At 32.5% G+C, this 144,179-nt stretch overlaps 9 protein-coding genes and 1 long non-coding RNA gene across 16 annotated transcripts in view; 8 read left to right on the top strand and 2 right to left on the bottom strand.

Moving 5' to 3' along the window:
- Positions 1-1,071, top strand: part of LOC112492216 (elongation factor 1-alpha) — an 11,520-nt gene extending 10,449 nt beyond the window's left edge. For all 5 annotated transcript variants that reach the window (XM_048478162.2, XM_048478161.2, XM_048478163.2 and 2 more), the window contains one exon: positions 1-1,071. This exon is cut by the window's left edge and continues 155 nt beyond it. In XM_048478162.2, coding sequence (XP_048334119.1) covers positions 1-802 — 802 coding nt within the window. In that variant the 3' untranslated portion in view covers positions 803-1,071.
- A 2,991-nt stretch (positions 1,072-4,062) lies between these two features.
- On the top strand, positions 4,063-5,284 carry LOC112492382 (uncharacterized). Its single transcript, XR_003056739.3, has 2 exons — positions 4,063-4,902; positions 5,016-5,284. It is a non-coding gene; the product is annotated as an uncharacterized LOC112492382 (long non-coding RNA).
- Positions 5,285-25,931: 20,647 nt separating this feature from the next.
- Positions 25,932-27,235, top strand: LOC107405007 (elongation factor 1-alpha). The gene is made up of 2 exons (XM_060815969.1): positions 25,932-26,270; positions 26,864-27,235. The coding sequence occupies exons 1-2, from the start codon at positions 25,932-25,934 to the stop codon at positions 27,227-27,229; spliced, it is 705 nt and encodes a 234-aa protein (XP_060671952.1). The 3' UTR covers positions 27,230-27,235.
- Positions 27,236-27,574: 339 nt separating this feature from the next.
- LOC107425500 (O-methyltransferase 1, chloroplastic) lies at positions 27,575-29,331 on the bottom strand. The gene is made up of 6 exons (XM_048478165.2): positions 29,051-29,331; positions 28,723-28,871; positions 28,417-28,537; positions 28,060-28,184; positions 27,825-27,957; positions 27,575-27,739 (listed from the first exon to the last, which is right to left on the bottom strand). Exons 1-6 carry the CDS (start codon positions 29,235-29,237, stop codon positions 27,621-27,623), a joined length of 834 nt encoding a protein of 277 aa, XP_048334122.1. The 5' UTR covers positions 29,238-29,331; the 3' UTR covers positions 27,575-27,620.
- A 13,408-nt stretch (positions 29,332-42,739) lies between these two features.
- On the top strand, positions 42,740-98,721 carry LOC112492213 (elongation factor 1-alpha). Its single transcript, XM_060815363.1, is given in 4 exon segments — positions 42,740-42,925; positions 42,927-43,094; positions 96,889-97,269; positions 97,825-98,721. Coding segments are annotated over 4 exon segments (1,632 nt in total).
- On the top strand, positions 48,232-51,780 carry LOC112490168 (uncharacterized). Of its 3 annotated transcripts, XM_060815970.1 has the most exons (7): positions 48,232-48,689; positions 48,804-48,887; positions 48,976-49,059; positions 49,735-49,805; positions 50,389-50,959; positions 51,060-51,155; positions 51,641-51,779. In XM_060815970.1, the coding sequence occupies exons 1-5, from the start codon at positions 48,498-48,500 to the stop codon at positions 50,402-50,404; spliced, it is 447 nt and encodes a 148-aa protein (XP_060671953.1). In that variant the 5' UTR covers positions 48,232-48,497; the 3' UTR covers positions 50,405-50,959; positions 51,060-51,155; positions 51,641-51,779. The 3 variants fall into 3 exon arrangements, with proteins under 3 accessions (XP_060671953.1, XP_048334152.1, XP_048334153.2); XM_048478195.2 differs by lacking the exon at positions 51,060-51,155 and having other exon boundaries at positions 51,641-51,780; XM_048478196.2 differs by lacking the exons at positions 49,735-49,805; positions 50,389-50,959; positions 51,060-51,155; positions 51,641-51,779 and having other exon boundaries at positions 48,982-49,266.
- LOC132803304 (uncharacterized) lies at positions 51,350-52,901 on the top strand. The gene is made up of 3 exons (XM_060815971.1): positions 51,350-51,747; positions 51,968-52,052; positions 52,773-52,901. The coding sequence occupies exons 1-3, from the start codon at positions 51,615-51,617 to the stop codon at positions 52,888-52,890; spliced, it is 336 nt and encodes a 111-aa protein (XP_060671954.1). The 5' UTR covers positions 51,350-51,614; the 3' UTR covers positions 52,891-52,901.
- LOC125418715 (uncharacterized) lies at positions 65,673-66,652 on the bottom strand. The gene is made up of 3 exons (XM_060815972.1): positions 66,486-66,652; positions 66,200-66,257; positions 65,673-65,870 (listed from the first exon to the last, which is right to left on the bottom strand). The coding sequence occupies exons 1-3, from the start codon at positions 66,629-66,631 to the stop codon at positions 65,796-65,798; spliced, it is 279 nt and encodes a 92-aa protein (XP_060671955.1). The 5' UTR covers positions 66,632-66,652; the 3' UTR covers positions 65,673-65,795.
- A 12,438-nt stretch (positions 98,722-111,159) lies between the features above and the next one.
- On the top strand, positions 111,160-114,045 carry LOC107422461 (elongation factor 1-alpha). Its single transcript, XM_016031915.4, has 3 exons — positions 111,160-111,298; positions 111,531-111,984; positions 112,856-114,045. Exons 2-3 carry the CDS (start codon positions 111,538-111,540, stop codon positions 113,870-113,872), a joined length of 1,464 nt encoding a protein of 487 aa, XP_015887401.1. The 5' UTR covers positions 111,160-111,298; positions 111,531-111,537; the 3' UTR covers positions 113,873-114,045.
- Positions 114,046-131,034: 16,989 nt separating this feature from the next.
- Positions 131,035-132,253, top strand: LOC112492214 (uncharacterized mitochondrial protein AtMg00810-like). Its single transcript, XM_025075310.1, has 3 exons — positions 131,035-131,157; positions 131,260-131,372; positions 131,518-132,253. Exons 1-3 carry the CDS (start codon positions 131,035-131,037, stop codon positions 132,251-132,253), a joined length of 972 nt encoding a protein of 323 aa, XP_024931078.1.
- The last annotated feature ends 11,926 nt before the right edge of the window (positions 132,254-144,179 follow it).

The following is a 144,179-nucleotide window of genomic DNA, read 5'->3' as shown; positions in this document are numbered from 1 at the left end:
AAACCCTTTCTGGCACAGAGTTCCGACTCTCCTTCAAGCACTTAACCAGATTGAGCTGCCTGATAGACACTTTGACAAGCCCCTCCGTCTCCCGATTGAGTATGCTGAGGTGAGTGGCAAAAATTATACCATGGTAACTGGTTGTCTAGAGACCGGATCCCTCAAGGCTGGACAGGAGGTCATTCTTGCCCCAACTCGACACAAAGGCAAAGTTAAATATATTTACGTTGATGATAAGCCTGTTCAAGAGGCCTCGGCTGGTGATAGTGTTCGTTGCAACCTGAAGAACATAGATGCAAAGGTTCTGAAAGCTGTGTGTGTTGCATCCGACTCTAAAGATGATCCCGCTAAAGAAGCTATTCGTTTTACATCCAACATCATTATCACCGCCAACTACCGTGGGGCCACATTTTTTGAAGGATATACACCAATTATCGATTTCGGCGGCTATCATGGTGCTGTGAAGTTTGAGAAATTCCTTCTCAGGATTGACCCGACCTCCGGGGAGTATGAGCTAGGGCCTAAACTTTTGCAGAAAGGTGATGCTGCTACTGTCGAGATGGTTCCCCTAAAGCCTATGATTGTGGAACCTTTTGCAGAGTACCCACCACTGGGAAGGTTTGTTATCCGCAACAACAAACGTATTGTTGGTGTTGGCGTTGTTGCTGGTGTGGAGAAGACGAATGATCCTAATAATGAACGTGAAAGAACAAAGTCTGCTTTCAAGAAGTTAGCTGAGCTATTTGGGCCTGCTTTGCTTGCGGTAGGGATCAATCTTGCTGGCGCTCTGGCAAATATCTGATCAGTTGAACGGAACCTATGGTGTTTTTTTCTTCTTTTACCCCCTTAAATCTTAAAAGGCATAACATAAGCGCCACTTTTTCCCCCTAAATTTTAACTGCAGTATTTAAGATTTGGTTTAAATCAGACACTTTAAAACAATTTAATTGCAATCGTTGCTGTTATTCAAAATGTGTTAGATTTAACGGAAAGAAAGTATATTGGTAATGGTACGTTTTTATAATTAATTTATATTCAAGTATAATAATATTTTATATATTGGAATAGTTATGATATATTAATATTTTCCTAATATAGTGACATTTGGCAATTAATAAATGAAAGGTTAATATTCATTGTTCGATTTCTTTAATTTTTAAATTAAATCCTATTAACTCTAAAATATAGAGTTTCAAAAAATAAATAAAAATTGCTATCTATAGTCAGTGTCACTCTCATCGTAATATTCTTCCGAAAAGGTCGAAACTCTCCCATCACCAAGAAATCAAATCCCTTTTCTATTATGAAAATAATAATAAATAATAATCTATAAGATTTAATTTGGTTGTGTATATAATAAATCCCCATGTTTCTCAAAAGGGTTTGTTCTCAATTTCGCAGCTATATTTACTTTTCCTGATTCTTTCGACTTCGTTTTGATTCCTCTTTCCCTTATTTACAGAAATTGGGAGGCCAAGTCTGAAAAAAGTTAAAAAAAAAAAAAGAAAAAAAAAATTTAATTCAAAGGGGCCCAAAAAATTTATAAGAGAGATCTGGAATTTACATTGTTGATGACATGGAGAAGAAAACGGAGAGAGGAAACCGCGATGATAGAGAAATAAATAACATAGAAGAGTTGAAATTTTGAGTGATCTGTTTATTTACGGGATAGGACACCAAGGAGGGGTAAAATCTCTCCACGGTCACGTGGTCGTTGCAGTCCATTTGGTCTTCGTCTTTTAAAACCTGAACTTGGTCTGAATTGGTCTGAATTTTACTCCATTTTCGGCAATTGTAAGCTTTCGACCTAGGAAGTTGGAATGGACTTACAAATGAGCACATATTAATGCTTGCTTCCACCCTTGATGCCAAGCAGATGATATGTTGCGGCACCATGGTAAGATTATTGTACTCTCTTAGATGACCTTTTTTTTTTTTTTTTTTTTACTTACACCCATGGTAAAATTAAGCATTCCTTTCCATAGCCAATTGTTGTTGACTCCCGTAACTATTGGTATATATAGACATTTTTTTAGCCTATGAAATTATAGGACTTTCTCATTTTTTTCCCTTGAAGATGGATGCCACCACTCCCAATTACTCAAAAGAGAGGTATGACGAAATTGAGAAGTCAACCTCTTCGTACGTGAAGAAGCTTGGATATGACCTGTCAACATCAATTTTGGTCCCATCTCAGGGGACAAACTGATTGAGAGCTCTCCAAACCTTCCCTGGTACAAGGATCCAACTCTCCTTGACGCACTTGACCAGATTCAAGTTCCTAATGGAGGTAAGAGCATCAAGTCTTCTGTCATGAAGAGAGGTAAGCAAGTTGGGGCTGTTATGGTTAATGGAGTTAAGAAATTTGGGACTGCCATGGTTAATGGAGTTAAGCGATTTGAGACTCCTTGTCTTAATGCATCTGTTGCAGGAGCGGTCCAGGTTGGTGTAGCTCTGGCAACTTAACTGAACGTGAAATGTAGGCACCGAAAAGGACCAAGTTAAAGTTTTTGAAACATTTTTCCTTTATTTTTGGATTTTGAAGGTGTTAAACAATGTTTTTTAATACTCGTGCAATGAAACAATATGTTGTTGTATTTAAAAGAAAATGTGGTCTTACATTTTCAAAATATATATTAATAATATTATGCAATTGATAAAAAAATATTAATTCTTAAAATTTGGACTACAATTTACATATTTAATAAATTTCTTAAATGTTATTTATATGCTAGTAATTCAGAAATTAAATTTAATACTAAAATAATATATTTTTCTTTGAGAATAAATAAAAAAAATATTTAAAAAATTATTAATAGATAAATATTTCTTAAATTTTTATGGTATTACTATCCTTTGAATTAAAACAAGTTTACACCATAGTTCAGCTGAAAATAATACGTCAAAATAATCACTTTAATCTATTTACTTTTGACGTTAAGATGAATATTTAGGTAACATTTTTGTTTTCTTTTTATTTTTTTATTTTTATTATTATTATTTTTTTTAAAAGACTCTTTGTCGTGTCTATAAAACCATCCAAAAAATACCACCAATAAAAAGCCGGGAAAACCTATCATCTTCTTTACGGTTGGGTCCTGACCAAGTTAGTTCCTTCGGCCTATTTTTGGTTATGCCTTCAGCTTCTTTACATGGACCCTTTTGCAATGCCCTTCTCAATCGGGTCGGGTCTTTCATAACCATATTAGCGGCTTCGAGCGACACTTGCGGCCGTAAGAATGAATGACTTTCCTCATATGAAATTGTTGACTCGACATGTCAGTCACCCACATAATAACACATACTTTAAATAGTTTTTCTGATCTTTTTAAAAATAAAACCCAAAAAAAAAAAAATAGCATATAATTTTTTGTCTATTGAAAATTATGATTGTAGAATTGGATTAATATCAGCCTCCCCTCTCCAAAAGCCACTGTCTTCATTTTTTATTATTTCTTTCATACTTTTAGAATTAACATTATCTACAACCTTCATGATAAAGATAAAACAAGACAATATCCAGATATTTAAATTTTATAAAAAATTGATTTATTTAGAATTATCTTTCGAATTATAATAAAATATTTATTGGATTTTCCTTTTTGATATTGGAATGTTTATTTGGTTTAAACATTTGAAATATAGCAGTTGTGCTAAAGTAAAGTGTTTGGCTAAGTTTGCTTTAATGCCTTGTAGAAAGGAAAAAAAAAAAATTTGCTTCAATATCTCTCATTAGAAAACCAAAAGAAAAAGAAAAAGAAAAAGAAAAAAAGAAGCAGAAAGAGGTAGCTTTTATAATCATGGGGCCACAATGCAACCAGTGCTTAAACAATTGTCATACATTGTTTAAAAGGCTTTTTTTTTTTTTTTTAAAGTAAACATATTTATGTGATCAAAATCTGAACTCTTATAATTAAGAACTTTCATCTACAAATTCAAATAATATATATGCTTTAAAGTTTATAAATTTTTTAATAATAAAAGGGAAAACATGAATCAAACCGTTTAGATATAACAACTTTAATAATTATTTCTTTTTTAATTTAATTTTCGTGACGTTATTTGACCGTTAAATGAATTTTGATGGTAAAACCTAAGAGCCGTTTTTTGGCCCAAATCCAGCTCCTTCCCAAAGGAAGCTAGGCGTGTCCCATCCACGCCTCAAAACCCACTACAACAAAAGCCATGAAATTGAATCCACAGCCCAAATCCTCTTTGCATTCGGGTTGTTTGACCTTTCGGAATCGGGTCTCTCATCACCTTTGAGGAAGATTATATGCGTTTGTTTTCAACGCACAAGAGTATAATTGTCTTTAGAGCTGGAATTCTTATTTATTTTCATATTGAATGTTAATGGCGTTTTTCATTTCTGCTCAAGTCCTGTGCCGCTCTCGTCTCTTCGGGGCTCTCCACAGTGAGGTCCTGAAGTTTGGGTTTGAACCGGATTCGGGTTTCTCCTGTTGATGTGTTTGTGAAAGTTAGATGTTTGATGAAAGTCCTGAAAGAATTAAAAAGGTAGCATACTGTTGCGGAATGTTTTTAGATTAACGGATGTTGTAAAGCGGGAGACTTGACTGGGTTTGTAGGAATTAGGAATCTATAAGGGCAGTGCACCAGAATTTTCTGATCTAATGGGTGCCAAAAATGTGGTTTCTTGGACCACAATGTTTGAGTGGTTTTTGAAGAAGGGAAATGATGAGATGGCATTGTCAATATTCTTTACGAGGAGGAAGATGTGCATCCCTTTGATCTTAGCTTTGTATCTTTCAATTATTTCCAGTTCTATAGAGGAGCTAGAATATCTCTGGTGGATATGTAAGAAAAATTTGGGAATATGGGGCAGGAGAATCCAATGCTATACTGAGCAAGCTCTTCTATGTTTCGAGGATACGAAGTCCGCAGGTACAATAACTTTGTAGTGTTTAAAATGCAATTCCATCTAGTTTTACTGATAAATTTTTGGATAGGATTGTCTTTATTGCCAGCCATCTTAACTGCATTCTTATATACTCTAGGCAAGTAATTTTGAAGCTTTACGACTCCATTGAACCCACTGTGAAGGCAGAGACAGTTGACTAGCTGAAGGTCCAAGGTTTATCCAAAGCGAAGCATGTCAATGAATCCAGATTCTTTGTTGTTAGGAGCACTCTTTTGTTATTTTGGGGGTTCACAATAATACTGAAATGGAACAATTAGCTGTATTAAAAATCTAGTAGCTTGAGCTTAGGTACTTGAGGAGCCATATTTTCCGGTCAAATATTAATGAGAATGGAAGATTTTGAGAGATTCAGAATAGAGGTATCCAAGGAGCTTTACAATCAGATGAAAAATGAAAAGATAAAAATCAAGAGATGGAGCTTTTAGACACTCTTTTATGGATTATCTGATCATATTTTCTACAGCGGAAATTACCTGAATGAAATTGAGCAAAAATTTGCAAAGAACCCACTGGTTTCCAATACTCAGCAGCAGCTTGATTGAACCAGACCTGTAACAAAGCACGTAGCAAATGGTTGCTTTATCTTGAGACATCGTAGTATAAAGTTCCCTCCTTTATCCCCGTTACAGGGAATCCATTTCGATTCAAACCCTGTAAAAAGAGTATAATCGAAGTGGCTTTACATGGAGAAATACTGAGCATCCCGTTCGACTGACTTAGATGACGACTCCAATACACAAGCTGTTGACTTCATGATCGAGATCAAGCCCAACACAAGTGCTCTCTTAGAAGCCTCACCGAAAATTTCTCCTGTGAGAACGAGACTGGATTGGCAGTAGATGCTTTGAGAGGGGTTTGAGAAGGAAGCTGCTGAGATAAACAAGAGCTTGTACTTGGGAGCCAATGTCAAAGTTTGAGACCACCAATAAAAAAATGAAATTTCATAGTGAGTTTCTTTATTTTCAGTTGTTTTTCTTTTCACATGGATGTTAGGGTAAATTGGTATTATTATAATCCAAAATTTATCAGTTTTATAGATACAATATCCACCAGAATTTCCTTAAAAGTCTTGAACCATTTTTGGCTTTTTGATTCTGGAAAACTTTTCTGGGTCTACCACCGTATTCACCACGGTACAACCACAAACCAGTTTGTCACATTCTTAGTCGGCTAGTTCCGAAAGGTACGTGGCACGTACTATATGGTCAATTTTGTTTTTAAAAAAATATTAATAATATAACTTGAAAACCGAAATATTAAGTAGCGTGTTGCCGTGCTTCTCTATAGGTAGAAGAAAATGTTTATCGATTCATATTAGGGATCAGCAAAATCAAATTCAATCCATTCAACCCATCCAAGCCAATCAATTTTTAATAGTTTGGATTGGATTGGATTCAAAATATTATAAATTGTATGGATTAGATTAGTTATGAATTGTAAATATAAATTCAATTCAATCCAAATAATATATTTTATAACTAAAAAATTATATATTTTTTATTTTTTTCATTTTTATATATTAATTTTAATATATATATTTTTATTTTTATATATTCATTTTTAATTTTTTTTTTCATTTTTATATATTGATTTTTAATATATATATATATATATTTTTTTTCTTTTACATTCCATATCTCAAATCCCAAATCGAATTGTAAGTTGTAACCCTAAACTAAACATTTACCTTCGGGCCGTCCATCACCAGCCCATCACCATCACCATAATATATATATTTTTTTTACATCCCCATCATATATATATATATATATATCTACATATATTGTTATGAGATAAATGAAAGATAAATATGAGATAAATAAATAAGGGCAGAGTGGAAGTAAATAAATGAGCGGAAGTAAATGAAAATAAATAGATGAGGCGGCAAAGCCAGCCAAGAATAATTAATTAAATAAATATAAAATGCATATATGAAATTATATAGAATATATTGAATACGGTAGAACCAGCCAAACAATATAATTTAAAATAAATGATTAAAATAAATAATTGAAAATAATTGAATGCAAATGCTTACTTGATTAAGAAGAGTACCACAAATTGGTATCTCAATTGATTACAAAACACTCAAGATCTAATACTTAAATATTTGATTACAAGTGATTATGAGAAGAAGAAGAGTAGAGGAAGTAGAGAGGAAATCTGCCAAGAAAACTCTCTAAAACAAACTCTCGATTCAACTCCTCCAAAATGTGGTGGTGTCAGGACCCGTCCAAAATTCCTCACTGGAACCCTAGACAAGCCCTGATCCTAGGAAAACTCTACCGGAACTTCTAATGAAAAATCTGGCAGAACCTCCCATAAGGGTTGGACTTATCACAATTTTCCTGCACTGAAAACACACTTCTAGAAACATCTCCTTATTCCTCATACATTACTACAATTTAATCCACAACTTTCAGCACTCCGATAAAATAAACAAGAAATTCATGCAGTATTGATACAATAGGTCCAGTAAATATACAGAGCATCATAAGTTACAAATGAGTGTGAAAGTTATACAACATAAAATAGGAAACAATAATACAATAGAATACAAGGAAGCATAACTCTTTGAAACTCAACAGCAACAAACGTCGAGCTTGATTCTGATGTCGTCTACCAGCCCGAACCTAAGGGAACGGAATTTAAAAACGTGAGATGCTAATCATCTCAGTGAATGATCCTATCTACTGTACAATTATAATAGTAACAAAAATTATAGCATATTTGAATAATTAACAATAAATGAGTAAATAAATAATAATTAATTGAAAATAATATATTTTTTCAAAACCCTCACAGTTCACTCGGTTGGAAAAGTCTCATTTTTAAAACATTTCGCAAAAACCAGCAATTATATTTCCCCAAAATCAAGGTAGCCAGTAAATAATTAATTAGATAATAAAAATAAATGGAATATCAACATTTAAAATACAAAATCATGCAAATAATAATATAGAGCACCACAATTTATATGAAAATATTTAATCAATAATTACCAATAAAATTGCAATAATTTTTGGAATCCAATGCACTCAGAAAAATAATTCAGAATAAAGTAAATTTTGAATAACAATTAATAAATCATATAGAAAAATGCCATAAAAATTATTTGTTTGAAATAAACGGTAAAACTTAAATAAATTAACCATTTTAATTGAATAGTATTTCCAAATAATAAGCTTAAAAATTCAGATCGAAAATAGCCTGATGCACCACACTATATAACAGTGATGCCCTACGGTACTCAGCGTCCCGAGCACCCTCAGGCGTGGGTTAAAGAGAGAACCGGCATAAGGTCGTTTCGGCGTCCCGACAGCGCCGCTGCTAAAACATGTCATCCCAGCTTAGGAGGAGGGCGGTTATGTGCATTATACTAAACCGGCCTGCCCTCAGGTCCATAGGTAACTCACGGGAGACTAAAACCTGCGCGCTAATCACAATCTCATGTACAGTACAGAACACCAGTACTGCATAGGTGCGTCTAAAATAATTAAAATAAAATAAATACCAATAGCCCATTTTTATTATTACCCAAAATTTCTGAAATTTACCATGGGAGTTATAAAAATCTCCAATGCCACAATCCTTGCATTTCTCACCATAAATCATCAATATAGAAAAGAAATATGATTTACTCAAAACCATGAAATCAACCACCTCGCATTATAAATGCATAATTACCTTTTTAAAACATACAGTACCATCATACCAATATTTTTCTTCAAATCCTTTAAATCAATTTTTTTTTCCTCCAAAATAATATATAAGGCTCATAAAAAAATATTTAAATATATTTTCTCTTCATAAACCCTTGATTGCACATGAAAATTTTCGGTAAAAATAATAATAATAATAATCCAGAATTTAAATCGTAAATTCTTTGAATTTCTCCAATATTCAATCATGGCATCAAAATATATATATGTATGCATATAACCAAACATTCGAAATTTGACATTATAAAATAAATACCCAATTTTATAAAATTCCAACCACACACATATATTTTCCAAATATTCAAATATCACCAAATAAATATAATTCATCACCCGAAAATAGTTTTTAAGGTGGGTCACTCACCTGGAGCATGCAATTAACCTAAGATCCTTCATGGGATCAATTCCATGATGCACACGTGCTCCTAGAACAACAATTCACACACAGTCAAATAAAATAATATTTTATTCGGATAAATAATACCTGGTATCCAGGGGGTTAAACACAAACGTTAACCAAAATTGACGAGTAATATACTGAAACGAAGCTTATAGAACGAGGATCGGATTACCGGCCTCCATTGACCCCAATTCCACCGGTGGTGGGCGGAATTTGCCTGGGAAGTACCGACTGAATTTCATCTCCTCATAACTCTCAAACCACTTCGAATTTAAACAATTGGAGGCTATATTTGAACTCAGAGGACCCAAAATAGGGGGGAAAAGGGTGGAAGATCGGACTAGGTTGGCCGAAAACAGTGAGAATCGCTGGAAAAACTTAACCCGCCGCCGCCGACTTCACCGGCCCGATCTGGGCGCGTCCGGCCGGAAAATTTAGAGGTCGGCATCGCCGGTGAATGGGCTTCTTCCCTGGCCAGTGCGTGTGACCTTCCGGTGGCAGGAATTAAAAAAAAGGGCAAGAACCCGAGAGGGAGAAAGGAAGGGAAAGGAAGAAGAAGGAAGAAGAAGGAGGAAGAGGAAGAAGAAAGAAGAAGGGGCCCGTGGCCCTTTTTTCCCACGTGGGGGAAAGGAGAGAAAAAAAGAAAAAAAAAGAAAAGAAAAAGAAAATAAAAAGAAAATAAAATAAAATAATTAAATAATATTAAAAATAATATTATAATATAAAATAACAATAATAAAATAATATGGTATTAAGCATGGTTGACATGTGGCATCTCACCATGGTGACACATGGTCACATTTATTAAGTCACATGTGGCACATTGTTACACGTTTAAAAATAATATTAAAATAATACAGTATTTGAAAAACTCTACAGGTCCATAACTTTCAAACCACATGTCCAAATCGGACGTGCCACTAGTCTACGGACTCATATCGATGAGTACTTCACAACCATGCATGAGTCAAAGCTTAACTTTGCATGAATAAAAAGTCAACTTCAGCATCCCTTGGACATTTTGGACCTCAACTTGTTTTGCTCATAACTTTCAAACCGTAGCTCCATTTTTTACGTGCTACTAGTCTACGAACTCGTGCCAACGTGTACTTCGTAATGGTACCTCAGTCAACCTAGAATTCCATCTGAGTCAAAAAGTCAACTTTTGACCTCTTGGTTAACGGTCAACAGTCAAAGTCAACGGTGGACGGTCAACCTCGGTCAAAGTTGGAAAATTTCTGTTGTATTTTGGGACGGGGTGTTACAGGTGGTGAGGCTCCTTTGTATAGGCAAAGGAGGACTTGGATGAATGAGTGGGACTCCTGTTGATCTCATGATTGTGTCAGTGAACGGTGTCATTGAACAGTATTTTGCTTTTCGATGCCTTTTACTGTTCATGAATAGTGATTGAATAGTAACTCTTATGATATGCTTTTGTGAGTGGAATTCTGAAAGTAACTCTACACTGTCAGAGATTTCTGATGTTGATTATGACTCAGCCTTCCATTATGTTGTCGATATTGAAAGCTTTAAACACTTAAATTTACTTTTATTGATATTATAGATTATTTAGATCTAATTCTTCTACTAGTTCTAGATCATCACTTAATGGAAATAAAATACCAGACATAATCAACGAAGAACATTATAGTTTTCCTTCTAATGAATCAATCAATCCCGACTGGAATATTCCTCCAATTTCCCCAAGTGAAATTTATCATCATAAAACTTGGTCTTTATCTTCATTTAAAAGTGAATCACATATTAAAACAGTTGAACAAGTTTACACAATCAACAAAGATCATAAAACCTCCCAACTAATCAATAAAGATAACATTAAAAAACATATACAAGATGGTCACCATTTCCTACACATAGGATTAGTTCAAATTGGAATCAAACCTCTTATAAAATTAGGAACCAATTCATCTATACTACTGTGTCTTCGAGACGCTAGTTTTAAAAACTTTAATGAAGGTGTCTTTGGAGTCGTAGAAACCAGTTTATGTAATGGGCCTGTTCATTTTGACTGTTACCCAAATTTTCCAGTCAGTTTAACAGATCCATGCATACTAAAAGTCTTAACTCTAAATCTAAAAACTTTGGGTTATAACTTCAACGAAGATTGTTAACCATTAGACCTAATCTACATAATTCATTATAAAGTCTCAGGAACTAATATGAACTTTAAAGCTAAAAAACGTAATTGTAAAGGTCATACCATGTTAATCCAAAGTCAATACAAAAATTTAAATATCAAGATCCCTAAAATGATCAAATGGTCAGATGCCAATTTTCCCTTTGATTGGGTATTAACTGATGTCCAAAGCCCAACCCCTATTCAAAATATTTTAACCAACACTGAGTTCATCTCACAGTCTGAAGATGGGTCAGTAAGAATCACCTTTGATAGACAACCTAGATCTAATCAACACTTAGGAGAAACCTCCTCAAGACGGTCTTTTAATAAACCAATCATAGAGTCAATATCTTCTGATAATATGTCTAAAAGAGATCAAGAAATTGAAAAAGATTTACAAAGAATTAAAATTCAAGAATTAGAACAACAATTACACATATTAAGATTAGAAAATGAAATTAAAAATATTAAATTAAAATCAATTCACAACACTGGACAAATTAGTCAACCTCGTTACTGTGATGAAGAAATCCAATCACTTCAATCACCCACAGCCTTATATTTTATAGATCCCCAATTAAACACACTAAGTACACCCTTCAAACCCCATTGGAAACAATTAAATCAAGAAATGATGTCAGATAAAAATCATGAAAAATTAATAAACTATAGACAGTCACACACTAAAGAACAGAAAGAACATATTTGGCAAAGCTGGAAACAGTTAATGTTACAACTTAAATTTGATATACGGTTTTTTGATTTTCTCAAAAAATATTATTATCCATTAAAAGATTTAAAAACTTTAACAAAAGAAAAATGGATTGAATCATATCAATCAACAGTTCTGTCTAGTCATCCTCCAGTTGAAAAAATAAGCATTCCCCATTTAAATAATCAAGTCATAGCCTCACCATTTAAAACTTTAACTCATGAAAGCAAAGATTTAATTAATGAAATTAGAAGTAATTGAACTTAGAAAATGGCACATAAAAATCACAATAATCATTAAATATTTTCAATTAACGACAATCGCACTTTTAGATTCAGGTGCAGATTTAAATTGTGTCTAAGAAGGTTTCATACCTAGTAAATATTATACAAAAACTAAAGAAAGATTAAACTCTGCTAACGGAAGTAAAATGGATTTACAATAGAAATTAATCACACACATATTTGTCATAATACAATTTGTTTTAAAACATCGTTTGTCCTTGTTAGAAACATGACAGATTAAGTTATTATTAGGAATTCCCTTTCTCTCTTTCTTATATCCATTCACTACAGAAAATGATGGAATAATCAGTCACCCCTTAGGAGAAAAGGTCAAATTTGATTTCTTACTCCAATCAAATAATGTTCAGATCCTATAAGATCAATTCATTTCCAAAACACTTAATCAAATCCAAACTAATCATCTTCTTTCCCCTTCCCTTCCTTGTTTTTTCTATTCTACCTTATTTTCCCGTTTCCTATCTTTTACTCATATTTCCAAACAATTAAAATTTTATTTCCTACTATATGTAAAAATTTTCATATTTTCAAAATATGTTTTCTCTAATCATTTTCATTACAACATGTCTCGTCCACTTGGTTACATAATAATCAACAACAATTCTGTTCCAATTTGGAGTGGAGAAATTGCAGAAAAGAATTTTCCAACCCAATTTGAATTAGATATTCCCCAAAAAACCTTAATTAACTCTGTGTGGAATACCGCACAATTTGAATCCACAGATCAAAAATCAGATTTTATTCATGCCTTAGATAACGTTTGCTTTTATTTACAATCAATCCGCCAAAAGCCCGATAGTCAATATTTCTCCCATTATATCCTATTCAATGGCCCAAAGCCTGGGCTTTACAAAACCTGGTCCCAAATAGCCCATGAAATCGCTGGTGAAATCAATACCCAATATGGAGGTTATTACAGCCTCAGGGAAGCCCTTAAAATCACCTACAGAAAATTAGGTCCCCAAGCCTTTATTCATCCATGGGTCAGAATGGACCCAGAGTTTGCCAAAACACTCCGTCTTGTCCAAAAAATCACCTCTAATCAGGCCTCTAGTTCACAATCTACCCATCGGATGCAACAATCCCATTCTCCTCCAATCACTGTTCTCGCTGATTCAAATAATCAATATGCTCATGTTACCCCACACCAGAGCCCATTTGACCTTCTTAACAATCCATATTTTGACCACCCATTGGAAGCCTAAGTCAATCAACTTCCACATGACAAAAGATGTCTAGAACACCAAATTCAAACCCTACTTCATAACAATACCATTCACCAAATCCACATCAATCACCTCCAAAAAGACTTAGATTATTGGACCAAAAAATAAAAGCAACCTTCAAATCAAACCCAAGGATCCACCAGTCATACCCCTTATTCTTCCATGCTCCCAATCAAATTTCACACCTTACCATGGAATCCTTCCCGTATATTTTTCTATCCAAATCAATGTTTACACCAAGCTGGCTTACCCAATGAAATCATTTCCCACATCTGGAAAATCAAAAAGAAATAATTCTATGAAGAGTTTAGCTTGGCTGGTTCTACCACCTTCAATATATTCTATATAATTTCACATATGCATTTTATATTTATTTAATTAATTGTTCTTGGCTAGCTTTGCCGCCTCATCTATTTATTTTCATTTACTTCCGCTCATTTATTTACTTCCACTCTGCCTTTATTTATTTATCTCATATTTATCTTTCATTTATCTCATAACACTCTCTCCCTTATCTTTCATCTTCCCCTATTGGTATCAGAAGCCTTACAAACTTTTAATAAATCAAAAAATAAACACATAACCGTTCAAGATCTACAATAAGAAATTAAAACAATTAAGTTCGAAATTGAGGAATTAAAATTAGAAAATCATTTAATTAAACACCAATTACAATTTATTCAAGAAAAACCTCAAAAACTTATTCCTAATCAACTTGAAGAACAGGAAGAAGGATCTTCCCATGATAATTGTTTAGCTTCAATTCAAAAAATCAAACTTAGAAAATGGCACAAAAAAATCACAATAATCATTAAAGATTTTCAATTAACGACAATCGCACTTTAAGATTCAGGTGCAGATTTAAATTGTATCCAAGAAGGTCTCATATCTAATAAATATTATACAAAAACTAAAGAAAGATTAAACTCCGCTAATGGAAGTAAAATAGATTTACAATATGAAATTAGTCACGCATATATTTGTCATAATAAAATTTATTTCAAAATATCGTTTGTCCTTGTTAGAAACATGATAGATCAAATGAATCAAGAATTAATGGAGTATTGTAAAATTGAAATTCAAGAACTTCTAACTAAAAAATTAATTCGTCCTAGTAAATCCCCTTGGTCTTGTTCCGTTTTTTATATTCAGAAAAATGCTGAATTAGAACGTGGATCTCCTAGACTAGTAATCAACTATAAACCATTAAATAAATGCCTCCAATGGATTAGATACCCTATTCCAAATAAAAAGGATTTAATCAAACCATTATTTTCTCAAAATTTGACATGAAATCAGGATTCTGGCAAATAGAAATTAATGACGAAGATAGATACAAAACTGCATTTGTAACCCCACTTGGTCATTATGAATGGAACGTAATGCCCTTTGGATTAAAAAATGCTCCTAGTGACTTTCAACGAATGATGAATGATATATTTAATAATTACAACCATTTTACCATCGTTTATATAGATAATGTCTTAGTTTATTCCCAATCAATTGATCAACATTGGAAACACTTAAAATTGTTTTTAGATATTGTCAAAAAAAATGGTTTAGTTGTTTCCGCTTCCAAATTAAAATTATTCCAAATCAAAATTCGATTCTTAGGTTTTAATATCTACCAAGCCTAGATTACTCCAATCACTAGAGCCATTAAAATTGCTGATAAATTTCCTGATTAAATTCTCGATAAAAACCAGTTACAAAGATTTTTAGGCTCATTAAATTACATTACTGAATTCTATAGTAATTTAAGAATCAAATGTAAACTTTTGTTTGACAGATTAAAATCAGAACCCCCACCTTAGTCTCCACTACATACTAAACTTATCCAAGAAATCAAAACACATCTTAAGACTCTTCCTTGTCTTGGTATTCTTTCACCTGATTCATTCAAAATTGTTCAAACTGATGCCTCTGAAATTGGCTTTGGAGGGATTCTACTTCACCAAATCACACCTGATTCCCTAGAACAAATAGTCCATTTTTATTCTGGAACATGGCCTTCTTCTCAAATCAATTATAGCACTATTGAAAAAGAAATTTTTATCTTTAGTACTATGTATATCCAAATTTCAAGATGATTTACTTAATCAAATGGATTTTTTGAGTACTTTTATTAAGTTGATTTGTTTCTTTGTGATTATCAATTATGATCTTTTTGTATGTTTTCATGTATTCTATCTGTTCATCAGGATTTTCTAATTTTCTAAGTAATTCTAAGAGTATATCTTCATCTTCAGTAAAATTAGTTAAGACATTAATTGATTTATTACAATAGTTATTAATACAACAGGGATCTAAACATCCTAAAGTAATATGAGGGTTATTTGTTTCACTAGTGGATTCAGAGCGAATACTTGATTCGTCAGAACTTGATTCAGTGTAAATATTATTTTTACTATGTTTACTATCTGTGTTGCGAAGTCCTAAGACATTGATTAAGTTTTGTTTTTGATCTTTTGAAATTTCTAATTGTTCGATTGTTTGCTTAACTTTGCATTCGTTGGCAGAATGACCAAATTTATTATATTTAAAACATTTTATTTTAGTTTTATCTTTTGGATCTTTTTTATGTTTATTTGATTTGTAGAATTTGTTAGAATTGGGTTTATTAAACTTATTGGTTCTGTAAAAAGTTTTATGATTTGAATATTTATTATTTTGAAAAGTTTTCTTATGTGATGTTTCTTTGATTTTGTTTCTCCTAGAGGGTGCTATAGTAGATAGACCATATAGTCAATTAACCAATTTACATTGTCCAATCCTTAGTGATTTCGAATAGTATGTACAAACATTTACTACTGGAATTATGATCAGAGATGATAGTAATCAACCCTTTTGGAAAGAAAAATTTATTAATGGTTTACCCCAATTATTTGCTAGAAAAATCAGAAATGTCTTAAGTAATAATAGTGGTTACATAGACTACAATTCATTAACTTATAGAGATATAATTTCAATAATCAAAAAAGAAGGATTAAAAATGTGCACTGATATGAAAATAGCAAATCAACTAAATAATGATAAAAGAAAAACTAAATACGAATTAGGAAACTTTTGTCAACAATATGGTCTATCTACTATATCACCCTCTAGGAGAAACAAAATCAAAGAAACATCACATAAGAAAACTTTTCGAAATAATAAATATTCAAATCATAAAACTTATTACAAAACCAATAAGTTTAATAAACCCAATTCGAACAAATTCTACAAATCAAATAAATTCTTCAAGAGTAAGGATTTTGTGGATCCAAAATTTATGAGAAATGATTGTTTTGTTGTCATTTTTATCTAAGAGAGGAGTAATAGTAACTGATTGGGTGGATTCGAGAATAGCAGTATAATATTTGAGGTTTTTGTTGGGTAATTTTGGAATAAAATGGAAATTAGGAGGAAGGAATTGATTAATAATGTGGGGAATAGTGGGAAGCTTGCGAAGGGAAGGTTCAACATAAAATAAAAGATTGCGAGCAATATCAAAATAGGGAGATGATTTTGATTGAGTTGGATTAATTGGGGTGAATGGTTGGCTGGGAACCAAACTGTATGGATTATAAGATTTGACAAGGGTATTTTGGTAATTGACTTGGCTGATTGGAATGGATTGAGATAAGTAGGTAGAGTCAGTGGGAATTAAGGTCTGATCATGAGTCGATTTGGTTTGTTCAGTTTTGGGAGGATTTGGGTTTGGAAGAGGGGGGTTTGGGAGAGGGGTAGATGGCCCTTTTTTGCAAGGCATGATTATGCCTCAGGTGAGAAACCTTTCCCTGCAGAAATTCACGGGTTAAGAAATCAGGAATGCAATTTTGATTACCTTCTATAGATTAGGGCTAAGGGTTGACGACCTTCGTCGAAGTTATAACCCGAAGTTTTTAGATTTAGAGTTAAGACTTTTAGTATGCATGGATCTGTTAAACTAACTAGAAAATTTGGGTAACAGTCAAAATGAACAGGATCATTACATAAACTGGTTTCTACGACTCCAAAGACACCTTCATTAAAGTTTTTAAAACTAGCGTCTCGAAGACATAGTAGTATAGATGAATTGGTTCCTAATTTTGTAAGAGGTTTGATTCCAATTTGAACTAATCCTATGTGTAGGAAATGGTGACCATCTTGTATATGTTTTTTAATGTTATCTTTATTGATCCAATTGTTGCTTATATATATATATATATATATATATAAATGTTTAAATATAATTTATTGCTAATTTTATTGTTTTGATCTTTATAGAGCTTATAGAATCAACTAAAATTAGTGAACCTGTCAACATTGATTGACTTATGATTTACCAAAATTTTAAGGTTTAAAGAAAAAAAAAGGAATTATGCATTGATTCTTGAGTGAATGAATTTTGATAAATGTATTATTTTACATTATTTGTTCTAACAATTTTAATTTGATTTTATAGGAGTGAGATGATGACATTAATGTTTGTTACTTAATAAGTGCATGATATGTATCATTTACTACATTTTCTTCTTTATTTTCCATTGTAGACTATGTTGTATTATTTTAATTGTATTTTATATTTGGATAATTATAATTTATTATTTATATTTTATATTTGAAATTTTTTTTATTTGTATTGTATATTTATAAATTAGTAAATTTCAAACCGATTAACCAATCCAAACCAAACCGATCATGAATTGTTTGATTTGGTTTGAATTTAATACTTTAATAGTTTGATTTGGATTCTAAATTAGAAAAACCGATATGTATGGATTAGATTATATTTTTGTCCAAAACTGAATCAATCCAATCCATGTCCACCCCTAGTTCATATATTCTAAAAATATACATAATTTATTGAATTAAAAAAATGAAAACAAGTAACATTTTTCCAAACTCAAATCACGTTATGTAGGCTTTTGGCTGATCCTAAGAGAAGTGCGACCAAATAAACCACTCAATTTATTACCAAAAATAAAAAAATAAACCCATTTATTTGTTTAATAATAATAATAATAATATTATTATTATTATTATTTATCTGAAAAACGAGATCAGTCAAAGGTCTTAAGGAACTAATGGATGAAACCTGTAGAAAATCTTCCCAACGGTTAACAATTAAATATTTTTTCACTCTCTTTGGAAGCTTCTCGTAAAAATAATTACATTTGTCCACTTTCGTCCACTTACGTTGGTTATGCGGGCCTACCTATTTTTGCAATTTGATATCCAGATTCACCAATCCTTTCACACTACGCACCCCAAATCGGCCCACTATTTGGAAGCTTTGCTGTCGGCCCTTTTTGCAATCACATAAAAATTATATTATTCTTTTCAAAAATCCAAAAAATAAAATTGCGAAAAGTCAAAAGCATAGCCTGGCCAAAACTTATTTGGACCTCCTAAAATTTCTATTATGATTTAATTTTATCAAGGATTAATAAAAGTAATTTATATATGGTGTTCGTTGGTTGATGATTTAGAATTATCTTTATCACCCGTAGGTGATTATAAAATCTTTAAATTCCATTTTGGACTTGCTGCAAAAAAAATCAAGTATGTTGAAATGAATCATGAATGAGTTCAAGAGGCCTTGCCTGGAGACAATGTTAGTTTACAATTGAAGAAGAAAATTGATCTTAGATGCGGGTATGTTGTGTCCAACTCTAAGGATGACCCTGCAAAAGAAGCTAATAGCTTCACATCAATCCGCTGTCCTTACTGGGAAGCTTTACTATTAGTGAGATGGAGCAGATTGTTGGTGTTGGGATTATAAAGAGTGGGGAGAAGAAAAAAAATGTTTATGGAGTTGGGGGCATAAAGTCTGCTTTCATCAAGAAAGGGAAGCAGCTGGAGTCTGCAGAGAGCCACGCACTTTTTGTAGGAGCTTTCCAGTTTGTTATTGATGTATTGTGAATTAATGAAGATTTTTCTTTAACCAAAAAAAATAAGATTTTTTTGATAGAAAATGTTTTTAGTAAATATGTAATAAAACAATGTGTAATTGTTGGTGTATATATATTGTTTAAATTATTTACTTTTACCTATTATGAATATTGAGGCAACTTTTTGTTTTTGTTTTATTTTATTTTTGTGAAAAAAAAAGTATATATATATATATATATATATATGAGTCTTCCATGTTTCTAGAAGACTAAAGCCATCAAAAGAAACCACCAAGAAAAAGCCGAGAAAACCGAGGGCTCAAATCCCCTTCTTTATGGTTGGGTCGTAACCGGGGAAGCCCAGTTCACTTCTATAGCTTCTTTGCTCTAACCCATTGGTTAATGCCGTTCTCAATCGCGTCGGGGTCTTTCATTCACTATGTTAGCAACTTCAGACACAGACCATCACCATCACCCACGACAGCCCAGTTGTCAAATGACTAAATGGGTGTGTTTATTATGCAGGATTGGGCAGGTCAGGACAGGACCCAGTTCCAATCCGGTGTTTGAAAAGTGAAAATAAAAAGGGAACAGGTTTGTCCTGTTGATCATTTTATCCCAAATAAAGAGGATAAATCTGATCCATCTGGAGGCTGGGTCACTTTTGTCCGACTGAGCTCTCTTCTACCGCATCAAGTCCTTTTATTTCCCGCCACTGATAGGAATCTTTGTCACGGAGGTTCTTGGCGGTTGAGTCTAAACCACTTTCTTTTTGATTCGGAACCCTAGGAGGAGAAGAAGCAGAACTCGGCCTCAGCCATGAACGGCGTGTTTCACCGTCCCATGGCAGGCGTCGTTAAAAGAATCCGGCTAGAGAACTTCATGTGCCACAGTCACCTGGAAATCGAGCTCGGCGACTCCGTCAATTTCATCACCGGTCAAAATGGAAGTAAGGCTCCTCTTTCTATCTTCTCTATGCCTAGGGTTTATGACATCCAGAATTTGTTGATTTTGCCTATGGTTTCAATTTTCTCAGGTTTTTGTTTATTATCTTTTGAGTGTATTTCTCTGTTTCAACCATACGCACGGTTACCTTTGTTTTCTCTGGTTTTTTAACCTTCGAATCAATCTATATAAATTACCCATTTTTCTCCTAAACGACAATGCAACACAAAATATAATCTATGGCCCATTGTCGTTTAGTTTATTTGTTAAATATTTAATGATTTTGTGTATTGCCCAATGATGTATAAACTCAATGTAATGAGCGGCTTAGTGTGGTTTTGTTCCTCAGGAGCCTTTTGTCATCACCGCCTCTTCTTCTTCTTCTTCTTCTTTCTTCATACATATATACACACACACACACACACACACACACACACACACGCAACCATACACATAATACACACATTCTCACAATTACGGTGGTGTTGAAAGGCTTTCGAAGAACGCCATTTGCTTGAAACTGTGGATGAATCGTTCAAAACCTATGAGATCCGAGGGCTTTTTATATTTTTATTTTTGTGCATTTCGCTTTTCTAGATGGAACCAATTTGTGAATGAAGCTCCAAACCGGGCTTAGACTTGTTAGAATCTCTTTTTATTTATGGAAATTTTGATTTTTGTTTTTGTTTTTTTTTTAAAAATTTCGCATTAATGTTTGTGCATAAAGTATAGATTTTTTTTATGAGCTGCGTTATAGACAAGTGAATGGAGATAAATATGTATTTTTGTGTTTTATTTTAGATTTAATAATATAGATCTGAATGCAAAATAGCTGTTTTAGTATGCTTAACTTGGTTGATTACTGGATGTTTTGTTGGTTTGGGTTTGTTTCTTTGAGTTACTTCTTTTACTACTGGTTGTACAGTTGCTTAAGACCCAAATTTTGACTTTTAAGAATTGTATTGATTGCTTTTGCCCTATGATGGAAAATTTTATTCTGGGAAGTGGTACCGTGAATTTTCACATTGGAGCTTTTTTTTTACATTTTTGCTGCTGTTACCATCACCACCACCACCACTTCTTACTCTCTCTCTCTCTCTCTCTCTCTCTCTCTTCTCAATGCGGTTGAAGATGTAAAGAGGCTCTTATTGAAAATTCAGTGGCTATGCCCCTAATGACCAGCAAGCTATGAGATCTGAGGGCTCTTTAGAAAGCTTTCTTTTGTTACTGGCTGGCATTTTACTTTCTACAAAAGCAGTACTTTAAACCCTTTTGGTACTTCCTAGCATGATTGTTAAAATCCCGTTATTTGCAATGCTGTTAAACTTTTATTGATATATTATGTAAATTTTCCCTCTTCCTTTAACGTTGAGAGAAACTTCATTCTTTGGGCATCAATATTTTCTCTTGTGCTTCTTTACTCTAACCATTAACTGGATCCTTTTGATTAGTGATTCTGTAGCCTGCAATATTGCTTTAATGAGTGAGACACTTTTAGTTATCTCATTAGACCTGAAGTATCCATAAAGATCTTTCTTAATTTGCATTTAAGGTGGTTGTTGAAATCAGTGATGAAAATATCGATATCGATAGAAATATCGAAAGTATAATTTTATGGAAATATCGATAGAAATGTCGATATCGATGAAAATATCGATAAAATTAAAAAAAACTGTAAATATTTAATTTACAATACATATTTTGACATATATGATAATTAATATAAGTAAAATAATATAAAAAATACATTAATTAAAATATAATAAAAATAAAATAATTTATAAATATTAAAAATTATTATAAATAAAGAAAATACAATATTTATTATACATCTAATAAATATTTTAAACCGTATTATATACATATCTAATTATAAATTATTAGTTACACTGTTACGATGATTCACATAATTGAAAACTTCACTTATGCCCTATTAAATTAAAAAGCTAATTATATTTTGATATCCTTTTTTGGTTGTGTAATTTAGATACTCAATTTATAACTCCATCATATTAAGCTTTATAATTTTAATTTTGGTATTAATTGAACCTTTTATAATTGTAATAGTTATAATTTTTAATTTCTAATATAATAATGGAGTATAAGTTATCACCAAACTTAATTAGATGTTCTATACTTTATTAAATTATAGGAATCATCTTGATCATAATTTTTTTTATTAATATTGAAAATTTTTATGATAATAACTAAATCAATATGCATTAAATTAATAATGTGCACTAAATTAAAAATATAAAATATTCATTATAATGTATTTTAAAATTGAAAATTTAAATAATAACATTTTGATATTAAAATATGCAAAGCAAACCATTTTGGCATTTCTTCACCTTGCACCGTCTGTCACCCACTCATCCATCCTCTCTCTCTCTCTCTCTCTCTATGGTTCCTTTGTTTTCTGTTTGTGAGTCACACCAGCGGCATTTCTTCAGCTTGTCACCGCCGGTCACCCATTCATCCTTCTTTTTTTTCCTCTCTCTCTCTCTCGATGGTTCCTTTGTTTTTTGCTGGCATTTTCTAAACCCGTAAGTTTTAGAAGCCTCTTCTTCCAAAACCCATTTAAAGGCCACAAAATCATAATCAAAAACCCAAAAAAACAAAGGACAGAGGCTCTGATATCGGCGACATTTTTTCCCCCTACTATTGGTGTCGAAGCTCGTCGACATTCAATATTGTCCCCGACATTTCCCTAAAGTCGGCGACTTTTTCTTCCCTGGTTGAAATTGTTTCAGACTTTCTTTTAGTTTTCAGTGGCCTGAAGCATAGTGGGAGCACTGTAAATATAACAGAGAATTCAAGTTTGTGAATAACATATAGTTGGTTTATATATATTTTTTTTTCAAGAGGCATTTTCTGCATTTGAGATATTTTAATGTGCTTCCTATGCTTGCAAAATAGTGTTTTAAGACTTACTTCTTAGTTCAATTTGGTTTGTTTATTTATTTATTTTATTTTTTGTTGCAGTTATGCAAATGTTCATGTAGAAATTAAAAATGAAGGGGAGGATGCTTTGAAGCCAGAAATATATGGCGATGTCATAATGACCTTATAAATTTATGTATACTTTGACCAGCATCCATGCAGGACCACAGCGGCAACCTCTTTGTCAAATGACTAAAATGACCTTAAATGTTGGTATAACGGAGACTAGCCAAGCACCCCAACCTCTTTGTCGAATGACTAAAATGACCCTAAATGTCGGCAACCTCTTTGTCAAATGGCTAAAATGACCTTAAATGTTGCTATAGACGGCCACTACCCACGCACGGCAACCTCTTTGTCAAATGACTAAAATGACCTTAAATTGTTGGTCCCTTTGTCAAATGACTAGAATGGCCTTAAATTGTTGGTCCTCTTTGTCATATGAAATTCTTGGTCTGATTTTGGCATGGACAGACACTACCCACGCACGCAACCTCTTTTGTCAAATGACGAACACGACGTTGAAAGTTGGTCTTAAACACACCAGCCACCCTTGGCTGTGTTATAAATTTGAGGAATCGTCTGCGATCTCGGTTTTAAAACAAAGCAGGAGTGGCACTCTCTCTCACATTATTCTTCAAGTCTTTCTTCTCAAAAACAACAACCAAGAAACCATTTCCAAGTAAGCCAGACATTTTTAATCTTATTCGACGTACTTAGCTTTCTGCGTCTTTAACATGCTACAGATATTTTAGAATTTGGAGATATATATATATATATATTTTGTTGTTTTGTATGTTAGTTTGAATTTTTCATTTTCTTATTGTTCAGAGGCATGGTTTTGATTGTAAATTTGGTTTATATATATATATATATATATATTAATCTTTGATTCAGATGGTGATTGTGTTAAAGCACATTTACATGTTTTTGCTTTGGATTAGTATTTTTTCTTTTTACGTCTTTTTGGCTTTTTGTAATGCTATAATTGTTCTTTTTTCTTTTTGGTGAACTGTTTGTTCGAAAAGATTTCTTTTTATCTATATGCATACGCAGATAATGGAGGAATCTTTAAGAAAAAAGAATTTTCCCTTTTGTTTGTGTACTTATGATAAGTGTAAGAGTTCTTGCGGCGAACTGGACTGGTTGGCGGGAAGGCGTTTCGTTGGCCGTCCGGGTCGACAGCGTGGCTCTTGGTAGTTGAGTAATTTTTTTTTTTTTTATAGACAGAAAATTTTGATTGTGGAGGTGCGTGCGGTTCGGATATTAGATATCCTACTTAAATGCCAAGCATAAACCCATTTCTACCAGCCGCCGGCACCACCACTGACAAGTCATGCTCCCGCAGGCTAAATCGGAACTGCACGTGCTGTTCGGATTTTCGATCAAAATACCATGCATAACCCATTTCCACCAAAGACCACTGACAAGCCACACGCCCCCGGTGCCTAAATCCGAACAGCACATGCTGTTCATGCGCTGTTCCGATTTTTAATATCCTACAGGAGTACCACTTATAAACCTCCCATTTTTACCGGCCGCCAACACCTCCACGACAAGCCACGCGCCGCAGGCCTGCGATAGTTACTTTTGACGACGGGGAAACAGGTCGGCCGCTGTGTATGTAAGCGGCATCACAGGGGCCACTTCCGTGAATTAGAGGCCGGGGCGGGTCTCTTGTTTCCCGCTTGTTGGGGTTTGGTCTTATTAGCCCACCAGTTTTTTAATTCTATCAGGATGTTTGTTTTGTTTGACTTCTGGTTTTTTTGAATAATGAATTTTTATTTTTTACGTTTTATTTATTTATTTGTTTTGGCAGTGCTTCTTCTACATGTTATGAGTTTTTGAATTTGGAACTTCTTTATAATGGATCTCGTTCTACATGCTAACACTAGTTTCTAGCATATAGTTTGGTAAGAACATGAGATTTTTAGTTTTCCCCTTTTTTTTTTTTTTTTGGTTGTTGTTTTTCAGAATAATTGGTCTTTTGGATAGATTTAAAATTTTCAAGTAGTTTCGTAAAGATTTGTTTTAGATTAAAATTTTGATTTTTTCCAATTGAAATAATGTATTTACTTTTTTTCAATGAATAATTGGTCTTATGGATAGATTCAAAAATTTTCAAGTAGCTCCCTAAGGAATTTTTTTTATGATTAATTAAAAATTTTGATTTTTTTAATTGAAATGATGTATCTTGCAATACGGGGCTCATATATGTTTGTGTTGCAGTTTTTTTTTTCTTTTTGCTCTGGACCTCATTTCTATCAGTTCGTATTTGTGTCACATAATCCTGAGCTTGTGATTTCATGCATATATGACAGGAATTTACTAGTATTCTATTGCAGTTCAGGTTCAGGCTAATAATGGCTAATGAGAAGGTCAAAATTTATTAAAATTGTATTAGAATTTGAAAAACACTTGTGGATACTGCTTTGTCCAAACATGAGTGAGTAGCAATTTGGCAATTAAATATAAACGAAGGGGTATTAATTTATGTAATGAGTATATTCACTTTTACAAAAGTTAGGAGACATGTATCATTCATATCAAGAAGAGAGTGCATCGAAAAATGCACCGAGCATTTCTCGCATGTTATATAATTCTGAGCTTGTGATTACATGCAATATCAGGGAATTTACTAGTATCATCGAGCATTTCTCATATGTTATATAATTCTGAGCTTGTGATTACGTGCATCTGACAGGGAATTTCCTAGTATTCTATTGCAGTTCAGTTTCAGGCTAACAATGGGTAATGAGAAGGCCAAAATTTACATTTTGGTCATGGGTCATGTCAACTCTAGCAAGTCCCAGGTGCTTGACAATCTCATGGCTGAATGGGAGCGTGGTATCACCACTGACAATGCCATGCGGGAATTGGAAACGGATAAGTACCACTTCACTTTCATTGATGCTTATGGTCATCCCGACTTTATTAAGGACATCTTGACAGGCCATTGCTGGGCTGATTGTGCCCTTCTCATTGTCCATTCCACCAGTACTGGTGAGTTTGATGAACAGGCTCGTCTGCATGCATTGCTTGCTTACACCCTTGGTATCAAGCAGATGATCTGTTGCTTTAACAAGGTGATTACTGTACTATCTTAATGTTATTTCTTGATTAAACCTGGTAGGTTTAAATATCCATTTCCTGTAACTATTGTTATATGTATACATAATTTGTCTCTGAAATTATAGAGGTTTCCACTTCTTTGGAAGATGTTTTAACCGCTCTGGTGTTAGAACTTGGGTTTAAGGCCTTCTATCAGCCTTAGTCGTGCAAGCCAAGCTTTTTTTTTTTTTTTTTTTTTTTTTTTTTTTCAGAGTCAAGTAGACTACCTTTTCTGTTAGTAGCTGCTAGCTTAGAAGGAACTAGGAGCTAGGAGCTAGGAGTTAGAGAGGAGGAGAGGGGAAGAAGTAACTCATACCATGGACAGAAAGCTTAGCCAAGTGGCGTAGTTTAAAGTAATTAAGAAGTAGCTGGTTTCAATTCCTATTCTTCGATGTCATATTTGTGTATAAGTTTCTTGATTTTATATAATTATTTATAACCGCTTTACATTTTTGTGCTAATTCTTATAGTTTATTTGGAGAGGTTAAAGTATCTTTTGTTTTATTTGTTGTTTGATAATACTCAAACGGTGTTTGTATTTATAATTTTTTTTTTTTCCTACTTGAAGATGGATGCGAACACTCCCAATTACTCATGGAAGAGTTATGATGGAGTTTTGAAATCAATGTCTCCCTACCTGAAGAAGCTTGGCTACGACCCGGTCAAGATCCCTTTTGTTCCCATCCCAGGTTTAGAAGGTGACAACCTGACTGAGGGGTCTATGAACCTTCACTGGTACAAGGGTCCTAGTCTACTTGAAGCACTTGACCAGATTCAAGTTCCTAATGGAGGTAAGAGCATAAAGTCTGCTGTCATGAAGATAAGTAAGAAATGTTGGGCTGCAATGGTTAACGGAGTTAAGAAATTTGGGTCTCCTTGTCTTAATGCAATTGTTGTAGCAGTGGTCCAGCTTGCTGCAGCTCTGGCAAATTAACTTGAGCTGAACGTGAAATGGAGGCAGTTCCTTTGGGCCTGTTTGGCTATGTTTTTTGTTTTCTGTTTTTGAAACATTGTTTCTAGAAATAAAAATAGAAAACTGTTTTATCTTGTTTAATGAAAACAAGGAGCGTTTGGCTATTGATGTTTGAAAACAGTTTTCAACACCAAAAAACAGAAAACATGTTTGGTTACATGTTTTTAAACAGTTTTTTGTTTTTTTTTTTTTTGGTTACATTTTTTTTTTCCTTTCATACAAATAACTTTATATATATAATATGTAGCTATAATATATTGAATTATATATTAATGAATTATATACATATATATAATATAAAATATATTGAAATATAATATATACATATACATAATATAATGAATTGTTGCTACTAGGAAATTTTAAATTTAATGGATGCTAGATCCTTCCCTAAACTCTTTGCAACACCCTTATGGATAACCATGTCCACCCAGAACCCATTGCTCTTGAATAGCTTTTCCATCCATTCCCCTGTTGTAGATTGCACTAGGGACAATACATCTGGGTGTTATCTTTCTTGACGAAGAAAGAAAATACCATTTGTAAATAAGACAACTTACCTTGATCCCTATGTCAGTATTCTGCAACCAAGAAGGCAGTTCTCCCACGAAAAAACTTCCATTCATAGCCAAACAACTTACAACGAGCAATATCTCTTCAAAACTTCTCAAAGTCATCAGAGGTAGACCCTATAGTAACACCGTAAAATGACTACTTTTCTCTAACATAATTTGTTTTCCAAGGAACAGAATATAGAACCAATGATCGCAGATGTTGAATGCCTTAACTACCTGGATGGCCCATATACTAGGCTGATTACCATTAAAGCCTTTAGCACGTAGACTTTGCTGCAAATTGGAAGACTTTAATGGAACATGGAGGAACAAGCAACTTCTTGGAAGCTTAGCGCCAACACCTAATAAAAATTGCAGAAAAAACACTATCAATACATGCTGCAACGCTTACTCAAAAAAGACACAGGCATGCTAAAAGATGCCTAAATTGTCAAAATTCATAGCAATTCTATAATTAACAGAAGCTTTCATGAAAAAGAAAAAGAAAAAAAAAGCAAAGGTATTGTTTCAATCATTTGCAGCACATGCAAAAGCAACGACATTTTGAATTTATATAATATACACACTACGAACCTTTCAAGCTTTTCAGCTGCTCTTTTAAATACCCTTTCTGAGAAACATCAAATATGATGGTTGAAGTTGGCCAACTAAGCCTATATGGCCGAGTATCCATGCCATCTAATAGCAAAACAACCTACAAAATGAAGGAGAATACCATTAAGATCTCAAAATGAAATAGAGAAACTGGAGCCTATATGGCCGAGTATCCATGCCATCTGATAGCAAAACAACCTGCAAAATGAAGGAGAATACCATTAAAATCTCAAAATGAAATAGAGAAACTGGTCTTTTCAGCCAATCCTTGGATTAACAAAGTACCTGCTTAAGTCCATCAATATGGTTTACTGTACGGAGCAACTTATCATCAATGAACTTAGTTGCTATGCAATAGGGGTGCAGAGATTTCCTCATACCCATCTGAATATGAGAACTAACAAAGCAACTAACGTACGGATCAACAAAAAAGGCTCTGCATTTACAAAGCATAAATGAGATACATACTTAAAATGACATGGACAATGTTTCAGAAGATAATGCTTCAATATCGACATTAAGGAACAGGGCTAAGCTTAACTAATTATTAAATTGCCTAAATAGGAACAAAAATAGTAAAACGTTAAAAATTGGCAAATGGGGGATTAATTGCCTGGTCGATGGGTCTCCTGAAAGCGAAGAGAAACGACATTAGTGGCAGCTCGGTGTAATGGGTCATCATCCTCGTGAAGTTTAGCTCTCAGCCAACCATTTCTGTTTGTCTTTGAAGCGTGGGTCACCGATCGATGCAAGATAGAAGTAGTGGGAGGGGCATGAGAAAAGCTCAGAAAACATTCCATAAACTGTTGCAGAGCAATCCTCAAAGACGATGATGAAAAAACAGAGAGAGAATTGGAGTAATCATCGGCATTGAGCTCCAAATAAACTAAAACAAAGTCGAGCGGCGATGGTGAGAGAACAGTCAAGTGGCAAAGGTTAGAACAGGTGGAAACATCTTTTTGATGTTTTCCTAATTTTGTTTTTTTCTTTAATTTGTTTTCTGGATTTGTTTTAGAAACAACTGGCCAAACAACTGCAAGATTGTTTTAGAAACAAATTTCTGTTTTCAAGAACAGAAAACTGTTCTAAAAACAGTCGGCCAAACAGGGCCTTTGTTTTTGGATTTTTAAGATGTAAGTGAAAGAAATTTTTTTAAAAGTAATGTAGTGAAACAACGTGTTGTTGTTGTCCTATTTTTATTTAGTTTTTCTTTTCTTGGTTGGTTGTATTTTTAGCTGTTTAGTTATTAATAGTTTTTGGTTGGTTGAAGTATATTTAAATATAATGGTTTTATTATCATTTACAATGATTAAGTATGTGTTTTCTATATTTTCTTTTTTAAAAACGTAGTCTTGCATCATCAAAATATATATTAATAATATTTATTAATTCTTAAAATTTTGGACTTCAATTTACCCATTTCATACGCCTTATAACAAATTTAATATGGAATCACATTTTCATTATTTGATTTTTTTTTCCCTTATTTTGTTGAAGACTTAAAATTTAATCTTCTCGCACATACTATCTTTCCTCAGTTGGTGCTGTACTATTTGAAAGCCGTCTTTGGCCTTTTTCCATCACATAAATTGTATTATCAAACTACATCAAAAATAAATTTTTGAAGGGAAACTTGGTCATTAATCATTGGATAATTTCCGATAAAGTGTTGAACATAGTGTCAAACTTTTCCCACAAGAACTAATCACACACTACTAGAATCGCGTTGATAACTGACGCAATAAATGCGTCGCACAAAATAAATAACGGTGTATCGCACGGTGTCGCCTAATTTCCTGTCTCTAAATCTATAAGACAACAAGCGACGCATTATAAGAGTCGCCTATCTTTGAGTTTTTAGCGACTCATATTTACTTTTAGCGACGCATTAATAGAGTCGCCTATTTAGCGACGCATTAATAGGGTCGCCTATTTAGCGACGCATTAATAGAGTTGACTATTTAGCAACGCATTAGTAGAGTCGCCTATTTAGCGACGCATTAAAAGAGTTTACTATTTACGACGCATTCGTAGAGTCGTCTATTTAGTGACGCATTAATAAAGTGACTATTTAGCGACGCATTAATAGAGTCGCCTATTTAGCGACGCATTAATAGAGTTGACTATTTAGCAACGCATTAGTAGAGTCGCCTATTTAGCGACGCATTAAAAGAGTTTACTATTTACGACGCATTCGTAGAGTCGTCTATTTAGCGATGCATTAATAAAGTGACTATTTAGCGACGCATTAATAGAGTCGCCTATTTAGCGACGCATTAATAGAATTGACTATTTAGCGACGCATTAGTAAAATTGCCTATTTAGAGACGCATTAATAGAGTCGCCTATTTAACGACGGATCGACATTTTTAGCGACGCATTATTTCTTAATGCGTCGCCCCTTCTTTTTTTTTTTAATTTTTTTAAATTTTGTGAAAAGTGATTAAAATAGTAAAAATATAAAAATAATTAAAATACAAAAAAATGAAAACTATCTTCATCCAAAATAAATAGAATACAAAAATTTTAAATAAATATTTTGTCATAACAAATTAATTATCAAATAAATTAAATATCATCTCATTGATATATTTTTACATAATTTGTAAGCTATTGTATTTTTCATAACAAATTTAATATTAATTAAACTTCCATAAATGCATATCCATTGAGATGGAAGTTGACCTCTTGTTGACGATATTACATCCTCATATTGCATATGGAAACATGAAAAAAGTTATTAGCACTTATGCAAAATAAATAAAATATTAATCATTATTAAATTTATAATTTAGTATAAATGAAAATTTAAAAAATATTACCATTGTTCTTAAGATTTGACGAATTACGTTTCTCCCCTCACAGTCATTACAAACATACTCACTCTCACATTCATCCTCATTATCATTTTCATCGACACTTGGCAACTATATGACAAATAGATTGTGAGCCATCTTTGTATCTCCAAGAACATCTTCTTCAACAATCGTATGATGTTGTGGTGAAGTTAAAACAATAGACCATCTTGATTCAAGTTAATCTTCAACACAAAATACTTGTTGAACTTAGCAAAATAATGTCAAGCAATATCACGAATATAATTTCTAAAAAAGCAAGATTAATAAAACCCAATGAACCTAAGCTGCAGTTAAAATGAAAAAAAGAAAAAAAAAAACAACCCACCTCATGTTAAGAAAAAAGAAACTCACCTAAACGATGGAGATAAAGAAAGAAGAAAACCAAAAAATCACGAGGGCGACAAAGAGAAATCTAGCTTCTCGGCCGACGACAACGTACGGAAATGAAAAATGAAACCTGGAATATCTGACTCTTTAAGTCTCTCTTAGATTGCTTCCAAATCTAATATCACTTAGGTGGTGTACTTGATGTAGTTTTAAAAAAGAAAAAATGGATTCAAAGGAGCGTGTAAAAATTTAAAAACGCGCCAAAAATTTTCAAAAAATGGCAAGAACGCGCATTTTCTCCCAATTGCATTTTTTTTCTTTGAATGATATTTTTATTTTTCAACTACAAATAAAAACTGAAAATATTTCTTAAAAATACGAAGCAAAATATCGAAGATTGCTGTTTATTTTTCTGTTTTTCAAGTACACCTTTATTCTTTATAAAATTTGCATGTCTTTCAAAATTTTTGTTTTTGTTAATTGAGAGAATAGGCGACGTATTCTCTTCAAGAAGGATCGCCTGTTCTTGACTTTTGGGATCAAGAGACGTATTCTGGTCGAAACGCGTTCGCCTATTTTCATTTTTTTTATATTTTCTTTATAATCTTTAAATAATTTTTTAATTGTTCATCTACAAATATATTCATATAGCAATCCAATGAAAATAAATTCCATTAATCTAAAAATAGAAAATAGTTTTGTCAATGCTCTTTTCAGTTATACATATATGTGTATAGACGAGACAAAATATCTCAAGACCTAATTTGAGATAGGGTACCGAATATAGAATTCTAATTCAACAAGCATTTATTGACCAATTTATCTAGATAAATATGTTAAATGAGCTTAACTTTCATGTGTTTGTGGTCATTGATAGTTTACTTGTTTTTAAAAATTGAAACTCTATTAAATTGCTTTTTTTTTTAAAAAATAAAAAATAATTGAAGGAACAGGCGACGCAATTCCATTAAAACACGTCGCCTATTCCATTTTCTTTTTTTAATCTTTAATTAGTTTTGTTGATTGGTCATCTACAACTTAAGAAAAAAAAAAGTATATTTGCAAAACTAAAAAATTACTAAAAATAACTTTCAAATTGAAAAAAAAAGTTAAAAATTGGATGGGTGAAACGGCGATGCAGTTGTTTACAAATGCGTCGCCTTTTAGTCTATTTAGCGACTATTTCTTAAAAGACTGTGTCCCCTAAAACTATACTAGCTAGTTCTTATTGTATTATTTGGCCTGGTGGTGTGGTGATTTCTTGAGAGTGTAGAAGGTCTTGGGTTCAATTCTTGTTATGGCCCTATTTTGATTTTATTTTTTTTAAATGTTTAAACAAAAAAATTGAAAAATAAAAAAAAGAATAGGTGACATATTTGTTGAAGAATGCGTCTCCTGTTCTTGTATTTGGTGACGCATTGTTTGAATAATGCGTCGCCTAACACTATGTTAATCAATTTTTGCGATATCAGTATATATAAGTCATTTGGCCTGGTGGTGTGGTGATTTCTTGAGAGTGTAGGAGGTCCTGGGTTCAATTATTGTTATGCAATGCGTCGCCTGTTCTTTGTTTGAATAATGCGTCGCCTAACACTATATTAACCAATTTTTGCTGTATTAGTACATGTAAGTGATTTGGCCTAGTGGTGTGGTAATTTTTTGAGAGTGTAGGAGGTCCTGGGTTCAATTCTTGTTATGGGCCTATTTTAATTTTATTTATTTTTAAATGTTTAAACAAAAAAATTGAAAAAAAAAGAAGAATAGGCAACATATTTATTGAAGAATGCATCGCCTGTTCATGTATTTGGCGACGCATTGATTGAATAATGCGTCGCCTAACACTATATTAACCAATTTTTGCTGTATTAGTACATGTAAGTGGTTTGGCCTAGTGGTGTGGTGATTTTTTGAGAGTGTAGGAGGTCCTGAGTTTAATTCTTGTTATGGTCCTATTTTGATTTTATTTATTTTTAAATGTTTAAACAAAAAATTGAAAAAAAAAAAAAAGGAACAGGCGACGCATTTGTTGAGGAATGCGTCGCCTGTTCTTGTATTTGGCGACGCATTGTTTCAATAATGTGTCGCCTAACACTATATTAGCCAATTTTTGCTGTATTAGTACATATAAGTCATATGGTTTGGTGGTGTGGTGATTTCTTGAGAAAGTAGGAGGTCTTGGGTTCAATTCTTGTTATGGCTCTATTTTGAAAAAAAAAAAAAGAACAGGCGATGCATTTGTTGAATAATGTGTCGCCTGTATTTGGTGATGCATTTGTTGAATAATGTGTCGCCTGTATTTGGTGACGCATTGTTTGAATAATGCGTCACCTAACACTATATTAACCAATTTTTGCTGTACCAGTACATAAAAGTGATTTGGCTTGGTGGTGTGGTGATTTCTTGAGAGTGTAGGAGGTCCTGAGTTCAATTCTTGTTATGGTTCTATTTTGATTTTATTTTATTTTTAAATGTTTAAACAAAAAAATTGAAAAAAAAAAAAAAAAAACAGGCGACTTATTTGTTGATGAATGCGTCGCCTGTTCATGTATTTGGCGACGTATTGTTTGAATAATGTGTCGCCTAATACTATATTAACCAATTTTTGCTGTATTAGTGCATATAAGTGATTTGGCCTAGTGGTGTGGTGATTTCTTGAGAGTATAGCAGGTCCGTATTTGGCGACGCATTGTTTGAATAATGCGTCGCCTAACACCATATTAACCAATTTTTGCTGGATCAGTACATATATGTCATATGGCTTGGTGGTGTGGTGATTTTTTGAGAGAGTAGGAGGCCCTGGGTTCAATTCTTGTTATGGCCCTATTTTGATTTTATTTATTTTTAAATGTTTAAACAAAAAAATTGAAAAAAAAAAAAAGAACAGGGTTCCTGTATTTGGCGACGCATTGTTTGAATAATGCATCACCTAACACTATATTAACTAATTTTTGCTGTACCAGTACATATAAGTCATTTGGCGTGGTGGTGTGGTGATTTTTTGAGAGTGTAAGGGGTCCTGGGTTCAATTCTTGTTATGACCCTATTTTGATTTTTTTTTTCAAATGTTTAAACAAAAAAATTGAAAAAAAAAATATTTGTTGAAGAATGCGTCGCCTGTTCATGTATTTGGTGACGCATTGTTTGAATAATGTGTCGCCTAACACTATATTAACCAATTTTTGCTGTATTAGTGCATATAAGTGATTTGGTTTAGTGGTGTGGTGATTTCTTGAGAGTATAGCAGGTCTTGGGTTCAATTCTTGTTATTGTCCTATTTTGATTTTATTTTTTTTTAAATGTTTAAACAAAAAAATTGAAAAAAAAAAAAAAGAACAGGCGACGCATTTGTTGAAGAATGCGTCGCTTGTTTTGGTATTTGGTGATGCATGGTTTCAATAATGCGTCGCCTAACACCATATTAACCAATTTTTGCTGGATCAATACATATATGTCATATGGCCTGGTGGTATGGTAATTTTTTGAGATAGTAGGAGGTTCTGGGTTCAATTCTTGTTATGGCCCTATTTTGATTTTTTTTTTAAATGTTTAAACAAAAAAATTGAAAAAAAAAAAAAGAACAGGCGATGCATTTGTTGAGGAATGCATCGCATGTTCTTGTATTTGGCAACGCATTGTTTGAATAATGCATCGCCTAACACTATATTAACCAATTTTTACTATATTAATACATATAAGTCATTTGATATGGTGGTATGGTGATTTCTTAAGAGTGTAGGAGGTCCTGGGTTCAATTCTTGTTATGGTCTTATTTTGATTTTATTTTTTTTAAATGTTTAAACAAAAAAATTGAAAAAAAAAAAAGAACAGGCGACGCATTCGACTCATTCTTGTATTTGGCGACCCATTGTTTAAATAATGCATCGCCTAATACTCTATTAACCAATTTTTGCTGTATCAGTATATATAAGTCATTTGGCCTGGTGATGTGGTGATTTCTTGAGAATGTAGGAGGTTCGGGGTTCAATTCTTGTTATGGTCCTATTTTGATTTTATTTTTTTTTAAATGTTTGAATAAAAAAATTGAAAAAAAAAAAGAATAGGCGACGCATTTGTTGAAGAATGCATCGCCTGTTCATCTATTTGGCGACATATTTTTTTTTTAAATGTTTGAATAAAAAAATTGAAAAAAAAAAGAATAGGCGATGCATTTGTTGAAGAATGCGTCGCCTGTTCATCTATTTGGCGACGCATTCTTTAAGTAATTCGTCGCCTAACACTATATTAAGAGTTTTTGTTGCATTAGTATATACAAGTTATTTGACTTGATGGTGTGGTGATTTCTTGAGAGTGTAAGAGGTTCTGGGTTCAATTCTTGTTATGGTCCTATTTTGATTTTATTAAAAAATCAAAAAAAAAAAAATAGTTAAGAGAGAACAGGCGACGCACAATCTTATTGGTGCGTCACCTGTTAACTATATATATATATATATATATAAAAACCTCAGTTTTGGTGCACTAATATTTTTATTGATTGTTATTATTAAAATAAAACTCAGTTATGTTGCTCTAATATCTTTATGGGTTATTTGTTGTTAAATTAAAATTAGATTAATTAAAAGAACTAAAAAAAAAAAAAAGTAGAGGAGAGAACAGGCGATGCACAATCTATATAGTACGTCGTATATTTATTGAATTTTTACTGACGCATTAACCTTAGAGTCGTGGTTTTGTTTTTTTAGACGTGTTTGTTTCATAGCGTCGCTAAATGAGTGTCGCTAGATATCAGTTTTTACGTAGTGACAAAGGAAAAAACCTGGGCTATAGGGGCTGAAATAACTTCAAATGGGGTTGATTCCGAGAAAACCAACATTATTCCTCACTATAATTAATAGAAGCTATACAAGAATAAATATGTTCTTCAAGTTAATAGAAAAAATAAGAAATAAAAAAATTCCATCCTTGTTAACAACTAATTAGCTCAAAGTTAATAAAAAAATAGAAAGAATATAAAAAAGCTTAAATAATAGATCAATTAATAAATATATTGCAAATAATAAACTATCATACACCAAAATAAAAATTATGTAAACTATTTGAACTAAATAATTTTAAATTTAATTAAAATAGAAAGTTTAACTAAAATAATGATATCTAATAAAATAGACAATGCATTATTGATGTCAAAAATTAGATAGAGGATTCAATAAGAAATATTTGGTAATTAGCACAAAATATTTATTTGATAAAAATATATGTGTCACTTTTACTGGAGACAATGTGGGCTTATATATATATTTTTTGAAGAAAAATAGTGAACTTTTTTTCTTTGGTGGAAAGAAAAATAGTGAACCTTTTTTTTTTTTTTGGGTAAAAGAAAATTAGTGAATTTGTACAAACAGCATTTAATTAATTAATTATATAAAGAAGAAAAAAAAGTCAAAAGCTGGCATAATATTGGAACATGAATTGGCAATTTGAAAGGGGTATAGCCAAAAGTTACATTTTGAGAGGGCAAAATTGCAAGTATATACTAAATATTTTTAAAGGTTTTCTAATGCGCCACATGCCCCCACGGACCCTACCAAACATACAAGTAAATGAATATCTCTGTCACCAACCGAACATGGCCTAAATAAATATTTCTTGTTTCTTGTTTATTTTTTGTTTTTGTACTTTTTGGTTGGTGAATGGCCTAAATAAATATTTCGTAAAAGGAGTTAAATAGGAGAAAACCCCTTTGAATCTGAGGTAGGTGAAATCACCTACACTTTCATGTTATGAATATGCCACGTCACTATGGCATGAGCAGTTGGCCAAATATTCTTATTTGCTTGCTCGGCAAGTTCAGAAAAATATATTAAAAACCAAAAAAATAAAAAATAAAAAATAAAAAAAGGTTAAGAAAGATATGTGGTACAGACTATATAGCATGGCCGTTCAAACTGAACGCTAAAGATTGACAGGGAAAATTTTGTTTTTTCTTAAAGTATATAATATATTGGAGAGTATGGAAAATTAAAATCAGAATTAAACCTATTTTATATATCATGAAAAGCTGAAATATGAAATATCTAGTATCTTGCTGCTTCTCTATGTTGTTAGGAATGTTGGAACATACCAAAAAAATAAACATAAAAAATAAAAGAAATGTTGGAACATATATTAAAAAATAAAATGGAAAAAAAAATCGACTATCAGCCCTTTTTATATATATATATATATATATCGGACGTCAGCTGAGTCCGGCGAGTTATGGAAGAGAGTTGAACGAAACGCGGTTCCGTTAAATTTAACTTCAAGGATTAAGAAAACATCATTATTTATTTATATATATATATATATATATATATATATAAATTTCCTTGCAGGGGGACGTATCAGAGATTCGGAATCTAAAAAGACTAAGGACAATTGCATTCGGAGATTCGTGTTTTTGAATTTGGATTTTTTTTTTTTCTTTTAATGTTCGTTAACAACTTTGCACTTTCTTCCTATTCAGTCATGATTTTGATGATTTTAATTTTGGTTATATGGATATGTTTGATTTAGATGGTGACTTGGATTAGTATTTTTTTTCTTTTTTTAATTTTTATGAGTGCAAAAATTAATTGGACCAAGGCCAATGCCGTTTTTATTAACTTCTCGTAAGCTTTTGCATTTTATTTTTGGGTAAACCATGGGTCGCGCGCGTGAAAGTTCGCAGAAGCTTGGGTGCTTGCGTATTCTGCACATGAACCACGGAGAATTCTACTTTCTCTGCGTATTCGGCTTATGAACCAGGGATAATATTTGTCTTTTCATTTGCCCAACGTTCACAGAGAATTCTGCTTCTAACATCAAAATAACAGGGACAATGTTGTCTTTGACGAGTCTTTCATTTGCCTAACATATTAATATTATTGTTATTATTTTATTTTTATGTCAATACTGATTCATACAATTATTGTACTCAAAATTTACTATTGCTTTAACTTCTTTTATTATCCAATATGTTCCACAATTATCAATTATGTATGCGTGATTTATATCCCATTTAGCGAAGCCCGATATCATTTTCTATTTGAATTATAATGTTTCCTATCTCAACAGAAAAAAATAAATAAATAAATAAAAAAATTTCAATATGCCCAAGAAAATTAAAAGAAGAAGCATTACTATAAATTTCGCTGCTCTTAATCTTTTCTTCAGTTCAATTTTGTTTGGAAACATGAGGTGGCATATGAATACTGTACAGTAAATGATGCAGCTGCAATGTATTGTTGAGAACCTTCTATACACGCTACATAACTCTTTCTTTTCTGTCTTTATTTTAAATCTAAATAAGTAAAACACTGCATTTTGTTTCCTTTCATTTTCTTTGTTGATGTGGCTCTACTTTTCTTACTCACCCTGCGTGGTGGAAAACCAGTACAAGGAATAGCTTGCTAAGTGTAATAGACAGAGACCTTTATTTTGAAAAAAAAAAAAAAAAAAAGAGTTGAGTTTTCTTTCTTTCATTTCTGTCCAAATGGTTATGGAATTGGACCAGAGTGAGGATTGGAGAGGCTAAGGCTAAGGACCTGAGACCTACTCCTTGGTGATTAACTTTCTACGTCAAACGTGTTGCGTGTTAGCGCTTTTTTATATTAAATAATGCTATAGATATTAAAAATTTTAATTTTTTATATTAAATAACACTATATATATATATACATATATATTTGTATATATATATATACATACAGGAAATAATGATTTTAACATTAGATTGTATTTTTTGGGACCACCGTATAACCACAAACCTGTTTGTCTCGTTTTCATTTTCCTAGGGCGAGTTCCGAAAGATACGGCACATGCAATAAAGTATACAGCATAACCTTTGGAATTGTATTTTTTTATTTTTTTTTATTTTTTTTGGGGGAAAAGCATTACCTTTGGAATTAAATGCTAAAGAATGACAGAGAAATACAATTTTTTAATTTTTTAATTTTTTTTTTTAAAAAGTAAGCCGTGCTTCTTTATGGTAAAAGAAATGTTTATCAGCTCATATGTTATAAAAATATACTTAGTTTATTGAATTAAAAAAATATACAATATAACCAAAATCAAATCAATTTAATATTTATTTAATCAATTTACTTAATTTGTTTTCCAAATTATTTAGTCTTTAATTAATTTACTTTATAAATTATGTATTTTTTTCCCTTAAAACAACAAATTATATTTAAATATATATTTTTTACAAGTTTTTAACATAAAGTTTTTTGTTTGCAAAATAGAAAAATAGAATCACATAAAAAAAAATAAGGAGATAAAGAATGAAATAAAAATATATAATGAAATGACAAAATAGTAAAAATAATAAAATTAAAAAAATAAAATAAAGAAAAGAAAAAATGACATTAAAAAAGAGCCCAAGAATGATTAAAAAAAAAATAGCGTTTTTCAATGCCAAATCAGATAGTTTCTTAGCTGATTTGAATAGCAGCGGCTGATTTAAATAGCAGTAGCCGATTTGAATAAGGTATTATTATTTGGTGGACATGTAACAACCTAAACCACTCGCGTTCGATATTGTCTTTTTTGGATATGGGGAATCCTCTTACAACCCAGCTTTCAAGGTTTTGTCAAAACGAGTCGTACGAAAAATGTATCAACACCCTCTTATAAGCAGTGTTTGCAATGTTTCATTCCACTTTCTAACCGATGTGGGACTTCACAATTCTCCCCTCTTGGGGCCCAACGTCCTCGCTGGTACAGCGATTCGGGTACTGGCTTTGATACCAACCGTAACAGCCCAAACCACCCGCGTCCGATATTGTCCTCTTTGGGCCTAGGGAATCTTCTTACAACCCAGCCCTTAAGGTTTTATCAAAACGCGTCATACAAAAAATGTATCTATACCCTCTTATAAGCAGTGTTTCGTTTTCCTTTCCAACCGATGTAGGACTTCACAATTCACCCCCCTTGAGAAATCAAAAACCTCTTCACTTAGAAGCTTCAATATGGCCATACAATTCTCACAAATTGTTTCACTAGTTTTAGCAGCTGAAACAAGATCAGGAATGAAGCTTCGCCATCGTTTCACTAGTTTTAGCAGCTGAAACAAGATCAGGAATGAAGCTTCGCCATCTTGCCGGCCAATCATTCTTCAAAATCTGAACCAATATGATATTGAGTTTGTTGACATACAGCCTCTCCAATCGAAAAGAGGCCTCATTGCTTGAAAGCTGTACAATTACATCAGAAATGTAATTTTTCATTCCATCTCGCTATTCTACAGGCAACGCATTCCATCTATACTTGATAATACCTTCTAAAACCTGCAAGTCAAAGAACTTGGTATTAAGGTTTTTTGTGTTCTGTAGAATGTACACTACTTGGAGCCACATATCAGGATTATTTTGCAAGTCCCGTAGAATTTGGTCCGCAGCTATTGTCAAGACCCATCCAAAATCCTTTCCCGGAACCTAGACAAGTCCTAATCCCAAGAAGACTCTACCGGACCGTTATATGGAAAATCCGGCAGCATCTCCTCTAAAGGTAGAACATGCCCAAAAATTTACCTGCACAAAAACGCACTCCTATATCGTGCCACCTTATGCCTCCCTCCTTACTACAATAAATTCTACAGATTGCAGCACTTCGATAGTACATTTATATAAAATATTTATACAATGTAAGTAATTTAGTAAATAGCCAACCAGAATATACCATCATTGATTTTCGTCTGCCCACACCACCACTAAGTGCTGCAAATTTCAAATATATTTCAAATGTCATTTTATAAATATACCAACGTGTAATATAGAAAAAAAGGTGTACAAACCAAGCACCACACCAACAATAATAATAGTAAACATTTTAATGATACTAATAACTATATTAGTACAATTCGTCTAAGGGCTACGTATAACCATACCTATTGAGGGAAAGGTATGGGCTCACCACCTTGCTTCCAAAGCGGACAATATCTTGGTTGGGCCTGGGATATCCGGCCCAGTGGGACTGGCAGGTGAAAGGATGGGACCCCTAACCACTAAGACGAGTTTTGACAAAACCGTGCGGGCTGGGTCCAAAGCGGACAATATCTCATGCTGGTGGTCTGGGCTGCTACAGGACATTATCGATGAGACCGATGAAACTATATTTCTATACATCCACATATATATGTATTTTTGATATACAAAATTGGAGGAAGGAGGTGGTCTTGCTCCAACATTCCATCCCTTAGGCCTCAGTTTAACAATCCACCTATTTTTTCAATACCACCTCAAAGACAATATCACCTTTTGGAGTATACAGGGCGTGAATCAACTTGGATATGTTCTCCTTTTAATTCCCTAGTCATCCTTCTTATTTCCCATCCTGATCACTAAAAGTGCTGTGGGAACCGGGAAAATGCTATAAAACACAGCCAGCCAACTTTGCTCGTACTGACGTTCTGCTCAAGCATCGTTTGATCTAATTATTGGCTTCCTCCCAAACACAAAATCAAGTAAGACAGACATATAAATATATATATTTTGGTCTATAAGTTATATTGCTTTATGCTTCTAAAAGTGAGGTGTCTGTCTGGATTGTATGCTATTTTTAAGTTTGAATCTTCTATGTTTCTTATTGTTTGGTCATGGCACCTGTTAATTTGTTAAAACTTTTAGTTGGTAAGGGAAACTCTGAGACGCGAGGTTTTTGCATATAGAGATTTTCCTGATCCAACATGCAAAATGAATCTTTTAAGGGAAGAAAAATGATTTGTTTGTAGAATATATACGACCTCTTCTTCTATATGTTATTCTTTTTAAGGATCCATCGGAAAGGGTTTGCTTTTTTCTAGTGGGGATATGTTTCATTTTAGCCCGCCAAGGTTTTAAAGTTGTTCTATAACCATTTTTGCTCTTTTTTTTGTATTCTGTCTTAAGTTTTCTGCTCCTTTGACTTGTTTAATTCTGCTGCTTGACTTTTTCAGGGGACACTCAAATTTTTTTTATTTTTTTTATGTTCTGCTTGGTTACGGATTTTGGAATTTGGGCTTTGTTTAAATATTGAGTTCTTATTTTTTTTTTTTAATAATAATCAGCATGTATTTGTATTATAATTTACAGCTTTGTGATTTCATCATGTGAAAGTTAATTTCCATCGTAGTCATTCTATTTCAGTTCATTTTAGATTTATAAATGCTTAAGGACAAGGTTAACTTTAACATGGTGGTTATTGGCCAGGTCGACTCTGGCAAGTCGACCATAACTGGCAAGCTCAAGGCTGAGCAACAAGGTGCTATCACCATTGATATTGCTTTAAGGAATTTTGAAACCGCCGAGCACCGATTCATCGGCACCGATGCTCCTTGGCACTTCGACTTTAATTAGAAACATATTCAATGTCACTTTGTAGGCTGATTGTGTCCTTCTCATTCTTGATTCCACCTTCGGTGGATTTGAAATTGCTATTCCAAAGGATGGTCAGACTCGTGAGCTTGCATTGCTTGCTTTTACTCTAGGTGTCAAGAAGATTATCTGTTGTTGCAACAAGGTGAGGATATACATGGTAACTCTATGATTGAATGTAGATAAGTACGTTTGAATGGTAAATTTAATTGAGTTTTAAGCATTTGTTTTATTGTTTCTAAGAGATACTGTTGCCTGCATATGTGGATGGATGCCACCACTCCCGAGTACTCGGAGGGGAGATATTATGAAATTGTGAAGTCAATTTCTTCCATTTTTAGAAAGTTTGGCTACAACCCTGAAGCCAACATCCCTTTCATTCCCATATCTGGTTTAGAGGCTGTGAACCTCTTTGACAGGTCAACGAACCTTGACTGGTACAAAGGTCCAACTCTCCTTGACGCATTTGACCAAATTAAGGAACCTAATAGACACTCTGGCAAGCCTCTTAGGCCTGCACTTGAGGACGTCAAGATTGGCAGAAATGGTACCGTTGCATATGGTCGAATTGAGATGGGAATTCTGAAGCCGGGAATGAAGGTCAAATTTGAACCAATTGGAGTCACTGCTAAAGTAAAGTTTGTGAAAATGAATGATGAATCAGTTCAAGAGGCCTTGTCCGGAGACTGTGTTAGTGTCCACTTGAACAAGAAGATTGATTTTTTAAATATTATGGGTTCAAACCACCTTTCAAACATCCCCCAAAAAAAAAAAAAAAAAAGTATCAGTTTCAAAAGGATTAATATGATTAGTACCACGGGATTGATGGTTGTTATGCTAAATTTGGCACCAAATTATTGTTATTAGTGTTATTTTTTAAGTGTTAAATATAAATCAATTGACTGATGACAAGTATATATAAAGTAAATAACTTAGAAGATTAGTAAATACATTTAACATTACTCTTCATTATATAAATATAATAGAAATTATACAAAAATATAGATGTTCTTCAAGGCAAAATAAAACTTTCCAACTTTTTGAGCAATTAATTAACTCAAAGTTAATCAAAAAATAGAAAAAAAATCAATAAAAATAATATATAAAAACTTAAATAATAGATTAATTGATAAATTACAAATAATAACTATCATACGAAAATAAAAATTATGTATACAATTTCGACTAAAAATTTTAAATTTAATTACTTAGGATTGGTTAACTATAATTATAAATCAAACTAGAAATAGAAAAATATAAAATTTAAGTAAAATAATGACATTTAATAAAATAGGAAATGTATTATTGATGTGAAAAATTAGATATAGAGGCTTAAAAAATATATTTGGTAATTAATCCAATATATATATATGTATTTATACGTATATGTATATTATTTTATATATTTATTGAAAATAGTGAGCTTGTACAAGCACGAGTTGGCATAATATTGGAGCCCGAATTGGCAATTTGAAAGGGGCACAGGGGCACAGCCAAAGCTTATACTTTCATCATTACTCGGAGGTGCGTCTTTAGTCAAGAACCTTACAAGGTTTAGAATGGTCAAGTAAGACACATCCTCTGTTGCTAAATCTTAAAATGTGTTCAACTAAACTTCTCTGGTCTCTCTGCATGACTTGCAGGAGAAGACATTTGGATCATAGGAGTTGGAGTTGATACATGTGTAGCAGGCACAATTGAACTCATATCAAAAATCACATTATTTGATCCACTTGCCACTTCTGTATGATCACAAAAATAGAAATCAATTCGTTGTTGTTTTTAAAATCCAACAAACTAATTAAAACCAATTTTTAATAGGAAAATACAACAATATGATTTTTCAGGGTTTCTGTATACACATGCAAAATTGCTTTATACACTCACCAGTTGACATCATCACTACTATCATGATGACATCATCCTCGATATCATGCTTACGTCGTACTATGCTAATATGGCACATGCTAACATGCACCACCATGTGGCACAGTGTTGTTGACGTGGCACCATCCACATGGCACACTATATTGATGTGGCAAACTGTAGACGTGTCAAGATGATATGTCATGCCATGTGTCAAGATGACGTCTCTGCTTATGTCACCTTAACCGCTACGTGGCCCTACCAAGGCTTGACATGTGTCATCTGCTGTTGGCATGTGGCGATACCACAGCTGACATGTGTCATCTATACAGTAGCCTGTTTTATATAAGGACTGGGCTTTAAAATGAACCAAAACCAATAAAATTTAATTTCCAGCCCACCAATCTAGAATCCGGCCCATTTATCCAATTTTGACCCGTCTTCAGCCTCCAATCGGGTCAATTTTGATCCATTTTCTTCATAAATGGGTCGGCCGATCTAGTTAAACTTTTCCTTCACTTTTTCCAGCATTCCGGCATTGAAAATTCATCGAAAAACCATCAAAATTTTCATAAAAACATGGGTTCTCAAATATAAAAGTCCAATGTTGATAAAATAAAGAAAAACATATACCCAAACAAATTAATACGCACGGGTGAGAGAAAAATAATTTTTTTTTCTTTTTTCTTTCTAAAAACAAACAGATCAATATTTAATCGAAATATATAACAACAAATGTATAAATAGATAAATAAATCCATACAACCACATATATATAAACATATATGAAAATCGTCTTAAGCTTGTATGAAATATATAGAATCTAAAACAAATATCAGAACGTATATTCTTGCGGTTGTTTGACCTATCCAAAACCTGTGTGATACCATGGTGTCCTTAAGACGATTTCCAAGATACAACGGATGCAAAGGCTTGAACACGACACCATGGAAGCCTATCTCTGCAAACCTTCAGTACCTAAACTTTACCACACAATGCTCACACCACCAGAGCCTTACTCAGTTTTCCTAAGGGACTTACTAGGATGCAGGATGCAGAAGTCCCGTTTTTCACTTTTTCCTCTCGGAATGCTAAGGAATTCAAATTCACGTGTGTATTGTTTTTCCCAAAACTATTTTGTCAGAAACTCAGCCCATCAAAATCCAAAACGTTAGAAAATTAAAAGCCCCTCGTCAATTCACATTAAATCCCAATTAATTTAAATCGTTCAAATCTTATTAAAACAGAACTGTTACAGAAGTTTGATGCAAAGGAGGCAGCAAAACTCTCTGAAGCTGCCTGCTTCATATACTGCCACTGCTGGCAGCTGGGGCCAATGTTTCCCTGGCGTAGGTGAAATGTAGATTCACAGAAGTGCTTTCTTTTTTGGCTGAAAAAGAACTGCATTGAGCACGATGGAAACAGTGATGTTGTATAATTATTTCGGTCATCGTGCATTTCCTTAAACGTTTGAATATAGGAGAAGCCTGCCAAGGAAAGAAGAGAGACACAATTGAAAAGAAATTAAAGTTGCCCCTTCATTAGTAGCCTTGTTATTTATTACTAGAACAACTCTCTGAAACTGTGTAAATCACGTACATTTGTTTGATACTTTCAATTTGAATAAAAACAATTGACAATTACCCATTTTTTACGTGGAGATCTATGAATTTTTTGGGTTTTGACTATTGAAGGATTGGACACCCTCATCTTGTTTAGGCAACATTGGAAGCCATACTTCTACAGTTTATCAAAGCTCTCTTCATGATATAGATACTTGCCATTTTAGACAACATGTAAATATATTTATTTACAATCCCATAAAAATTGGAGATTGACCAATAAAAACTCTAATAAATTAAATAGAAAACTAGTAAACCTTCGTATGCAAAGAAGTTAACGCTACACGGCAACATGGTCCAAAATTTTTGAATTTCACCATCTTTGGCATGCGAAGCACACACGGTACACGGTGAAAATGCACAGACAAGAGCTTACTTTTTTTTTTTTTTTTTTTTTTTTTGGCCACCAACTCCACCTTTTAATTAGTTTCCTAAAACGATACTTTTTGATTGAAAGTTTGATTTTCAATTAAACCAATACGTGTGATTGGTCTTGTAGGGGAGAAAATCTTCAGTATAATGGGCATACGGTGTGACTTGCATGTCTTGATAGGATTCATATGCATGGTTCACCTATTTATAATAAAGCGCACAGTACGTCTATCCCGGCAAGTATTTTTCATTCGGAATAAAATCTAATATAACTTCAGTTTTCAGCATTACATAAAAATTTATTAGAATAGAAAAGAGATTTACATTTTTCATTATGTGATTTTTTTTTTTTAGTACGTATTTCCAATTATGTATCATTTTTTGCAAGTTTAAACAACATATGAATTGTGACATTCAGCTAAAAAAGAAATATATGAATTGTGGCATAAGAAGAATGTACAAAAAGGTCTTTTAGATCATATGATATTATATGATATAAAAGTACATAAAATTAAAAAAAAAAGAAAAAGAAAGAAAGAAAACGTAATAAATTAAAGAGGTGCAAATTTACCCAAAATAATAATAATAATAATAATAATCTCAAACATTAGTGAGGTACACAGCATCATAAACGTATCAAAAAATTCAAGATGACCCTACTTCACTTCTGAAAAATGCATGTCAGTATCAGCACATGGGTCTTTCTGAAAAGTGTGTACGGAACCTATAATCCGAATGTCCTTCTACACTATCTTCCCCAAATTGGCCCACAATTCGCAAGCTTTGCTTTTGGCCCTTTTGCATCACACAATAATTATTAATTTTCAAAAATCCGAAAAAATAAAATTGTAGAAAGTGAAACTGTAACTAGGACACAATTATTTGGACCTTCTAATTTCTACAAAATTGTTTAATTTCATCAGAGGAGTAATCAGAACAATTGACACGTGGCTTTCATTGATTGATGATTTGAAAATCGTCTTTGTCACCCTGGGGTGATTATAACACCTCTTAAACCCATTTCCTTTTCCCCGTCCCGGTCTTTTCTTTAAGGCATGTTTGGGTTAAAAAAAAAAAAACGAGTGGAAAACTAATTTTTTGAAAAAATAATAAATTTTTTTTGGATATTTATTTTAATATAGAAAAATATAAATTTAAAAGATTAAATTTCTACCATTATATAAAAAAATTATTTATAAATATTATTTTAAAAATTCTAAAAAAATAATTTTAAAATTATTTTAAAATATATATTTATTTTTAATTTATTATAAAATATTAAATTTAATTATTTATATTTTTAAATTTTTTTTTATTTACCAAACAGAGAAGAATAAATTTCCAAAAAAATTAAATCCAAAAAAAAAATAAAAACTAAATTTCGATAATCAGTTACGTTCCGTTACTTTCTCTTCTACCAAACGGGCTAATGAAAGTTTTTGGGGAAGACAGAAGAAGGAAAGAGAAAATCGAAAAAGGAACAAAGTTTCCATGCGCTAAGAGAAAACCTTAATCGGATTCAACGCTCTCTTTCTTTCTCTCTCCAAAAAGCTATTGGAAAATGGTGAAGAAAAAGGTTCTGGACTGGCTTACCAGCTCGCTCTGGTCCACAACTCCATCTTCCGACGACGATCAGTCCCGCTGTTACGCCTCCAAACCCTCTCCGATCGCCACCTCCGCCGGCTACGATGTCTCCGAGCCTCCTGCCGTTGACCCACCTGTCCCTGTACGTCCTCCCTCAGTCGTCGCGAAACGAGAGTCTTCCAAGCCCGAAATTCAAGATTCAAACCCTAGCGATGAAGATAACAGTAATGGCGTTTCTTCACTTCGTATATCTTATTGTTTTCATCGTTACGGATGAAAACTTCCTAATATTTTTGGTACTACTACAATTTTATTATTAGTTATTTTACATAAATACTTCACTTCGTATATCTTCTTGTTTTATTTCTATTGAAGCTGAGTAAATAATTTTCATTTAAACACCATTGCAGGCAGAAAGAAGACGGAAAGTTGGATTACCGCCGGAGGATACTTCAGCTGCTAAATCTTCAGCACCTGTCGTGGAAGAGAAAAAGGTAAGATTTCAGTCACTTGAATAAATTATCTGTCCGATGGATTGTGGTCACTTGAAATTTGTGTTGAAGAATATCTCTTGCATCTAAGCTGCAGAGCTTTTTACCGATTATGCCTGCCACCAAAGTAGAGCAAATGAGAGAATGTCTGCGTTCTCTTAAGCAGAACCACAAGGTAACTACATATGTTGGTGATTATGAATATTGGTTATGTAAATACCTATACTGGATGAATGCAAGAACTTTTGTCGTTTAAATCAGCCTAACTCCCTTACCTTTAAACTCAACCAAAGTTGTTGCTTCCGGTTGTTTTCTCATCTAAAGACTTAATCCCAAATTTTATCGCCCTACTAAAATTGATAATAGATACCTTACAAAATTTTGGAGCGGCATGATAATTAACGGTGATTGTTTGCTACTATTATCGTTTTCAAATCAATTGATTTTTTATATTGAATTGACAAGATATGTACAAAGTTGATGTGAAAGTTTGAAGAGAGAGATGCAAATGGTTTAACGAGTGCTGTTCAAACTATACTAAAAACATTTATGTTTTACCCTCTCATGTGATGTAAAATCTAAACATAACCTAATATGAAAGTTCTGACATGTTGCTGCTTAAAATATGACTTACAATGGTTTTATCATCCATGGCAGTCTTAGGAAGTACCATGAAATGTTGGTACTTTGAAAGGAACATTTTACTGCATCCCTGATATTTCAGCACAACCACTAAATTTTTGTGTGCGAGAGTGTCACTTTGTATAACATTTTAAGATTTTTATTGTACATTTCAAAAGGTTTACATTTGAAGTGACCTCACTTTCAGTTACTTTCTTTGTGTAACTAGGAGAATGTTGCAAAAGTGAAGAGAGCATTTCAGACTCTAAACATTTGTAGGAAATGTCGCCAAAAATCCAGGTGAGGAGAAATTTAGAAAAATTAGACTCAGTAACCAATCTTTTCAGGTAATTGCTTTCATATGCAAGATCACAGCTCTTATTTTACATGGTTCAATTCTGAGATTGTTATAACATAATTCATGATTTGTCATAATGTCAGAATAGGCATTTCATGTTTTGAACTACCCTTGTTGTTCAGAAGACGCATCATATGATATTTTGTTCAAAATTCCATTTGTAGCAAAGCAGAGAGCTCAACACTAAACCTTTTGTTTATGTTGTCAAACCAGTCACTTTGACATAGAAGATTGAAAATGCTTAGAAGTCTTGGAATTTCTATTAGTGATCTTTGTTTAATCGTTTTTAGAATTTACTGGATGGAATATCCTATCTAAGTTGGAATATCCCACAGAACAACAATTTCTGTGCCAAACCTAATGTTCTTCTTTACATTATCCAAATGGGTTGCTCTACCTTCAATGATACATGCCATAAACCCAATGCTGATAAATCCCCTTATAGTTGCTCTTTGTGTGTTTTTTTTCTTTTGCTATTTTCTTGGTTTTGGTCTATGGTCTATGAATTTTATTGCCTTTTAACAGGAAAGGATTGGGGTGATGAGAGGCAGAATCGAGTTTCTGGAGCTCTGTGGGTTTGAGAAACAACAAGGGGGCGAGTTCCTGATTCTATCCAGGGACAAGGTTGACAGGGTGGTGCTTAATTCAGCTGGGTCTGAACTGGACCCTGCAATAAAGAATCCCTTTTTTGGAGTTCTTTTAAGTCCAAAGAGAGAATTCATCAGATGTAAAATGGATGTTTAATTAAATAATAATAATAATTATGTTCTCGTTCTTTTTGTTTGTATGCATTTTCCGTTTTATTTTAGGGCGTGTTTGTTACACTGGACAGGCCAGGTGAGGACAAATCACAGACCCAGTCCGGTGTTTGGGAAGCAAAATGGGAGAACGGGACAACTTATCCCCGTTTGCTCAACTTATCCCCCTCGAGGAGGACTGACCTGAGACATCGAAACACTTGGGTCACTTTTGTTCCTGCACTCTTCGAAGCAACTCTCATCCTTCCACTGGAAGGTGTCTCTTGCCAGACCGTTCTTCGTGGCTCTTCAATTTCTTGCTGGACCGTTCTCCTCGTCTCTCCGATTTGAAACCCCCGGTGAGTACTGTTCTTCTTTGATCCATTCTTTTTCCTCCTCCTTCTTCTTCTTCTTCTTCTTCTTCTTCTTCGATCTAATGTCTTCTTCTTCTTCGTCGAGATTATTAAGATGGCTCGGTTGAAGTTCATGGTTCCCTTGCTTTTCTCGTTTGTCTGATCTTACCTCTGACCCAAGCCAACAACGTCCGTTATTGCGGTAAAAATAAAAAACTTTTGGTTCTCACTCTCTTGTATTCTTCAACATAGTTTCTTTTAAATACCCGATGTTTTTTTTTTTTTTTTTTTTTTAATCAGAAAGTTCCCACCGCCAACCCCAACACCCCCCCCCCCCCCCCGGTTTCAATTCTCTATTTACTTCAACGGAAACTTTTTTTTTTTTTCCTCGACAAAAGTTTATACTTAAAAAGCTCCAGATTGATGGCAATTGAGTTCCTCCATATGTTTCTCATGTTGAGTTTAAAGTTTTAAACTTTCCCATAATAAACCATTCATTCATATATTGGGATTTAAACATAATATATTATTTGAGATCTCTCTATGACTCTGTGCATGTGTCTGTATGTATATGTATGCAGTTTATTCAATGAGGTTTTGCTTTTAGAGTAGAATTTGATTTTGGTGGTTAGGCATTATGAAGTATTAGCTGATATATGTTATGTTTTGGGGAATCTATAACATAAGCATGGATAAAAAGGCTGAATATGATGTCAAGGTTAAAGCAGTTGATATATCTCCTTATCCTATCGCAAGAGGCAAGCCGACCACCTTCAGCATTTCTGCAACTACAGGTGCTCTCTGCCAAATTGCTTATCTTCTTGTTACTCGGTTGTTTGTTCTCTTTACTCTTTCCTATGGTTGATTTAGCATGCTCATCAATTTGAGAAAATTGACATTGCTCTTTTTCCTGGAAAATCTGTTTCACTAGCTTTCTTGTAAGGTTAATAATGCCATACTCCAAGTTCCAACTTTCTCAATTCTTTTTATCATTATATCTGTCTGAGTGGGAAGACCCTGTCACGGCTGGTTTGGATGGTTTTCATCTTTCACTTGCCAAAGGCCATTGTTCTAAAAATGTAACTCAACAATGCACCGTGTAAGTTTGGTTTGGTGGATGATGATAGTTACTTTCTTTGTGGATATTGCTCACTATATATGATTTTGTACTTGACTGCTGATATGGAAATTGTTGTTAAAATAAAATATATGCTTGGTAGGTTGATGTGAGATGGCTGAATAAGCCATTTTTGTCTCTGGAAATGAAGTACATCTGACAAATAGAATTATACTTAGCAATCATACTGCATTACGCTATAGAGATAGCTCTTGTTATATGATTGGCAACTATTTGCTTTAAGTTTTGAAATAACCGGGTTGAGTTTTTGGTACCTTTGTTTTCTGTCAAAGATGTAAAGAAATTGGTCATGCTGCAGAATTATGCACAACCGGTAGTTCACAGGCTTCTGGTAATGATGCACTGGCTAGAAATTCTAGTAGGGAGGAAATGCACAGAGGCAGTAAATAGAAAGGTGCACGTTATGCTGCTATGCTTAGAAAGCCTGAAATATGCAGAAATAAAAGAGTGCTTGATCAATCTGATGAGTTTTCCACGTCAAACATAGAGTTAAATAGTGAAATAGCCTATCAAGATCAAGTTTTCGTTCAAATAAGTTGAAAAATAATATGTTGCATGAAGGGTCACAAGAAAAGAAAGCAATAACCGAAAGTTCTGGCTTTGACTCTTGCACACATTCAACTGTTAGTAACATGATGCAGGATGCCTTACCCGTTAATGATGTTGTGTTTTCTTCAAAAGTAGGGGACTTGGATGCAGTTGTTCATTCTGTCGAGAAACCTATGGTGAAAGACTTCCTGGGTCATGCTTCAGCAACCTCGGCCTTTCTCACAAAGATTTAGCCCATTCCAGAATATGAATACATCTGGCAGTAGGAATTTTTTTTCTTAGTTTTTACTAGTTATATTCCTTGCAGATTTTCATTTCCTTTTCTTCCACTCTGGATTTATTAGTTATTTCATCCAAGAATATGTCTAGATAAGCTTCTCTGATCTCCATGCAGGGGGTGTTTTGGGGTACTTAAAAGTGGTAATATTCTGGATTTATATGGTGGAATTCAAGCACATCTTTCAACATGTGCATCGCCTAGAGTTCTTGAAATGTTATCCAAGTTTCCTCTGAAACTGTTCCTAAATGAAGTACCTCGCATGAGCACCTGGCCAATGCAGTTTCATGACAGTGGTGCTAAAGAAGACAACATTGCTCTTTACTAATTTACATGATAAATTCTCCATCCAGTCCTTCTAGGAGGATCTATTTTACATGATAAATTTAATTGTCTCTATGAAGATGATTTCTATTTTGTCTAAAAGAGTTTTGCTGATTTAATGCATAAGGAAGTTTTCTGACACCGTTGGCTTGATTCGGTCTTGGTAAACTGCATAAATCTTTCTATATTTCAGAATCTTTAATTGTTGCCCTTCTGTTAGATTTTTAGGTAGAGGTCTATGTGTCACGGTTGGGGCATTTCATCAAACACTTGGTGAGCACTCTCTCCATTTTGGGCCTTACAATGGGCCAAGCACCTAGAGTAGTGTAGAATTCTCTAGAACATTATGGAGAACTCTAGGTCAAGCCATGTACATACCCTTTTCTAGATGCTTCTTTAGATATTTCTTGTAAAGGAGGTGGGAAGGATCTAGACACCCATTCTCCACCGTAGGATTAAAGCAATCATAGCCGTAGGATTAGACTTTGTGTGCCTATAAATAGGTGGAGGCCTCATTTGGCCAAACCATCCAAAAAAACATCCAAGCATCCAAGAATTCCCACATTCACTTGTAAAGCTCTCCTCTAAGCAATATACTTTCATTCTCCCAAACTCTCTTTGTGCTCTAGCTTTGTTTGCTTAGCTTTCTCTTTTAAGTGGGCAAAAGGCTTACTTAGTTGCAACAAAGGGTCGGAATAGCAACTAAGGCCGCACGGCTTGAAGGGATAAGAAACAAGTCCGTGACAAGTGGTATCAGAGCCCAAGGTTAAAGCTAGCATCTAGAGCAACATGTCTTCATCAGAGGTTGTGGTTGAAGAAGCAAGGGGAAGGGAGGTCATCCCCGAAGCTGCAAGGAAGGGACGTGGGCGTTCAAAGTCGAAGGACGTTCTCACCGCCATGGAGACTAAGGTGGTCAAGATGGAGTTGGCTGTTGCCGATATGTTGGAGCGGCTTGATCAGGTGGAGCAAGGCATGGAGGAGCTCGATGGTCGTGTGGGTGACCAAGTGGGGGAGCTTAGAGGTACCATGCAAAGCACCAACGAGGCCAACACCGAGGCATGGCGTCATGAAAGCCAAGCTTTCCAAACAAAGGTAATTGAAACCTTGTCCCTTATGCAAGCTTAATTAGATGAGTTTAAGAAGAGTTTAGAGGAGACACGTGAGGATTGGGCGTTATGCAAGAGAGCTGCAACTAGTGGTACCGTCATTACCCAACAAATAGTCTCTACTCCAAGGGTAGATGCTCCCAAGCCCAAGGAGTTTAGTGGGAGAAGGGATGCAAAGGAGTTGGACAACTACATGTGGCATATGGAACGGTACTTCGAGGCATTGGATTTCCAAGACGAGAAGCAAAAGGTAAACACCGCTACCCTCTATCTTACTAATCTTGCTGCGGTATGGTGGCATAGAAAGCATGAAGAAATGAAGAAAGGCATATGCGCTATCAATTCTTGGGAAGATTTAAAGAGTGAATTGAAGAAGCAATTCTATCCCGAGAATGTGGCGAATGATGCTAGGAAACGCATGAAGGAGTTGAAGCACCAACGATCCATCCGTGAATATGTGGAGCAATTCTCTGGGTTAATGCTCCAAATTCCCAACATGAGCGAGGAGGATCTCCTTTTCAACTTCATGGATGGGTTGCAACCGTGGGCATGCCAAGAGCTTCAATGAAGGGGAGTACAAGATATTTCCACTGCCCTCACTACGGCCGAAACACTTGTCGATTATAGACAAGGTGAGTCTTCCAACTCTAAGCCGAAGATTAATTATATTAAAGGTGGGGGAGCCAAATTCCATAAAACTCCCCAAAGTAAGGAGTTTCCAAGAAGGCCACCACTACCTAACAAAGATTGGAAGAAAGGAGGCAAGCCCGAATTCAAGCCGAAGAAAAATTGCTTCTTATGTGATGGTCCCCATTGGGCTAGAGATTGTCCGAAGAGGAAATCCTTAAGTGCCATGCTAGAAGAGAGGGAAACTCAAGAGCACACACAAATGGGTTGTCTACAACTCCTCAACTCACTAAAGGTTAGTCCAATCCCAGCTCACAATGCAAAGGACAACTCCCTCATGTACGTGGCGGCACGTATTAATGGTAAGGATGCCCAAGTCATGGTAGACACCGGCGCATCTCACAATTTCATAAAGAGGGAGGAGGCCGTGAGGCTTGGCCTAAAACTTGACAAGGGTCAAGGGTGGTTAAAGACTGTGAATGTTGCAGCTAAACCACTAGATAGCATGGCTCGTAACGTGGAGTTACACCTCGGTACTTGGCAAGGTAAAGTCAACTTCTCCATTGCTCCTATGGATGATTTTGATATTGTACTTGGCATGGAATTCCTTAGGCAATTCAATGTGGTCCCTCTCCCTCGCTACAACACGGTGTGCATAATGGAGGGAGGCCCTTGCATGATTCCAACAATGCACAAGCCAAGTACTTCCAACCGCCTCTCTGCCATACAACTCAAGAAAGGGATAAGGAAGGGAGATGCTACATTCCTTGGTACCTTACGTGAGGAAAAAGAAGTTACTCTCAAGGAGTCACCAAAGGAGATTAGCCAAGGCCTTAAGAAGTTTAAAGATGTCATGCCATCCGAACTACCTAAAAGATTTCCACCAAGGAGGGAGGTGGATCATTGCATCAACTTGGAGCCCGGTGCCAAACCACCCGCAATGGCACCATATCGCATGTCTCCCCCGGAGCTAAAGGAGCTATATCTACGGCCAATCAACATGATTGGGCAAAACTGGTTGGGCAAAACTGGTAGATGTTGCTCAATTCTCCTACAACTTGCAAAGGAGCGAGTCCACCAATCGGAGTCCGTTTGAGCTAGCCACGGGGCAACAACCACTCACTCCACAAACTCTTGTTACCAAATATGGAGGAAGGAGTCCTGCCGCATTCAAGGATGCTAAAACTTGGCATGAGCAAGTAGACTTAGCAAGGTCATATCTTCATAAAGCAACCAAGAAAATGAAGAAATGGTCCGACACAAAAAGAAGGCACGTGAAGTATCAAGTGGGAGACTTGGTGTTCGTCAAAATCCTTCCATCCCAACACAAGTCTACCCGAGGGCTACATAGAGGCCTTGTTCGCCGATACGAAGGGCCATTTCCGATCATCAAGAAGGTGGACAAGGTATCTTATAAGGTAGAGTTACCTCCTACACTCAAACTTCACCCGGTCTTCCATGTAAGTTGTCTGAAACCATACTACAAGGATGAGGAAGACCAAACAAGAGGGGAGTCCAAGCGAGCACCAATAGGGGTCTACAACACTTATGACAAGGATGTGGAGAACATCTTAGCTGATCGAGTAGTTCGTGGAAGGGACAACCATCCGAGTCATGAGTACTTGGTGAAATGGAAGGGACTTCCCGATAGCGAAGCAAGTTGGGAACCTGCTATGGCGCTTTGGCAATTTGAAGATCATATCAAGAGGTTCCATGAAGCAAGCTCGACGAGGACGTCGACGGCATAGGTGGGGGAGAATGTCACGGTTGGGGCATTTCATCAAACACTTGGTGAGCATTCTCTCCATTTTGGGCCTTATAATCCATTTTGGGCCTTACAATGGGCCAAGCACCTAGAGTAGTGTAGAATTCTCTAGAACATTATGGAGAACTCTAGGTCAAGCCATGTACATACCCTTTTCTAGATGCTTCTTTAGATATTTCTTGTAAAGGAGGTGGGAAGGATCTAGACACCCATTCTCCATCGTAGGATTAAAGCAATCATAGCCGTAGGATTAGACTTTGTGTGCCTATAAATAGGTGGAGGCCTCATTTGGCCAAACCATCCAAAAAAACATCCAAGCATCCAAGAATTCCCACATTCACTTGTAAAGCTCTCCTCTAAGCAATATACTTTCATTCTCCCAAACTCTCTTTGTGCTCTAGCTTTGTTTGCTTAGCTTTCTCTTTTAAGTGGGCAAAAGGCTTACTTAGTTGCAACAAAGGGTCGGAATAGCAACTAAGGCCGCACGGCTTGAAGGGATAAGAAACAAGTCCGTGACATATGTCAACCTCCAGCACAAGCCAGACATCAAAGGCCTAAAGTGAATATCCAAGTTATAGTATTGAAAATGCAATTAATTCAACTCTTAATCTCCTTGACTTTCCTAATTATGACCTTTTTATTTTTTCTATTTTTTTTTATATATATGTTCACAAATAATAATCAGTTGGGCAAAGATATTTTACAAAATCCAAGCATGTTCCTTGAAAAATTGCAAAAGAGATTACAATTTGTGGGTGTAAAAGAATATTAAAATTTTGTATGTAAATATAAAAAATATTAAAATTTTATATGTAAATATAAATATAAAAATTTACAACTTTAATTAAATATAATTATATATACTTTTTTGTAAATATAAATATATCATTTAATTTTTTTATTTTTAAAAATAATTATTTAAATAATTATAAAATAGTCTAATTCAATTTCATTATGCATTAAATATGGAATAATTAATCTATCATTCAGTTAGAAACTGTACTAAATACAGAATTGCATTATTCTATCATGTCCAATCTCATCCGATCCAAATTTATCCTACATACCAAATGCCCATTTAATGTTCAATGCTTTATTTATAAGATTTCAACATTGTAGAAGCCCTGATAAACTATTAATCTTAAAATTTCTATAAAATGTTTTTGATATTTTTCAACTAAGGGAGTAGAGTAGCTTTGAATCCATTCTTAACGTTAGATAACAATTTATCGAACATATTATTATTATTATTATTATTATTATTATTATTATTATTATTATGTCTTTATATCGATACTGATTCATACAATTATTGTACTCAAAATTGGCTATTGCATCGACTTTTTTTATTATCCAGTATGTTCCACAATTATCAATTATATGTGCGTGATTTACATCCCATTTAGCTAATAAAATCACTTTCTATTTGAATTATAATGTTTCCCATCGCGAAATAAAATAAAATAAAATAATTTTCCAATATGTCTTTTTTTTTTTTTTTTTTTTTGGTAATAATGCCACTACCAGGTTAAAAACTTGTTTAAAAGATAATTCTCATTAAACTAAAATATGTAAATAATGAATAGCAATTTTATTTTTTTTTGGTTTAACATGTCTATTATTGTTATCGATGAGCTTTTAAATTAGCGAAATTGAAGTATCTCTCCATCCAAAAATATGCTAAACAAAGATATGTATTCACTATAAATTTAATAGAAGCTATACAAAAATAAATATGTTCTTCAAGGAAAATATAAAATATTAAATTTAATTAATTAGGATTAGTTAACCTTAATTATAGAGTCAAACTAAAAAAATAGAAAAATCGACATTTTAACTAAAATAATGATATTTTATAAAATAAAAAATCATTTGTTGATATCAGAAATTAGATTTAAAGGCTTGAAAACATATTTGGTAAATAGCCTAAAATATTTATTTGTTAAAAATATTTATGTCACTCTAAATAGAGATAGTGTATATATATATATATATAAATATAAAATAGTTAAGGTGTATGAGCAGCATTCAATTAAAAATATATAAATAAAGAAAAAAAAAAAGGTCACTTTTTATTTTTATTTTATTTTATTTGTTGTTTTTGTTGTTGTTGCTAACGTGGAGCATTGGCAATGTAAGCAAAAAAACATGCGGCACTGGCGCAGCTATAATTTACATTTTCAGGAGGGCATATTTGTAGGTATATACTAAATCTTTTTAAGTGTTTTTCAATGGGCCACGTGCCCCAACGGACCCTACGTGAGTTCGTCTGCCATTATGTATATAATGGTTTTTTGTTTTTTTTTTTGTTTTTTGGTTGTTCCTTTTTATTTATTTTTTGGTCATTGCGCAATTTGTATTGGTTAAACCATTGACGTCAACGGTTTGAATGTTTAGGATGTAGATCTTCCATCTTATTTTCAGTCTTCATCCTTATCTATCAACGCTATTATATCACTTCATTTAAAAATATGGACTAAGAAACAAAATAAATTAAAACAAAAAAGAATAATTATTTTTCTAATATGAGTTAAAGATTTTAAAACAGGAATTGAAACAGGAAAAATGAGACAAAATATCTACTTTCAAATGTTTAAAGTTTTTAGAAATTTGATTATTCTCAAATGTTATAGGATGATACATTTCAGTTTTTTGGAAAAAAATAAAAATTCTAATAACAATATAATTAATGAATTAAATTTAAAATCTTAATCGGATGTGATAATATTTAATATTTCCATTGTAAATGACCAAGATCATATCTTAAAATGTATATTGGTATAAGAAATGTTCTCCTTCTCCCCACCGAAAACATCCAAGAATCAACCCAAGTAAGCCACACAAAAAATTTTAATTTAATTTTACTTTATTTTTTCTTTTTGTGCCTTTTACAGGTTATAGATTCTTGAATTTGGATTTTTTTTTTTAATTCTTGTAATTTTCGTTATAATTTTGATGATTTCTAATTTTGGTTACATGGATGTTTGATTTAGATGGTGATGGAGTTAGACTATCGTATGTTTTATATTGGATTAGTGTTTTCTCTTTTTTGGCTTTTGAATAGCTCAAATTTTTGTTATTCAAAAAAGATTTTCGGATTTTCTGATCGATAGTTATTCTCTCATTCGAGAAATATCAGACAAATTTTGTGTAGAAATCTTAGTTAAATCCACCTATATCACTCACATTATTGGCGGATATAACTTGCTTCTTGCACAAAAATCCCGGATGAGAATTCCCGTGATTCTCTGAGGCCGATGCCGGAAACCGGACTTAATGGGCAGGTTGGCGGGACGGGGTTGCTTTGGCCGTCAGGCTAACACGAAACATGGCGGTCGATGGTTGGGTTAACTTCTTTTTAAAATAGAGAAAATTTCTAATTTCCGGCCGCCGCGGACACGACTGCGCAAGCAAACCGATTGGACTGCCATAGTGATGGACGAAGAAGAACAGGTCGGCCAATGGCCGGTGGGGATGTGAGCGGCGTTATCATAATGGCCATCGCGTGGATTATAGCCTGGCCGCTTTTCCTGTTGCCGGCTACGATGGATTTTGTTTTATGCCTGGCGGTTTTTCAGTTCTATGACGATGTTTGGTTTTTATGTTGCTTTTTACTTGTTTCCACATTTCTTTGTTTAGTTCTACTCCTTCATGTGATTGTGGAAATTTTATTATTTTATTTTTTGTTGCATATGGCCCGTTAAAAATGTTAATGGGTTTTTGAATTTGGGGCTTCTGTTTTAAGTTTGAGCTTTTCTGTTGAGGCTTCTTGTCAATCTTAAATTTGTTAATATGGGTTTTGTTTTTTCAGGTTGAGATATGTTTTTTACTGGGAGTGCTTTGATTTTCAATTGAATGATAATATGTAATGGTGCCCCGCTTCCAAATATGTTTTTAATCTGCTACTCTGTGCTGTATCGAGTATAAATATTAATTTTTTATTTGTTTAACTCTTCCTCACTGCAACCGAAGTATATGCTTTTCTTTTTAATATACATGCTTTTTAAATTTAATATACATGAGTGTATTAGAGAGGGGAGTATATACTCCCATTGCACCAGAAATATTTTCTTGCGCATCAATCTCTCTTTTCATTCTTGTCAAAACAAAAAAAAGAAAAAAAAAAAAAGAATCTCTCTCTTCATTCATTATTAATTTTTTTGTTTTTTTAACGTGTATCAATGCCTCCTAACCTAAAACTTAAAACTAACCATCCAATCTGAAGACCTCTCCTCTGATTTCTTCTCAGTCAGACAATCGTAGATAAATTTCATATTGTATTGATTTCTTTTTCTTTCTCTTTCTTAAAATCCAACAAGATTCTCTTTCGATCCTAACCAAAGCCCAACTTGGAATTTTTATTTACCTACCAACCATGCTTCAGAGACTCCCACGTAATTTCTGTCTTTTCCTCCTCCTTCTTAAATCTCAACCCCATCTTTCTATTTTTCCAGTTTTTTTTTTTTTTTTTTTTTTAATTTTATATCTGTCAACTCTTTGTTAGTTACTGCCATTGCCTTCCTTTCCGTTTTCTAACTATATTTGCCACGTCATCAACAGTTTCGGCCGAAAAAAGAAAAGCATTTTTTTTTTTATCTTTTTACTGGAGCCCATCAATTAAATGTAAATGATTTATATTTTTAATTTTTTTTTTCTTATCTTTTTATTGGAGTCCATCATGAAAATCACAGTAGGGCTCGTCTACGAGCGTCACTCAGATTATTGTTGTCCAACTGCACATTTTTAACTCTTTTACATAGTCATTTAACACACAAGCCGAAAATTTTAAAATTTACTAGTCAAATTGGCATAAGAGACTTCCAATTTGCCTGCATATGCTCTCGTTTCCTCCTTTCCTCCTTTATATATATATATATATATATTTTTTTTTTTTTTGCTTTTCCATTTTCTTTTTCTCTCACCAGGATCACCTCCAATTTCATAAGTTCCTCTACAATCTCACAATCTCACAAAAATTCTGGCAAATCCATGTCCAGCGTCACCCCAAAAAAAAGATTTTTTTGTTTTTTGCCACACACACGCACACAAAGACAAAGAGTAGAGTACATGAAAAATGAGAAAAAAAAAATTAAAAAAAATGGTTTCTTCTACGTTTGAAACAGTTTACAAGCAGTATACATTTCACCCTTCCATTTTCTTTGGCAAGACCTTTCTTTGACAAGCTTTCGAAGCTACCAACAGTGTAGAATAAATGGAAAAATAAAATCAAATTAGTAAAATCTCCTTGACCTCATTCCCAATTCCCAATTAATTAAAAAAAAAAAAAATCTAGACGAGACGAGTCCAACCGGACAGGGGCTTATTACCATTGCCAGTGGCGCGCGTACCATAGCATTTCTCTATAATTAATAAACTCTTTTTCTCAGATAAGAAAAATTCCACATATGATATCTACCAAAATATCCACTGTATACTACTGCACTTCATATACGAGGCGGCTAGCTCGAAGAAGTTAGAAAACACAAACCACGGCATATCTCTCTCTCTCTCTCTCTCTCTCTCGCAGCTCATTATTCTTCAAGTCTCTCTCTGGTCAAAACAACAACAAGAAACGATTCCAAGTAAGCCAGACATTTTTGTTGTGGTTCTTGAGCACTTTAGAGAAGAAATATGAGAAAAAAAATAAAAAGAATTCTATTATTCTCTTGGAAATAGAATACAAAAATACAAAAACTTCTCTCTTGGATTCTCACGTGGAACCTCTCTCTACACTCTCAAATTCTCTCTGGAATTGCTCACTCTTCTCTCAAGCTCTCTCTGGAACTTAAACACTCTCTCTCTCGGAGTTTTCTCTCAATATTCTTCACTTGGAATAATATTAAGCTTGCTCACTTGGCTTGACTTGCATACAACGGGATGAAGCCTATTTATAGGCTTACAAGATCGGTTGCATGGCCACAATCTTCAACAGCCTCTGCAGAGCCCACAATTGTTGAACAATCCATTTTCGGTGCAGCAATGACCATTGTCAAAAATGATGGCTGTCGGTGCAGTGGTGTCAAACATGATGGCTGTGCAATCTTCACACTGTCGGTGCAGTGGTGGTGCGGCTGGACTTCACAATTTTTAATCTTATTTGATTTATTTTGCCTTCTGCGTGTTTAATTAAGATGCTACAGATTTTTTGAATTTGGATTTTTTTTTTTTTTTTTGGTATGTTAGTTCGAATTTTTCGTTTTCTTATTGTTCAGAAGCATGGTTTTGATTCTAAATTATATTGATCTTTTGATTTAAGAAGGTGACGGTGTTCACGCAAGAGAAAAATGTACAAGTGTTTTATGAATAAAAACTAGAGAATATTACAGCTCCTACAAAAAGCTCTGTTGGTATCAATCCTAATTTGACCCAAAGTTCCCCATCAATGTCAAAATCTCGAACACCAACTGGCACCACAATTGGTATAATGCCAAACTTTAGTGATAGCATTAAAAGCATACGAGGCACCTCCACTATAACGGAGACCAATTTGATACCTGGATGAAATCAAACGAAATGTCTACGGTTAGTTACAATATTTAGTATACAAGTTTCAAAGAATATAATTAAATACCTAGAGTATCCATAGAGAAGTATAAAGGTTCAAATCTAACAATTGAGGCAATAGCTCATATCCAGTAATAATAGAGGAAAGTAGTAAAATACACTTGCTTTCATGAACATTAAGGTAAGACCCAATTCCGTGGCCTGTACCATGCCGATAATCAAGACCATTTTTCTATAGTGGAACTCAAGCAAGAATGTTTAGGGCATTACCTGTAGGAAAATGAACATGTACCTTCCTATCACACAAACTTACAAGAATATAGTCAATACATTTCACTTAAAATGAAATACATAATTTAAAAAATAAAATAAAATACCATTGGTTCCATTAGGAAATTGAGCATTCCCAAGTGCAATATGACCCTTCAGGACCTGCAAAATAAAGCAAACAAAATTACTTTGTAAGACTCAAAAAAATATAATAATAATAATGATAATAAAAAGGTAAAACAAAATAGATTAGCACTTACTGCAGTATAGCATTTTCAACTATATCACTTTTTAACAAAAACATTTGAAAGTAGTTGATAAGGTAGGAATTAACATATCCATGTCAAAGTTCATTTTAGAAGTGGACAACCCTTTATTTCTCTTAATATATTGGAATTTGTTATGCATCGAATGTCATGCTACCTTTTGAAAGTGGTTGCTAAAGTAGGAATTAGCATATCCATGTCAAAGTTCATTTGAAATTGGAAAACACTTTATTTATCTTTATATGGTGAAATTTGCCATGCTTGCAATCATTGCATCATTATTTGATTAGTGTGTATTGAAACTGTACAAGCAGAGCATTGCATGCAAACACATAGAAATATACACAAGATGTGTACTGACAAATTGTCTGATACGGTTTATGTCCTTTTACATTCCTCTTTCAGGAAATATTTAAGCCACAATACATCTCAACTGGTATTTCAATCAAATGTTAGATGTTGCATAACAACCTAAAAAAACCAAAAAACAAAAAAAACAAAAAACAAAAAATGAACTTACAATTGCTTTTTCTTAGTCACTTCGTCTCCCACCAAGAAGTAACAAGAAACCCCATATATCTCCTACATCCGTATATGCACTACAAGCTTAGATATCTTTTTTTATTTATTTTTTATTTTTTAGTTTTATTGTTTTCATAAAAAGCTTTTCCTCAAGAAATGGTATATTGACTACTTGTCCAAGAAATGAACAGATGCACAAGTTTCACGGACTACCTGCTTATCCAACCAGACAAGATATTGCACCACTGCAACGCCACCTCAAATGTGTGCTTTTTTCAAACCTTCCAACTCCACTGGGTTCTAAGTTTTTAAATTATCAGTTGTAAATAAGATAAGGAAAAATCAGAATTCAAACTAAATAAATTGATTGCAAAAAATTCATTCATTCTAAGATATCAAATTGCAAACAGAAAATTAAACGTGACATGTTTTTATTGGAAGATGACAAAAGTCAAATCTTTGGATAAAATCACAGGTTTAATTATATCAAGTTTTTAAACATTTTAAATTTCCTCATTATAAAGGGTTGTCTGACTATTTGAAGGCTATCTCTAATTTGCATTGCCACCTTGTCTTTTAAAAGGCAAGGTATAAAGTTCAATAAAGCATCTAGGATAAGAAGTAACCATCCCTTGAAAAGAACAAACTTGTAAGAACTGCCAAACTTAAAAATAACTTCTTGTCTTCTACATATTGTCTAAAAAATATGAAATGGACATTTTACATATTACATATTGACATATGTCCAACTGTACGCACCAATCAAAATATGTATCTTAAATATGAACATAAATCCATGACAAGAAATGCACGGTCAAGTTTAACATACCTATCAAACATGCTCTGTAGTATGCACCAATTTAAGATCCACTCAAGGGTTTTAGTCAGTATCAAACCACGACACTTTCCCTTTGAACCAAATTTGACAGTTGGACCAGTACCAGGGACCCATTTTGAGATTGGAAATGCAAGTACTCCCTTGTTAAGCATTCTGATCAAGTAGTTTTCCTTCCACATCAATTGCATCACCACATCATGAGCAGAAAGATCCTTAACCACACAAAGCTGTTGCAAACTTTGTAGCTGGACAACCTTTTCAAGAATCGCTGCCCATGGCATGGTTTGAATTTTATTATCTGTAATATCAAGACTGCAAGAAAAAATCTTGGTCATTGTCCTAAAAGAATGATACATTCAGTATAATCACTACAAAATATTGCTGCATATCAAATTTTGAGTCATACCTATTATAATAGAAATGACGGATTCCAAGAGTTACTCCTCCTATTAATCATTTTAGAAATTGATTCCTAAATATATATATTCCTTTTTCCAAAATGAATGTTTATACAAAGCAAAAAGCGAGCACAGGACAAGACAAGCTCGCTTAGTTCAACATTTGATAACCCAAACCCACAAAAGGCATCTGCAATACTTTTTTGTGAAGCTTCCCAAATGCAGGCAAACATATCAAAACTCTCAGATTTTCACTAGCTATTTGACAGTACCACAGGGAAGAACCCACCCAACCGAATGTGAATCTTGTTGTTGATGCCTTGTCTGGCAAGCCTGCATCATCCATTAACACATTCGAAAGAGTCAGTACAAAGAGTAATAACACCTTGGCCTGAAACTCAAAACATTTAAAATTATGTATATAGCATCTAAGAAATTATTCAAAAAATCTAAAGTGATTTCCTAACACAAATAGAGGTTCTTCATTATGACCAAAGATGAACACAAAATTTTGACAAATGTATTGAGAAATTAATTATAATTATTATTGTTCAGAAGTTTGTTCTTTCTTCTCTAAACTTTTTTTTTTTTTAACCCCTTCATGTCATGACTATTTAAGAACCTTCTAATGCATTTTACCAATATCTACTCGGCATGGTTACCTTTCTAGGGGGATATATTCGGGTTCTCCAACAAAGGGCTTCTGATTCATCCCTCAGTCTGCAATATTGAAGACAGATTTTTTGATGAGTACCTAAGGAAAGCAATAAAACAAGATAAATTTCCTTGCTTATGGAAGTTATTAATCTGGCACTAATTATAGTTGCATACAGACTTGATACTACATCATAATTACTGCAACAATTGAAAGTCTGCATATACTAACAAATTTTCTACCCAAAAAATGATGGAAAGCGACAAAATGAAAGGAGGTTCAGGACCACTCACTCATTCTCATCTCTGGTGCTGCTAGTGCAGGTGTTAGAGCAGCTGCCGGGAACACTTGAATTGTTGGCACTTAAAATTTTTCCAGAATATGACTTCCTTGGTTGAGACATTGTGAGACCGTTTTGTAGTTGGCTGCAGCAAATCATCTGAGAGGTCTCTGACGTACGCAGGTTAAACTCTACTGCGGTGACGATACTGTAAGGGAGGTCCTGCGGAAAAATAGCTCGACGCTAGGATGATAAAAAGCTTTACACCTCTTATTTTTATTACTTTATTTTTTCAATATGAAAAAAAAAAAAATGAAAAATGAAAAGGTCGTCTTATTCAAAACCCCAATTATGAAATCCCTTCTCTCCCACTTCACACCTCGGAACGCGCCGTTCTTATATAGAGAGGCTTCTTCTGAAGCCTTAACAATCTAGAAAAACAGTTTGGCTGATTCTCTAGTTTGCGGAAACATAAAACAAGGGTTGAAGAAACACCAAAGGAACAAAAAGAAATAACAACGAGAAGGTTGAAAAAGGATATTAAATTAAATTTTTGAGTAATGTAATGTTTTTTTTTTCCTTAAAAAAACAAAAGGCAGAGGAAACGAAAAGACGATGGAGAGGGGTTTGGGCTATTGGGTATTAGATTGCGTGGAAGAAAAAGGAATTTTTTGTAACGAAGTGGCAACGCAATACCTTAATTCTTTTAAAATACTCTTTCTTCACAATATCCTAATTTTGAATCGAACTATCAAATTGAACAGGTATGTATGGAATTTTAGTGATCTGAGAGATAAAACCAGGTTGTTTGGCAAAAAGACAACTAAGTGAAAAAATCTTCATGAATGAGAAGAGGTGAACCAGCTTTGGGAGAAGGGTGATGAAGGAGAAGAGAAAAGCCGGATGAAAAAGAAAAATAAAATAGAAAAAAAATTATGTAAAAATATTTAATTTTAATATAAGGGTATTTTAGAATTATTGAAAAATAGAAGGGTAAAACAAAAAAAATAAAAGAAGAGACGGTATATTCTGTTAAAGCCCTGCCCGTGAGATCAAAGGGCCAAATTCCCCTATTTTAAATGGCATGACGAAAATTACCCAATCCACTTACATATTTTTTGTTTTACCCATCTACTTTTTAATATTCCTAAATTATCTTTTTTAATATATATAAAAAAAAGGGTCAAGGTGAAAAACTACTCTTCTTCTCATCACTTTTCCTGGCGAGCAAATATACAACAAACTCCTTGCTCCTTCCTCCTCCCTTCTTCTTCTTCTTCTCACCACTCTTCCCATTCCTCTTGCTGCTCACTAACTCTCTTCACATTTTTATCTATGCCTCTCCATTTATTCAGGCAATTATTTTGCAGACCTCTAGCACATGAGAATGAGACATGCTATGCTTCGGGAGCTTGATTCATTGCGTTCAAGTTTATTGTAGCCTCCACCTCAGATTGCCGACCGACCAGAGAAACTGCTCAAACCAAAATATATCTATAAAAATCCAAAGTCATTCTTTTCAGTCTCTTTTTAAGCTCTCCAATCTTTGCTTTTGATTTTTTTTTAAAAAAATTATTTGGAAAGCAATTTATAATTCTTGTTTTCATTTTGCTTCCTCTTTCCTCCTCTGCCCTCACTGTTTCAGTAACTTCCTCAAGCTCATGGACTCCTCCTTATCCCCTCTTTCTCCTCCTCCTCATTCCTCCTCCAACATCCCTTTTCCCCTCTCCACTGCCGTCAACGACAATTCCCTCCTCGACACTCCCTATCTCCACCGAATTGTCCAGTAGCACTCGCAAGTTCTGCATACTCAAAGTTCAATGAGATTATGGATTTTTTCAGGGAAAAAGGAACAAAGGAAAGCTGTTTCCTGGGAAGTTTTTTCTTTTTCAATTGGATTGTAGGCTGTCTCGGAAGAAAAGAAAAAAAAAAGAAGAAGTAATTTTTAATTTTTATTGAGCGTAAAATTGAAATGAAAGTGTAAATTAAAAAAAATCTGAAAAGGAAGGGATAAATATCCTCACCCACCTATTTTGGGGGACATTGGGTCAAATTCCCCCTATATATAAGCTTAAAGAGGCGGTGAAAAGGTTCACAACTGCCATTCTTGCCCAAGTTAGAAATCAAGCCCAAGCCCGTGGTTTTTACTTTTACACAAGTTAACTTAATATACTTTTATGTAAACTATTTGGACATACCTTCATTAATTGCAACCAGGTGTCATTTCTTCAATCTCAAGCTAAAAACCACTCAACCGACTTTGCCAAATTACAAATTATATTATTATTATTATTTTATTTTTTAACACTCCCTTTTAATTTGTAATTTTGGCAAAGTTCTTGAAATCTTCTAGCTTTTCTATTGTTGTTGGCTTTGTAAAAATGTCTACCAGTTGCTCAGATGTGTTGACAAATTCAAGTTTAACTTCTTCTTCGACCAAATATCTGATGAAGTGATGCTGAATTCCTATGTGCTTTATCCTACTGTGGAACACTGGATTTTTTGTCATTGCTATTGCTGATATATTATCGCATCTGATAATTATTGGAGCAGTTTCTTCATGTTGCATATTTGATAAAATTCTTCTAAGCCATACTGCTTCACTTGCAGAATCTGTAGCAAATATATATTCTGCTTCTGCTGAAGATAATGCCACGGTCCTTTGCTTCTTTGATGACCAAGAAATTGATTTTGTACCTAAGAAAAATAAATATCCTGAGATGCTTTGCGATCATCTATGGAGCCTGCCCAATCACTGTCCGTATATCCAATGAGCTTGTTATCTACTTCTTTGGCATACTTAAGTCCAAGCTTTCTGGTACCTTGTAGATAGCAAAGGATTCTCTTTGCTCCAGTGTGGTGATTTTTACTTGGTTCGTGCATGAACCTGGAAACATAACTGACAGCAAAGACAATATCTGGCCTGGTATTTGTTAGATAAATGAGGCATCCAACTAAACTTCTGTAGTTTTTTGCATCAACTCTCTGTGTGCCATCATCCTTATGCAACTTCTCATTTAACGCCATTGGTATAGATACCGGTTTACAGTTATCCATATAAAACCGTTTAAGAAGATCATTTAAATATTTTTCTTGAGAAATAAATATTTCTCCTTTTGCTTGTTGAACTTGGATACCAAGAATATATTTCATTAGGCCAAGATCTGTCATCTCATATTCTTTCATCATTGCACTTTTAAATTCTTATACCATTTTTGGATTAGTACCATTATAAATTAAATCATCGACATACAAGCAGACAATGAGAATATCTTGCGTACCTTTTTTTTTTTTTTACATATAAAGAAGGTTCACTTGGACTGCGTTGAAATCCATTTTGTTTAAAATATGAATCAATTTTGCTATTACAAGCTTGTAGTGCTTGCTTTGGTCCATATAGTGTCTTTTTTAATCATAAGACTTTGTTTTCTTTTTCTTTGATGGTGTAGCCCAAAGGTTGTTCCACATATATTTCCTCCTTGAGTACTCCATTAAGGAAGGCAAATTTGACATCTAGTTGATAAACGGATACCTCCATTTGAGCAGCTAATGCGAGAACTGTTCTAACAGTTTCCATTCGAGCAACTGATGCGAATGTCTCATTGAAGTCAATTCCTGACTGTTGCGAATAACCTTTGGCAACTGGCCATGCTTTGTACTTCTGAATTGTTCCATCTTCTTTGTACTTGGTTTTGTAGATCCATTTGAGTCCAAAAACATCTTTGCCTTCAGGTAGATCAACCACTTCCCATGTATCATTTTTTTCAATTGTTGCAATTTCTTCATCCATTGCTTTAATCCAAATATCTTCTTTTATTGCTTCTTCAAAATTTTGAGGCTCACATGCAAAAAATGCCATATTATTAGATTCATAAATATCTACGAGTGAACGTACCTTTCTTGGTGGTGATTCATCATCTGAAGATATATCCATTCTTTGGACTGGGCTGGAGATTCTTGCCGACTTGTGCTTAGACCAAGGTCTTGAATTGGTTGAGAATATAACTTATCCTGAATAAGAATTTCTTCAAACATTTTTGCTCCTGTTTTGGGAGTGGTTTCCTAATTCCATGCTGTAAATTTGTCAAAGATAACATCTCTAGAAATTATCAGCTTAGTTGTTTTTGGATTGTATAGCCGGTAACCTTTTGACTCACTGCTCTATCCAAGGAATATATATTTCTCTCCTTTTTCATCAAATTTTTCTCTATATTGTCCTTTTTCATCAAATTTTTCTCTATATTGTGAAGGGACATGTGCGTAAGCTATGCATCCAAATACTTTTAAAAGTTGTACCTGGGGCTTTTGTTCATGCCACGCTTCATATGGAGTCCTGTTCAGGATAGCTTTTGTTGGAGATTTATTCAAGATGTAGACGGCAGTGTTGACGGCTTCTGCCTAGTAGTCATTTAAAAGGCCTTTCTCCTTTAGCATACTTCTGGCCATTTCTGCAATTCTTCTATTTTTTTGCTCTGCTACACCATTTTGTTGCGGGGTGTGCTGAACAATGAGTTGTCGTTAAACTCCATTTTTCCTACAGTACTCCATAAATGGTTTAGAAATGAATTCTCCACCATGATCTGTTCGGAGTGTCTTCTGTGGCTTTTCGACTTGCTTTTCTACAAGCGTCTTGAATTCTTGGAATACCGAAAAAGCTTCTGACTTGACTTCTTGGAATACCAAAAAAGCTTCTGACTTTTCTTTTAGAAAATATACCCACATCATTCGGGTATAATCATCAACAAATAGAAGGAAGTATCTTCTTCCATTTAAAGATGGAGTTCGAGTTGGTCTAAAAATATCAGAATGTACCAATTCTAGTGGTATCTTTGCTCTCCAGGTATTTTTGGAAAATGACAATCTATGCATTTTTCCATATATGCATCCTTCACAGACTCTATCTATGTGGGCAATAGGAGGTGGCCTAAAACCATATTTTTGTCTTTTAATAATTTTAGCCATTAAAATTTAAATGCCCATATCTTAAATGCCATAAGTATGACTCATCCAATTTTTGACTTTGAAAAGCTAGTTTTTCATCATGTGGCATAATAAGAGGAAAAACATTATTTTGATTCATTTTTTTTTTTACCACCATGATATTTTTATTTTTATCGATAATTGTGCTTTCTTCTCCATCAAAAATTACAGAATAATTTTTGCGAAGTAACTGGCCAACACTTAAGAGATTTGATATTAAGGCAGGAACATAAGCACATCATGGATGAGTTTAGAGTTACCTCCTTTAGAGTTTACTGCTATTACTCCTTTTCCTTTGACTTCATGTGACTTTTCATCTCCAAGCTTTACCTCAGATAAAAAGTTTTTATCCATCTTCACAAAGAGTTTTGGATCATCTATCATATGAGTACTACATCCACTATCCAAATACCATGTATGTTTTGATTCTTGTTTAACAGGCATGCATGAATAAAATACTTAACTATTTTCAACCTTTTCAGAATAGTTAACTTCATTTCTTTCTCGTATGTCTTTATACCAACAATCTCTTTGTGAATGATTAGAAATTTTGCACTTTGTGCATTTAAAATGACAATCTTTTGACTCGTGCCCAGGTTTTTTGCAAATAATGCAATAAGGTTTAGAATTACTTGGGAAATTTCTTTGCTCATAATTGTTTCTTTCTCCTCTACCTCGGCCTTGATTACCATGTCCTCTTCTAAAGGAACCCCTCTTTTTGTTGAACTGCTTGTTGAGGTTGCCGAATTCCTTTCTGTGATGTTACAATTTGATTTGAATGCTTGCTCCACAGGTTAGATAGAAAACCTACTCATTCTTTTTTCATGTGCTTCGAGAGAGCCAAGTAGTTTATCTAAAGAGTATATTTTCAAATCTTTGGATTCTTCTATGGCTGCAACAATATGCTCAAATTTTGCTAGCAAACATTTTAATATTTTTTCTATAATTTTTTTATCAGCAATAGTATCTCCATAACTTTTAATTTGATTAATAATTCCAGAAACTCTAAAAGAAAACTCTTTGACAATTTCATTATCTTTCATTGCTAAATAATCAAATTCTCTCCAAAGAGTTTGAAGTTTAATGGAGATTACCTTTTCATGGCCTCCAAATTGTTGCTTCAGAATTTCCCATGCAGCTTTAGATTTTATTGCATTTGATATTCTAGGAAAAATACTTTGTTTACCCTTTGTTGAATGAAAAGAAGTATTCTTGCATCTCTTTGGATATTTTGCTTGTACTCCTTTATTGCTTCAGCCCAAGATTGCAGTTGCTCTGGAGTTTCAGGCTCATCATAGCCTTCTTCAATTATATCCCACAAATCTTGTGAGATAAAAAGGGTTTTCATTTTGATGCACCAAAATTCATAACTCTTACCGGTAAAGATGGGAATTAGATTTTGGACATAATTAAAAATTGATTGGTTATTGGCTGCCATGTATATTTTATAAAGGGGGCAAGAACCTGGCTCTGGTACCAAATTTATTGGATAATATGCAAAATATATTTAAAATTGGAGGCTTGAATATAAGAGGAGATTGAAAAAGTACTGTTTTGTAAAGAAAAAAGGAGAGGGCCGTGACTGATAGCAATTGGAAGGAACAGCTAAAAGAAAAGTTTATGAACGTTATTATTGCTCTTTCTTATACAAGCTAAAAAGTTGGTACAAGCCTACATATAAGCTTAAATAGGCGGGGAAAAGGTTCACAACCTTCATTCTTGCCCACGTTAGAAATCAAGCCCAAGCCCATGGTTTTTACTTTTACACATGTTAACTTAATATACTTTTACGTAAACTATTTGGACATACTTTCATTAATTGCAACCAAGTGTCATTTCTTCAATCTCAAGCCAAAAACCACTCAACCGACTTTGCCAAATTACAAATTATATTATTTATATTATTTTATTTTTTTAACACCTATTTCTGTAAATCACAGAAAAAGAATCAAAACCCAGTTGAAAGAATCGGGATGGAAATAAAATGAACACCCAAAATCTACATTTGAAAAATAAACCCAAACACATTTGAGAAACACATACGTTGTTGTCTGTGGACCTTATGTTTTTGGTTTGTTGTTTTTTGAAAAACTAGCTTTTTTTAACTTGAATAAGGCATTGGGCTTTCAATTGTTAGATTTTCCCCGTGTTAAGGCAAAATAATAATAATATTTTGCCTTACCATTGCCCTAGTATTGCCAAAATAATAATAATAATAATAATAAAAGACATTTGCTTCTTTTTTTTTTTTTTTTTTTCCCCTCTTATTTAACAAGAGTCAGACATTTTTTTATTATTTTTTTTAGGAAGTCAAAGACGTATTTACTTGTTTAGTCTGAAACTTAAACTTTTCTATAACTTAATAATTCAAAAATCCCCAACATGCTTCTTGTTTTTTTCTTGGGTAATTTATTATCCCCTACAAATATATAAGCTTAACAAGGTCGCTTTGCCCTTGTTGAAGTTTTGTATTGTTTTAGACATGTGGCAGACAAGGATTGTTGTTATGTTTCAGTTGTAACAAAACTAATATGTGACTGATTGTATTGTATTAGAGTCCTTTATATTATGTTACTATAAATAACGCTGTAAAAGCTATATCAGTTAGTAGTTAATAACAGATTTAGAAAGTTCCTGAAAGTTCTTTGTTACTTCTCTCTATTTTCTCTCTATTTTTCTTCTGTTTTTTTTCGTGCCAAACACAATAAATCTCAAAACTTAGCAGCCCTTTACCCACCTCATTTCCTGGGAATAATCAATGTCAAACCTACTGGCATTTTTAAGAAGATGCAAGGAAAGTGAAAGAAAATAGGAACCAAAGTTTAATCTATCAAAAATTAAGTTAACCACCACCTGAGGAAAATAAGGTGACACATCAGTACTTTATGGTGCGTAGTATGAAAATATTTTAATATTAAACAATACTTCGGTTATAATATTGCAAAATAAATAAATAAATAAAATCATGTAGCCTTATTTTATTGAGCTATATAATTATGAGATCAATTGATAAACTATTTGGTGATAAAAGAATGCTTGAAATTCTAAATATTTAACTTCACAAAATTAGAATGTCAATTGAAGGACTTGCAACTGTTTATTTTGGGGTAAGAGGTCAAATACAATTCGTCCCACAAATTAGTAAACATTTTTACTAAACTGTATATATATTATCTTGGGGATGGGGATTCCAACTTCGCCACTTAAAGGATGGCCACGAAAAAGACGCAAAAGAATATCTTTATTAATCATTTTTGACTGGTTCAAACATTTGAATTACTGCATTTTTTTTTTTTATAATTATTATGGAAGGTTAAGTAAGTGTAATTTTCTTAAAATAATTAAATAAAAAAATGAATCCTTACAATTAATGACTTCAATCAATTTAAACATAATTAGTTGTGCCAAGAGAAAAAATAAAAAAGCAATATCTATATAATATATAAAAGAAGAATCGTATAATATCTATATAATATATAAAAGAAGAATCGTATGTGTCACGTGTCAGCATACTATTCTTCCAAATTCCCTCCAAAAAATAGTTTTTTTAATTTTATTTATTTATTTATTATTATTATTTATTAGTTATTATTTGTTATCTTACATTTATGTGTAACACCCGGTCCCGAAGTACATTGAAAATTTTTAAAATTTGACCAAGGTTGAGCGGGTTTGACCGTCATTGACCGAGAAGGGATCAAATGTTGACTTTTTGCTTCCGATGGAATTTCACATTGACCGAGGTTCCGTTATAAAATACACATTGGCACGAGTTCATAGATTAGTAGCACGTCGAAAACGGAACTACGGTTTGAAAGTTATGAGCAAAAACAAGTTGAGGTCAAAACTGTCTAAGGGATGCCGGAGTTGACTTTTTGTTCATGGAAAGTTAAGCTTTGACTCATACATGGATGTGAATTACTCCTCGATATGAGTCCGTAGACTAGCGGTACACCTAATTTGGATATTTTGTTGAAAAGTTATGGACCTATAAAAATTTTCAAATATAATATTATTTTAATATTATTTTTAAATATGTGAACAGTGTGCCACGTGTGACTTAATAAATGATGCCATGTGTCACAATGAGGAGATGCCACATGTCAACCATATTAAATACTATATTATCTTAATATTATTTATTTATTTTATTATTATTATTATTTTAAAAAAATATATTTCTTTTTTCCTCACGTGGGGAAACACCCACGAAAATTTCTTTCTTTTTCCTTTTCTTTTCTTTTCTTCTTCTTCTTCTTCTTCCTTCTTCCTTCCTTCTCCCTCTTGGCTTCACCCCATTTCTCTTTTTTTCGATCATATGAAGCCACATCGCCAGAAGCCGGAAAATGGCGGCCAACCATCGCCAGATGCGGCCGGATCGAGCTTCATTGCCTGCGACGGCAAGGTTGGTTTCATCGGCGATCCAGCCACTACCGGACCAAATTGGTACTCCTTTCCACCTATTTTAGACCTCAAGAGCTCAATTTTAAGGTCCATGCAGCTCAATTCCTGTTGTTTGAGAGATACGAAAAGTTGAAGTTCAGCCGAAACTTCCCGTCCATTCTGCCGGTCCCTGCCGACCAAATTGGATCCAATGAAGATTGGTAATGTAATCCTCGTCTCCTTAACTTTCCATAGGCACCTTATTTGTGAATTTTGGTTAACGTTTGTGTTAAACCCCCCGGATATTATTTATCCGAATAAAATATCAATTTATTTGAGTTATGTAATATTGTTGTTCTAGGAGTACGTGTGCATCATGGAATTGATCCCATGGAAGATCTTGGGTTAATTGCGTGCTCAAGATGAGTGATCCACCTTCAAAACTATTTTGGGTTGATAAATTGCATATAATTTATGTTGAATATGTGTTTGAAAATTATATTCATGTGTTAATTATTTATAAATTATATTTGGGATTTTGATGCCACAATTGAATAAAATTAAAGTATATTTGTGCATTAAAGTATATTTGATTTTGGTAAATTATGGGAATTTTATTTTATGAAATTGTGGATTTAATTTTATTTAAATTGTGGTTGAAATAAATTGTGAAATTATTCATGTTTAATAAAAATGTATTTTATCTATTGATGAATTGTGAGATTCAATTATATTTGAATTTTGAGGAATTGAAGTAATAATTATTTTAAATTATTGTTACATTCATGGATGGATTTGAAATTGATGGAAATTATGCGATGGATTTACGACGATGATTTATAAAGAAATTGTGAAAAATTTACGGGTTTAATTGGATGGAATAAACTCTATAGTATTTATGAGATTTTGAGATTTGAAAATAAATATATTGATTTTATGATCTTTAGATGCACCATACACGTACTGGTGTTCTTTATACATGGATATGATTAGTGCGCAGGTGGATGTGATGAGTACGCAGGTGGGTGTGAATAGCGCACAGATGATTATGGGGTTGTCCTGTGGTTGCCATCGGATGAGGGTAGGCCACCCCTCCATAGCCGGTTTCTCTCTTTAATCTCCTGTCTGGCAGTGCTCGGGACGCTGGATACCGTTGACGCCACTGGTATATAGTGGGTGCATCAAGTGGTTTTCGGAACATGATTTTCAAAATAAATATTTTGAAATTGTATTTAAATTAAGGATATATTTAATGTTGTTTTTATTATTTATTTCAAATGAAGGTTTTAATTTGATTTAATTTTTTCTTTGCTTAATTATTCAATAAATTGATTTATTTTAATTATTTAATTATTTCATGAATTGTTTTAATGTGAGTTTTATTAATATTTCGGTATTAATTGTTATGACATGCATTAATTATTTAGTAATTGTTATAAGTTATATTTTATTTCAATTTATTTCATTATAAATTTGGATTCTTGAATTATCGTATTTTATTATAAAACTATTGGCTAATTGTTTTCCTTGGTTTTCGGGGCATACAAATAACGGGTTTTGTAAAACGTTTTAAAAAGGAAACTTTTCTAACTGAGTGAATCATGAGGGTTTTGAGGGGAAATATTATTTTTAACTACCTATTATTTATTTACTTATTTCTTATTAATCAATTAACTAAGTTATTTACCCTTTTATTATTATTATTATTGTGTAGTAGATTGGGTTACTCACTGAGATGATTAGCATCTCATATTTTTAAATTCCGTTCCCCTACGCCTAGGTTGGGAGACATTGATCGTCCGAGATGAGCATGACGTCTCAGTTCATTACCGAAAGTCCAAAAAGCATTTCCTTCCTTTTTCCTCTTCATCTTGTATTGCTTATTTATCTGTCATTGTACTAAAGTCATATTTATTTGTATAACGCTCTGTATATGCATTGGACAGATATTTGTTTAATTGCTTACTGATTCCTTGTTATTATTTTGGAGTGTTGTAAATTTGTGGAAACAAATTGTAGTAAGATGGGAGGAATAAGGTGGTGTTTATTGGAGTGTGTTTTATGTGCAGGGAATTTTGTGGTAAGTCCTACCCTTAGGGAAGATGCTGCTGGATTTTCCATTGGAAGGTTCGGTGGTGTTTCCCTAAGATCAGGGTTTGTCTAGGGTTCCAGTGAGGGATATTGGATGGGTCCTGACAGTTGGTATCAGAGCTTTAGGTTCTAGTATTCCTAAGGGACTTTGCATTGTTGTGCATCCCATTTTCGTCTAATCTCTCATTTTACCCGTCTTGAAGCATTATTTCCCTTTATCTCGAAGCAAATCTATTGCCCGAGTTTAAATAACTCTAATCTTCGAGGGTGTAAATTTGAATCACCTATCCTAACAGGGAATTCTTATGGCCTGGTCAATGGTCGAGGATTGCCTTTTCTTTATCGAATGTCAAGTAATGGGGGCAGATCCGATTCTGTGAATCTTTTTGGGATCTGAAGTGGTCCTAGATATGGATTGAGTAGTTATGAATCTTATGCTTATGGACCGCTACCATAAAAGAGTAAAATTATTGAGTAGTTATGAATCTTATGCTTATGGACCGCTACCATAAAAGAGTAAAATTAAAGTGTTTCAGCTTACCTGAAGTGGTGCTTCGTGGAGGAGTTAAGGGGGCCTTTATCGTGGTTAATTTCTATCCTCGTCTCCAAGGAGCTATCGAAGAATGGTTATCAAGGGTATTTGACCATGTGGTTGATGCCCAAGTAGGTGGTGAGTGTTGGAAGTGCTCATAGTGGGAAGCAATTCGAAAGCATTTGCCCAACAAGTTACCTGGATTACGACCGTAAAAAGGGTATCAAATCACCATTGAATTGGCTTTGGATACCAATCTATTTTCCTTACCGCCATACCGTGCGACTCCATCAAAGTTAAAGGACTGAAAGGCTCAGCTGCAAGATTTGGTGAATAAAGGTTTCACTAGATCAAGCTTATCATCGTGAATGGCATCTGTTTCATTCATGGAGAAGAATGATGGTTGCCTAAGGGTGTGTATCGGCGACCAATGACTTAACAAGGTGACCACCCATAATCGATATCCGTTGCCGAGTAAGAATGTGTGTCGATCAACCTCAAGGTGTCAATATATTTTTTCGATCGATTATCAAAAATTAAATGCTTTTCAAAGTGATATTTGAAATTAAAAGTATTTTATTCATGTTTTTATTATTTATTTAAATCAATGTTTTAGCATGAATTTCATTTACATTGATTTTATTATTTATTTAAAGTTGTGAATTAAAATGTATTTTGACATGTTTTTATAATTTACCTTGATTATGAGAGTTTACATAAAGTGTGTTTTTATCATTTATTCAATTAATGTTTTAAATGTGCATTTTACTATGACTTTATTGTTTAAATTGATTGGATGATTTAAAATGAATTTTATTATATTGTTACTCTTATTTTAAATACATGTTTCAAATGGATTTAAATATTTCTTTTATTATTTAATCGATTCATTTTACTTATTTTAAAATGATTATTAAAATGCATTTATCCATGTTTTTATTATTGTTTCAATGTGGAATTTTAAAAATTGCCTATGCAAGTTAAGATATTTTAAACTAATTAAAATAACTCTCTTATTATTTATTATTTCATTGATTTAGTTAAGTAAATTTTATAAATTATATTTTGATTTTTGATTTTTGAGGAAGTTGAAAATTTAATTTAGGTTGATAAATTGTATATATTTTATGTTGATGGTATATTTGAAAAATATATTTTATTATTTATTTAAAGTTTTTCTAAGAACGACTCAAGGGTTAAGTATCGCCAATTGAGAGTCCAAAGTAGGATATCGTTGAGTTCAAAAAGGAGATCCTAAAGGAAGCACGTGATTCGATGTATGCGATACACTCCAAAGGTGTGAAAATGTATCAAACGCTCACTAAGTATTATTGGTGGATTGACACGATAAAGGAAGTTGCCAAGTTAGAATCAAGGTACCTAAGTTGTCGACAAATGGAAACGGGAAGTAGAATGTTCAAGCGTAGTTATTTTTGTTTCAAAGAAACTAAGAAGATTTTGATATTTCAGTTTCTTGGAGATTAAAGGTTTTATATTGCCAGTGATTTATAGAGCTAAGGTTATTAATATCCTTCATGATAGCTTAACCTCATAAGGAATATGATTTTTGGGGTATAGTTAGAATATAAGAAAGCGTTGAATCTTTTCCTATGTTTGAGGATCTTATAATTGTAAGTTTTAGGAGTGTAATCAGATGCAACAAGAATAATCTCAATCTTAAATTGGTGACATTGATATTTGGTTTGGGAAAATTAAGGTTAAGTTGTAATCGTTCCTTTTAAATTGATGGACGGAGTTACCCAAGGATTATGATTACATTATCGACCACCATCTGGACAAGACAACTGTGGTGGCTGATGCACTAAGTAGGAAGTTTATAGGTTCATTGACTTATATGCAAACAGTACGACTTCAATTGATGGTTGAGTTGCGAGAGTTGGGTGCCAGCATTGATTCGTATTTAATAGTAAATCTATGTTTTACCTCGAGGTTTTGGAAGGGATTAATGAAAGGAAACTTCTAGGTTCTAAGATTGTATGAGTGGAGCGCAAAAATTCATACTTTGGAAAATATGCTAAGACCGTGCATTATGTAATGTCGAATGAAGTGGGAATAAGCAATTGTCATTGATAAGATTCGTTGTAATATTAACTACCAAGCGAGTATAAAAATGTCTTCGTACGAAGCTCTATATAAGAGACAACGCCGAACTCCATAGTGTTGAAGTGAAGTGGGTGAGGAGAAGCACCATACGACAACCAACTTGAATTGGATGCGAACACCTACGGATGACTATGAATAAGGTGAAAGTCATCCGAGAGAGTTTGAAAGCCGCTCAAGATCGACAAATGAGTTAAGCCGACGTGCATGGAAAAGATCTTGAATTCGAAGTCTGAGGTTGAGTTTTTTGAAATTATCTCCGTAGAAGAGGGTCGTACGCTTTGGCTGACAAAGAAAGTTAAGTTCTCGTTACCTTAGTTTCTACGGGGTTATTGGAATAATTGGTTTTGTGGCATGCAAGTTAGTATTTTCGAGGAAGCAAACATGGGTATGCAACGTAATTCACGTATTGTTGCTACCAAAGGACATCAAAGACCTGTCATGCATGGATCGACTAAGACAGATCTTTAAGTCATGAAGAATGCGTATGGGTCAATAGACTTTTTTCTCAAGTCAAAACTCTCCTGGTGAATTGATCTAGTCGAGAAAGCGACGTGGAAGCTCGAGGCACAAATCCGCAACCAATATTCTTATGCGTTTCTGTGATGTGTAAAATTTCGAGGATGAAATTTTTGAAAAGGGGGGAAGATTGTAACACCCCGTCCCGAAGTAAATCAGAAATTTCTAAAATTTGACCAAGGTTGACCGAGTTTGACCGTCATTGACCGAGAAGGGGTCAAATGTTGACTTTTTGCTTTCGATGGAATTTCACATTGACTGAGATTCTGTTACGAAGTACACGTTGGCACGAATTTATAGACTAGTAGCACGTCGAAAACGGAGCTATGGTTTGAAAGGTATAAGCAAAAAAAAGTTGAGGTCAAAACTGTCCAAGGGATGCCGGAGTTGACTTTTTGTTCATGCAAAGTTAAGCTTTGACTCATACATGGATGTGAATTACTCCTCGATATGAGTCCGTAGACTAGCGGCACACTTGATTTGGATATTTTGTTAAAACGTTATGGACCTGTAAAGTTTTTCAAACACAGTATTATTTTAATATTATTTTTAAATATGTAAATAGTATACCACGTGTGACTTAATAAAGGATGCCATGTGTCACAATAAGGAGATGTCACATGTCAACCATATTAAATACTATATTATCTTAATATTATTTATTTATTTTATTATTTTATTATTATTATTATTTAAAAAAAAATTTCTTTTTTCCTCACGTGGGGAAACACCCACGAAAATTTCTTTCTTTTTCTTTTTCTTTTCTTTTCTTCTTCTTCTTCTTCTTCTTCTTTCTTCCTTCCTTCTCCCTCTCGGCTTCATCCTGTTTCTCTTTTTTTCGATCATATGAAGCCACATGCGCCTAATGGGGAGGAAGAGGGGGAAGATTCCGGCCAGAAGCCGGAAAATGGAGGCCCACCATCGCCGGATGCGGCCGGATCGGGCTTCGTTGCCAGCGACGGCAAGGTTGGCTTCGTTGGCGATCCGGCCACCACCGGGCCAAATTGATACTCCTTTCCACCTATTTTGGACCTCCTGAGCTCGATTTTGACGTCCATTCTGCTCAATTCCTTGTCGTTTGAGAGATACGACAAGTTGAAGTTTGGCCGAAACTTCTCGTCCATTCTACCAGTCCCTGCCGACCAAATTGGATCCAATGAAGGTCGGTAATGTGATCCTCGTCTCCTTAGCTTTCCATAGGCACCTTATTTGTGAATTTTGGTTAACGTTTGTGTTAAACCCCCAGGTACCGGGTATTATTTATCCGAATAAAATATTAATTTATTTGAGTTATGTAATATTGTTGTTCTAGGAGCACGTGTGCATCGTGGAATTGATCCTATAGAGGATCTTGGGTTAATTGCATGCTCGAGGTGAGTGACTCACCTTCAAAACTATTTTGGGTTAATAAATTGCATATAATTTATGTTCAATATGTGTTTGGAAATTATATTCATGTTTTAATTATTTATAAATTATATTTAGGATTTTGATGCCACAATTGAATAAAATTAAAGTATATTTGTGCATTAAAGTATAATTTGATTTTGGTAAATTATGGGAATTTTATTTTATGAAATTGTGGATTTAATTTTATTTAAATTGTGGTTGAAATAAATTGTGAAATTATTCATGTTTAATAAAAATGTATTTATCTATTGATGAATTGTGAGATTCAATTATATTTGAATTTTGAGGAATTGGAGTAATAATTATTTTAAATTATTTTTACATTCATGGATGGATTTGAAATTGATGGAAATTATGCAATGGATTTACGACGATCATTTATAAAGAAATTATGGAAAATTTACGGGTTTAATTGGATGGAATATACCCGATAGTATTTATGAGATTTTGAGATTTGAAAATAAATATATTGATTTTATGATCTTTAGATGCACCATACACGTACTAGTGTTCTTTATACATGGATATGATTAGCGCGCAGGTGGATGTGGTGAGTACGCAGGTGGGTGTGAGTAGCGCACAGGTGATTATGGGGTTGTCCTGTGGTTGCCATCGGATGAGGGTAGGCCACCCCTCCATGGCCGGGATGCCTATTAGCAGTGGCACGGTGGGACACCATGCGACCGTATGCCGATTTCTCTCTTTAACCTCCTGTCTGGCGGTGCTCGAGATGCCGGGTATCGTTGGCGCCACTGATATATAGTGGGTGCATCAAGTGGTTTTCGGAATATGATTTTCAACTTAAATATTTTGAAATTGTATTTAAATTAAGACAATATTTAATGTTTTAATGTGAGTTTTATTAATATTTCTGTATTAATTGTTATGACATGCATTAGTTATTTAGTAATTCTTATAAGTTATATTTTATTTCAATTTATTTCATTATAAATTTGGATTCTTGAATTATCGTATTTTATTAGAAAACTATTGATTAATTGTTTTCCTTGGTTTTCGGGGTATACAAATAGCGGATTTTGTAAAACATTTTAAAAAGGAAACTTTTCTAACTGAGTAAATCGTGAGGGTTTTGAGGGAAAATATTATTTTTAACTACCTATTATTTATTTACTTATTTCTTATTAATTAATTAATTAAGTTATTTATCCTTTTTTTTTAATTATTATTGTATAGTAGATTGGGTTACTCACTGAGATGATTAGCATGTCATATTTTTAAATTCCGTTCCCCCAGGCCCAGGTTGGAAGACGTTGATCGTCCGAGGCGAGCTCGACGTCTCAGTTCATTGCCGAACATCCAAGAAGCATTTCCTCCCTTTTTCCTCTTCATCTTGTATTGCTTCTTTATCTGTCATTGTACTAATGTCATATTTATTTGTATAACGCTCTGTATATGCATTGGACAGATATTTGTTTAATTGCTTACTGATTCCCTGTTATTATTTTGGAGTGTTGTAAATTTATGGAAACAAATTGTAGTAAGGTGGGAGGAATAAGGTGGTGTTTATTGGAGTGTGTTTTATGTGCAGGGAATTTTGTGGTAAGTCCTACCCTTAGGAGAAATGCTGTTGTATTTTCCGTTGGAAGGTTCGATGGTGTTTTCCTAGGATCAGGACTTGTCTAGGGTTCCAGTGAGGGTTCTTGGATGGGTCCTGATGTTATGGATACAATTAAATGTATATAAAATTAAATTTTGATATAATTTAATTACATATGGTAATAATTTTGAAATATTTTTATTTTATTTATTATTACTTATTATTTATCATTCATTATCTTACTTTTTATGGATATAACCAAATATATATATAATTAATTTTTAATAAAATATTTGATTTGATATTATTTACCAAATATATATTTATGGGTTTGTGTAACGTATTTATAATTAAATATTTAGAGAATATTCTTTTGCATGTACTATTATTTAATATTTGATTTTATTTTATTTACCAAATAAGTTAAACATATTTGGCTATAAATTAGTATGTAACACCTCCTGGTTTTTTAAAATTTCGGTATTCAATATTTTGTTAGTTTTTATTTATCTCATATTTCTATTTTAGGGTTTAATTTTTTTTTATTGTTTAATCTCAATTTGTTTTTTTTTTTTTTTTTTTTTATGGATCCTAAACGTGATCATGTTAATCATAAGCATGTATATGAGTCATGATATGGATTTTTGGAAGAAATTGATGATTTTGAATCAAGATATGATATAGAAACTCTTAAAAAAGAAGAAGATGCTTGAGACAAAGAATCCTTGATTATTGATTCACCTTTGTCTATCAACTTTTTCAAAATGATGGATAAGAAAAAGATAAAATTGAGAAGACACAGGAGATTATTCAGACTAAGGACGTGCAAGAAAAAGCAATACAATCATCAAATCAAATATATTTATCATCAATAAAATTTTTATTTTATTTTGGAGAATATGTCCAGGCAGATTAATTTTACCAACTACATCAATTCTAACAAAATGTAGTGGACATTCAAAGTGTGTGTCTTAAGACTTTGAAAGATCCCATGGTTTAATGACAAATCAAAAATTAGTAACATTGAAATGGTGTTAATGGATGAGTATTTTTTATTTTTTATTTTTATTTTCATTACATATATTTATTATTATTATGTGTTTATATTATACAATATAATATCGTGCATGTGTATATAATATACTATATAATATATATTATAATTATACTTATTATTACATATAATATATAAAATATCGTGCATGTGTATATAATATATCATATAAAATATATTAATATTATTATTATTATTATAATTGTATTTATTATTATGGTTAAATTGATCAAAATTATACTCAGTATATGTATATATAATATAGTATTCGACACTTTGCAAGTTTCCAAGATTACAAGCATGTGATAGTGTGTAACATCCTGTACCAAAAAATATACATGATAAAACAAATTTGACCAAATTGACTAAGTTTGACCGAGTTTGACCAAGTGAACAATATATGGGTTCAAGTTGACTTTTTCAATAGCCAATATTTTTTGTTTGACTGAGATACCATTGTGAACATCTCATTGATACAAGTTCATAGACTGGCGGCACTAAAAATTCTGAGTTACGGATAAAAAATTATGGTTTTGAGAAGTTTTAAGCATAAGTTTTAAATCAGTGTCCAAGCCAGTCCCCAATTTTTGTCTGTTAGTGACCCAAGGCTTTATATAAGCCTAGGTAAGCTTGTCAAATAGGAAACAAATCTCAAAATACCCATTTATTCCCCAAAACCCGAGAAATTATCTCTTTAGACCCGTGGGTTCGAACTGGGTCATTTCAACCCATTTACCGTCGAACCGGTTCACCGCCGTTTTGTCCATTTGTAGCCAAGCACCACCTACACGCGCCAGCCAACTAGAAAGGTCACTTGAAGGCGAGCTTAGCCTTGAAATTTCACGGCAAGAAGAGGCTGGACACGCCTAGATCGGGCTGGCAAAGTCTGCGACGGTCGGCGAGGTGGGTTGCCGGATTTTCACATTTCTTGGCCGTTTCAGGCCAACCCATACACCTTTTCCACCATTCTTGACCCCCTATGAACTCATTTCCGTGGTTATTTAGTCCAGATTCCTCACCGTTTGAAATATCCGACAACAGGAAGTTCGGCCGATGCTTCAACAGTGTTTTTTGGCCACTGGAGGAAACTTTGGATCAAGGTGAGCATACTGATGAGTTCCTTGTCTCTTGGGCTTTCTGTCAATATAGATTTTGTGAATTTTGGAGGTCGTTTGATAATTTTTCCATTTTTGGATCAATTAGTTAATTTTCGGATAAGTTGGGGACTATGTTTGGACAAAATTGGTCAAATTAGTTAAAATTGGAGTTGAATTAGTGAAATTGGATATTATTAGGACCCATTAGGTGGTTCGATTTTGAAATATTAGGCTTCGGGTGAAAATCTTCAATTTTGGGTACCGGATCCTAAGGACACACGGTATAATTAGACTGTCCGGTGTCCAATTTATGCAATTTTGTAGTACTATAAATTATTTTGAGACATTTGGATTATACAAGTGTCTCTGTTTAGTTGTTTGAAGCCTGATGAACATTTTATTATATTACAGGCACTCGAGTTGAGCCTGGAGGCAATCTTGTAGAGGAGCATGCGTGAGCATCTACAATACTGTGAGTGGTTATTAGTTTTAAAAATGTTTTGAGTATATAGTATAATATATATTTGTGGTTTGAGTATTTTACTTATACCTATCGTTTGATTTGAATGTTCATTCTATAGACGCATGAGAATCTGCTTTTATATATATATATGTTATCATTTTATATGATTGTTGTCAATATTTTAAACGTTTGGCAATTTTAATGAGTTCATGAATGAACTTGTGGTATTTAAATATTTTGGTATTTGAATTGAGGTTTTAAATCACTTTGTAAATTAATCGATTTGAGAAGGCATATTGAAAATTATATGATTTTAAGCATGTTCAAATATTTTATAAATTTTTAGATACTTAAAATCGATTTATGGTGAATATATTTCACTGTGGTATTTTCTTATTTTAGTAAGAAATCATGATTTGAAGTTTTTTTTTAAATATTTAGACAAGCAATTGAGCATGAATATTAAATTATAATTTATGATACAGTAAGATACTGTATCGGTTATTTTAAATTGATGTATCGTATAGTAACAGAGTTTGGTTTAGTATTATATTACAGCACGCTGGATTTACCACGGTGCCGTGAGATTGGTTTCATCCAACGGTTATCTATATTACCACGGACTGTGAGGTCGAGTATATCCGATGGTTTATTATTATTACCACGGTGCCGTGAGGTTGGTATCATCCAACTGTTTATTATTGCCACGGACCGTGAGGTTGGGTACGTCCTGGCGGTTAATTGATATTTCCACAACACCTTTCGTATATTGAGAGTCGTGAGATAGGTGTCTTCCATGGGTTACAGATTGGTACATCGTTTGGTACATTGTGTATGTTTGAACATATTGTTGATTTACAAACATTGTGGTGATTTCTGCATTTTCATATTTATTTGGTGGAACTGTATTTATTATATTTTATGCTCAAATATTTATATCTTGATTTGAGACATTTTATAATATTACAATGATCGTCCATTTTATATTTGAGTATCGATTTTATGATATAGTTGGGATACAAGTTTGGGTTTTGTGAAATGATTTTTAAACGGGAACTTTTCAAACGAGTGGAACGAGAGGTCTTGAGAGAAAGATTTTTTAAAAATAAATTACTATTTTCCTATTATACTATGCCACTAATTGAGATTTCTTTATCACACGTTTTATTGTTTTAAAATTCATTCCCCTAGGTCTAGGCAGCTAGTAGCAGTCTACCTCGCGCATAGCTTATCATTTTGTTCCTTCCATGACAGCAGTCGTATTTATCTTTCCTTTATCTACTGTTATCTTTTGGATTTATTTATTACTTGTTTGTACTCCTAGACTTCGTTGATACTCTTAGAATGCTTTGATTTTATATATGGGACTCAGTAGAGACCATGGTACTTATGCGTGTAGTTATGGTCTGTAGTACAGTAGGCCAGTTGTAGACGTTACGCTGTTGTGGATTTATTCATTTATTTTTTTTTATATACATATTGAGGTATTATTGTTATCGCATGTGTTTGTTGTCCACGTTTTAAGATGATGTTCCATTGGATATTCTTTAAGGATTGTCCAATGGGACTTCATTAGATGAGGCCACCCGGGGGATCCTGAGAAGGTTCCCGGGATGGGTCCTGTCATAGTGAGTGTGATCTGTGACTTTACTTATATATTGTTCATCGTTCTTTCCTTTTTAGATAATAAAAATATATGAAAATTAATAAAGATGTATTTTTATTTGGATATAAAAAATATAATATCATAAATAATAGTTGTTAAACATAGCAAAATAAGATTTATATCTAAAACAAATTATTAATTCATTTGAATTTGAATTTGAATTTTATAGATGGAAAAAATTAAGTAGATAAATATTTTATAATTCGAATTTCATAAATAATTTATCTTATAAGGTAAAAATGTGTTTATAGGATAAATAATAATAATAATAATTAAATTATGAGTTTAATATATGAAAATTAATTATTACAAAGAATTAAAAATATATTTGAATTTGAATTCTATAAATGGAAAATATTTTGACTTTAAATTTAATTATATAAATATATTTGAATTTAAATTAAATTTTTTTATATAGAAAAAATTAGATAGAAAGATTTCATAGATGGAAATAAAGATAGGTAGGTAAATATTTTTTAATTTAAATTTTATAATTGAAATAATATTATATATAGAGATCAAATTTATAGTTATTAACAAACTATTATCTATAGATATCAAATTTATAATTATTAACAAATTTTATATTATAGATTTTAAAAAAAAATCGATTCAAATATATTTATTAATAATAAAATTTTTAAATAGATTTTCTATTATAGGTCCATGGAATGCACAGACGGAATCAATGCTAATAATTATGAAAAATCAAACATGAAATCAAATGAGTACGGGTGGTTTTGAATTTGCGACTTTGATCAGCCTCGCGACTTTTCTTTTTTTAATTTTTTTAATTTTTATTTTAAATAAAAACCAAGCTGTGCTTACGTGAGCGAAGGAAATTCACAGAAAGCGTCAAAGACTCAGCTATAAAATGCAGCCAGCATGTTTTAGATTTCCATAAACTTTGACCTATTTTATTTTATTTTATTATTTTTTTTTTTTGGGGGAGGGGGCGGGGCGGGGGGGGGGGGGGGGGTTTGGGGTGTGGGGTGGATAATTTTTTAAATGTATGTAGATTATATTAATTCACATGTACAATCTTATATGTACATCCAATAAAAAATATTTATTATTTATTATACGTTAAATTTAATACAATATTAAATGAAGCTCCAAAAAAAAAAAAAATCGGTGTTTGATAGTGATAGGTTAATAAAAAAACCAAAAAAAATATTAATTTAATTTTTTTTAAAAAAGAAATTGAGTTGTCTTTCTCGTATTTGTCAATTATGAAAAAAAAAGAAAACTTGCATTTAGATAGGTTTTATTTACAAATATTAATTTGAGTCAAAAGTATTATTTCCCCATTGATATTAAAGAACATTAACTCTCCTAAGTAACCTCAAGATTTTAATAAACATTTTCCATTTGGTATATAATTATGGTATTCTTCTAAAAGAAGAATGTATACAATTATGGTATAACCGTATAAATATTGCAGGTTAGTATCAAATTTTTCATTAAAACCACTTTATTATCTAAACCAAAAAATATTTAGCTTATTAGATTATATCCTTACTTTATTTGGAAGGCCAAAATATCCTTTTTAAAGATATTATCTAAATAACATTAAGAAGACATATATGGTATAAAAAAATTAAAAAAATTTCGGGAGGCCATGTGTCTTTCATGTTAATCATACAAAGCAAACATCAGAAACTACTGGGCACAGATTCTTATATATTCTTATTGTACTTTGTACTTTGGTCCAATCAAAATTTTTAGCGTGGGATTTATATTGGAGGTATTCGAATGTACATTTATAAATTATTAAGAATCTAATTTGCAATAAATTTTTAATAGAGGGCCTGAATTACAATAAATTATATTTTAATATTAATAAAGTAAAACAAACCAAGTAATCATGATTAGTAAAAAAAAAAAAAAATCCATTTGGATAAAAAAAGGTAACAAATTGAAACTTATGGACTTATATTGCAATGTTTTAAACTTAAAGGTTTAAAATTTAATTATTCTAAATTAAAAGATGTTAAAATACAATTAATCATTTTTTATGCATGGTTTTGATTATAAATTTATTTCTATATAGATTTTTTTTTTTGGTTAATTATAGTTTGATAGTCTCTAATTTGAGGAGGTTACACTTTTTATCCTCGAATTTAAAACGTTCTAATTAGGATCTCAATTTTCAATTTGTGGCATTTTGGTCAAATTGATTTTTTTTGGCTAACAGTGATTAACAGTTTTGTGATATTCACCAATATTAATTATAATTTATTGCAATTTAAATTTTATAGACATTTTAATACCCTTAAATCGTTAACAGCCATGCACTAAACATCCAAATATCCAATCAATATGCAATATATTGAAACTTTAAGTGTTTAAATTGGAGTTTGTAGTACTTATGCGTTAAAATTTCAACTTTTTCAAACTAGAGGACTTTAAAATACAATTATTATGTTTTTTTGAAATATATGAGTATGAATTATTGCTTAATATTGTAGTGAATTTGAGACGACAATGCTATTAAATTTGGCACCAAATTGTTGGTTTTGGCTTTTGTTAGGGAGTTGACGGTAAAAAAGTTTGCTGCTGCGAAGGAGGGGAAAGCGTTTGGTCATTATCTAAATCATATTTATTGGTTCAAGTATTTTAAATCTAATTGCTTTTTTTAGTGAGTATTTAAAATTTAAATAAAATATTAAGTATACACAAATTTTAAATTGCCATGAAAGCAATTAGCTTACGTTGGCAAAAGGAAAAATTATTTTTGATAAACGTGAACTTAAAGAAGGAAAATAATAAAAAAAGAAGGAAAGAGAGAAAGTATGGTGCATTTTTCGAAGAAAGTAAAATATGGATGCAAAAAACAGTTATCTAGTTAAACGCGAAGTTTTGAACGTATCAAACTGCTGCTGGGTGCTCGCACCGCTGGCCATTAAAGTTTTGTTTTTTAAAATGGGAAGTATGTCAATCCAACGTCGACAGAAAATTGAGTCTTAACTGGAATTCGCTTTCATCGAGATTTCCTCGTAGGTTTCTCAACTCATATTCTCCCCACAGTCTATAACTGGTTTTTTAAAATTCATTTTCAATTTTGCATATTTTAATATTTTTCTCATTTATGGTTTTTTTAAGTATTTTAGTCATTTATAATCATAATCTCTTAATATGACTATAATATTGTTACAAACTTACTAGTTGTAATTGGAAAACACAAAAAAAATAAAATTAGTTGGAAAGATGTACATAAAAGGGTTTTTTGAGAAAACTCAACCTCCCACTAGATCAATCAATACTACAATTTCATTAATCACAAGCACCACTTTTTATTTACTTATTCTCTCTTAATAGAGAACATAATAAATAAAACAATAAATATATTATTTTAAAATAAAAATTGAGATCGTAACATTTTACTATGCTTTCAAAACTTGACAACCTTATTGATCAGCTATGTTGATCAATTATATCGACATTGATATGTGGGAACTTTACTCAACTATCAGTATTAGATGGATACACATATTAATCTGACCTATATATTGCACGTTTTCATAGTCTAATTGGTAAAATAGTACCAAATTTTGGTTGTTAGTTATAAACTTCACAGCCTTTTCTACATCAGATTTTGATATCAAATGTTATAAACTTATTATTTTGTAATTGGAACATAGAAAAATAAAATAAATCTATTATTTTGTAATTGGAAAACATAGAAAATAAAATTAAGTGGATGGATAGAATAGATTTTTCAAAGGAAACCAACCTCCCAATAGATCAATCGATGATCCATAATTTCATTAATCATAAATACCCCCTTTTACATTCATTTACTATCTCTTAAATAGAGAAACATGACATCAAGAATCCCTATATATTAGGCATTAAATAACCCATAAACTAGTAACACTTAACCATATAACAATAATGGCTAAAACCTAAGAGCATTAGTCTAACTATCACTAACCAATTTCATTAAATTAAATATAATAAATATATATTTTGTAAAATAAAAAATGGGATCGTAACAAATATTTATCAATAACTTTTTAGCATTATAATGCCTAATTAAATATGGAGAAGCTGATTTTTTTTAATTGTAATTATAGATTCATTTTGTTATTTTTTTTTTCTAATTTTCTATTTATTTTCTTTGATTAATCCCTAATATAACTTTGGAGATTATATTTTCCTTTACCTCAAGTAAAAAAAAAAAAAAGTAGTATGTTTATTTATTTTAAATGGATTAGTTCAAATATATGTTCCAATTTATTAAAATCATATTTTTCTATAAAAATAAAGGTAAAAAAAGAAAAAAAAATCATTTAACTCTACTCGATTTCGTCATTGTTGTAATTAATGGACTATATTATTGAAAAAAAATATTGCATTTTGTGTATGTTTGTAAATTTTCAATTAATAAATTAGAGAACTATTGAATGATAGTATACAATGGTGCTTCTCTTCCAAATATTTTTTAATCTACTACTCTGTGCCGTATCTACTCTAAATATTAAGTTTTTTTATTTGTTTAACTCTACCTTCTCTAATTTTCATATGGGAAAAATCCACACTTCAACTGAAGTGTATGCTTTTCTCTCCGTAGCAAAAAAAGTGTATACTTTTCTCTTTAATGTGCATGTTTTTTAAATTTAATGTTTATGTGTGTATTAGTGAGGAAAGTATGTACTTCAATTGCACAGAATGCGCCTCAATCTCTCTTTTCATTAAAAAAAAAAAAAAAAGAATCTCTCTTCATTCATTTTTTTTGTTTTTAACGTGTATCAATGTCTCCCAACTGAAAACTTAAAACTAACCATCCAATCTGAAGACCTTTCCTCTGATTTATTCTCAATCAGCCAATAGGGGAAATTTTGTTTGCAAATTATGAGAGGGGAAAAAAATAATACCTACCAAGCTTCAGAGACTCCAACCCACTACCATTACGTGGGACCGGATTCTTCTGTCTTTCCTCCTCCTCCTCAAATCTCAACCCCATGTTTCTAATTTTTCCAGATATATATATATATATATTTATATATATTTTTGGTTCTTTTTTTTTTATTCATAATTAATGAAAAATGCTATAGGGCTCATCTAGAAGCGTCGCTCAAATTATTGTTGTCAACTGGACGTTTTTAATTCTTTTACTTTGTCATTTAACACACAAGCCGAAAATTTTAAAATTTACTTGTCAACTTGGCATATATTCTCTCCTTTCCTCCTCCTTGAATTCTCTGTTTTTTTTTTTTTTTTTTTTTTTTCTTTTCTTCTTTTGCTTTTTCATTTTCTTTTTCACTCGCCAGGATCACCTCCAATTTCATAAGTTCCTCCAGAATCTCATAAAAATTCTGGGAAATCCATGGCCAGCGTCACCCACAAAAAAAAAAAGAAGTTTCCTTTTTTTTTTTTTTTTTTTTTTTTTTTTTTTTTTTTTTGGTTGGGTTTTGCCACACAGAGGCACGCAAAGACCAAGAGCAGAGTACATAAAAGATGAGGAAAAAAAAATTATAAAAAAAAATTGTCTTCTTTGTTTGAGACAGTTTACAAGCTACATAAGACCTGTCAAAATATTCACTACTACTTCACTCCATATATAAGTCCACTAACTCAAAGTTAGAAAACATAAAACACAGCAGCTATACACAAAGAGTATTGCTCTCTCTCTCTCTCTCTCTCTCTCTCAGCCCATTATTCTTCAAGTCTCTCTCTCCTCAAAAACAACAACAAGAAACGATTCCTACTAAGCCAGATATTTTTAAACTTATTTGACTTATTTTGCTTTCTGCGTGTTTAATTAAGATGCCACAAGATTTTTTGAATTTGGATTTTTTTTTTTTTGTGTGTTAGTTCGAATTTTTCGTTTTCTTATTGTTCAGAGGCATGGTTTGATTCTAAATTTTGTTTTATTGATCTTTCAATTTAAGACCGTGACGGTGTTCGCCCTTTCACATAATATTTTTGCTTGGATTGGTATTTTTTATTTTTTACGTCCTTTTGGCTTTTATTTTACTTTATTTTTTATTATTGCTATATTTGATTTGTTTGTTTGAAAATATTTCCCTTTATCAGTATATACATATATATATATATATATAGATAGATAATGCAATATATGTTTAGGGAAAATGAATTTATTTCCCTTATTAAGAATTCGTGCCGTGAACTGGATCGGTTAGCCAAACCGGGTTTCGTTTCTTTTGCTGTTTGGGTAACCAGCAACGTGGCTGTTGGTGGTTGGGTAAATTTTGTTTTTTTTTAAAAGGACTTTTTGACTTTGGAGGCGGGTGCCGTTGGAATTTTGATATCCGACCCGAATATCAGGCATAAACCCATTCCTAATTTCCGGCAGCCGGCCACGATACCACCATCGGGAAGCCACGCGCCGCAAGGTGACGGATTTAAGATTGGTTTGCGAGATAGTTATACCTTTTCCACCTTTAACTAAGGAGAAGAGGTCGGCCGGTGAGATGTAAGGGAGGCATCAGAGTGGCCATAGGCCGGGGCTGTTACCCGTTACTGGCTTGTATGGGTTTTGTCTTATTATAGCCGGCCAGTTTTTTCATTCAAGTTTGTTTTTTAACTTCTGCTTCCTGATATGACGGTGGATTTTGTCTTAGATGTTATGGGTGGGCTTTGAATTTCGAGCTTCTTTCCATAGAGATTCTTCTAAGTTCTAACACCAGCTAATTTGGTCAAATAAGAACTTGACATTTTTAGTCTTTGCTATTTTATTGACTTGATTTGATTTAATTAATTTGTGGCTCTTTAGACAGCAAGGTGTGACTTGCAGTTACAGTTAATCACACAACAAGATGTATATATATATGTATATACATAGAGCAGCAACTTCAAACATATTTTTTATATCTAGAGTCTGAAAAATATTTGCAAGTGTAAAAGATTGAAACTGAGGCATGAATTGGGAATATGAAAAAATAGTGGAGAAAGAGCTTTCTCTTGTTTTCTCTATTTTCCACGGGCTCTTACATAAGCCAATATCAAAAGGCTTTTCTTGAATTTTTCTAAAGTTTTCATCATGGCCATACACGTGTCACAACATTAGTTACATAAAAAGCAAGATTAACTCCAGATAAACTCTAATTAAACTTTTACATGACCATAGTTAAGTTAAAATTAACTTTCAACATTCTCCATCTTAGTGTGCATTTTTTGTACTCCCAATGCTGCTATAAGGTATTGATTCTTGTCGCTAGGAAGAGCTTTGGTCGTAATGTCACAAATTTGATCTTCGAACCTGCGATATTAAACTTAAATTTCACCATCTTGAATTGTGTTTCTTATAAAGTGATATTTTATCTTGATGTGCCTTGTTCTCTTATGAAAAACAAGATTCTTTACTATTGCTATTGCTGATTCGTTCTCACAATACAACTTAGTAGCTTCAACTTGTTTTTTTGACTCTTGTCATTAGGAAGAGCTTTGGTCATAAGGTCATTAACTTGATTTTCCAACCTGCAATATTAAACTTAAATTTCACCATCTTCAATTTTGTTTCTTATGAAGTGATATCTAATCTTAATGTGCCTTGTTCTGTTGTGAAAAAAACAATATTCTTTGCTATTGCTATTTCTGATTTGTTCTCACAATACGACTTAGTAGCTTCAACTTGTTTTTCACCGATGTCTTCTAAAATTCTTTTAAGCCAAATTACGTCTGAAGACGCAAGAGATACTGATACATGCTCAGCTTGTTGGATGATGATTGAGTTACAGTTTCTTGCTTCTTCGATGACCAAGCAAAAACTCCTAAACAGAGCAAAAATATATATCCAGATATACTTTTCATATCATCAGCACATCCTCTCTAATCATTATCAGCAAAGCCGATCAATCTTGTTTCTTCTTTTCCTTAAAATCTGATTCCAAACTCTAAAGTGCCTTGAATATATCTTAACATTCTTCTTGCAACTCCATAATGTGTTTGACTAGGATTGCTCATGAACCTTCATCGTAAACTTGCTGCTTACATGACATTAGGCTTTGCAGCAGTGACATGAAGCAAGTTTCCCACAAAACTTCCGTAATGAGTTTCATTTACTCTTTTTCACCATTATCCTTTATTAATTTTTCGTTGCACATGAACAGGGTAGCCATTGGATTACAACTGTAAATCCTGAATTTTTTCAATATTTTTTATCATACTTCTTTTGGCAAATAAGAACTTCCCCCATATCTTGATATATCTCCATACCTGGAAAATGATACAAGCAGACCAAATCACTCATTTTATACCTTTCCATCATTTTTTTCTTGAAGTTTTCAATTATTTTGCTGCAATTTCCTATAAATATTAAATCATTAACATACAAGGAAATCCTTGAAGCAATTTTCATGCAGTTTCCTAAGGAATTTTTATTATTATTTATATTAGTGTATTTTGCACGCATATATGTTTGCGTTGCAGTTTTTTCGCCCCTACTCTTGGCCTCATTTCTATCCGTTCATATTTGTATTATATTATTCTGAGCTTGTCATTTCATGCATCTGATAGGGAATTTCTTTGTATTCCATTGTAGTTCAGTTTCAGGTTAATAATGAGTAGTGAGAAGAAGGTCAAAATATACATTATGGTTATGGGTGCCATTGAGAGGCTTGAGAAAGACGCTGCTGAGATGAAAAAGACTTCGTTGAAGTATGCTCGGGCACCTGACAAGCTCAAGGCTGTTCAGGGGAGTGGTATCACCATTGATAATGCCATGCAGGTATTGGAGACGGACAAGTACAATTGCATTCTCATGAATGCTCCTGGGCATCCCAACTTTAATGAGAACATGATTAAAGAAGCTTTACAGGCTGACTGTGCCATTCTCATTGTTGATTCCACCGTCGGTAGTTTTAAAACTGGAACTTCCAGGAATGGACAGACTTATGAGCATGCGTTTCTTGCTTGTATCCTTGGTATGAAGCAAATTATCTGTTGCGTTAACAAGGTGATTACAGTACTCTTAATATTATTTCTTGATTAAACCTGGTAAAATTAAGTGTCCATTCCAGGGATAATGGTGTTTTGACTCCTGTAACTATTAACATGTGTATTATAGAAATTTTGTCTGTAAATTATAGGGGTTTTCACTTTTCTAGATATGTTAGTGGCATGGTTTCGAGCAAAGAACTATCGGATTCAATGTCCTCTCTTCGGATGTCATACATTTTTCGCTGAAATCTCCTAGTGTCATATTGGTGTATATGTTGCTCAATTTTATTATTTTAATTATTATAACCGCGCTCTATATCTTTGTGCTAATTTAGTATGTTATATAGAGGGTAAAGTATAAATTATTGTAGATTTGTTTTTTTTTTTTTTTTTTTTCCTTAAAAGAATGTCGAAGGAACTTTGAGGTTAAAATATCTCCCCCATATATATATATTTTTTTGTTTTATTTTCCTCTTTGGCTTGATATCTGTTATTTTTTGAACAATTGCTAAATATATAGTTGTTTGATAATACTTGAATGGTGCCTATTTTTAATCATTTTTCCTTGTAGATGGATGGAACCAATCCCGATTAGTCAAAGGAGAGGTACGATGAAATTCTAAAGTCAATCTCTTCCTACTTGAAGATGAATGGCTACGACCTGGCCAAGATCCCTTTTGTTCCCATATCAGGTTTGGAAGGGGACAACCTGATTGAGAGGCCTCTAAACCTTCCTTGGTACAAGGGTCCAACTCTCCTTGAAGCACTTGACCAGATTCAGGTGCCTAAGATAGCCATTGACAAGCCTTTCCGTCTCCCAGTTGAGTATGTTAACATGATTGACCGCAATGCTACCATGGTAGCTAGTTGTGTGCAGACTGGATCCCTCAAGCCTGGAACGAAGGTCATTTTTGGCCCAATAGGACTCAAAGGTAAGGTTAAATATATTGACATTGATAATAAGGCTGTTCAAGAGGCCTTGGCTGGTGATATTGTTCGTTGCAACCTGAAGAACATACAAGCGAAGGATCTAAAACCTGGGTATGTTGCATCCGATTCTAAGGATGATCCCGCTAAAGAAGCTATTAGTTTTAAATCCAAGATCATTATCACCGCCAACCACCTTGGGGGCATAATTTTTGAAGGATATGCACCAATTATTGATTTCGGCAGCTATCGTGGTGCTGTAAAGATTGAGAAATTCGTTTGCAAGATTGACCCTACCACCGGCGAGGTTGAGGAAGGGCCTAAACTTTTGCAGAATGGTGATGCTGCGATCGTGGAGATGGTTCCCCAAACGCCTATGGTTGTGGAACCTTTTGGAGAGTACGCACAGCTGGGAAGGTTTGTTATCCGCAACAACAAACGTATTGCGGGTGTTGGGGTTGTTGAAGGTGTGGAGAAGAAGGAATATCCTAATAATGAAGGTAAGAGCTTAAAGTCTGCTCTCAAGGAGGGAGGGAGGTAAGCTATTTGGGACTGCTTTGGTTATGGGAGGGAGGCTGGTTTTTTTCCCCTTCAATCTTAAAAAGACATAACTCAAGCGTCACTTATACACGTTTGGCACCATCAAGCTGTCCTGTACTGTATTAATGAATACAATCCCATGTTTAGCTGAAAGAACGCGTATGCCAACGCGCACAAAATTCTGTTGGTCCCAACGCAGTACTATTTCAACCGAAGGGAACCGTTGGGTTTAACTTGCACTATGCTATTATTTTTTATTTGTATTTTTTATCAACATTAAATAAATAACCTTCTGCCATTTTCTTCTTTTGGTATGTTGGTATTGGTGGTACGTTGGAAAGCTTATACCTGATTTTTTTTTTTTTTTCCCCTCCTCCTAAAACATGTTGGAATGCTTAATAAGTAAATCGTGAAGTTGGAAAGTATAGATTTTTATTTAAAAGAAAAGTCAAATAACACTAATTTTATTTTTTCAATGTCAAAATTTTAACGCTATCATGAAAAAATAAATAATCGGGTCAGTTTTAACTAATAATAAATAATAGTATACATTTTAAAACAATTTAATTGCAATCCTTGCTGTTATAAAAATATATTAGATCTAACGGAAAGAAAGTATAATGGTGATGGTAAATCTTTATAATTAATTTATATTTAAGTATAATAATATTTTATATATTGGAATAGTTATGATATAATAATATTTTCCTAATCTAGTAACATTAAGCAATTAATAAATGAAAGGACAATATTCACCCTTCAGTTTTTTTTTTTTAAAAATTAAATCCTATTTAACTCTAATATATAGCGTTTCAAAAATAAATAAAAAATTTAATAAATTTATATAACTGCTAAGAAAATCTGGAAAAAAATATTTTAGTAGAAAAATAAATATACAAGTATTAATAAAATATACATAAAAAACAATTTTTCATCAAATCTCATCTTCCTAATGAAAAGTCCACCATTACTTTGGAACTCGTTATAAATTTTATTTTAAGGAATTAAAATGGTAAACCTATTTTTAGATGCACCAAAAATTAAAAAAATAATAAATGTGAAATTACAAAGCTAGCCACTGCCAATTGGAAGAAACAAAAGAAGCAGGTATTCAAAAGGGGGGAAAAAAAAATCAATCGCTAACAACACATGTAAATAGAATCAAGTATTGGCTAATGCACTTAATATTTAGATTGAAAAAACAATTCACATCCCATTAACTTTCTTCCATTACAGTTTTCATTCTTTTGGTCTTCTGCCAATTGCTAAAACCAAAAAAAAAAAAAAAAAAAAAGGCCATAAAATAGATAACAATTGTCCATAATAACTAGAAAGGCATGATACTATTGGCTAAATAGAGTAAGGAGTTTCCCCTCAAGACTTTGGCCAAAACACCGAATTATTGGATTTTTTTTTTCCCCCTTTTTTCGCCTATGTCACCAATTCATTGCATTGTTGTTACTTTGCTCAAAAGTTCATCATCAAAAATTCCAATTCAACAGTGATAAACATTTAAAAAAGCCTAATCTAAAGAAAACGATAATAATAACATATAGACTTAAAAAAAATAAAAATGAATAGAGTAATTATTATGTACAAAACTCCTTAAAAGAGTCTCAATTTAAGGATAAACCCTAATTTTTTTAGTTCCTAAACTAGATAGACGAAGAGTCATAAAAATTTTGTGAATTCTTTCCACATCTATCTTACTCCATCTCTCTATCTTTTAAGCTGTTTCCACCCTCTTTTAGGAGAAAAACTTATATAGGACCGCCGTCGTATGTCCTGATGTGGTGCGACCACCCAACCATTTTGCACACTTGTTAACATTAGTTAAAAATACTTAAAAAACTCTCACTTCTTCTTTACTTTACCGGCCCTCAAATGCACAAACACTCTCCATTCACAGTTTTACGCGTGTTTTTTTAATTACTTTTAAACTTCTCTTCGCCCTCTTCCCTTCTTTCTCTTCCCTTTCTTAGCAAAATGGTATATTTGATTTTTTATTTTATTTTTTCTGTTTTGGGTTTCTGAACAATTTTTCGATCCAAGTCCAACTCGCCACTTCTCTCTACAGAAGAAAAAAAAAAAAAAAAAAAGACCCAAAAAAAAAAAGTTATCAGCAAAGAAAAGAAAAACAAATGAAGAAAAATGGGGGATTAGATGGTGGAAGTCCTTCACGGCTCTCTCTACCCCTACCATCCAATTCTTAAAACTAAAATTTATCCAGATTCATCCTATATTATAAACGAATTAAAATATTAATGAATTTTCATGAATCAAGATCTAATAGAAGCAATCAATTTTCCAGAGATATTTTTAATTTCTGGATTTATCTTTGATTTCATAAAAATAAAAAATTTCTATGTCAGAAGGCGAGGAAAGAGTTTTAAACGTTCTGCAGAGGATGTAAAATGGCTCAAAGGAATTTAAGCTTGTATCCATGGGTATATAATTGAAACTGTGTTGAGTTTTTGAGTGTCTGTGCATTAGGTTGAGGGACGGTGAAGGGATGAAGACGAGAGAATTTTTTAAGTAGTTTTGAACCATGTTTAAATGTGGCGAGAAACGGTTGGGCAGTCGCACCACGTCAGGATATAGGACGGTCCTATATAAGTTTTTCTCGTAGTCGTAGAGTTGTCATATGTGCACGATAACTCTTTAGTCTTTCTTCTCTGCTCATTTGACAAACCTCCCGATTTCTGTAAATCGCAGAAAAAGGATCAAAACCCAGTTGAAAGAATCGGGATGGAAATAAAACAAACGCCCAAAATCTGCATTTGACAAATAGACCCAAACACATTTGAGAAACATATGGGGATTAATTATAAACCCCTTTGCCAAATCCAAGAGTTCTGTGGACCATTATTGCACTTGGAGGCAGATCATCAACATTGGTTGCTGTCTATTTAGAACATCCTCTTTCACCATGATGTTTACATATTAGATTTGAAAAACATTAGAAAGATCACTGGCCACATCTGAGTTGAATATGTAAAACCCATATAGGAAATGAACCAAAAAAAACTCACAAACAACTCTAAAAATTGCAGTGCTAACTGCTAATATCCACAATCTGATCAAAGAACAGAAAACAAAAGGAAATAAGAATTTCTATTAGTGATCTTTGTTTAATCGTTTTTAGAATTTACTTCTTGGAATATCCCGCAGAACAACGTTTTCTGTATCGAACTTTGATTTCTTCATTACATTATCGAAATGGGTTGCTCTACCTTTTCTGATACATGCCACACCTGATGCTGCTGAAATCCTCTTACAGTTGCTCTTGATATGTTCTCTTTTCTTTTGCTGCTTTCTTGGTTTTCTTTTGCTGTTTTCTTGGTTTTCTTGGCCGATGAATTGTGTTGCTTTTAACAGGAAAGGGTTGGGGCGTTGAGAGGCTGAATCGAGGTTCGGAGGCTGTGTGGGTTTGAGAAACAAGAAGGGGGCGAGTTCCTGATTCCACCCAGGGAGAAGGTTGACAGGGTACTGCTGCATTCAGCTGGGTCTGAACTGCACTCTGCAATAAAGAAACCCTTTTGCGGAACTCTTTAAGTCCAAAGAGAGAGTTCATCAAATTTATAATGAATAATTAAATAAAATATATATATATATATATACAGTCCGTCTATGGTGCGGACGGTCTTCATGCAGACCACAATATTGGTGACAGTTTTTCATAGTATTGGTGACGATTTTCTAAAAAACCGTCGTTAATACTATGAAAAACCGTCACTAATACTGCGGTTCTCGTACGGACCGTCCTCACCATAGAATTTCCATATATATATATATATATATATATTTTTCACTCTTTTCATGTGTGCATTTTTTTTTTTGGGTTCAATGTTTAGATTTTTATCATTACAATCTTAGAAGCCTGAGAAACGATTAGTTTTCAATTTCCATAACATGTTATATGCATTTTCAACCAAAAACAAAATATATATATATATATATATATATTTTTTTTTTCCTCTTTTCGTGTGTGCATTTTTTTTTTAAGTTCAATGCTTAGATTTTTATGATTACAAGATTGTAGAAGCCCTGATAAACGATTAGTTTTCAATTTCCATAAAATGTTATATCCATTTTCAACTAAGAGAGAGAGCTTTGAAGCCATTCTAACGTCTTGAAAGATACCGTATTTGTCTGATATATTATTAATTTTATTAATTTTATCTTTTATATCAATACTGATTTATACTAAGAATTAGCTATTTCCTTTTCATAGCAATTAGCTATCCTTTTTTTTTTTATAATTATTATCCAACATGTTTGTCAATGTTCAATTTTACATGCGTGATTTTTATTCCACTTAGCCAAAAATTAAAAGAAACACAACCGTCAATTTTTTTGGTCTTAATCTTTTCTTCAATTCGACAACGAAGGACAATCTACCAAACATTAAGAATCACGCTTCTTCTGTTTTATTTTCTTTAACTTAAATGACATATATAACAGTCAGTTTTATTTTCTTTAACTTAAATGACATATATGACAGTCACCCATTGATTTTATGAATTGTGGTTCCAAGTTGGAAATGATTTTCTCATTGATTTTTGGCAGATACCTAAAAATGAAAAGCTGATAGTGGTGACTTTTTAAGAGTATTTAGATGTAACTAGAGGAAATGTGAAAGTGTGTAAATGAAATTCGGATCTTAAAGTTTTTTAAGATTTGATTAGATTGAGAGACAGATGTACTAAATATATATATATATATATATATATATATATATATATATAGAGTGGGTCTACAATAAGGACCTACCGGATGGCTACAATACGGACAAAAAACGTGAAGCAAATGGGAGCCTTTGGATTTTCAGCATTGGCATGAACGGTCTAGATCCATACTTCATCACGTGTGAATTTTTGCCGAAATCTCCTTTTCTCTGCTCTTCTTCTCTTCTCTTCTCCTATGCTTCCTCTGCTTCCACATTTCGACTGTTCGATTGACATTGAGCCACTACCATCTCTAGCCGTTCACCATCGTTCCAGCTAGTCTCCACTGCTTCCACCAGCAAGACTTGCTGTCATCGGCCAGATCTGCTTCCACCGGCTAGCCCTATCCCAGATTCTCTACTGCTTCCACCTAGGGATTGGGTTAAATCTGGAAGTTCTCTCCACCGTTCCAACCCCACTGTCTAAAAAATAAAGATTTACAACTAATTCATCCGATGAAGAAATTTCGAAAAGGGCAACTAATTCCATTCAGCACTTATTATTATTATTATTATTTTTAAATGATTGATCAGCTATTGGGGAAAATCAACTAGCTTTCCCCAAAAAAAATTACAAGTTTGAATTTCTGTCCAATAAAAAAGGAAAAAAAAGAGATTGATCAATAGCCAATACTTCATAAATAAATTTACATTTACATTTGAATCTTCCATTAGCCCATCAGCATTACCAATCTTAACTTTTTATAGCTTCTCATCATGCTATACAAATAAATAACCTCCAAATAGAGGATAAGTAAACAGAACTTATATTAATCCTCATTGAGCTTCTTTGCTATACGATCAATGGGTAATGAACCCAGGGGGATTGTGGAGTCATTATCGTAATATACTTCATCATCCTCATCAAACTCATTTGTTAAGTTGCTTGGCAGAGCTGGTGCGATTTGGCAAAGCTGGTGTGAGAGCTACTGCAATTTGGAATTTTCGCAAAGCTGGTGCGAGATTGTGCTAGCCGAAATGGTTGAATTGGTAAAAATTCACACGTGTTGAAGTATGGATATGGACCATTCATGCTAATGCTGAAAATCCAAGGGCTCCCATTTGGTTCATGGTTTTGGTCCGAATTGTAGCCATTCGGTCGATCCTTATTGTAGACCCACTCTATATACATATACATTAGTCTTAAGTAAGGTTTACCTCACTTTGTAAAATTAAAGTCCATTTTTAACAATCATTAAATCAGATTAAGAATTAAAGTTTAAAATTTAGAAAATGATTAAATATGGATTTAATGACATACTAAAATCTTATTAAGGAAAAATTAACCCTATTAAAACCAAAAATTACTAAGTATAGTTTTAAATTTCAGTATTTAATATGATCCAAAGATTGAAAAATAAAGATGCTGAAAATCTAAGGGCTCCCATTTGCTTCATGTTTTTTGTCCGAATTGTAGCCATCAGGTCGGTCCTTATTATAAACCCACTCTATATACATATACATTAGTCTTAAGTAAGGTTTAGCTTACTTTGTAAAATTAAAGTCCATTTTTAACAATCATTAAATCAGATAAAGAATTAAGTTTAAAATTTAGAAAATGATTAAATATGGATTTAGTGACATGCTAAAACCTTATTAAAGAAAAATTAACCCCATTAAATCCAAAAATTACTAAGTATAGTTCTAAATCTCAGTATTTAATATAATCCAAAGATTGAAAAATAAAAATATTATGTTAATTTTCATTTTAAAGATCTTATTTGAGCCTAACTATATATATATATATATATATATATATATATATATTGCATTGTATCTTATAAAATTAAGTTATGCCCATGGTTTAAAAAAAATAAACTTTATACAAAATTCACGTTTTTCGAACACATGGAAAGGAAATTTAGATTTCATATAGAAACGGTATAATTTACTTAATATCTTCCAAAATTTTTGATATTTCTATATAATTTTTATGAAAATTTTTATTAAAATATTCACATCAAATCCTTAATAATTTAATTAAAAAATTTATAATTTTCATGGAAATTTCCATGAAATTTCTACAAAAACTTTAAAAATATTTATGAAATTTGATTTTAATAATTCTTAAGAAAAATTTAGCAAAAATATCTATAAATATTTTTTTATGTTTAGTAAAACTTTTTTCCCAAATCAACTTAATTGATATTTTTTTTTAACATTTTAATTACCTTCCAAAATTTAATATTATACAAAACAAAATGAATTGAATTGAATAATATTGATAAATTTTATTTATTGATAAAGTATATATATTTTGTTGTACATTTTATATGAAGAAGATTCATTAGAATCTCATTATTACATACTAGTAGTTGACTATACTATAATAAAAAATAATAATATAAAATAATAACATAGACAATAATATGAAGAATCAGCGTTGATATTATTTTTAATAATATCATATAATAATTATCATAAAAGACGACCACATTTAATATAAAATCTATATGGTTGACATATTAACAATTACATACAAAATTAGCAAGGAGATATATATATTTAAATAATTACTTATCATATTTCACATTTTAAAATGAAAATAAGAAAGATTTATAATTTTCAACCAGTCAAAAATTTTATGTAGTATTGAGATGACATTTATGATATATAATATAATTATATATCTTAATTAATAAATAATTTTATTAATTTTTTCTTGCATATTTTTTTTATGATCATTAAAGTTTATAATAAATCAATTTATTAAGAGAAATATAATATTTATTTAATATTTTAGTAATTTTTATAATCAATTTGATAATAACTTGATTAAATAAGCTAATCCTAAATTTAGTAAAAAAAATTTTAAATAAATTTTTATCATTTTTTATGTATTTTTATCGATATTCAATATTATTTAATATTTTTACGAGTATTTTTATATTTTAACTTTCAATATTTTCATTGATATTGAAATTTTAAACTTTGATAATGTCCCTCTCGAATCATAAATTTCTTCTCTAGTTAGCCCAATTTTGTATGATCCATTGATCCACACAATCTCTATTATAAGTTAATATTATCTAAATATTTTTAACACCTAAGCATTTTTAAGTTAATTATAAATATTTCCTCATGTCTTTATCATAGGTTACATTAGTATTGGTAAAATCCCTACTTTTACCAAACTTTTTATTTGATTAAATTTTATTATTTTGTTAAATTTTTTATTTTTCTATTTATTACATCTATAGCCAAAAAATGAACTTTAATTAATTATAATCTTAAATTTCTGATATATTTAATTGAAAGTATTTTGATGTGAAAGTTTATTGATTGTAAGATAATTAATAATTAATTCATTATTTATGTTTTTATATTCTCTTTTATTAATTCTTTTTCAATTTTAATCTACTTTTGAGTCAAGTAGCGAACAAATTAGGAAATATTATTTCTATTTCCTTGAGTATGTTTTCACATGGATTGCTTGTGATTTTTTTTTTTTTTGAGTGCCAAAAATCTTTTCATACATTTTAATATAAAGTTATTATATAGTTTATAAGGGAATCTTAATTTAATAAAGTAAAATATGATCTTTAATTGATACTAAATATATATATATATATATCTAAATATATATATATATATTTCATTGAAATATATGTTAAATTTGAGGTACATATGCAGATACACTTTAACTTAGGAAATTTTTTTCCAAAAGTACAATTATAGATGCATCCAATAGAAAACTTATTAATATAAAAAATTACTCTGTATTGTATTTTATGAATAATAGTATTTTGTGTTTTATTATTGATATCTAACGATGCTCCTTGAATAAATTTTTCTAGATCTGCTACTAATTATATTTAGTAGCCTTGCTCAATACTAACTTTTTTTTTTCTTTTTTTTTTTTAAGGTTGCTCATTACAACTTGAACGACCCTTTATAACTTGCCAGCTTACAACCATTTTATTCAACATTCAAAATTACCTGAAATCTGTGGAGTTAGTTTTTTTTTTTTTTTTTTTTTTTTATTGAGGAGAAATGTAAAGTAACAAAATACTAATCATTAACTCAGGCTGGTTACTAGGGGATCAATTTATTGGAATATTTCCATCTAGATTCTTTTTGGCTATCTAATCTGTTGGCCCTTAAAGATTTTGACACCAAATTGAAGTAGCAAGTAGAAAATCTTCTATGACACCGTGGTATTACATCAGATAGTACTACTCCAACTAGTTTATCACCATCTGTTAAAATTTGTTCTATGAGTCAAAACAATTGCCATGTCATTTTACAACATCCAGCTCACCATTTTTTTATGAAGAAGAAAATTTTTAAAAATTTACTTGCACGTGCTGCAAGAACTACTGGTGGCGGACTTACCGTTTTTATTCTATTACTCTTATTCTTTTTTTTTTTTTTTTTTAAGCCAACAATTTCAAATTTCAAACAATAACAGACATGGAACATTATTTTAAATAATAATTAAAAAAAAAAAAAAAAAAAAAAAAAAAAAAAAACAGACATGGAAGATTTATTTAGGGACACCAAAGCCAAGCAAAGAAGAGTTTTGCTTGTAGGTTGGTACAGTGATGAGTGTGCTGTGTGTGCATGTGTGCATGCGCCATGCACGGTACGTCGGTCGGCCATTTTGCAGGGTTGGCCGAGAGTTTTGGATTTGATTTAGTCTTCAGTTGTTGCTATTTTATTTCCTTAGTTGTTTGGCCGGTTGGACCAATAGTTGATAGGTTTAGTGCAACTTAATTTATACAGTAGTATTTGGCATTTCTGTTAGTAGTATTTAGCATTTCTATTACAAGAGAGGGTATATATATCTCATTATTTGGCAAATAAAATCATAGATAATTATCCAACTGTTCTCCCTCTAAAGTCTCTGTGATCCAACTTCCTAAATCACCTACGTGTTATTTGGCTCAAAGATACTTACCACCACTTCTCTCTCTAGTTTCTCTCTCTTGCTTTCCACCTACTCTGTTTTGCTCTGTTCTCATCTACCCGAAACAGACGAATTTATTGCTTATACTCACAAAGGCCAAAATTATCCTAACATACAGTCTCAAGCTAATCGACCTCATTTGGAGACAAGTTTGTTTGTGGTGGGTCTGTGAAAGAATAAGAGAATATAGACCTAAATTCTAAGACCACCTCTGCGAGATGACAATGGAAGAATATCAGATGACAGAGAGCGTGGGTCTTCGAGGTAACAATGGAAGAAGCCATGGAGGAGGAGGATTTGGAAGACAGAACGTCAAATCCGGAATAAGAAAAGCCGTTCTTACAACGCGCTCATGCAAATAAAGTTTTTAAAGTTTTTTCTTTCTCAAAATTAAAAAAAAAAGTTGTAAGCTAGATAATATAATATGACAAAGCAATTGTTTTGACACATGACAAGTATTTCAATAGATGGCAGTGAACTAGTTAGAGTGGTACCATCTGGTGCTGTACCACCGTGTCAAAGAAGATTTTCTCCAGAGGAGGAAGAATGAATAAAACCACCTAAAAAGGAACATTGTTCTCTTCTGGATATACTAGGAGACCCTGGACAATTAATAGCACATATCTAACTTGTATTTACAATCCCATAAAAATTAGAAACTAGCCAACAAGAACTCTAATAAAATGATGATAAACAGATAAAGCAGTAAAGCATCTCATTCAAAGGAAAAAAATTCGGGTGCTCTCAGAGTTTGTCCTCTTCTTTCTAATACACTAATGGGATCCACAGGTAGAATCCATTTCTATAAATTCCATCAATATATTAGAGGGAGGAATACAAACTCTGGTTGTATTGAAAAATTTTCCTATGCAAAGAAAGAACTTGTATCAACAGAAAAAATTCACATATAAAAAGGGACGGAACCACATATAGACCATTCTAGGTTTCTATTTTGCCCTTTTAAAGATAATAAATTTGAATGTTAATTAAAAAAAAAAAAGGTATTTAGGCCTCTAGAAAAATGATTAATGTATAGTTTCATGTAATAATTAAGTTTAATTTTAACATTTATGACCATCACTTAAAATAGAATGGATTTAGTTTATATCTTATTTATATTCTAAACTTGATCAATAATTTTATATGATTTTTTTTCCCCTTTTTTTCTAATAATCAAGTTATAGATAGCAAAGGTAAATAAATTTTATATTCAAGCAGTTAAGCTTAAAGTTTTTATCGTCAGAGTTCTGTTTTTTCACTTTCATCTAAATTTTGCTTTTGACTTGATCTACTCGTCTATTTGTTATTACATCTCTTTATAGACTTTGTTAAGTATATATCTTTTAGTTAACAAAAAAATTATATATAGTTTTCATAAATATTATCACTTCATGTATTGGTTGGTCAGATTGGGATTTTTTGTGTGGTTTTGTTTTATTTTTTTTTTTTCTATGGCAAAATTTTAATTTTTGGAAAGAGACCTTTTTTCTTCGGTTGGGTTGAAGAGTGGGAACCCAAACAAAAAAACCCCGAATGATATTTTCTAACCCATGAAAATAATGATACTTTCCAACCCACCTTTTTAGTTTTGCATTACCCATTAATTACTTAAGCTTCCCATTTTACTTCATTTTTTTTTTTTATAAGTTAAATTTTTTTTTTTTACAATTCTAAAATAACTTTGTATAATATTGTTCTTTACACATTACTATTTAAAAAATATAAAATAATTTTATATAATAATTTTAATATTTAAAATATCCACAATTCATACCATCTTAATTAAGTCAAAAATAAATTTTTTTTCCATGAATTGTTTACAAGTGAAACATCACTATACGAAATTTATAACGTTTTTGGGCGAATAGTTATGGAAATTTCATAAAATTTTCTTTCTGGTTAAAATATTTTTGGATAATGAAAAGATATATTTGTTAGAATATTCAATCTCAAAATTATAAATTTTTTTAAAAATAGTCGATTGTATATTTCTAAATACATTTGTAATGTTTAATCGTATATTTTTGAACATATTTAAAATATTCGTTTCTGAAAACGTTCGATCGCATAGTTCTAAATATATTTAAGATATTCAGTCGTATATTTTTAAACACATCTGAATGTTCATATTTAGAATATTCAATTACATATTTTAAAATATATTTGAAACGTTCAATTACATATTCAGAATATATTTGAATATTCAATTTTATATTTTTAAATTCAAATATATTTAATTAGTAGATATATTTGATAGTAATTTTAAATGGAATAAAAATATAAATTTATAATTAAAATTATATAGAATTTATTTGATAGTGTAACTAAAATTTCTCAATTAAAAAATTCATTAAAAAGTTTAATAAGTTATTTTTTTTAATAACTAATAAATGTTGTTAAACAAAAAAATCAACTAAAGCATCTAACGCAAAGAAATAACATAAATTAACATGAAATTCACTTATAAACCCCGCAAAAAACCTTTTTTTTTTTTAATGGTGAATCAGGGAAACACCTCTTATAAACAAGTCCAAGTAGCATCTTAATAGAGAGACCCTCGTTTCCTCATATTTTCTTGAAACCACTTTTGCTTTTTCAACCAACATAAAAAAACAAAAAACGCGCTTTTAGTTTTTTGAAAAACGCGGTTTCAGATTATCCAAAAACGCGCTTTCACTTTTTCTTTTTTTTTTTTTCTTTTTTTTTTGAAAAACGCGGTTTCAGTACAGAAATTTTGGAGCATTTGATATTTTATTGTTATTATTATTTTTTTAATTTTTCAACGCAACAGCATCAACCAGACAGAAAGACGTAAGAAGGGCATTAGATTTGGATGCTATAAAAACCAAACGCCAATCCCTCTCGTCTTAAACGGACAGGCGGCTTCAGTTCCACTATACTTTGATTAGGTTCTTGCATTTTTTTTCTCAACCAGGAGTAAAGGTATTTTACAATTTTTTTATTTATTTTACAAACAATTCTGTCACAATCTCACTGGGGAACTAGCTTAATGACCAGGGGATAAGTGCCCCACAATTTTTTTCTTTTTCTTTTGTGAACTTTATATATTATATTTATTTTTTAAAAAGAATATTCATATGGTGTCTTTTCCAAAAAAATTAAATGGATCTGACTAGGAACTAACCCTGTATTCTATTGCTGTTCAATATTTCAGGTTTATTATGGAGAAGGTTCATATTAACATTGTGGTCATTGGCCATGTTGACTCTGGCAAATCAACAACAACTGGCCATTTTGTGCACAAGATTGGAGGTGTTGACATGGAGATTTTTAAGAAAGAATATTATGATTCAGAAAATGCTTCAATAAAGTATGCTTGGGTGCTTAACAAGCTCAAGGCTGAACGTGACCGTGGTATCACTATTGACATTTCCTCGTTGAAGTTTCAGACCAACAAGTACAATTTCACTATCACTGATGCTCCTGGTCATCGTGACTTCATTAAGAACATGATCACCGGGACTTCCCAGGCTGACTGTGCCATACTTATCATTGATTCCGCTAGTGGCGCTTTTGAAGTTGGTATTTCCAAATACGGTCAAACCCGTGAGCATGCATTGCTTGCTTTCACCCTTGGTGTCAAACAGATTATCTGTTGCTGCAACAAGGTGAGTTCGACATATAATTAACTGCTTGATATATATGTATATAAAAATTCTACATCGCAGATACACACAGAATAGATTCCTACAATTTATACTCTTGACGCGGCAAGTTTATTCTATGTGTGCATCTGCATAAAAATAATATATATATATATATAAATACATACATATGTATTTAATATGATAAGAATTTTATAAGAGATTTATTAAAAAAAAAATAAAAAATCTCGTACGTGGTTCTTATGTGTCAGTGCATATTATTCAACTAATGATGCATTATTTAAATATTTTTTGATTTTTCAAAAAATAAAAAATAAATAGAAAAAAATTAACCTGTAAAATGTGTATAAGATCTAATATTACTTATTATTTAAGGTTAATTAAAAAAAAAATTCTATGTGGCAGTTGATATGGCATGTCCCCCTTTATAGGTCCTCTTGAGATATTTACTATGTCAAAACTTTTTTTGTTAATTTTACAATTACTATGTCAAAACTTTTGCTATTTTTTTTATTTTTATTTTTTACAACTCCTTACTTTCTCTCTTTGTATATGCAGATATAATTTTTCACATTCCATATAATACAAATCGTCAATCTCTGTTGAAAAAGAGTTTGATCAGTCATTAGTCAATGTTGTCGTTAAAAGATAGCGCATCTGAATTTTGTTAAAATCCATATATTTCAATGTAAAAAACCACTATATATGAAAGGGAGACCTTTTCATAATGACCCTTCTTCTTGCATGGTTTGTTGCTAAAACCTCTGTATGATCTAATTTAGATGATGGTGTTTATATGATCAGTTTGATTGAGTTTTCTGTATTTATCTTTTATGTTAAATTTTTTTAATTGAGATTGTTCCCTTGCATGCAGATGGATGCCACCATTCCCAAGTACTCAGAGGAGAGGTATGATGAAATTGTGAAGTCACTCTCTTCCTGCTTGAGGAAGGTCGGCTATAACCCTGGAAACATACCTTTCATTCCCATCTCAGGTTTAGAGGGTGACAACCTCATCGAGAGGTCTACCAACCTTGACTGGTACAATGGTGCAACTCTTATCGAAGCACTTGACCAGATTCAGCCACCTAAGAGACCAACGGGCAAGCCTCTCCGTCTCCCTCTCCAAGATGTTTACAAGATTGGAGGTATAGGTACAGTCTCAGCTGGTCGTGTAGAGACCGGGATACTCAAGCCCGGTATGAAGGTCACATTTGGCCCAACCGGACTCACTACTAAAGTCAAGTCCGTTGAAATGAATAATAAAAATAATAATGAGGAGGCTCTCCACGAGGCCTTGCCTGGTGACAATGTTGCCTTCCACGTTAAGAAGGTTAGTGGTCATGATGTGAATGATCATCTGAAACGTGGGTATGTTGCATCCAATCCTGTGGATGATCCAGCTATGGAGGCCGCGAGCTTCATATCCCAGGTGATTGTCATGAACCATCCTGGTCTGGTTTTTAATGGATATACATCACTTCTTGATTGCCACACCACTCGTATTGCGGTCGAATTTGCCGAAATCCTGAGCAAGATTGACCGGAATTCAGGTATAGAGAAGGAAAGGGAGCCTGAGTTCCTGAAGAATGGTGATGGTGGAGTAGTGAAGATGGTTCCAACCAAGCCCATGGTTGTGGAGGCTTTCTCCGAGTACCCGCCTTTAGGACGTTTTGTTGCTCGGGACAGATTTCGGACTGTCGCTGTTGGTGTTATCAAAAGTGTTGAGAAGAAGGAATATCCACGTGGAGCTAACAACAACATCATAAAATATGATAAGAATGAGATGAAGATGATAGCAAGGCGTTACTGGGAGGTTCTGCGTGATGCACTGCCACTGCTTGCAGTTGGGGTCCAATGTTTCCTGGGAAGCGGATTCAGTTCAAATTAAATGGAGATATGACAAAGCTTTTGCTGGCCATGAATAGGATTGTTAATGGCTTGTTATTGCAATTGAGTGCCGTAAGCCTGTAAATAAGGTTACGGGTAAATAAGGTTGCGGGAAGTGGCTTTGCCATCCCAATTGTGTGTATGTGATTAATACATATTCTGGTTGATGTTGGAATTATACGCTATAATATACTTTATAATAAAAATAAAAATTTTATAACACAATCTGGTAGTATATATATTCGTATATTCTCCTCTTTACCTTTATCGGACCGCCCACATCATTAGCGTTTATAACGTACATAGGTTGATATAGATATATATTAAAACCATTTTTAACTGTTTAAGCTTTTGAAAAAATATGGTTATTTAATTTGATATTTTATTTATTTATATTAGGGTGGATAATTTAAATTTAATTCTGATTTTTACCATTAGACTATTTTTATATATAGGGACAACTTAATACAGTACTAAAGTCTAAAATTCTAAATACCTATGTTAGAAATTTGCTACCGCTCACTAAAAATTATTATCAGTTATGAGGATTAAAATAAACAATAAATGAGGAATGTTGACATAGGTTTCATATACACATCAAAAGTTCAAACCCACTTCCTATGTGTTGTGGTAAATTGTAATTAGCTGTTTGTAGAAAACGACAAGAGCTCTACGCACCACCTCACGCTATAAAAACATAAAATCCAAATCCAATCCCACTAATTAATTCAATAACTCATAAAGCAGCAGCTTCTTCTGTAGGAGCTGGCTTCTACTTCTTTTTTCTTTTTGTTCGTTTTTATTTTTTTTTTCTTTTTTGGGTCAATAAATTATACTTCTTTTGATAGGCTACTTGTCTTTTTCACAATCAGAGGATCCTAATTCAATTGTAATTGGGTTTTGCTATAATTTCTAAATTTGGTTTTTTTAGGTGCTCTCTTTTATGGTTTAATTTTGATATGTAGTCTTGAAATTTAACCTAATTATAAAATCATCACTTAAATTTGAAGAAAATAAAATGTACCGTTGCCAGGTTACTCATTTATGCTAAACTTGATAGATGAAGGACAATTGCGGAAATCTATATCCGTAAAGCTGAAAATCACATGTAATTGCAAATTATTAATTTATATTAAAAATAAAAATTATTATTTGTTTCTTAAAAAAAACTTTTATATACATAGCCTAAGCTACTTGAAGTTTTTATAGCCATACATTTTTCTCAAAAAATAAATAAATAACTCATATGCTAGAAATAATAATAACAATATATACAACTAGACTCTTAGAGTGGATAGACTAGACGGTATCAATCATCATGTGTTATTATATGAAATGAGTTTGGCTCAATTTAGTAAGCAGCTCATATGCATAAGAAATTGTAAATTTGAAATACCAAAATAAAAAGAAAAATTATTATAAATGATAAAAAAAAATCTACTATATATATATATATTCAGATTTGAATAAAATCTTTAATATGAGTACTAATATAGGATTTTTCTTTTTTAATTTTTGGATCACATCAAATAATAAAAATTAAAATTATATTTATTAATTATCAGATTTTGACAGAATTTATTATTTCCTAAATATGATTTTTTAGTATGTAACTAAATCTATATTTGATTACTTTTTAAATTTTAAATTTAAGTGTTGAATTACATTAACTTGTCATAAAAAATAGACCTTAGTTTAATAAAATAAAATAACCATTATTTAAAACTAAATATATATATATATATATATAGTCATACGTAGAATTTAAAAACTATGTGGAGAGTATGATTTGTTTAGAGCCATTAATACATTTTCCTTTCAAGAGTGTATGATTTGTTCAGAGCCATTAATCCATAAATACATTTTCCTATCAATAGTCATTTGGCTTTTTGTAATTTTTTTTTTTTTTTAGAAACGAAATATTCCAGATCCAGAAGAATCAAAATGCACAGATGACTTATATTAAATTTTTTTAAAAAAAAGAAAGAAAAAGAAAAAGGCTTTAGCCTTTAGCTAAAATAAAGGAAAAGAGAAAGGCTTTAGCCTTTAGCTAACTTTTTATGTGCTATGAGCCATGAAATTAGCTAACTTTTTTTGTTGTTTATATGGTTGTCATTATTTCTTTGATTGGTTAATATGTTTTATTTAAGGGCTGCATTTGTTCTGGGATATAATATTTAGTCAATTGAGAATTTGAGATTTTTTTTTTTTTTTCAATGGGTTGTAATTTCATTTGACTATTGTATTTCATTTTATTATGAATATAACAATCTCATATGTTGCTTAATTAAAGGACAGATTCAAAATTTTCTCATAGTTCCCTAAAGGATCTTTTTAGATTAAAACTTCGGTGCTCAATTTAGCCAATGCATTCTGCAATTCTGGACTAAGATACGGCTGTCTTATAGTTTTATTTTGTTTTTTTATGTATCAGTTTGTACTTGTGTTATAACGGTTTTCTTACAGTTTTATTTTGTTTTTTTTATGTATCACACTACTAGAATTGCATTGATAAATGACGCAATAAATGTTTCGCACAAAATAAACAACAACGTATCACACAGAGTCGCCTATCTTTTAGTTTTTAGTGACGCATATTGACTTTTAGCGACACATTCTATCAATCCACTTATAGCGACTCTTATTTAGCGACGCTTTACAACAATGTCGCCAAAAATATATTAGTGACTGTTTCATATAGAGTCACTAAATATATTAGTTGCTAATGAGTCGCCTATTTAGCGATGCATTAATAGAGTTCACTATTTAGTAACACATTCGCCTATTTAACGACGCATTAATAGAGTTGCCTATTTAGCGATGCATTCGCCTATTTAGCAACGCATTAATAGTTTTAGCGACTCATTAATAGAGTCACCTATTTAGCGACGTATTAATAGAATTGACTATTTAGCGACGTATTCGCCTATTGAGCGATGCATTATTTATTAGTGCGTCGCCCTTTCTTTTTTTTAAAAAAAAAAAATTGTGAAAAGTGATTAAAATAGTAAAAATATAAAAATAATTAAAATAAAAAAAACAAAAACTAGCTTCATCCAAAATAATTAGAATACAAAAATTTAAAATAAATATTTTGTCATAACAAATTAATTATCAAATAAATTAAATATCATCTCATTGATATATTTTTAGATAATTTGTAAGTTATTGTATTTTTCATAACAAATTTAATATTAATTAAACTTCCATGAATGCATACTCATTGAGATAGAAGTTGACGTGTAACAGCCCAGTCCACCCGCATGTGATATTGTCTGTTTTGGGTCCAGCCCGCACGGTTTTGTCAAAGCGCGTCGCAAAGGAAAGGTATTCATACCCTCTTTTAAGGCATGCTTCGTTTTCCTTTCCAACCGATGTGGGATCTCACAATCCTTCCCCATTGGGGCCCAACATCCTCGCTGGCACACCGATCTGGGTACGGGCTCTGATACCAACTGTAACAGCCCAGACCACCCGCATGCGATATTGTCCGTTTTGGGTCCAACTCACACGGTTTTGTCAAAATGCGTTGTAAGGGAAAGGTATCCACATCCTCTTTTAAGGCATACTTCGTTCTCCTTTCCAACCGATGTGGGATCTCACAATCCTCCCCCCTTGGGGCCCAGTATCCTCGCTGGCACATCAATCCGGGTACTGGCTCTGATACCAACTATAACAGTCTAGTCCACCTGCATGCGATATTGTCCTCTTTGGGCCCAGTCCGCATGGTTTTGTGAAAATTCGTCGCAAGGGAAAGGTATCCTCACCCTCTTTTAAGGCATGCTTCGTTCCCCTTTCCAACTGATGTGGGATCTCACAATCCTCCCCCCTTGGGGCCCAGCATCCTCGCTGGCACACTGATCCAGGTATCGGCTTTGATACCAACTGTAACAGCCCAGACCACCCGCATGCGATATTATCCGTTTTGGGCCCAGCTCGCATAGTTTTGTCAAAACGCTTCGCAAGGAAAAGGTATCCACACCCTCTTTTAAGGCATGCTTCGTTCTCCTTTCCAACCGATGTGGGATCTCACATGACGTCCTCTTGTTGACAATATTACACTCTCATATTGCATATGGAAAAATTAAAAAAGTTATTAACACTTATGCAAAATAAACAAAATATTAATCATTATTAAATTTGTAATTTAGTAAATGAAAATTTAAAGAATATTACCATGGTTCTTAAGATTTGATGAGGCACATTTCTCCCCTAACATTCATTACAAACATAGTCACTCTCACATTCATCCTCATTATCATTTTCATCGATACTTGAATAAATAATAGACCATCTTGAATCGAATTGATCTTCAACATAAAATGCTTATTGAACTTAGCAAAACAATGTCAAGCAATAGCATAAATAAAATTTCTATAAAAGTAAGATTAACAAAACCCAACAAACCTAACCTGCAGTTAAAGTGAAAAAAAAAGAAAAAGAAAAAAAGCAACCCACCTCATGTCTCCGCCAACCACAAAGGAAAAAGAAACTCACCTAAACGATGGAGACAAAGAAAGAAGAAACCCAGAAAGTCACGAGGGCGACACAAAGAAATCTAGCTTCCAAGCCAACGACAACGTAGGCAAATGAAAAATGAAACCCGAAATATCTCACTCTATAAGTCTCTCTTAGATTGCTTCCAAATCTAATATCTATTAGGTAGTGTACTTAATGTAGTTTTAAAAAAGAAAAAAGAATTCAAAGGAGCGCGTAAAAATTTTAAAACGCGCTAAATATTTTGAAAAAATGGCAAAAATGCGCCTTTTCTCCCAATTGCATTTTTTTTCTTTGATTAATTTTTTATTTTTCATCTACAAATAAAAACTGAAAATATTTCTTAAAAATGCGAAGCAAAATATCGAAAATTGCTGTTTATTTTTCTGTTTTTCAAGTACACCTTTATTCTTTATAAAATTTGCATGTCTTTCAAATTTTTTTTTTTTAATTGAGAGAACAGGTGATGCATTCTCTTCAAGAAGGGTCGTCTATTCTTGAATTTTGGAATCAAGCAATGTATTATGGTCGAAAAGCGTCGCCTGTTTCATTTTTTATATTTTCTTTATAATATTTAAATAATTTTTTAATTGTTGATCTACAAATATATTCATGTAGCAATCCAATGAACATAAATTCCATTGATCTAAAAATATAAAATAGTTTTGTCAATGCTCTTCTCAGTTATTCACATATATGTGTATAGACGAGACAAAAAATATCTCAAGACCAAATTTGAGATAGGGTACCGAATATAGAATTCTAATTCAACAAGCCTTTATTGACCAATTTATCTACATAAGTATGTTAAATGAGCTTAACTTTCATGTGTTTGCGGTCAATGATAGTTTACTTGTTTTAAAAATTAAAAGTCTACTAAATTGCTTTTTTTTTTAAATAAAAAATAATTGAAGGAACAGGCGATGCAATTCCATTAAAACGCGTTGCCTATTCCATGTTTTTTTTTAAATCTTTAATTAGTTTTGTTGATTACTCATATACAAATTAAAAAAAAAAAAGGATACTTACAAGATTAAAAAATTACTAAAAAGAACTTTCAAATTGGAAAAAAAGTTAAGAATTGGTTGGGTGAAACGGCGACGCAGTTGTTGAAAAATGCATTGCCTTTTCGTCTATTTAACGACTCTTTCTTAAAACACTGTGTCGACTAAAACTATATTAGCTAGTTCGTGTTGTATTATTTGACCTGGTGGTGTGGTGATTTCTTGAGAGTGTAAGAGGTTCTAGGTTCAATTTTTGTTATGATCTTATTTTGATTTTATTTTTTTTATGGGTTTGTAAATGTTTAAATAAAAAACATGAAAAAAAAAACAAGGAAAGGCGACGCATTTGTTGAGGAATGCGTCACCTGTTCATCTATTTGGCGACGCATTCTTTAAATAATGCATCGCCTAACACTATATTAGCAAGTTTTTGTTACATTAGTACATACAAGTGATTTAGCCTGGTGGTGCGGTGATTTCTTTAGAGTGTAGGAGGTCTTGGGTTCAATTCTTGTTATGGCCCTATTTTGATTTTATTTTTTTTATGGGTTTCTAAATGTTTTAACAAAAAAATTAAAAAAAAAAAACAGAAACAGTGACGCATTTGTTGAAGAATGCATCGCCTGTTCATCTATGTGGTGACGCATTCCTTAAAAAATGCATCACCTAACACTATATTAGCTAGCTTTTGTTGTATTAGTACATACAAGTCATTTGGCCTGGTGGTGTGGTGATTTCTTGAAAGTGTAGGAAGTTCTAGGTTCAATTTTTGTTATAGCCTGATTTTGATTTTATTTTTTTTATGGGTTTCTAAATGTTTAAAAAAATTGAAAAAAAAAAAAAGAAACAGCGATGCATTTGTAGAAAAATGCATCGCCTGTGCATCTATGTGGTGACGCATTCTTTAAATAATGCGTCGCCTAACACTATATTAGCTAGCTTTTTTTATATTAGTACATACAAGTCATTTGGCCTGGTGGTGTGGTGATTTCTTGAGAGTGTAAGAGGTCCTGGGTTCAATTCATGTTATGGTCCTATTTTGATTTTATATTTTTTATGGGTTTATAAATGTTTAAACAAAGAAATTGAAAAAAAAAAGAAAAAAGAAAAGGCGACGCATTTGTTGAGGAATGTTCATCTATTTGGCGACGCATTCTTTAAATAATGCATCGCCTAACACTATATAAGCTAGTTTTTGTTGCAATAGTATTTACAAGTCATTTAACCTGGTGGTGTGGTGATTTCTTAAGAGTGTAGGAGGTTTTGGGTTCAATTTTTGTTATGGTCCTATTTTCATTTTATTTTTTTTATGGGTTTCTAAATGTTTAAACAAAAAAAGTGAAAAAAAAAAAGAAATGGTGATGCATTTGTTGAAGAATGCGTCACCTGTTCATCTATGTGGCGACGCATTCTTTAAATAATGCGTCGCCTAACACTATATTAGCTAGCTTTTGTTGTATTAGTACATATAAGTCATTTGCGCAGATGGTGTGGTGATTTCTTGAGAGTGTAGGAGGTCCTGGGTTCAATTCTTGATGGTCCTATTTTGATTTTATTTTTTTATGGGTTTATAAATGTTTAAACAAAAAAAATTGGAAAAAAAAAAAAGGCGACTCATTTGTTGAAAAATGCGTCGGCTATTCATCTATGTGGTGACGCATTCTTTAAATTATGCGTCGCCTAACACTATATTAGCTAGCTTTTTTTGTATTAGTACATACAAGTCATTTGACTTGGTGGTTTGGTGATTTCTTGAGAGTGTAAGAGGTCTTGGGTTGAATTCTTGTTATAGTCCTATTTTGATTTTATATTTTTTATGGGTTTATAAATGTTTAAACAAAAAAATTGAAAAAAAAAAAAAAAAAGAAAATGCGTCGCTTGTTCATCTATTTGGCGACGCATTCTTTAAATAATGCATTGCCTAACACTATATAAGCGAGTTTTTGTTGTATTAATACGTACAAGTCATTTAGCCTAGTGGTGTGGTGATTTTTTGAGAGTGTAGGAGGTCTTGGGTTCAATTCTTGTTATGGTCCTATTTTGATTTTTTTTTTATGGGTTTCTAAATGTTTAAACAAAAAAATTAAAAAAAAAAAAAAAGAAACGGCGACGCATTTGTTGAAGAATGCATCACCTGTTCATCTATGAGGTGATGCATTCTTTAAATAATGCGTCGCCTAACACTATATTAGATAACTTTTGTTGTATTAGTACATACAAGTCATTTGGTCTGGTGGTGTGGTGATTTCTTAAGAGTGTAGGATGTCTTGGGTTCAATTCTTATTATGGTCCTATTTTGATTTTATAATTGTTATGGGTTTATAAATGTTTAAACAAAAAAATTGAAAAAAAAAAAAAGACACGGCGACGCATTTGTTGTCGCCTTTTCATCTATGTGGCGAGGCATTCTTTAAATAATGCGTCGCCTAACACTATATTAGCTAGCTTTTTTTGTATTAGTACATACAAGTCATTTGGCCTGGTGGTGTGGTGATTTCTTGAGAGTGTAAGAGGTCTGGATTCAATTCCTGTTATGGTCCTATTTTGATTTTATTTTTTTTGTGGGTTTATAAATGTTTAAACAAAAAAATTGAAGAAAAAAAAAAAGAAAAGGCGACGCATTTGTTGATGAATGCGTTTCATCTATTTGGCGACGCATTCTTTAAATAATGCGTCAACTAACACTATATAAGCTAGTTTTTGTTGTATTAATACATACAAGTCATTTAGCTTAGTAGTGTGGTGTTTTCTTGAGAGTGTAGGAGGTCTTAGGTTCAGTTCTTGTTATGGTCCTATTTTGATTTTATTTTTTTTATGGGTTTCTAAATGTTTAAACAAAAAAATTGAAAAAAAAAAGAAAGAAACAGCGACGCATTTGTTGAAGAATGCATCGCCTGTTCATCTATGTGGCGACGCATTCTTTAAATAATGCGTCGCCTAACACTATATTAGCTAACTTTTATTGTATTAATACATACAAGTCATTTGGCCTGGTGGTGTGGTGATTTCTTAAGAGTGTAGGAGGTCTTAAGTTTATTCTTGTTATGGTCCTATTTTGATTTTATTTTTTTTATGAGTTTATAAATGTTTAAGCAAAAAAATTGAAAAAAAGAAAAAAGAAAAGGCGAAGCATTTGTTGAGGAGTGCGATGCCTATTCATTTATTTGGCGACGCATTCTTTAAAGAATGCGTTGCCTAACACTATATAAGCTAGTTTTTGTTGTATTAGTACATACAAGTCATTTAGCCTGGTAGTGTGGTGATTTCTTAAGAGTGTAGTAGTTCTTGGGTTCAATAGAAAAGAAACGACGACGCATTTGTTGAAGAATGCATCTCCTATTCATCTATGTGGCGATGCATTCCTTAAATACTGCGACTCCTAACACTATATAAGCTAGTTTTTGTTATATTAGTACATACAAGTCATTTGGCCTGGTGGTGGTAATTTCTTGAGAGTGTAGGAGGTCCTGTATTTAATTCTTTTCATGACCCTATTTTGATTTTATTTTTTTTATAGGTTTCTAAATGTTTAAACAAAAAAATGGAAAAAAATAAAAAAGTAAAGGCGACGCATTTGTTGAAGAATGGTGCGTTGCCTGTTAACTATTATAAAAAAAAAAAAAAAAAGGCTCAGTTTTGATGCTCTAATATTTTTACTGGTTATTTATTGTTGAAATAAAATTAGATTTATTAAAAGAACTAAAAGAAAAAAAGGTGAGGAGAGAACAAGCGATGCAAATTCTAAATAGTGTATCGCCTGTTAACCATATAAAAAAAAGAACTAAAAAAACTTATAAGAGAACGGGCGACGCACAATCTAAATAGTACGTCACCTGTTAACTATATAAAAAAAAAAAAAGCTTAGTTTTGGCGCTTTAATATTTTTACTGGTTATTTGTTGTTGAAATAAAATTAGATTGATTAAAAGAACTAAAAAAAAAATAAGGAGACAACAGGCGACGCACAATCTAAATAGTGCATCGCCTGTTAACTATAAAAAAAAAAAAAAAAAGCTCAGTTTTGGCGCACTAATATTTTTACTGATTATTTATTATTGAAATAAAATTATATTGATTAAAAGATCTAAAGAAAAAAAGAAAGTGAAGAGAGAACAGACGACGCACAATCTTATTGGTGCGTTGCCTGTTAACTATATATATATATATATATATAAAAAGAGCTCAGTTTTTGTGCACTAATATTTTCATTGGTTTTTTATTATTGAAATAAAATTATATTGATTAAAAGATTTTAAAAAAAAATAAAGAGAGAGCAAGTGACGCATAATCTTATTGGTGTGTCGCCTGTTACACATATAACAAATAAATAAAAAAACAGCTCAGTTATATTGCTCTAATATTTTTATGGGTTATTTATTGTTGAATTAAAATTAGATTAATTAAAAGAACTAAAAAAAAATAGGGAGGAGAGAATAGGCGACGCACAATCTATATAGTGGGTTGCCTGTAACATATATAATAAAAAATAAATAAAAAAATAGCTCCGTTATGTTACTCTAATATTTTTACTGCTTATTTATTGTTGAAATAAAATTAAAATGATTAAAAGAACTAAAAAAAAAAAAAGGTAGGAGTGAACAGACAACGCACAATCTAAAATAGTGCGTCGCCTGTTAACTATATATTAAAAAAAAAAATCTCAGTTTTGTTACTCTAATATTTTTACTGGTTATTTATTATTGAAATAAAATTAGATTGTCTAAAAGAATTTAAAAAAAAAATAAAAAAAGTAAAGGGAAGGTAACAGGTGACGCACAATCTCAGCTATGTTGCTCTAATATTTTTACTGGTTATTTATAGTTGAAATAAAAGAATACTATTTAAGAGATTTGTAAAAATAAGCTATACAAGAAAAATTATATAATTGAACAGTAACCTTGTATAATTAAATTTTATTGTTATATAAATATAGATTAGTGGTTGGTATTCATTTTTCATAAGTAGCATTTAAATGTACAGTATAATTCAGATAAAATATACACGCAGTATTAATGATGACTCTGGTCAGCCCCACATTCAGAATTCCTTAACTGATGTGTCGCGTGTTTTTTGTTTTTATCGACCTTTTGGGGTCGATAGTTTTTGGATGCGTCGTATATTTATTGAATTCTTACTGATGCATTAACTTAGAATCGCGTTTTTCTTTCAGACAAGTTTATTTTGTAGCGTCGCTAAGTGAGTGTCGCTGGATATCAATTTTCACGTAGTGTCAGTTTGTACTTATGCTATAATTTTTTTTTTTAAGTCTTGTTATTTCATGCATCTGATTGGACATTTTACATGTATTCTATAGCAAATCAGTACTTTCAGATATATAATGGAGAGAGACAAGGCCCACGTTAACGTTGTGGTCATCGATCAAATTTCTTACTTCCATTAACCATAACAGCCCCAAGTTGCTTACCTCTCTTCATGACAGCAGACTTGATGCTCTTACCTCCATTAGGAACTTGAATCTGGTCAAGTGCGTCAAGAAGAGTTGGACCCCTGTACGAGGGAAGGTTTGGAGAGCTATTAATCAGTTTGTTCCCTTCTAAACCTGAGATGGGAACAAAATGGATGTTGACTGGGTCATATCCAAGCTTCTTCACATACGAAGAGGTTCACTTCTCAATTTCATCATACCTCTATTTTGAGTAACTGGGAGTGGTGGCATCCATCTTAAAGGAAAAAAACATTAAATACAAACACCATTTTAAGTATTATCAAATAACTGTTAGATTTTACAGATCTAATTATATATATATAATTAATTCCATTAAACATAAAATTACTAACTTTCAAATGCAGCCATTGATAAATTGAATATTTAATTCTACAAAATAGAAAACAACGTAAAGTAGTACCTATGGACACACTACTCTCAAATCATTCTCAAAGAATATATATGTAAAAATAAAAGGTTTAGCAAAAGAAGAAGAAGTAGATATTTTAATCTAAAATTCAAAATTTCTTTTTAAAAAAAGAAAAGATAAAACAAAATATACTTTAACCTCTCGATATAAGCTTATAAGAAGTAGCACGATAACGCAGAGCAACATACACACCAATACGAGATCAAGGGAGAGGAAATTGAACCTGCTAATTCTTTCCTTCAAACCATACCACTTGACTTTCTAAATATAGGAAAAGCTTAAATATCTTCAAAAAATGAGAAAAGTCCTATAATTTCATAGGCTAAAAAACATCTATATATGCCAATAGTTAGAGGAGTAAACACACAATTCGCTATGAAAGGGAATACTTAATTTTACAAGTGTACTTAAAAAAAAAAAAAAAAAGGGTCATCAAAGAGAGTACAATAATCTCACCATATTGCGGCAATAGATCATCTGCTTGACATGAGGGTGGAAGCAAGCATTAATATATGCTCATTTGTAAGTCCATTCCCTGAAAACCAACTTCAAAACCACCATGGGTGCAATCAACCATGAGAAGGGTACAGTGTTAGTGTAATGTCATTTTTGTTGCTGTTATAAGTTGCTTTGTGATGATTAGTTACTGTACTTTCAGTTTTTGAAAAAAACACTGATGTATTAGGTAGCCAAAGTATGGTTTGTCTTTTAGCTCTATGATTACTGCAATAATAGGTGAAATTAGATGGTTTACTGTTTCTAAAAACTTGTGTTGATATATTCTGTCAAAGGGACCTGGGATAATCCGACAGGGCTTGAGGTTCAGGACCACTAAAAATATTCAATGTACGGGCCCAAAGCCCAGAACAACTCAAATGGTTCGAGGTTTCCGAAATAGTACGAACAACCTAAGAAAATAAGACATTCTAGAAGGTAGTGCTTATTTCCGCTTAAAGGACAATATCACCCTTTGGAGTACAATCCAACCGGGATATGATCTTCTTCTAGTTCCCCAGTTATCCTTCTGAACGACACGTTTTTGTAGTCTTTTGGACCCACAAAGTTTTGGTGACTGGGCTTTTTCTCACAGACAATATCACCCCTTCTTCTTTTAGTATTGACCCCATAAACCAGTGGTAATGTTGGCTTTCATTCTCTGTGCAGTCCTATAAGCCAATTTTCCCTTTTCTTGTTAGTATTTGGTTATTTCCTCTTAAAAACACAATATCACCTTTTGGAGCATACACCAACAGGGATATGTTCTTCCCCAGTCTTCCTTCTGGGGACTAAACCACCAAAACCTATGGACATCATTTTTATTTTGTTGTTCCTCACTCCTAGCACTGAAAGTACGGTGGTTTGAATTGAATCTTTTTTTCCATTTTTAATCCCGTTTTTGCATTCTCTTTTGGTTTCTCACATGTTTGATTTTGTGGGTTTTCTTTTTTATTTTTATTTATTTATTTATATATATATATATAGGGTATTGAAGCAGAGAAAGCTGAGGCAGTTGAAGAAAGCTGTGAAGGAATTGGGGAGGATGAGTGCTTAATGAGAAGGACTCTGGCTACTCATATCGACTATATCTATACACAGAAACATAATAAACCTTGAGTTTTGTAAAGTCTGTGTTTAGTTTGGGTTTGCAATACCTTTATTAGTAATTATCTAACAAATTATATTTTCATAATGTGAAAGTAATTAATTTCCTTGTATTCGTTCTATTTCAGTTCATTTCAAATTTATAAATGGGTAAGGACAAGGTTAAAATGGTGGTTGTTGGCCAAGTCGACCATAATTGGCAAGCTCAAGGCTGAGAAACAACATGGTATCACCACTGATATTGGGTTAAGTAAGTTTGAAACCACCTAGTACAGATTCATCGGCACCGATGCTCCTGGGCACCGCGACTTTATTAGAAACATGTTCCACATCACTTTGCAGGCTGATTGTGTCGTTCTGGTTCTTGATTCCACCTTTGGTGGATTTGAAACTTGTATTCAAAAGGATGGTTAGACTCGTGAGCTTGCATTGCTTGCTTTTGCTCTTGGTGTCAAGAATATTATCTGTTGTTGCAACAAGGTGAGGATATACAGAGTAACTTTATGTGATTGAATTTAGATGGAGTACGTTTGAATGGTCAATTTGATTGAGTTTTATGCATTTTTTTTTATTGTTTCTAAGTGATACTATTGCCTACATATGCAGATGGATGCCAACACTCCCAAGTACTCGGAGGGGAGGTATGATGAAATTGTGAAGTCAATTTCTTCCATTTTGAGAAAGACTGGCTGCAACCCTGAAGCCAACATCCCTTTCATTCCCATCTCTGGTTTAGAGGGTGAGAACATCATTGAGAGGTCTACCAACCTTGACTGGTCCAAAGGTCCAACTCTCCTTGAAGCACTTGACCAAATTCAAGAATCTAATGGACAATCTGACAAGCCTCTTAGGCTTCCACTTGAGAACGTCTAGATTGGCCATGGTACTATTGCATATGGTTTAATTGAGACGGGGATTCTAAAGGCGAGAATGAAGGTTAGATTTGGACCAATTGGAGTCACTGCTAAAGTAAAGTTTATTCAAATGAACGATGAATCAGTTCAAGAGGCTTGCCTGGAGACTATGTTAGTCTCCACTTGAACAAGAAGATTGATCTTAAACATGGGTATGTTGCATCCAACTCTAAACATGATCCTGCAAAACGAGCTATTAGCTGTACATCATAGCTAACTATGGTGAACCGCCCTGTTGCATGTTTGAATGTGATTTGTAAAGGAGACACAAAAATTCTTGCTTGCCACACCTATCATGGTTGCATCAAGTTCGTGGAAATCATGTGCAAGGTCGATTGGCATGAGGATCAGGAGGAGGTTAAAGAGAAGCCCCATTTTTTGGAAAAGGGTGATGTTGGGATTGTGAAGATGGTTCCAATGGAACCCATGGTTGTGGAGGCTTTTCCGAGTACCCACCATTGGGGCGCTTTAGTTGTTGGAAATTTATGTTGACCTGGTATTTAGGAAGTTTGTTTATTATTGAGTACATGTTCATTTATGTTGGGTAATGTCTTGTTTTTAACTAGTCTTTAGGAATATTGTTACTGCAGGATAGTGATCCTATTTTTATGTAATAGTTTCTTTTATTTTGGTTGAGTTTCTTAGATGTAATGTCTATATAAGTACTGCACTTTAAATAAAAGAGTATCTTTCAGTGTTATATATTTTTTTGTCTTATGTGATTTATTCTCTGCTTTAGTTTATTATCAGTGGTATCAGAGCCAGGTTGGGGGAGAGAAGTAAGATAGAAAGAATTGTATCTTTTTTCTACTATAATTTCTTTGTTGCAGCAGCAATTTATTCATGGCATCTAAGAACTTTGTGCAACCTGCAATACCTCGCTTTGATGGTCATTGTGACCATTGGAGCATGTTAATGGAGAATTTCCTAAGGTCCAAGAGTATTGGTAGGTTGTTAGTGAAGGGATTGCAGAACCAGTAGCTGGCATTGTGTGGACAGATGCACAGAAAGCAGAGTTGGAAGCACAAAAATTGAAAGATCTCAAGGCAAAGAATTATTTATTCCAAGCTATTGATAGTTCAATCTTGGAGACAATTCTAAACAAAGACACCTCCAAACAGATTTGGGATTCCATGAAGAAGAAGTATCAGAGGACAGCAAGGGCAAAGAGAGTGCAACATCATGCCCTCGGTGCTGAATTCGAGAACTTAAAAATGAAGTCAGGAGAGTCAGTTTTGGAGTATTTCTCAAGGATGATGGCAATCGCAAACAAGATGCGGATTCATGGAGAGAAGCTGGAGGATGTCACTATAGTTGAAAAGATTCTTCAATCAATGACGGTAAAATTCAATTTTGTCGTTTGTTCAATTAAGGAATCTAAAGATATTGATACACTGTCAATTGATGAATTGCAAAATTCTTTGCTGCTGCATGAGCAAAAATTAAGTAAGCAGGATCAAGAGGAGCAAGTGTTACAGGCAGAAACAAAAGGTGTCTGGCATGATAGAGGTGGCTTAAAAGGAAAGAACAAGCATCACAAATAAGGAGAAAATAAGGTAGCTGGCTCTTAAGGAAATGGAAAGGGTCATGATGGTCAAAATTCAGCTAGGCCTAAATCCAAGTATGTAGACAAATAAAAAATTGAATGTTTCCACTGCCACAGGTATGGACATTATCGTTCAGAATGTCATACTAATTTAATCAAAGATCGTGGCGAATGTAGTGAAAGGTCCAATTTTGCAGAAAAGAAAGAAGAGATTTCTCTTCTTATGGTGTCTCACATTCAAGAAGAAACTAATGAGAATTTATGGTAATTAGATACTGGTTGCAGCAACCATATGTGTGGAGTTAAATCTGCATTTTCTGATTTGGATGAATCTTTTAGGAATACTGTAAAGTTTGGTGATAACTCTACAGTATCTGTTATGGGTAAAGGAAGAGTTTCTATCCAAACCAAGAGAAATTCTACACTTTCTATTCCAGATGTTCTATATGTTCCTGATTTGAAATCTAACTTGCTTAGTGTTGTACAGCTTCAAGAAAAAGGATATGACATCTCTATCAAGGATGGTGTTTGTCGAATTCAAGATGACAATTTGGGTTTAATTGCCCAAGTTAGAATGATCGCAAATCGAATGTTCCCATTGTATCTTCACAAGACAACACATTCTAATTTCTCTGCAAGTGTAAAAGATGAAGCATGGTTATGGCACTTACGATATGGGCACCTAAACTTTAGTGGGTTGAGGACTTTACAATAGAAGAAGATGGTTGATGGTCTTCCACAATTTGATTCACCTACAGAAGTTTGTGAAGATTGTGTTGTTAGCAAACAACACCATGATAGTTTTCCAAAAGGATAATCTTGAAGAGCTAAGAAGCCGTTGGAACTAGTTCATTCTGATCTTTGTGGCCCTTTTAGACCAACATCAAATGGAGGTAAATGTTATGTCATAATGTTCATTAATGATTTTTAGTCAAAAATGCTGGGTTTATTTTTTACAGGAAAAATCTGAAGTATTTGCTGCCTTTAAGCATTTCAAGGCATTTGTTGAGAAAGATGCTGGAAGCCCATTAAAAGTCTTTTGCATAGATCGTGGAGGAGAGTTTAATTCACAAGAATTTAATTATTTTTGTGAAGAGCATGGAATCAGAAGACAGCTTACTGCAGCATATACACATCAACAAAATGGAGTATGTGAGAGGAAAAATCGTACAATTCTAAGCATGGTACAAACTCTTATGAGGAGAAGTGACCTTCCCAAGAGCTTCTGGCCTGAAGCAGTTAAATGGAGTAATCATATTTTGAATAGAAGCCCCATTCTAACTGTTCAAAATATGACCCCTGAGGAAGCTTGGAAAGGATATAGACCAACGGTTAATCACTTTCGAATCTTTGGATGCATAGCATATGCTCATATTCCTGACGAGAAAAGGAAAAAATTGGACGCAAAGAGTGAAAAGTGTATTTTTCTTGGTGTTTGTGATCAGTCAAAAGCTTTCAAGTTGTACAATCCTATTACCAAGAAAATTATTATAAGTCGTGATGTGGTCTTTGATGAAGAAAAAATCTGGTCTTGGAATGATATTGACAATGGACGGCAAATTCCAGTAAATTTTGATAGTGAAGATGAAGGTGACAATGGTCAGCAAGTAACTTTGGAAGTTTCTGCAGAAATTCAAAACATTCCAGATATTCCTCAAAGAAATCAAGTGACAGCAACCACTCAACTTGATGTAGCAGCTGGGTCATAGAAAAAGGCCAACTTGGATGACCGACTATGAGGTAACTAGAATTGTTGATTCTGAAGATATTCTTACTCATCTAGCTTTGTTTTCTGATTGTGATCCTACAAGGTTTGATGATGCTGTAAAAGAAGTTAAGTGGCAAAAGGCAATGGATGAAGAAATTGCAACTATTGAAAGGAATAATACCTAGGAATTGACAGATCTTCCAAAGGGGCAAAAAACAATCGGTGTTAAATGGGTTTATAAGACCAAGTTAAAGGAGAATGGTGAAGTTGACAAATACAAGGCATGTCTAGCAGCTAAAGGCTATAAGCAGGAATATGGTGTGGATTATAAAGAGGTTTTTGCTCCTGTTGCAAGGCATGATACAATTAGATTGGTGATTACATTGGCAGCATAAAATTCGGCCTATCTATCAACTAGATGTGAAGTCAACATTCTTACATGGAGATTTGCAAGAACATGTATTTATTGATCAACCTACTGGTTATGTGCAAATTGGTAGTGAGCATAAAATTTACAAATTGAAAAAGGCTCTTAGAGCTTGGTATAGTCATATAGATGCTTATTTTATAAACAAAGGTTTTCAAAGGTGTCCATATGAACATACTCTCTATACTAAAATTACAGTTGATGGGAAGATAATTATGGTATGTTTATATGTGGATGATCTGATTTATACCGAAAATGATAGAGCCATGTTTGAAAAATTTAAGGAGTCTATGATGCTGGAATTTGACATGACTGATCTTGGTTTGATACATTATTTTTTGGGCATTGAAGTAGTACAATCTGCTGCTGGTATCTTTATTTCTCAAAAGAAATATGTCCAAGAAATTTTAGATAGGTTTGACATGAAGGATTGCAACTCTGTCACTACTCCAATGGAGAAAGGTTTGAAGCTTATAAAGGATTCAGGAGGCAAAATGGTTGATAGTACATTTTATAAGCAAATAGTTGTAAGTTTAATGTATTTGACAATAATAAGACCTGACATAATGCATTCAGTAAGTCTCATCAACAGGTATATGGAAAATCCAAAACAGATACATCTTTTGGCTGCAAAAAGAATTATTCGGTACTTGCGAGGTACCATGGATTTTGGGCTTTTCTACAAAATGGGAGAAAAATCATATTTATATGGCTTTACTGATAGTGATTATGCAGGAGATTTAGATGACCGAAGGAGCACATCTGGATATTTGTTTATGATGGGATCAGCTACAGTTTCATGGTTATAAAAAAAGCAACCACTAGTGACATTATCAACAACTGAAGCTGAATTTGTAGCTGCATCATGTTGTGCTTGTCAAGTTCTTTGGCTAAGAAGACTTTTTGAAGAATTGAAGCTCAAGCAAGAAGGTCCTACACAAATCTATTGTGATAACAGTTCAACTATCAAGCTGTCTAAGAATCCTATTCTACATGGAATGTAACAGCCAAGCCCAGACCACCCGCATTAAGATATTGTCCTCTTTGGGCCTAGGGAATCCTCTTACAACCTAGCCCTCAAGGTTTTAAAAGGCCTCTGCAAGGGAAAGGTATTCACACGCTTATAAGCCATGTTTCATTCCCCTTTCCAACAGTTGTGGGACTTGACAATCCTCCCCCCTTGGGGCCCAGCGTCCTCGCTGGCACACCGATCCAGGTACTGGCTCTGATACTATCTGTAACAGCCCAGCCCAGACCACCTGCATGCAGATATTGTTCTCTTTGGGCCTGGAGAATCCTCTTACAATCTAGCCCTCAAGGTTTTAAAAGGCCTCTGCAAGGGAAATGTATCCACACGGTTATAAGCCATGCTTCGTTCCCCTTTCCAACCGATGTGGGACTTGACATGGAAGGTGCAAGCATATTGATGTGAGATATTATTTTCTGAGAGATTTTATAAAAGATGAGGTAATTGAGCTTGAATATTGCAGAAGTGAAGACCAGGTTGCAGATATCTTTACTAAACCTCTGAATTCAGTAACTTTTTTGAGGTTAAGGAAGCTGCTTGGGGTTTGAAATATGGAGAATGTAACTTAAGTTATTGAACTGAATGTTTAGAACATCAGTTTAAGGGAGAGATTGTTGGAAATTTATGTTGACTTGGTATTTAGGAAGTTTGTTTATTGTTGAGTACATGTTCATTTCTGTTGGGTAATGTCTAGTTTTTAACTAGTTTTCAGGAATATTGTTACTGCAGGATAGTGGTCCTATTTTTATGTAATAGTTGCTTTTATTTTAGTTGAGTGTGTTAGATGTAATGTCTATATAAGTACTGCATTTTAAATGAAAAAGTATCTTTCAATGTTATATATTTTTCTGTCTTGTGTGATTTATTCTCTGCTTTAGTTATTATCAGTGACAGGGAGAAGAATATTGTTGGTGTTAGGATTATAAAGAGTGTGGAGAAGAAAGGAATATGGTGATGGAGGTAATAAGGGCATAAAGCATGCTGTCATCAAGACAGTGAAGTGTTTAGGGCCAGTGGTGGGTCGTGCACTTTGTGGTGGATCGTGCACTTTTTGGAGAAGGGGTCCTGCTTGCTATAAATGAATTGAGTTAATAATGCAATATTTAACTATGTTTGTAAACTAGCGGCACGCCCGATTTGGACATATGATTTTAAAGTTATGAATCTGCAAAATTTTTCAAATATCATATTATTTTAATATTATTTTTTTGTGAACAGTATATGCCATGTGTAACTTAGTAATGTTACCATGTGTCACGATGAGAAAATGCCACATGTTAGACGCAAGTAAATGATATATTATCTTATTTTTGTTATTATTTTATATATTATACTATTATAATATTATTTTTTTATTTATTTATATTTTTTAATTTTCTTTTTCTTTTTCTATATTTTTTCTTTCTTTCCTCACGTGGGAAAATACCCCCCCCCCACGGGGCCCCCTTTTCTTCTTCTTTCTTCTTCCTTCTTCTTCCTCCTGTCGGTCTCTCCTTGCTGCATCTCTTTCAGGCTACCGGATGGCCACACACGTCGGATAGGTTGAAAGCCGGTGGAAAACCCGGTCGGTAACCGAAAGGACAAGACCGAACGTCGCCGAATGCACCGGGATCGGGCCTCCATCGTCGGCAATGGCAAGTTGGTTTTCCGGCGATCCAGCCATCACCCTGCCAAATTAATACTCCTTTATACTATTTTCGGACCCTCTGAGCTTAATTTTAAGATCCATTCAGCTCAATTCCTTGTTGTTTGAGAGATATGAGGAGTTGAACTTTGACTGAATCTTTCAGTCCATTTTCCGATAACCGCCGGTCGATTTGAGCCCAACGGAAGTGGGTAACATATTTCTTGTCTCTTTAGCTTCTTATAGGTACCTCATTTGTGAATTGTGATTGAGTATTTTGAAAGATGCAATTTTTGGATAAAATATTATTATTTTAATATGGTAGTCTGAAAGATGTACTGTTTAATATTTAAATAATTGTTATTTATATTAAAGATGTTATATTGTGTTGAATTGCATAAATATGGGTTGAATTAATATTTTTGAAATTTCTAAAATTGGGAAGCTGTTAATTTTGGAGGTGCTATTAAATTATTATTAATTTATTATTAGTTTTATTGTGAGATTATGTTATCCATTAGAATATATTTTTGTATACTTATTTATATGTGAAGTTGTGAAATTATATGTGGATTAAATGATATTTGTTGTGAATTGATCTGAAAGTTGAGGAATTAATTGTGTTAAATTACCATAATAACAAAAATATATTATGTAATTTAAATTATATAAGAATTTTTATATTGTTTTGGTGAAAATTAATTTTATTGATCTGAAGAAAAATATTTGTTTAAAATTTACTATTTCCAAAAAATATGTTTATGCATTAATTAATTAATTAATCAATTATTCATAAATTTGATTTTATCTTATTTTATAGAAATATATTATTTTAATAATATTATTAAAAAATTTATAGTTTTTAGATGCAGCATACACGTACCGGTGTTCTGTAGTTGTGGATGTGATTAGCGCGCAGGTGGATGTGGATATGATTAGCGCCCAGGTTGTAATGTCTCCCGTGAGTTGCCATCGGATCGAGGGCAGGCAAGTTTGATATTGGCTATAGCTGCCCCCTCCATGGTCGGAATGACGGTTTAAGCAGTGGCGAGGTGAGATGCCATGTGACCATATGCCGATTTTTCTCTTTAACCTCCCCGTCAGACGGTGCTTTGGGACGCTAGGCACCATAGGACACCAATGGTATATAATATGTGCATCAAGTATCTTTTGTATATATATATATATATGTTATATTTGTATGTATCACACTGTACAAGGACAGCAATCTGATGTGGTCCATGAAGAGCTAGCCTCGTCACTATGTTGCCTACAAGTCCAAGGGATTGGACGGCTAATCTAGGCAACCATCCCGGACTGTATTGGTAGCAGGGTGCTAGCGACAGCTGGAATTATGGATTGCGCAACATGTTGGAAGGTATCGTTTGTACCCCTTATGCAAGTGTATATTTGATAATATTTTTTTTTTTGAATTTAAATTATTATTTGATCTCGTATTATGCTATCTATTAATAACTTGATTTTCTAGCATTATACTTAATTGCTTTTATTGTCATTACTATTATTAATATTATTCTCGTTATTAATATTACAATTATTATTTATCAGAATTATGTTTACAATTATTTTCATTATTACTAATATTATCATCATCATTATGATTATTATTAGTACTTTATTATTATTGCCATTATTTATTTTTATTTTTATTATTTCTATTATTATTATTAGCATATAATATATCTGGACAAATATCACAGCCTATGGGCAAGAAAGGTAGCCATTAGGCAAGTATAATAGTCTTTGGACAAGTAGTAGCCTTTGGGCAGGCGAGATAGTCCTTGAGACAGCTGTGATTATGTGATAGTTCTTGGACAAGTGACTACCTTCGAGTAAATATGACAGATGATATTAGTACTATTTTTATCATGAAAACGATTGCTATTATTATTATTGTTGTTGATGTGATAATTGTTTTATTTTTTCTTCTTATATTACGCATTGATGTATTTTGTAACACAATATTTGAAATGTATTTGGAATGTACGGCAATCAGTGGGTGGTGTGGGCAGACATGAATGATTAAAGATATAATTGGTTGTTTATTTAGTTGATTATTTCTATTACATATGTATATATGTATATGTGTGTTTTATATAAATTGTTGTCGAAGTGCTGCCACTGTGGAAATTATTGTAGTAAGGTGGGAAGGATAAGGTGGTACCATATAGGAGTGTAACTTTGTACAGGTAAATTTTGTGGTAAGTCCTTCCCTTAGGAGAAATGTTATCGGATTTTCCATTGGAAGGTTCGGTGGTGTTTTCCTGGGATCAGAGCTTGTCCAGAGTTCCAGTGAAGGGTCTTGATATAAAATTGTGAGCGGTAACTTTTTAATATATAATTATTTTATTCTAGTACCAAAAATATTAGTTAATTCAAATAAAAAGCTTACTTTTGCTTTCAACCCAAAAAAAAAAAAAGGCTTACTTTTGCACGTCAAAAAAACAAAACTCTTTTTTTGGTTCTAGATAAAAGAATATAGTTTATATACAAAAAAACGATTCTACTCGACTCTACTGGATTTCAAAAGAGAAAAGAAAAACACAATATATATATATATATATATATATATAGTTAGTGAATAACTATTCTCCAATTAAAACAAGAGTTTAATAACAGAAAAATTCAGCTAAAAATAATCGTATTGAATAATTTTTTTTTTCTGAGTTTTCATTTTATTTTAATTTATCTTGACCGTTAGAAGAATATTGAGATAACTTCCTCATTTTGTTTTTTTATTTTTTATTTTTTGGCTTTGGCTACAAGAATATTGACATTACTTTGTTATTTATTTATTTATTTATTTATTTCATTTAGTAACTAGAATATTGAAATAACTTGCTGCACGAGGAACGAGTCTCTTCCGTGTCGCCTTGAAGTCAACCGCCTTTCCCGCCAAAACCAGCTTACCTTCTCATCCACGCAAGCTACCAAAACAAAGGCCGAGAAAACCCACGGCCCAAATCCAATTATTGGCTGTTGGGTCATGGACCAGTTCAGTATTTCATCTTGTTTGCTCAAATCCATTGTTTAATTAATGCTCTCATGAATTCGGTACTACATCACATGTTTTAGCATTTGATTAACATTGAAGCTTTCGGAGATGACTTCCTATACGACGGTCTGAATATGCATCAACCATATAAGGACACATAAAAATTACTTCTTCTCATGTTTAAAAAAATTAAAACCTAAATAAAAAACAAACAAACAAATAAAAGTTTCTTGAAATCCACTAACAATTATGATTATAAATTTTTTTGCCCTAAAAATTGGCATAACTATAATTTGACTTTTCTAATTTTTTTTTTTAATTATTACAACATAGAAAATGAGAGACTTTTATCAGATCAAAGTTCAAATTCTAACCTGATATATTCTTAGTAGTTTCACCACTGAACTAAATCTATAAGTACGGCTTTTCTAATTTAAAGATATGATCAATTTTTATTTTTATTTTTTAATTTCAAAAAGCCATGATTTTCCTCTTACTATAATTTTATTCATAACTTCAATTTGGATTAATGTCATCCAATTCTTTTTATATAGTTGCTAACTGTAAATTTTTTTCAATGGAATAATTTGCTAATTGTAATTTTAAAATATTAAAAAGTTAAATCCTATTTTGTGGAAGTGACCAAAAAAATACAGGGGTTAATGTGGCAAGCAAAGTCGTGTGGGAAAAAAAAAAGTCGCGTGGATATAGACTATGGCTGCCAAACTTCAAATGACATGGAACTAGTTTATTGGTCTGTGGTGAAGTCTCGTACTTCAATTTTTTTTTTTCTTTTTCATAGATATATATATATATATATATATTATATAAATAATTTTATATTTTTCAGCGTAACAAAAAGTAAGACGTTTTTTTTTTTTTTTTTTTTTTTTTTCCTTCTAAAATCTCAATATCTCATATGTCCCTTTCCACGTAATCGGTAGAAATTGCGAGCTCCATTTGAATTTCGGAGAAGAATCCAGGCATCAGCTTATATATATAAATACAACCAAATTTAGTTGTAGCAAATATATATATAGCCAAATTTAGTTTTAAAAAGAGTATAGTCGAAGTAGCTTTAAACAGAGAAATACCGTACATCCCGGTAGACATAGACTTAGACGAAATCTCCAATACACAAGCAGTTGATTCATGATAAAGATCGCGCTCTTAGAATTGTCACCCAAAATTTCTCCAGTGAGAATGAGATTGTGTTGGCAGCAGATTCTTTGAGATAGTTAGATTAGAAAGCTGCTGAGATAAACAAGAGCTCATACTTTGCGAGCCATTGTCAAAGTTTGAGGCCACCAGCCAAAAAATGAAATTTCATAGTAAGTCTTTTTCTTTTCAGTTTTTTTTTTTTTTTCCTATCGATGTTTGGGTAGATTAGTATTATTATAATCCAGAATATATTAATTTTATAGATATAATGTCTATTGGAAGTTTTTTAAAAGGTTTAACTCATTTTGGCTTTTGATTCTGGTTTTATATGAATTGAATTTGAGGCTTATCTATTTTTTAACTTGTGAAATCTTTTATATGAATCCCAGTTTTACTATTTGGTGATCAAAGAATGCTTAATATTTAACTTGTGAAATCTTTTATAGATGGTATAGCATATATTATTCATATTATTCACTTTACCAACTATGTTTTTAGATTTTAATAAAATTTTGAAAAGAATGAATTGCTTTTTAAATTATAATTTGAGTTCTAATACCTATTCTCTAATATACGTTCCTTCACAAATATAAAATATTGATTTCGTGGTTTTTATTTATTTATTAGTTCAGTTATGTTATTTTTGTATATTTTCCCATGCCAACCTAATAACCTCGGACTTTTTGTATTGCTTTCCAATCCAACAGCGGATGCCGACCGCCCCTTCACTTGCATTATTTCCATGTAACAATATCGTAATTTACCAATGAAAACTCAAGAAAAACAAATTAGGCAAATAATAATAAATCTTTTGTGGAAGACCCACTTAATTGTATTGTCAAAGGCTAAAATATTGGATTAGTCGTTGTTTAAAATTAAATAAATTGATTGGAAAGTGATGTTCTTGGCAATTTAATTGCTGGATGATATCTAAGTGGAGAAACAAAAGAATTTTAGTTGCCAACTTCAGGACCCCTGTCAACGCTACCGAATTGATAAAACATTATGCAAGTGATATCTTGTTTTAAAAAAGATAACTCAGAAAAATAGAAAGAAAAAAATAGGGAAAAAATTAGAAAAGGAAGAATGTGTCGACGTTATTGGGCTCATTTGGTTGAGAAAGTCGCATTTTTAGCCTCCAACTTCCCCATTTACCCTCGCCTTCTTCAAATAATGGCGACACTCTATTATCATCCAAAAAAATAAACAAATAAAAATAAAAGAAATTTACTCCGTCTCTTTTTTATTTTATTTTTATTTTTAATTTTATAAGAGTCAAACACGTTTATTTTTATTTAATTGGTTAGTCTGACAGCTAAACTTTCCCTGACCTAATAACCCTAAAATCCCCAACAAACATGTTGATGAGAAGCTGAATTGCTTTACCCTCACCCACCTCATTTCCTGGGAACAATTGACGTGAAACCCAGTGGGATTTTTAAGAAGATGCAAGGAAAATGAAAGAAACTAGGAACCAAAGTTCAATCTCTCAAAAATTAAGTTAACCACCACCGGAGAAAAATAAGGTGGCACATCAATAATGCAGAGTTTATTGGATGGAAATATTTAATATTAACAGTTACAAAATAATTTGCATTTTTCCAAATGAATAGATTTGTATTGCAAAATAAATAAATAAAATCATGTGATCTTATTTTATTGAGCTATATTGTTACGCGATAGATTGATAAACTATTTGGTGATAAGAGATAGATGGATAAACTATTTGGTGATAAGAAAGTGTTTAAAATTCTTGGTGGCAGTAAAGCCATTTTTGTTTTTTTTTTGGTTTTTTCCTTAACAATTAAGGTTTTGAAAAAGTCAGAATAATGTGGCTGCATTAATTGAAGCCGGGTTAAGTAAAGACTTCATCAGCCACATAGATAGTTGCACATACATCCAATTACCAACTCTTCTATCTGTAAGCGTATGTGGTGGTAAATTTGTGCTCACACACTACTGTATCGCCTTATGCTGCCTATATTATAGGATATATACATGGTAACATCTTGATCTAGTTATTTTTTATAATAACATCTTGCCCTGGTTTGTACAATGAAAAATTCTTTTCACAGTTTCATTTAAACTTTGTACAATCATATAAATTTAAATTATCAAAAATTTTCTTTTTTTATTTTGCTTTTTCAAAGTAAATATTTTTTATAGCTAAAAAAAAAATCTAAATATTTTTTTTAAAACTTACTGCCATTAAAGCAAAGAGACTATTAGCACTGCCTATGGCATGACACGATGGGTATCGCACACTTCCGACCACCATCCCTTTGTGCTCTTTTTTTTTTTTTTTTTCCTTGAAAATCTTAAAGTATTCTTTTGTTTTGTTTTAACCAAAAAAAAAAAAAAAATGTTATCGGCAAAGGTTTTCCAACCTGCATTTAGTTTTTTGATGCTGTCATTAACTCTCTTAAACTCTTCAGGTGGTGGATGATATTTGAAGTAATAATATATAAATCAATTAAGAGAGAAAAAGTAAAAACAATATTTATTTATTTATTTATTTATTTTTTGCAGTGCGAGGGCTCTACTATAACTCCCTTAGCAGTTGTAGGCGATGGCTCTTTTTGATGAAAGGTATATTAGTTTAAAAAATGCAATATAAAAAGAAAAAAGAAAAAAAAGTAAAATTTAATTATTGAGGTTTTGAAAGAATAAAAAGGTATTTTAGTATATTCAATGGATATGAGACTGTACAGAATTGTTTTGGTATTAAAAGTACAAATTCTTTTGTATCACATTTTGTGAGAGAAAAAAATAAAAAATCCAGAGTTTTAGAGAGAACAAAAGGAAAGGATTTCTCTCATAATCTCTTTCTTTTCTTTTTCTTCTCTCTTTCACCTCTATGTTAACAAAATAAAGAAACAAAATAATAATAACAATAATAATACGTTAAAACATTTAAAAGGATAAAAAGGAAAAAAAAAAAGAAGTCAAAAATGGTTTTTGGTAATTTTAAGTTAAAGAGCAATGTAGAACTGTAGATAGAAATTTTGGTCGTGCAAAAAGATGCACCCAAGCTTTATTCAATCTCTTCTTTTATGCTTAGTTGCTGTGAATATTATTATTCTTTTGCTTCTTTGAATAAAGTTATAAATATTGGTGCTATTTTTGGTAATTTAGGTATTTAATATCCTTTGAATACTTTTATTTGAATGTTGGAATTTGCATTTTAAATATGTTAATTTAAACATGAGATTATTCTCCTTGTATTCAATTTATGTAAATCAAGTTAGCATTCCTATTAAAAAAAAAAATGTTTGAATGAAAATAACTTTCAAAACCGAACATATAAAAACTGGAGAAAAAAAAAAAGCACAGAATAAGGAGGATTGAAGAAAATGAATGAAATTGACAGGGGAAGCTATGGTACACCATTCCATCAAACTAATGGCAAAAAAATATGTCAATAAAAAGAATATTTTAAAAGTGGCAATATTGTATTGTTGCCACTTCAAGTGTCTAGTGGCAGCAAAGTATTTTCATTAAAATGTTATTTCAAATAGCGGCAACCTTACCTTTTCGCCACACCTAAAATGTAGAGTGGCAACAATATTTTGTGACTAAATTCTCATCATATTATTGCCACTATTTAAATTTATAGTTACTTCAGTATATATTGGCAAATTCTAATATCAAATAGTGACAAAAGTTATGTTTTACTGGCAAAAATTTGCCACTAGTTATTATATAGTGGCACAATTTATGCTTTAGTAGAAAAAACCATTACCTCTAACAGTACAAATAATTTGTAGTAAAATTTTTGATGTTGTCACTATTGATCTTTAGTGGCAATTGCATATTAGCAATCTCATAACAAAAGAAATTGTCCTTTAAACATTTTAGTGGCAAATATAAATATATTAATGGCGCTTAAGTTGCCACTAAATATGCTTTATCTTGTAATGTGGTTTTTGTTGGGAACAAAACCCAGTTTGAAATTCAGTTCTAGTTATCAAAAGCTATTAACATCTCTTCTCAAACCAAATTCTTAATCTTCTGGCCGAAATTGTGTAATTGTGCAGCTGCTACTTTTTTTCTTCTTTTTTTTATTCTTTTACTTTTTAGTGTTTGGATTTGGATCAATTGCATAGATATATATATAGAGATATTATACATTTCTGGAATTCAAAGTTTATTATATTATTAATTTTGTGTTGGTAATAGGCCCAAAGATTGCTTGAGTATTGGTTTCCTTCCTAGGCTTGAAGATAGATGAATGAATTTTACTTGGGTTTTTTTAAGGTTTTTGTTACTCTATGTTCTCAAATGAAGGAACCGTATGGTGGTGTTGGAACAGACAAAAACACAAAATGTAGTATTGATATTTTTTCGTTAATTTTTTGAAAATGTTATTTCGAAAAAAGAAAAAAAATGAGAACATAAAACCTATTGGAGAACTATTAATATGATTCTTTTTGCTGGAAAATAATAATTCTTATTAAATTTATTTTAAGAATATTATTTAGAAAAAGAGAAAAAGTAATTGGGAACATTAATCCTATTGGAGAATTATTTATTTGAAATTAAATGATTTTTTTCTAGCAAATCATTTTTTATTAATAGTTTAATAAGTTTACATTTATATTTATTTAATATGTTTCGATGTGTTCTTAATATATACTCCCTCATTATATTTTTACTATTGAATTATTTTTAAAAACACTATTTGCCATAAATATTAATAATGTTGTTTTTTTATATTGCTGGTACTTATAATAATAATAATAATAATAATAATTCTTTGCAACTGCTTTTAACAATTTTAAAATGCGTTATTAATTTTCGTATTATCACATAAAAGATAGGCAGTTTGATCTGTTAATATCAGGTTGATTTTAAGAAGGGTCAAAATGGTCAAATTCATTGTCAAACTAGCCAGCTAGCCGAACCGTTAGATTTCACAGTGTTTAGGGTGCAAATTGATAGTTTTTCTAAATTATGGTGGCAACATGCAATTACCCCAAACTTAAAGGCGATGTAGGGAATTTGCATCTAAAGTCAAGGGCAAAAAATTGAATGATTAAGGAGCTTAGCAGATTTAACAGACAAAAGACAATATGAAACTTCATACCCCCACCCGACGACTCGGCTATAAAATGCAGACAATGTTTGCCGTCCTCGAGCATCCTTGCTAGCAATCTCTGCTTGACAGGTAGAAATTGTTCTTCCTTGCATTCTTCCTGCTAGCACTCCTGCTCGAACAGTGGTAATTCTTATTCCAGGTTTCTTGTTAGTATTCTTCTTTCTATTTAGCATTGATCTTTTTGCTATCATTCTTGTTAGTATTCTTCTTTTTCCGGTCATTTTCTTTTAGTGGTCGACGTTTTCATTTTCCAGTGTTTTCTTGGACAGATTTAGAGTTTTCCAAAGTTTTTCAGTGGTTGATTGAACCCCGGACCTGCTTTTTATTTTTAGTATACTTCGTTATATAAATTTTTGGTTTTTCGTTAAGTTTGACGGAATTAGTTTTGTTGTTTCACTGTGATGGCTTTTGCCCCTTTTTAGGGCCTCTTTATTGTTCGACTGTAATGGCTTTTGCTCCTTTTGTGGGCTTTCTAATTATTCAGATTGCTTTTGTTTTTTGTTTTTTGTTTTTTATTTATATTTGTATTTTTTTCGTCCAAAGGTTAGTTTTGTTGATTGAAAAGCTTTTCTTACTTACATTTACAATGAATTTTCACGGATGAAATTCTCCGGGTTGCAAATTTGTGATACTCCCAACAGTTCTAACTGTGGTTGGATTTGAAATTTTTTTTTTTCAAGCAGTGGATTTTTTCATGACATTTGGTAAAACAAGTGGTTTTGTTTTTTTTGCAGGTTTATTTCATCTGTATCCTCTCAAGCTTGGACTAAATACCAATTCATCTCTGAGGTTTCAATCAACTTTTTCAT

This window comes from Ziziphus jujuba, chromosome 3, assembly GCF_031755915.1.
Source record: "Ziziphus jujuba cultivar Dongzao chromosome 3, ASM3175591v1".
In the NCBI taxonomy this organism is placed as follows: domain Eukaryota; kingdom Viridiplantae; phylum Streptophyta; class Magnoliopsida; order Rosales; family Rhamnaceae; genus Ziziphus; species Ziziphus jujuba.
Note: the sequence above shows the minus strand (reverse complement) of the source record. Positions and strands in the feature narration are given on the sequence as shown.

Bases quoted from the DNA above. Each gene is read 5' to 3' on its own strand.
- LOC107422461 (XM_016031915.4), top strand. From the start codon at position 111,538: ATGGAGAAGGTTCATATTAACATTGTGGTCATTGGCCATGTTGACTCT. The intron at 111,985-112,855 runs GTGAGTTCGACA...CCTTGCATGCAG, and splicing joins TTATCTGTTGCTGCAACAAG to ATGGATGCCACCATTCCCAA.
- LOC125418715 (XM_060815972.1), bottom strand. From the start codon at position 66,631: ATGATTTGCTGCAGCCAACTACAAAACGGTCTCACAATGTCTCAACCA. The intron at 66,258-66,485 runs GTGAGTGGTCCT...TCAATATTGCAG, and splicing joins AGCACCAGAGATGAGAATGA to ACTGAGGGATGAATCAGAAG. The intron at 65,871-66,199 runs GTAACCATGCCG...TGGATGATGCAG, and splicing joins GAATATATCCCCCTAGAAAG to GCTTGCCAGACAAGGCATCA.
- LOC112490168 (XM_048478195.2), top strand. From the start codon at position 48,498: ATGTCTCCGAGCCTCCTGCCGTTGACCCACCTGTCCCTGTACGTCCTC. The intron at 48,690-48,803 runs GTACTACTACAA...ACACCATTGCAG, and splicing joins AAAACTTCCTAATATTTTTG to GCAGAAAGAAGACGGAAAGT. The intron at 48,888-48,975 runs GTAAGATTTCAG...CTTGCATCTAAG, and splicing joins CTGTCGTGGAAGAGAAAAAG to CTGCAGAGCTTTTTACCGAT.
- LOC107405007 (XM_060815969.1), top strand. From the start codon at position 25,932: ATGGGTAATGAGAAGGCCAAAATTTACATTTTGGTCATGGGTCATGTC. The intron at 26,271-26,863 runs GTGATTACTGTA...TCCTACTTGAAG, and splicing joins TGATCTGTTGCTTTAACAAG to ATGGATGCGAACACTCCCAA.
- LOC132803304 (XM_060815971.1), top strand. From the start codon at position 51,615: ATGTTTTGGGGAATCTATAACATAAGCATGGATAAAAAGGCTGAATAT. The intron at 51,748-51,967 runs GTGCTCTCTGCC...CTGAGTGGGAAG, and splicing joins CAGCATTTCTGCAACTACAG to ACCCTGTCACGGCTGGTTTG. The intron at 52,053-52,772 runs GTAAGTTTGGTT...TTTCTTCAAAAG, and splicing joins GTAACTCAACAATGCACCGT to TAGGGGACTTGGATGCAGTT.
- LOC107425500 (XM_048478165.2), bottom strand. From the start codon at position 29,237: ATGGAATGTTTTCTGAGCTTTTCTCATGCCCCTCCCACTACTTCTATC. The intron at 28,872-29,050 runs GCAATTAATCCC...GTAAATGCAGAG, and splicing joins TCAGGAGACCCATCGACCAG to CCTTTTTTGTTGATCCGTAC. The intron at 28,185-28,416 runs GTTCGTAGTGTG...AATTTTTATTAG, and splicing joins GCAGCTGAAAAGCTTGAAAG to GTGTTGGCGCTAAGCTTCCA.
- LOC112492214 (XM_025075310.1), top strand. From the start codon at position 131,035: ATGACCGACTATGAGGTAACTAGAATTGTTGATTCTGAAGATATTCTT. The intron at 131,158-131,259 runs GCAATGGATGAA...TGGGTTTATAAG, and splicing joins AAGAAGTTAAGTGGCAAAAG to ACCAAGTTAAAGGAGAATGG. The intron at 131,373-131,517 runs GCATGATACAAT...GCAAATTGGTAG, and splicing joins GTTTTTGCTCCTGTTGCAAG to TGAGCATAAAATTTACAAAT.